This window comes from Lycium barbarum, chromosome 3 (genome assembly GCF_019175385.1).
Source record: "Lycium barbarum isolate Lr01 chromosome 3, ASM1917538v2, whole genome shotgun sequence".
Taxonomy (NCBI): Eukaryota; Viridiplantae; Streptophyta; class Magnoliopsida; order Solanales; family Solanaceae; genus Lycium; species Lycium barbarum.
In genome coordinates, this window is record NC_083339.1 from 7,762,828 (window position 1) to 7,878,741 (window position 115,914).

At 35.6% G+C, this 115,914-nt stretch overlaps 7 protein-coding genes across 7 annotated transcripts; 2 read left to right on the forward strand and 5 right to left on the reverse strand.

Annotated features, from left to right (window-relative positions):
* Positions 1–22: 22 nt before the first annotated feature.
* Positions 23–3,064, reverse strand: LOC132630112 (ethylene-responsive transcription factor RAP2-7-like). The gene is made up of 10 exons (XM_060345654.1): positions 2,696–3,064; positions 2,262–2,604; positions 2,139–2,164; positions 2,000–2,030; positions 1,829–1,916; positions 1,574–1,719; positions 1,241–1,344; positions 1,044–1,162; positions 820–909; positions 23–456 (listed from the first exon to the last, which is right to left on the reverse strand). The coding sequence occupies exons 1-10, from the start codon at positions 2,826–2,828 to the stop codon at positions 265–267; spliced, it is 1,272 nt and encodes a 423-aa protein (XP_060201637.1). The 5' UTR covers positions 2,829–3,064; the 3' UTR covers positions 23–264.
* A 20,775-nt stretch (positions 3,065–23,839) lies between these two features.
* On the reverse strand, positions 23,840–27,230 carry LOC132630113 (large ribosomal subunit protein uL4z). Its single transcript, XM_060345655.1, has 3 exons — positions 26,450–27,230; positions 25,148–25,512; positions 23,840–24,203 (listed from the first exon to the last, which is right to left on the reverse strand). Exons 1-3 carry the CDS (start codon positions 27,189–27,191, stop codon positions 24,090–24,092), a joined length of 1,221 nt encoding a protein of 406 aa, XP_060201638.1. The 5' UTR covers positions 27,192–27,230; the 3' UTR covers positions 23,840–24,089.
* Positions 27,231–40,079: 12,849 nt separating this feature from the next.
* LOC132630114 (uncharacterized) lies at positions 40,080–49,755 on the forward strand. The gene is made up of 2 exons (XM_060345656.1): positions 40,080–40,284; positions 49,243–49,755. The coding sequence occupies exons 1-2, from the start codon at positions 40,143–40,145 to the stop codon at positions 49,521–49,523; spliced, it is 423 nt and encodes a 140-aa protein (XP_060201639.1). The 5' UTR covers positions 40,080–40,142; the 3' UTR covers positions 49,524–49,755.
* Positions 49,756–64,498: 14,743 nt separating this feature from the next.
* Positions 64,499–76,946, reverse strand: LOC132630115 (zinc finger CCCH domain-containing protein 11-like). The gene is made up of 8 exons (XM_060345658.1): positions 76,608–76,946; positions 71,028–71,112; positions 70,429–70,569; positions 70,216–70,313; positions 67,413–67,598; positions 67,172–67,302; positions 66,953–67,052; positions 64,499–64,986 (listed from the first exon to the last, which is right to left on the reverse strand). Exons 1-8 carry the CDS (start codon positions 76,773–76,775, stop codon positions 64,780–64,782), a joined length of 1,116 nt encoding a protein of 371 aa, XP_060201641.1. The 5' UTR covers positions 76,776–76,946; the 3' UTR covers positions 64,499–64,779.
* A 3,509-nt stretch (positions 76,947–80,455) lies between these two features.
* Positions 80,456–91,278, forward strand: LOC132630116 (pentatricopeptide repeat-containing protein At5g02830, chloroplastic). The gene is made up of 13 exons (XM_060345659.1): positions 80,456–80,788; positions 81,820–82,170; positions 82,436–82,523; positions 84,297–84,501; positions 85,265–85,372; positions 86,021–86,185; positions 86,727–87,317; positions 88,263–88,328; positions 88,435–88,515; positions 88,704–88,801; positions 89,998–90,202; positions 90,411–90,471; positions 90,737–91,278. The coding sequence occupies exons 1-13, from the start codon at positions 80,605–80,607 to the stop codon at positions 91,084–91,086; spliced, it is 2,553 nt and encodes an 850-aa protein (XP_060201642.1). The 5' UTR covers positions 80,456–80,604; the 3' UTR covers positions 91,087–91,278.
* Positions 91,279–91,530: 252 nt separating this feature from the next.
* On the reverse strand, positions 91,531–93,123 carry LOC132630117 (DNA topoisomerase 6 subunit A). Its single transcript, XM_060345660.1, has one exon. It carries the CDS (start codon positions 93,010–93,012, stop codon positions 91,741–91,743), a length of 1,272 nt encoding a protein of 423 aa, XP_060201643.1. The 5' UTR covers positions 93,013–93,123; the 3' UTR covers positions 91,531–91,740.
* Positions 93,124–98,059: 4,936 nt separating this feature from the next.
* Positions 98,060–101,083, reverse strand: LOC132630220 (uncharacterized). The gene is made up of 2 exons (XM_060345806.1): positions 100,990–101,083; positions 98,060–99,855 (listed from the first exon to the last, which is right to left on the reverse strand). Exons 1-2 carry the CDS (start codon positions 101,081–101,083, stop codon positions 98,060–98,062), a joined length of 1,890 nt encoding a protein of 629 aa, XP_060201789.1.
* Positions 101,084–115,914: the final 14,831 nt, after the last annotated feature.

Here is a 115,914-nt window from a genome sequence, read left to right on the forward strand (position 1 = left end):
AAACTTTGCAAATACCATGAACTGAATCAATGCTTCGTTAAAGATATTCTAGCAGAATATGAAAGAACATGATTGAGCATGAAGCTACAAATGAATATTCTCAATAATAGTCAGAACTGTCAAAGCAATGTGAAAATGCTGTCCTGAAACTTTGTACAGCAAATTTATCAAGTTCCATACTGGCTCATTCCCAAGTAAACTAGAATTCAATTTGAAGAAAACATATTGCATAGGTACTTTTGATCTAATAGCAAACAAACTACTTCAGCTCCTGCAGTAATAATGTGCTAAGTTCATATTGGCAAGTGATGGTGAATGATGATACGGTAATTGTCCAGTAGAAAAGCAAGGTAGATGAACAGCAGCTGTTGTTGAATTAGCGAATCCTGATGATGCTGCAGTAGAGAAGAGTGGCACTGAAGAATCAACTTCCATACCCTTCCCTATTGCCGTTCCCTGCACGAGCATATCATCGTTTATAGATCAAATTCTCACACTTCCTTAATTTTCAGCTAGTAAGAAACAGTAGTTACATATGACAGCAACAAATTTGTTTTCTTAAAGCTATCAGATAAGAAAACTGATTATGAAAACATAAGGCAGAATTTTGATATCCCCTTGATTATACGCATAGCTATATGGTTAGATAGGGATACAACTAGCACCTATCTAGTTAGCCTAGGAAGAGTATTTGTACATGATTATCCATTAAACTAAAATAAGCACAATGTAACTAGGAGTTCTACTTGGCAATGAATGCTACAATTACGACTCGAGAATAATTCAACATGGTTCAACCAAGTTTGACAAAGAATATACCTTAAATGTGGGAAATATACTGGTATTCACTCCATTCCAGAGCAGAGGGCCATGTGGCAGTTTATTTCCCATTGTGGCAGAAGGAGATTTCTGCAAAAAGATGTGGTGACTAAGAACGCTTGCTGATATTGATTAAAATACAAATTACCAACATTCCTTTGTCGGACATGCATAAGTAGATAACTCAAAAGAATCTGAATGAATATCATCCACTTTGAAATTACCATGGCTCCTCTATATTCAGGCAAACCATATGTAGCACACTGGAATGTGTTGCCATGCTGGTCATCGGCAAAAACAGATGGGGCTATTCCCAAGTTCAGATCTAAATTATGCATCGGACCTGCAAATATGCCATTCAACATGATAAGTACCAAGAATAAAAAGAGGCAACAAATTTGGGAAAGCCTAAATATACCACCTCCATTATCAGCTTCAGTACTTAATTCCCCATCATAAGTGCTTAGCTCAAAATTGGTGACTGCCTCCCTTCCGTTGCATTTTATAGCAGCCTTATCATACGCCCTGAGCAACATCAAAGACCAAATTCAATAATGTTGAAAGCGTAAACAACATAACATAAAAAGGAGAAGAGAGTCAAAGTTATGATCATTGGACCTTGCAGCTTCTAACTCGCTGTCAAACAGTCCAAGATAGATATACCTGTAGTTTATACAATCAGTATAATAACATAGAAAGCTTTCAAACATCTACATTACCGATAATATAGATAACTAACTGGTTGATTACTCACTTCTTTCCAAGAAACTGCCCCATCCGAGCTTCCCATCGTCCACATTTGTGAAGCGTAACTCCCCTGTATTTCGAACTTCCTCTAGAGAAACCAGTGCTCTGTCGTCGAAGTATGTGCACGAATTCTTCCTTTGAAAAGTTTGCCATCTACAATACCAAGTCACAAAGCAAAATCAGTTTGCTAACTGCAAAAAAAAAAAAAAAAAAAAAAGTTTTCAGACTTAGATTTTTCATTGTTATCTATCTATCCACAGACCTGCCTTAGATCATCATGATAATCACTGACATTGAAATTGATATCTGCATCAAGTCCTCTAAATTTAATCGCAGCACGATCATATGCCCTGATATTACCAGGGAAAATTCAATACCATACAACGATAAAAATCACTTCACTAATAAAATTCATTCTAACAATATATCATACCTAGCAGCAGCATGTGCAGTATCAAACCCTCCTGTAAAATATATAATGTGTAAGTTCTAAAATGTCCAAATTAAGCTTTTACATGTAGAAACGAACATTTAAATCAAGATAGCAATATTTAAATATGACATTTACTTACCCAAATAAACTTGTTTCCCGCAATCCCTGCATAATATACATCACTGTTAGTTTCTACGTGTCACGGTTGAAATTTCGAGATTCAAACTTCGTTAAAATAAAAAAAGTTACAGGAATTACTGACCAAATGTGAGATTCCCAACGACCAGTTCTACGATAAAAAGTAACACCACGATATTGTGAACTCCTTGACCTAGGTCCTCTTCTACTCTTCTTCACTTGTTGTACTCTCTGCTCTGGTGGTTGTACAACAACAATCCTCTGTTCCGCTGGACCACTGTAATTACCCGATAGATCCAACCGCTGTTGCTGCTGAGCTGGCACCACCGCCTCTCCTCCACCGGTTAACGGGAATAACTCCTTGGTCAACAACTCAGTTTCCACGTAATCATGATTTCTTAGTATATCAAATGTGTATCCATTAGGGACATGTTGTTGATGATCGGAACACGAAATAAACTCATCATCTGTTGGACAAAAAAAATGAAAAAAATTCAAAGTTATAAGAAACCAAAATTAGTTAAGTATGATTTTGTATATTTGCTTTAACTTAATTACCGGCAGTAGTACAGGAAGTTGTTTCCACGTTAACAATGGATGAATTAGATGTACCGGAAAATGATAGCTTATCCGACGTCGTAACAGTATCAACCATGGCATTATCATCGAAACCAAGATTAAGGTCAAACATATTGTAAGTAAAAAAAAAAAACAACACAATCAACTTAAACTCTAAGATGAATTAAGAAAAATGGAGGGTTTTCAGATTAAGTAGGTACAGACATTGGCATTTATAGAGGGTGAAAATGACAATAAGGGCATTGAAAATGGAATCAAATGAGGGCAATGGCCGGCTATATATATAGAGAGAGAAGTTAGAGAAGAGAGTGGCAATGCAGAAACGTTTTGTGCGTGGGGGTGACTGTATTATACTACCTCCGTCTAAATTTATACTAGTTGTATATAATAATGAGATTAAAAGGAATACTAGGTGTATTATGTAGTCACATTAGTTTTTTTTGTTGCTAGTACTAGTATTTGTTTCATAACTATTGATATGATTAATTTAGATTTATGTTTTACGCATATTGATCTGACTAATTTAAATTTGCGGCTCGTAGGACTTATTAGAAAGGAAATGCTCCTATGATTACAAAGAGTTTGGACTTTGGAACTGAGAGGTTGAGAATCATGAGGTATCAAATTTAAATTTTAATGGAGATAAAATATTAAATAATTTCTTTCTATTTGTTCAAGCCTTGAAAGACATGCTACCTCTGTTTCAATTTATTTGAACCTATTTTCTTTTTAGTCCGTGTCAAAATGAATGACTTCTTTCCTAATTTGGAAACAAATTCACTTTATGAATGATTTACAGCCACACAAATTTTCAAGGCTTATTTTGAACCACAAGTTTCAAAAGTCTTCCCTCTTTTTTAAATATCGTGATCCGTCAAATGAGTTCATATAAATTGAAATTGATGGAGTACTTGATATTGTACAGTTGGAAATAGCAGGCACCTTATGCAATTGGTAGAGAGATGCACAAGCTAACCCAATAAAAAAGAGTTCACGTTTTGGAGTGGTAGAATTGACATTATTACGTTGTTTTTAGCGTAGATCTAGACATGTATTCTTTTTGTAAAATAATATTCTTATATTTTCGAGTTCTCTATAGTTAATTAAAAATTAATAAAATATATGATGTAATTGTAGTTAAGGAATTTCGTTTTTTTTTTCAAACAGTAATAATGTTGCATAATATATGAGAAAGAAAGTTAAAAATAAAATTTCAAGTATTTAAAATATTGGCAGAAAAAAACAACAAAGGACTTTTCTCTTTTTTATTTCTTTGGGTGGGGGTGGTGGGGTGGCATGTAAAATTTGTTTGGGGGTGTCGGAGGAAGTTAAGTGTGAGTTGTGACTTTTTTAGAAAGAAGAGAGGCTGTTACTAATTAGTTTTGCTTAACCGCTACTTAATGGTGGCGCGTGCTCTTTACCCGCAGATTTAATTTAACTGAATACGCTCTTTGTTTCATTTTCTCTATTTTCCTTTCCTTCATTCTTCCTTCTTTTTATAAATTATCGAACAATGGAAAATTCTAATTATTTCGCCAATTGTAACTTTGGACTCAAATTTTATTAACTTTTTTGTGGGCAAGAGTTGAGTAAATGAAAATTGAACTATAGCTTATGTAAAGAGAGTTTTTATTATCAAACTTTTCAAGGTTTTTTTTAAAAAAGGTTAATAATGTACGGATTAGTGTACTCACATCTCAACTATTCACACGATATTAGTACCTCCCACTAGTATTGGTATAAAAACAAGATGAAAGCACGACAGATTTATTGCTATTTATCTCTTTTGATCAGGAATTTGGTTTAAGCACACTCCAGCTTCACATAAACAGACTCAACAATGAGTTTTTTCGGTTCTGTCCTCCTTTTTTTTTTTTTTTAAATTTGTCAATTAATCGATAACCGTTAATTCCAAACCGAACGAATCGATATCTTTTTGGTTAGGTTAGCGGATTAGTATATTTAAAAATCGATAACTGAATAAGTTAAATCGTTAAACTAAAATATCCAACTAAAACGCCCTGTAACTACCCCTATTTTATTCTACCACGAGGTTCAAATAAAAAACAAAATGTCTCAAGGATTTCTTTTCAAGCCAGATACTCTCTTCGTCCCAATTTAGTTGCATCGTTTAACTAGACATAAAGTTTAAGAAAGATTAGAAAACTTTTAAAATATGTGGTGCAAAACAAGCTTTTAATTGACACTTATTTTGGTTATAAATCATATCATGAAGGGTTAAATAAAATTTTAAAATTAAATAACTTTAAAATATAATGTAACGTTATTTCATGACAAACTAAAAAGAAATGTACCACATAAATTAGGTCAGATGTGGTGCACTACTCTTATCAATCAGTTTCAAAAAACATCATCTTTAAAAGTAATTTAATTTTATTATTCTCAATTTAATGAGATGAGTTATACTCGCAAAATGTCTGACGCTTGTGTTAAAACCATAAATTCAAAATTTTTTTATTTTTTCTTAAATTTTGTGTTCAATCAAACAGTACCGTATAAATTGAGACGGCTGGAGTAAATTATAAATTATTCTAACTTTTTCCTTATTTTAACATAAGGTCAGTCCTATTGTGATTTTAGGCTTCTGGCTAATTTATGGCAAATCAAACCAACTCTTACCTGGTTACCTGTTGGTGTGTATTTAATTTAATAATTGTCCTGTGGATGATGGGGATGTACCACATAGGTGAAGTGACAACACAGTAATGATGTTATACAGAAAGGGCAAAAAATAGAAAAACGAAGAAAATGACTATACAACAGAAAAAGAAACAGTAAAAAACCACTATTATCCCCTTTGGACAGTAAAAGGGGTTAATTGCTTGCCTAATTCAAGAACGTGCACACACGCTCCTAGTTCTGGCGCGTCAGTTAGTGCATATTGACCAACGATTCACTGAGAGGTTCACAGGGATGTAACGCTGTGCCTTGTGTAACAAATTTAACTAACCGGTGGTTATTTTCTTGTTTCCACATTTTTTTTTCATTTCTTGTTTTAACTGTTTTTATATTCTTTTTTTTTTTTTTTTTTTTTTTTTTTTACCTCTGTTTGGGAAAATTATTACTACTAGTAACGTTTTGAAAAATTTAAAAAGGTTGTACATTTTTTTACTAGGAAATTAGTTAGGAAATGCAAATGTAAAGTTACTATTCATCATTTTAGATTTAAAAATTTGATAAAATCATCTGCTATTAAGAGAGCAGGAGGCAAAAGCAAATACGAATTTGTAGTTTATGAATTCGAAATTTGAGTCTATATGCTTAAAATTAATGATTTGTACATTATTAAATAAGTTTGTTAAGAAAAATACAAAATTAAAATTAAAATTATTGGTTCTGTCAAACATGCATCCAGAACTATAAATCCACCCTAAAAGCAAAGTATAAATAAACTATTAGTAATATAGAAAGAGAAAACAGTGTTGTTGCATTGTAACATTCATAAGAAACTAATGAAAAACTAGAAGAAGAAATGTCTAAGAGATACAAAATTCTTTGCTTAGTCATTTACTTGGTTATAATAATATTTTTTATAAAACACAAATAATTTAAGTTTAGATTTATTGAAATATACTATTGTTTTCACCAAATTTTCTCATCTGTCTCTCTATCTACAATATGGTCTTGTTAAGCTCTTTATAAAATTAATCTTTTCTCCCTTTTTTCTCATTTTAATTAATTTTCTCAAATATTTTATTAGTTTGTAAGATATTTTATTACCCACATGTGTATTGATCAAAACTTTAACCCTTCATTTACATGAATTAGATTCTTGTGTTGAACACAGAAAAAATAAAATTTACTTATATCTATTTCTCTATGAATGTAACTCTGATCCGGCCTGAGTCTTATGTGATTGAATTGACGTCGCCTACCTGACTAAGTCAGTATATATATATATATATATATATATATATATATATATATATATATATATATATTAAAGGTAATCAACAACCACTCTAACTTGATAAAGGTTGTTGCAACATATGTAGTAAGATAGAAGATTTATTGGGATGCCCCACAATCCAATTACATTTTCTTGAAATTGATTGTATGACATAATTTTTCCCTCTAATTTTCACTTAATGTTAATAATTCAACAACTTTTTTTTTCTTTTCCTTTTCATACATCTATTAGGAGGTCGAAAAATGAGTAAACAAAAACGTCAAAACAAAAGCAAGAAGAAGAAAAAATAAAAAGAAACTAATTAGTGGTAATCTGGAATTTGCGGTCAAAGTTTCAAAAGGTGAACAATTAAAGTAGATACTATATAGTAGTATTAGGAATGTTCAATCCACTTGGAAAATATATGTTTAGAAAGTCAATAATATAACTTCACATCATTGATTTACTTTATAGTACAAGAATCGAACCAATCCTATGTTACAAGAATATCAAGCCAACGATGCCAAGTGTAAAACACTAAGATTGCTTAATAATAATTAATTCTTAATTAGTGTGAACAATGATATGAGCAATTTTTTTGGTTATACCTTGGAATATTTATGAGGTATGAATATGTTTTGTCCTTTTATTTGGTGGGCTGGTATAGTACTTTACCTTATATAGTACTATACTAGTACCACAAGAAAAATGTCTGTTTATTATGAGTCCTGTGTTTGCTTAAAGTTTATTAATTACTTAATTTAAAGCCAAACAATAATGAACTTTTGTTGTAAAAAAAAAATTGTCGTATTATAAACATAGAAATTTTACTAGATCCAAAGATTTAGAAATTAGTAACAGGAACAAGAATCGTGTATCTGTTAACAGTAGCGGAAAATTCACAGAACCTTTATTGAAGAATTGCTCCAAGCCAATTCTACTTCACTAAAAAATAGAACACTGATGTCACAAATTAGAATTCTTGTGTGTTGTTGGAGAATAATTAGAGAAAAGAAAAATTCTTTTTTCTGTTTTTCTTGAAAAAGAAAACGATGTCTATTTCTTTTTTAAAGAGGGAAAGAGGAGAAGAAGTTAATTAACTACCCCACACACTCCACATTAATAACTTGTAAGTTATCCTAAGAGAAGTGGTAACTTCCCACTTAAATTCTTCTTATCTTTTCCTCCTGACCGGGTTGGGTCTGTCCACATGGGCGACCCACAGCCCAAGCCCAATATCCAACACAAAGGAAGAATAATGGTCGTCTAACCTTAGGTTTTTTCTTCCAATAACAACTTCATGGGATACCTGCAGGATAAGTTCGAATTTGCCGTCAATGTTTCAAAAGGTTAGCAAATAAAAGTACTATCTCCGATCATTTTTATTGGTCACTTTAACTATATTATTTTGGTCAAAATATATCTCACTTTAGAAAATTAAGAAAGCTTTATTATTATTTTCAGTTCTTAACTTTATCACTCTAAGAAGGAATCCGCGACTTAAGTATTACAAAAAAAATATTGAACCAAACTAGTATAAAAAAAAAAAAAAATAGTTTTCACGCACGAAATAAGGAATTCGCGACTTAAGTATTACAAAAAAAAAAATTGAACCAAACTAGTATAAAAAAAAAAAATAGTTTTCACGCACGAATTTCGTGCGTGAAAGGACCAAACTGCAAAATTGCAGCTTCTGCCTTTCACGCACGAAATTCGTGCGTTAAAGGACCAAGACTCAAAAATCAGCTTTGGCCTTGCACGCATGTCTGAATTAACCTTTCACGCACATAAACTGTGCGCGAAAGGCCTTCCTTCCCCTTCACCTTGATTTGACAATGCATTATTTGACTGTTTTAACACGACTTGTATTGCGCACCATTTTAATGCGCACTGTAAGCATTGATTTGACAACACACCACGCATGACAATTTCAGAAATCTATGACACATAAAGCCTTGATTTGACAATACATTATTGCATTATTTGACTGTTTTAACACGACTTGTATTGCGCACCATTTTAATGCGCACTGTAAGTATTGATTTGACAACACACCACGCATGACAATTTCAGGAATCTATGACACATAAAGCCTTGATTTGACAATACGTTATTGCATTATTTGACTGTTTTAACACGACTTGTATTGCGCACCATTTTAATGCGCAATGTAACACCACGCATGACAATTTCAGGAATCTATGACACATAAAGCCTTGATTTGACAATACATTGCTGCATTATTTGACCGTTTTAACACGACTTGTATTGCGCACCATTTTAATGCGCAATCTAAGTGTTGATTTGACAACACACCACGCATTACAATTTTGAGTGGTCTATTTAACTTGAAGGCTTGACGAGTGAGAAACTCATCAACTTCAATAGTCTAAGTCTTACAAGTCATTCAAAAAAAAATCAAACTTCATAGAAAAAATGTCTCAAAATGCTTCAACTGTTAAGGTTTCACTATTTGGGGATGGAGATATCGTCGAGGACAATTACTCCATTCGTTATAGTATCAAACCAAAAGCCCATGTTAAATTTCCAACAACTTTTAATTATGAAACACTTGTCAGTTACATGCACAAAAGAATGAAAACTACACCCACTGAGTTTGAAATCTCAATAACTGGCAGATATCCACAAACAATATCAAACGGTGTAGTGCGTTATGGCATGCACAATATCAACGATGATGAATCTTTGAGTGATTATTTGGGATCGCCGGAAGAATATCGTGATTTAGTATTCATTAATGTTCTTGAGATATATATTGAAAAGATACCTCGAGAAGAAGTCCCTCAAGTCCAGCCTATTCATGGTAACACTTATGGGGACTTTAGTTCTTATGGAGACATTTTGAGTGGTCAAGTGCCGCTGGAAAATCTAAGCCAGCAATTTAATCAAGCTTACAATGAAAATTGGTAAATATGAATTTTTCATATTATTATGTGTAGTAGCACGTGTTTGTTGCATATTCCGGCCAATTCCCCCCACTTGGTAATGAAGCTTATTGGCCAAACGAGCCGTTTTCGATAGTTGCTAATAAGGATTACATTAGGAAATTGGGCATTAACTCACGGAGTCGTAGACCCAATCAAATGGATGTTAGTGAAAGAACTTATTCTCGCAAGTGCTCTACATGTAAGCAATATGGCTATGACAAGCGTTCGTGTGGGCAACAAGGCCGTGGTAGTACAAGCACGTCTCGAAGTAATAGAGCCTCTAGAACTTGAAGATTGTATTATTATTGTAATTTATTATTGTATTGTTTTGAATTAGTATTGTAATTAAATGGAATGAATTACGTTTTAATTAGTGTAAACCTCTCGTATTGGATGAATTATCAAATATAATAAAACACTTAAATCAAAACCCTATAAATATAACAAGTTTCAAAACTTACTTCGGGGCACTTTAGAACCCCTGAAACGACGATCCAAACGTTTAGGTGGACTTGATGTAATGAGCCGACATTATTGTACACAAAAAAAAGATATTAAGTTTTATATAAAATATTGATATTTTGGGGTTTTGAAACATGACTAATCTTTGCCCAAAGTATGAAAAAAAATGTGATTTGAAAGGTAACATTGAAAAAAACAAGGAAAAAAAGAAAGGTCATTTAACGCACGAATTTCGTGTGTGAACGGTAGAAGCTGCAATTTTTGCAGTTTGGTCCTTTCACGCACGAATTTCGTGCGTGAAAACTACTTCTGTCTTTTTTTTTTTTTTTTTTTTGTACTAGTTTGGTTCAACTTTTTTTTTTGTACTACTTAAGTCGCGGATTCCTCTAAGAAGGCATGGAGGCAACAATTATTCATTAAAGAAGAAATAGAGACAATTTAGACAATTACTCTTATTATTGATATTATCAAATGATTTTTAGTGTGTGTGCGATGTTAGGATTTGCCCTGAATTTCCTACCTTATTTGAATTCTACCATAATTGTGTTTTATTTCAAAAAGATTTTCTCGATGGAAAAGGTTTTCTGGTTGGAAAAGATCTATTTCATGTTTGAATAATCCTTTTTTGGAGGAAAAGTTTCGGACTTCTATAAATTGAAAATCCGTCTCTCTAACACAAAAAACACAATAACATCCACAATGTAGTCATGTAGAGAGTTTTGTTTAAGGGGGGGATTTTTCTCTCAATAATTTTTATGCTTTTATATTAGTTTTTCATATGTAGATCAATTGATCAAAGCGTATTAAAATATCATGCCCCTTTTCGTATGTTTTTCTTTGTCATCTAATTTTTCGCTGTTCAAGGTTTTGCAATTATAAGCTTTCGCATGACGCTCGATCCCAACATGCGAAACTCTCAACAATACTTAAAAAGGATTCTAGGGAATATATATATATATATATTGGCCTATAAATGCCCTTCCACATGGAGAAATTAAATATGTTTTAATGTAACTTTACATCATTGATTTAATTTATACAAGAATTGAACCAATCCTATGTTACAAGGATTGCCTAATAAATAAATAATTCTTAATTAGCATAAACAATGATTAAAACAATTCTCTATTTTGTTCTCCAAATGATAATAATGCTTATAGCTTCAAACATATATTTACAATACAAATTTAATCGGACTTCAAGATCGAACATCGGATGGAACGAAAACCTAGAACTATTTTTCCTCTTTTGATTTGACGGCTCTTGTAATACTACAGTCAAACTTCTCTGTAATGGCAGCGTTTGTCCAAAAATCTCATGGCTGCTATAGTGAGGTGCCGCTATGTATGTATACTGGTATTTGAGGTTTAAATTTCATTTAGCTGTTATAAACAAAACTACGCAAAAGATATTATTATTATTATTATTATTTTACTTTTTATGCTAGTATAAACAAAATAAAAAATACTTGTTAATTTTAATATCCCAAATGATTTCATATTTCATTAATTAAAATGAAAAGACTAATAAATTACTAAGAAATTTATAACTAGTTACACCATACCGATAAAGAATTAAAATCTAAGAAACATATGCATTTACAATTAATTGAAAATTAAAATTTTGGTTTGTTGTAAGAATTCTAACTTTTTAAATTATTTCATAAATTCCAGTCTCTTAGTAATAATATAACGTTTGAACATACGAAGATTTCTGTTCAAACTTTCAGCAAAAAGGAATTCAATAGCTTTCTCTTGAAGGTTGTCTAAGAACTTAATAGTACAATTGAAGATTTTTAGATACTCGTACTTGAAATTTACTATGTACATGACATTAATGATGATTATCATAAATATTTTAATATTTTATTTTATAGATAATATATTTCTTACAAGATATTATTACACAGTATTTGAGTGTAGCTGTTATAGAGAGGCAATTTTACAAAGAGTGTACCGCTATAATGAATGTGAATGTTGTTATAGACAAAATGCTGTTATAGAGAATTAAAATATAACATAGAAAATCGGTTCCGGAGATAATCAGGCCGTTATAGTGAAATGTTGTTAGAACGAATGACAATTATAGAGAGGTTTGACTGTATTAGTATTATGTGTGCTTAAGGTTTGATAATTGAAATAGTAATATCAAGTAAGAATGAGCTTTGTTGTAATAAAAAAATCAATTGCCGTATGAAGCTAGATATAGAATTTTACTAGATCCAAAGGTGGAATGCGATTGTCGTCTAATCTTAGGTTTTTTCTTTAAATTGACTATTTCATGGAATACTTACAATGAGGTTTAATTTATTCCTCAAAAACATAGTTAAGGTGTTGTTTGCATAGTCTATATTCTGTGCGTCCTCCAAATTAGGTAACTAGTCATGGAATATCATATTATATAGAGTACAAGACAAGTTTTTTTTTTCTTTTTCTAATATTAGAAAAGGTAAATTTTTTAAGGAATATTTTTGTATATATAACTATGTAACGGTAGCGCACTGACCCGATTAATTTAAACTTCGCATGAACCCGTTTAAGTGAGAAATGCTCGGGGCTCGAACTCGAAACCTCTAGTTAAGAGTAGACAGATTCCATTTATCCTACATCATTCCCTTCTTGGTTAAGATATTTCATTTAGACTATTAAAACTTTCAAAGTGTAGTAGACTAGAACAATTCATCATCTTTCCTGAAGTATAGATTTCTCTATAGGTTTATGACCATTATAGTGGTGAATTAAAATATTAATGTTGAAGTGCATTAGCAGTACTCCTTAATAGTTTCCCTAATTATAATAGTCTTTTAGCTATTTTGAAGAGTAAAAACAAACTCTTAACATGACAACCCAAACATTTTTAGTTATTTACTGTTAAATCTTATGTTGAACTCCTTTAAATTAGCTAGGATGCTGCCATATATTCTTCCTTTAATAATTACTGTTGGGAAGAAACAAGCAATAACCAAATTGCACGACAAGGTAATAGCGGAAGAAATACCCAAGTCGAAACTTTCCACACTATTTGAACCAAGAGAAGACAATAAACACTAGCACAAATGGAAATTCGGGCAGCAGCTATACCAGCAATAAAATAGCAAAGCAAGCAAAAATAAATCGAATAGAAGAGACACCAAATTTATGTGGTAAAACCCCTTCAAGGTGAAGAGGAAACATCCACGGGGCCTCCGGCCCACAAAAGCTCCACTATAATCAACAAGAGTTACAACAATGTTTTCCAAATGGCTACAATAACAAAGCCAAGCACGGAGCAACAATACATAAAAGATAGCACCAAAACTAGTGAAGAAAGGAGAGTAATCACCCCCAAAAACGAGCTATTGTTCGTACTCGAAAACTAGATCTACAGACCACAAAATCCGATCTCCACCGTTGAAATCGAAGAACCAGATGTTGAAAACCCCCAGTTCAAATTTTAGCACGATCCAACTATTAACAAATCGGGAAACACAATTTAAAGCGGACTGCTATAGCAGAAACTTTCTGGACGAAAATCTGTTTTCTCTCTCACGTTTTTCTCTCTATATGTCTGCTATGAATTCACTCTAGTGTTGTCAAAATAAGACCTAAATTGATCCTATATATAGAGGAAATTTTTGGCAAAATTGGCCTGATCCAAATTGGATTGGGTTTTATTAATCCAATTCCACATAGGAAGGGAAAACCTAAAAACCTAACAATTTTCCCCCTCCCGACTATGCGGAGGAAACCGCCATCCCGGCGATCAAGCAACACTCTAAATCTAGACTCGCAGCCAAGCCTAGGACAATCTGAATGGATGACATCTTCACAAATGGAGAAAAGATTTCATAATCAACTCATTTCTTCTGATTGAAGCCCTTGACAGCCAACCTAGCCTTGTACCGTGGAATTGGGTTACCATCTTCATGTTTCACCCTAAAAACCCACCAGTTTTTCAAAGATTTTCTATCTCTGGGAAGCTTAACCAGATCAAATGTATGACTATCATGCAAGGATTTAATCTCATCTTGCATAGCATCAAACCACCTTTCTTTTTCTTTACTATCTATGGTCTCGTCAAAACTTTCAAGTTCTCCCCCATCAGTTAAGAGTACAAACTCATTGGAAGAATAACGAGATGAAGGTACTTTCTCTCTAATAGATCTTCTGAGAGAACTCTCTGGAACATCAATAGCAACTGGTTGCTGGCCAACCATATCATCTTCCATTGGAGCATCAACAACATCATGCTGGTCATTCTGAACATGATCACTATCTTCATTATCAACTTGACCTTCATTATTTTGAAGATTTTCTTCAGGTGCAATAGTCACAGGAACTGGATCAACATCAACTGAGCTTTCATTGCTCTGAGAATCAACCTTCTCAGCTTTGTCAAAATCTTTAATTGTCTGGTCTTCAAATGTCACGCCCCGAACCTGGGCCTGGACGTAACACGGCACCCGGTGCCTGACTGCATGTGACCGAGCGAACCAACTGGCTGGCTGAATCAACATGTGATACCAAAACATAACTAATTTATAAAATAAAACTAACACATGCTGATTAACTAAAAGTCTCACTGAAATATCATAATGCGGAAATACTTAGACAATCTGAAATATATCTGACAGTAGCCGGCATGGCTAAACCAATACGATTGAACAACTGCCAACAAGGCTAACATAATAAATATCTGACTGTCTGGGCTGTGTCTATGAAGCCTCTAAGAGTACTGAATGATAGAGCTGTCTATAAACTGAAATAACTGGAAAGCTGACAACGCCCCGAAGGAAGGTGGGGCTCACCAGTAGCTGATACTTGCACTCCTAATTAGCTGGGTCGTCAACCTGTGTATCGTTACCTGCATCGTGAGATGCAGGCCCCCAAGCAATAAAAAGGGACATCAGTACATTTGAATTGTACTGGTATGTAAAGCAACTGAAGCAATAAAATACTGGAACTGAAACTGAAAACTGAAACTGAACTAAACAGGAAAGAAAGAAGCTGAAGTACTCCCTGTTCTGGATGAAGAATCACCTGTAAAACTGTAAATATAACTGTGGCCTGGGGCCCAAATAATGTGCACAAAAACTGTGGCCTCTGGCCCAAGCAATACGTATGCATAAACTGTGGCCTAGGGCCCAAAAGTACAGATACAGGTGTTCAACATTGATATTTTACAAAACTGAGATGGGCTATAGCTGATAGCATGATAACTGTTTCTGATTCTGGGACTCTTGCAGTTAACTGGTTATACACTGACTGAGACTCATGTGATAATAATGCATAAGTCTATAAGGATTGCGTGATGGGTTCATGATGTTCAAAGTGACAACCATGAACGAATTCTGTAACTGCAACCCTAGAAGATAACAGTTCTATATCATTTCATGAAACTAGAGTTAACTATATTCTGAGTCAAATTTCTAACAAGTATGAAGAATGAGGCGTAGGGAGAATCATGAACATTCCCTAACGTAGATAGTTAGCCTCACATACCTCAATTCCAGCCTTTGAGCGTAATACAATGTTCGTCAACCCTCTCAACTTTGATCTATATCAATACAAGTCAAAGGGATTCTATATTAGCAATAATATTCATGCTTTGGTCATCTAAGCATTTTATCAAACACTTGGTGGGCATGAAGCTCCACAACCTTCATTAATGGTGTTTTCTTCACCCAATCCCATTCTATTACTTCTAGATGATTCTACAATCTCAATTAGATGTAATTAACATCATTCTTCATCACTCATATGAATACAACAAATCCCAAGTCAACAATCCAACAACTCTAGCATAGTTCATATAATTCCCTTCATCAAACCCAATTATTATTCTCCCAAGAATACATCAACACTTTAATCATCATGAGAAAGTCATGAAACTTACCTTAGATAGTGGTTGAACAAGTCTTGAGTGGAGTTACTCCTTTAGCATCAAAACCCTACTTCACTTCCCTTGGGTTTTCTTGAATTAGATAAACTTTGGCTAGGTTTCATACATTTGGGTTCATGGATTTGGTGTTATTGATCATGGATTTCCCTTGAATTTTCTTGTGGATGAAATGTTGAGAGGGTTCTAGAGGGTTTTCGGACCAAAAATGGTGAGAAAATGGGTTAAAAACGAAGTTGGGTCTATATATAATTGTCCAGAAGGTTCGGAACTAGCACAACATGCGACACCATATGCGAGTCGCATGTCGAACATGCGAGTCGCATGTTGTGTCGCAAATCATGCCAGCAGCCTAACTCTCACTGGCACAACATGCGACACCAAATGCGAGTCGCATGTTGCGCCAGAACGTGATGAACTATCTGCCGTAAAATGGCCATAAATTTTGATCCCGATTTGCTGTGAGGGCCCACGACCTATGGTTGGAAAGATCTTTCAATTATCTACAACTTTCATACTTTGGTGTTTTTCCCAAATTCCAACTTTATAATAGCGTTTTGGCCCCTTCAAATCAGATCATCCGAAAACGTTTTCCTTAACTTGCCCTTTTGGATGGCTTATGCTCATATTTGGCTTATGGGTCCTTCTTGAAACTTACTTAACACTTCATTACCAATATAAGGGACATTATAACTCTTCTCCAAAATTTCATTAAGCCATCATTAATTCGATACTCGAAATTCTTTCCCGATACACAACATATACCTTGCTTTCCTTAACAACTTTCGTCTCCTACCTCCAATATCTTTGAAACCTCATTTAGAATCATTAAATATTATTCCTTACTTATCGAAACATCATATGCATCATGCCCTTCGTCAGTCAATTCACTGTGAATGAACGGACAAAGTTACGAGGTGTTACATCAAAGAACACAACATCACGGCTTCTAACAAGTTTCTTCTTAACTGGATCATAGAAACGATATCCAAATTCGTCTTGACCATAACCAATGAAGATACACTGCTTAGTTTTAACTTCCAGCTTTGACCTCTCATCCTTAGGAACATGCACAAAGGTCTTACACCCGAAGACTCTCAGATGAGCATAAGAGACATCCTTACCAAACCAAACTCTGTTAGGAACATCACCATCCAAAGCAACAGTAGGAGATAAATTGATAACATAAGCAGCAGTATTAAGTGCTTCTGCCCAAAATGAATCTGGAAGCTTAGCATCTGAAAGAAAACATCTAACCTTCTCAACTAGGGTTCTGTTCATCCTCTCTGCTAGACCATTTAACTCAGGACTCTTTGGAGGATTTTCTGATGACGAATACCCTGCTGTCTACAATAATTATCAAAGGGACCAATGTATTCACCACCATTGTCTGAAAGGATGCATTTTAGTTTCTTCCCTGTCTGTCTCTCAACCATGGCCTGAAAAGTCTTGAACACATCAAGTACTTGATCCTTGGACTTCAAAGAAAATACCCAGAGTTTGCGAGAATGATCATCAATAAAAGTCACAAAGTAAAGTGTACCACCACGAGAGCTTACTTTTAAAGGACCACACAAATCATAATGTACCAACTCCAGCAAATCTAGCTTTCTTGAAGGCGAATGATTGTGAAAAGAAACTCTTTTCTGTTTCCCGGCCAAGCAATTAACACATCTCGTTAATTTTGCTTGTTTCACTCCAGAAAGCAAATTCTTCTTAGCCAAATTACCAATCCCCTTCTCGCTCATATGACTCAGCCTTCTATGCCATAATTCTGATGAAGTATCATTCTCCACCAAATTTACTAAGTCACCATAAATGGAGCCCTGAAATAAGTACAAGTCAGACACCTTGGAATGTCGAGCCACAACCGTTGAACCTCTAATTAGCTTCCACTGGCCACCACCAACGGTTTGATCATAACCATCATCATCAAGCTTTCCTACAAAAATTAAATTCAGACGAACATCTAAAGCATGCTTGACATTGTTAAGAACCAACCTCGAACCGTTCTTACTTTTCAAGCAAACTGTGCCAATACCAAGTACCTCCACCTCACTATCATTGCCCATTCGTAAATTTTTAAAATTACCCGGAGTATAAGAAGAAAATAATTCCTTCTTTGGCGTGACATGAGTAGTGGCACCTGAATCCATAAACCAGATAGACTCATCACAAACAAGATTGATATCATTTTTACCACAAGCAATAAGAAGATCATTTCCAGCAACAACAGCAACACGATTTTCATTATCGCCTTCTTTCTTTTGCCTTTTCTAGTCTCTTAAACTTGTATCAATGTTTCTTGATGTGCCCTTTCAAGTGACACTAGTCACATATAAGATTCTTGTACCTGGAGGATCTTGACTTGCTTTTACTTTTGCCTCTGTCATTCTGACCTCTAAAGTTACTTCTCCCCCTGTCTTCAGTAACCAAAACATCCGAGTGTGAAGTTGAAAAAGATGAAGCTTGAGATCTTCTTCTCATCTCTTCATTCAAAACACCACTCTTAGCATATTCCATAGTTACACCATCACTGGGAGCAGAATTAGTCAAAGAAACTCAAAGAGTTTCCCAAGAGTCTGGCAGAGTATTAAGAAGCCAAAGTCCCTGTATTTCTTCATCAAACTTGACACCCATTCCAGACAGCTGGTCAAGGACACCATGAAAATTATTGATATGATCATAAATAGGGTTGCCCTCTTTGTATCTAATATTCATCAATTGTTTCAGTAGGAACAACTTATTATTGCCAGTTTTCGAAGCATAAAGTGTCTCGAGCTTTTCCCACAAGCTTTTAGCATTTGTCTCATTCACAATATGATTTCGAACATTATCTTCAACCCATTGCCTGATATAGCCACAAACCTGTAAGTGCTCAAATTCCCACTCTTCATCTTTAATAGACTCGGGTTTTTTAGAAGCAAACACGGGTAAATGCAATTTCTTGATAAATAGAAGATCCTTCATCTTGCTTTTCTAAATATAGTAATTACTGCCATTTAAACAAACCATCTTGCTCATATTTGCCTCCATCATTCAAATAGACAATCAACACAACCAAGTATAACCACAAGCTCTGATACCACTTTGTTGGGAAGAAACAAGCAATAATCAAATTGCACGACGAGGTAATAGCGGAAGAAATATCCAAGTCGAAACTTCCCACACTATTTGAACCAAGAGAAGACAATAAACACTAGCACAAATGGAAATTCGGGCAGCAGCTATATCAACAATAAAATAGCAAAGCAAGCAAAAATAAATCGAATGGAAGAGACATCAAATTTACGTGGTAAAACCCCTTCAAGGTGAAGAGGAAACATTCACGGGACCTCCGGCCCACAAAAGCTCCACTATAATCAACAAAAGTTACAACAATGTTCTCCAAATGAATACAACAACAAAGCCAAGCACGGAGCAACAATACATAAAAGATAGCACCAAAACTAATGAAGAAAGGAGAGAAATCACCCCCAAAAATGGCTACTGTTCGTACTAGAAAACCGGAGTTACAGACCACAAAATCCGATCTTCACCGTTGAAATCGAATAATCAGATGTTGAGAACCCTCAGTTCAAATTTCAGCACGATCCAACGGTTAACGAATCGGGAAACACAATTTAAAGCGGACTGCTGTAGCAGAAACTTTCTGAACGAAAATCTGCTTTCTCTTTCACGTTTTTCTCTCTATATGACTGCTATGAATTCACTCTTGTGTTGTCAAAATAAGACCTAAATTGATCCTATATATAGAGGAAATTTTGGGCAAAATTAGCCTGGTCCAAATTGGATTGGGTTTTATTAATCTAATTCCACATAGGAAGGGAAAACCCAAAAACCTAACAATTACTACTTGTCAATAAGGAATTCTTCAATGCTTGAGGCAACAAAATAAGAGTATAAACCCCATTCACTATCAGTATAAAAAAGATTTACATCGTGATATTGTTTAAAAGGTCATTGTGGGTAATTTTTATATAAACATTTATTGGTAACCTTAACATAAAGGAAACTAATCTTTTGTAACGGGTCAATACACAAATAATGCAAAGTTTTTTACACTATCGGTACATATAATAACACCTTCAGTTCCCAACATAATGTGTTTACGACAAATGATAATACTATATGATATTTTTAGTATTCAGCGGTCACACTTTGAACCAAAAATGAAAAGAAAAAAAAAAGTGATTGGTCAAAATGCTTGAGGCAACAAATGTAAAATATGCTATTTGGGCAAATTATGAATAAAAATCGGCTGCAAATTCTTGTCCCAAAGGAATATTTAAATTTTAATTTATAAGAAGTGATGCTGAATATATATGTCCACGTCAAATCAAGTTCTATTCTTCCCTTGAAATTTACTATTGTCTGATTCGAATAATATTGTTTCATAATTGTGTTGTCATCATTTCATGTCTGTGACATGAAAAGAGATGAAAAGGAAACAAGACTAGCATAAATAAAAGTTGACAACTCAATATTAGAATAGAACTCCTTTATTGTGTTTAACTTGTTTTGTTTACTATTATTGTTGTGTATGAAGTGACTAAAGTGTCGACTATTCATAATCGAAAAAGGTTCGAATTCTGGAGTCTGGACCCTCTATATTCGGAATTAGATGTTTCATTTGATAAACTTAGTGTTATCACTAATAATATCCTCAGTCAAAACTTTTAGACAATTTGTAATTTATTTTCAAAAGTGGATATTTATAGAAATTATGTAAGAATATGAAATAATTAAGGAATTTGTGTGAAAGACTACTGTAATCTACCCTCGAAATTAACTATGAAAGAGAACATTTAAGTAATGGAGAGAGTAGGTTTTTTCATCAAAACGATGTCTTTTTTATTTTATTTTTTGTTTTTTTATGTATCAATGAAACAAAAGAGTTACGGGTTTCACTTTTCAGACACAATTCATGTGGGAAACTGTCCATCCTAAAAATCTCAGGTTGGAAAATCTTCAAAAAATACTAGTTAAGTTGACTTACCTATTTTTATTCCTTCTCATAAAAGAAAAACAAATTATATCAGGTGATATCGTCACACTCTATACTATGATTGTCAATTCTTTTGCATCTGATTCGATATGAATTTCCCTCATCCCCAGCGAACGACAATCCACAATGTCTATCTATTTGTTATGGCTTCAACAATGATTAGTTTCCCAACTGATTGAATTGAATAGTCAAAGACATGAAGCAACGAAAAAACGAGCATCAATTACCACCACACCAACTTTACCTTTTATGTATCCCTACACCCCTGTGCATCTGTAAAAAAATATCTCATTGAAAAGGCAAATATTGTAACATGTTGCTCATCAGTTACTCGTGGCATACAATCATTTTGGTAAGAATTGGTATGCATCTTTCTTGTCTTTGTCTTACGAATTAATTAAGCCTCCTAGCTAGGTTATTAAATAAGTTGGTTTAACAATGATATGTTACATTTTGCTTCTAGTTATATCTCATTTTAAAGGAGTAAATTTTCTGGGTAATAAAATAAGAAAATTAATACTATAATCTATCGATGTTCTTTCTTTCTTTCTTTTTCCTTTTTCTTCCGAATGAGTTGTGGGTTTAAATGAAACTCGTCTATGATCATTCAATGTCGACCCATGGATATTTTTCTTTTACTGGAAAAAATGTACGTATAATAGAGTGATAAATTGTTGTTATAAATTGCAAAACTTTACCTTTTGCTTCGTAGGGATGACTTGTGAATTAATCTACACAGCTAAATTAGGAAACTTTCACAAAATTTGAAACTATGTGGCAGTGTTGCTCATCTACAATTATCCTAATGAGCCGTTGAATCATCACATCAAGTGAGTTGCTAGAACCATTGCTTTTACAGCCCTTAGGATAAAATTCACAATTAGTTAAATTCGGCTTCTATAATTGAAAAATAGTTATTTTCATGACGTTTCAAATTTCAGAAATAAACTTCAGAACATTGTTGATTATTATATAAAACTTGAAACTCTATTACCCTGGTTGTTCTTCACGGACAAGACCAAAGACTAGCCAGTGGGCTATTTCACCTAAATAAATAGGCATATTTTTTCTTCACCTAAATCATAATTATAACAATCGAAGTTTGAGTTGACTTACCATGTAAAAATATCTTAATTGAATTATAAATTTCATGAGTTTCCAATTTATTGGACCCTTCAACGTAAATTTAGACAAAATTTCTCTCTTGGATTCCACCAACATCATTACATTTAACATTGGGCCTTCGAGACAATAAGAGTTGCATCACTGTCATAATTGATTGCAAGAGATTAATAGACCGTTTGGATTAGCGGGAAAAAAATGACTTTTAAGCATAAATGCTTAAAGTATTTTTAAATGCTGAAAGTTATTTTATAAATAAACAGTTACGTATTTGAATAAAAGTGCTTAAAGAATTTTTAGAAATAAGGGTAATATTGAAATTAACAGAAAATATAAGGGATAAAAGGGTAAAGTTATTAATCAAACCAAAATGGCTTTTAAGCAAAAAAAAAAAATTGGAGTTGAGCAACTTCTTGATTTTAGCTTATTTTCACCACTTTTTAACTTAATTTAAGCTATTTTCTATTTTTGCTAAACACTCAAATAAGTTAAAAATAATTTATAAGCTGGTTTGATCAATTTATAAGCCAATCCAAACAGGCTCTTAATGTGAACCATCACGAAAACGGTGTTTACAAGTTTGACGAGATGGTACAAACTTTTTTGCTTGGAAACTAGAAGAACATGAACTCGGGCAAAATTTTCAATACGCCTCCATAAGAAGAGGTCACACAGATTTTCACTTTCCGTAGTAATAAGTAACCATATACCCAAACTGATAATTGAAGTCAAACTCAAGATTTTGGCACCATGACAATGTTCATTTAAATAATCTATATTCTAATGAATTGTCGAGGTCATTGAATGTTCCTTAATCATTCATTTATCTTTCAATATTTCCCAACTAGTGTTTTGCTTTATATTAAATAAGGAAAAGGATGAAAAACACACCTAAACTATCAAATATAGCACAACTTTATTCACTGTTTAAATTAGTCAGGTTAATTACTTGATTCCAACCATTCAAACAAAGAAGTGAGAGAGGATATTTTTGAGTGAGGAAATCTAAGAGGTAACCACGGGAAACCCTCATTTGGGGTAAAAGACAACGATATAACAATGAAAGTAGAGAAATATATCCAAATAAACGGCCAACTCAACAAAACATAAATTTTTACATTGTTTTTGTCCAAGCTAGAGCACCGTTAGCGCGAGGCATTTGGCTAAAGGCAAGAGAGCTAAACAAAGATAAAAGTTGTTCTATATCAATAGTTCAAGGTTAAATTTGGCCTAGGTTCCCTTTAAACAAACACCAAAACGGATAAATGGAATAAACCATTCGCATTCAACTAGGGAAGCAACTTTAGAGTTTGGATTCCAAACTAGAAAAAGCAAATTCCCAATGATGGTCCATATAATATTTTCTTCTTAAATCCACCAGTTGTGTCCAACCCAGATTCCAACCAGAAAACAAATTTTCAAATTTTTTTATCAATCCCACAACCTTGTTAGTGATAACAAAGGCATAGAAGAACTAACTTTAGTATACAGCTTTCATTTGACTGAGAAAATACACACTTCTCACGCTATTACCAATTACTAATTCCAAAAGAAGTTGCCTATTAGACGATTTAAAGAGTTCAAAACACAGGCTTGAAGCAACTAAAAATCATCAATACCAATGAAAACCCTCATATAGAGATCATAGATCCATTAGCCATCAGAAAAGGATCCTATCATTTTAACACGTATCTATGGAGTAGAAGGAATATAAAATCCGAGTAAATTATTAAGGTCAGGCTGTTAATATATGTAAAATATATGCAGCAGAAAGAAGATAGATCACACATGCAATATTAGAAAACCAACCATCAAAAACATACTACTCCATAAAAATCCTTAATTCCATACCTCTTAAAGTAATAATCCAACTAAAAAGAAAACTCAAAATGTAGGCAAAGAAAATCCAGGCAAGAAGCCCATAATTTTCCTCCCGCCCAGTATGTTTCATGTCTTGGACAACCAAAGTAGAACAAAAGAACAGACTTAACCACCAACAAGTAAACAAAATACTTTCTAACATGGTCACATAAAAGAAAAGTCCCTTCACTGAGAAACTCCGAGCCACTTTGAGAAGACATCGAACTCTGCATAGTCGGAATCTGAGATCATTGTCTTGTACCATGAGTGGCTTGCACCCCTGATAGCTGAAGCCTCCTCCTGCAACCAAAAATAAAAATTGGATTAGAAATCAGTGCAAGTAGGTTGGCACGACGCAGCTCACAAATTTGATGTACAGCTTCACTAATGTTCTTCAGTAGATACAAGTGTTAAAGCAACGTCCTTGTTATATAAATACCATTTCTTATCACAAGCATCTAACACTCTTTCCACACTGAACCAAACTCACAGAATTATTGCCAAAACCAGTTACCCAGAGCTTCACACCTCAAATTTTTGCTGCACTCAACACTTGACCTTTAAGCTAATAGCCCAAAAAAGTAACTTCCATATACTTATCACTCAATAGTGTCTTAATGTTTACACAGGAACACTACCAAACCAAGTGAAATATCATCAACCAATCAACATTCAAATTAATAATCAAGTATGCCAAACCCGGAGCTTCACATCTCAAATTTTTGCTGCACTCAACACTTGACCTTAAGCAAATAGCCCAAGAAAGTAAAAACTTCCATATACTTATCACTCAATAGTGTCTTAATGTTTACATAGGAACACTACAAACCAAGTGAAATATCATCAACCAATCAACATTCAAATTAATAATCAAGTATGAACAGAGGTCTATTTTCTACAATTGGGAAGCACAACTAAGGGTGTGCAGAAAATAGAAACCTGCACAGTACTAATAGATTCAGAAATTATACTCATAATCCATACAAGCCCAAAAGCAGCTTCATTATTATTTTCAGCAGAAACTACTTCACTCAAACAATCGTACCCATAATTTAGGACTCCTCCATAATCTACTTCAAAAATGACTATCGGCAAATATTAGGTATTCATTGCATTAATCAGGAAACCTTACCTAATTTAACATAATCTATGGTCATTTATTTGCAGTTAGTTCTTTAACCATCACTGAATATAAACATTTGATGTTCAGAAGTTACAAAATTAAGGCACAAATTCTATTATACCTTTGTAATTGTATGCCTCTTCTTGTCGAGCTTCTCCTTCTTGGCCTTGACACGTTGTGCCTCGGCCAAAAGGGACATCCTCCTGGCAGTCTTTGCATAAGGATTGAGCTTCAACAGCACATTCAAGTTCTTCAGTGGATTCTTCTTCAAAGTTGCCCTCTTGTTAACATCCTTCTTAATAGGCTTAACGACAGATTGCACCTCATCAGAGTTGATAATCCTAGCAATATCAGCATTCACCATCTTTGGCCTTGGCAACAAATATCCCTTCTTCTTCAATGATGGCTTATCGAATGAACCATAAATGTCATCCAATTTCTCATAAGCAGATTTAGTCCAGATAATAAACCTACCAAGATGACCACCTGGAGCAAGCTTAAGCAAATTAATAATAAAGTATTTTGTGTGCAACAACAGATGCCGCCGCCTATTTCCTACAATTGGCCAGCACAACTAGGGGCGTACATAAAACGGAGTCCTGTGCAGTACTAATAGATTCAAGATATGGTTAACTTACGCTCTATTTTTATGTTTGAAAATATTTATGCCACTTAGCCCATACTTTGAGTTTGTCGCCCGATTTAGCTAATAATTATGTAAACAACTTTTATACACTTAATACAAGGTTGATACATAATGTACAATGCTTTCCCCAGGTATAATATTGTATATTGGGCTACATGGGGTAATAATTTATGTTGCGCTGTATACTTTTCAAATATGCTGGCACACCGTAAACAGCACAAAAGCATAATCATTATTATTTTCAACATGACCAAATTGACTCATTTAATCATAACCATTATCTAGGAATGGACTCCTGCATAACCTACTCCAAATTAACATGATTTTATGGGCAAACGTTTTCTCTTTTATTTATTACTTAACATGATTCTATGGGTATTTGCAATTAGTAGATCTTAAATCATCACTCAAAAAATGTCAGCATTTGATTACCACAAAACTTATAAATTTAACCAAAACATGGTCTCATCTGGAACAAGCTCAAGCAAATTCAAACGATCCACGAGGCAAATATTAGCTTCTTGTTTATTTATTTATTACTCTCTTAACATAATTCTACGGGCATAAATTCATTTTTTTCCTTAACATAGCATGGTAAAATGTGCAACAAAATATTTGCAATATAAGCATTTGATCCACAATTCTACGGGCAAATATTCATTTTTTTAATTTCTTTCAGCATGAAATTGATACTACTTAACATAGCATGGTAAAATGTGCAACAAAATATAAGCATTTGATTATCACAACAAAAGTTATAAAATTCAGGGCCCAAACCTGGAGCTAACTTAAGCAGATTCAAACGATCAACATGGCAAATCTCAACACCAGGAATATTCCTAAAAGCCTTAACAAGCTTAGCACCTTCAGTACCATAAACAATCAACGGTCCTTTCCTGGAAATATACCTCCTATTCCTCATTTTCCCTTTTCCAGGCCTAATCGCCCGACTATCCTTCGCTTTCTCAGCATCCCCATAAGCACCAATCTGCTTCAACGCCTTAATAGCATTACTCGTCTTTTCAATCCCTTCAATCGAATCAGACACAACTAATGGCAATTCAGGTACTGATTCAATACGATGTCCACGTGCCATAACGAGAGATGGTACAGATGAAGCAGCAATAGCTGAAGCAACAGCGTAACGTTTTTGATTAACAGGGATTTTACGGTGCCATCTACGCCAGATTTGTGTTGGTGCAAACATACGTCCACCACGACACATGTTACCGAATGCTCCTTGTCCAGCACGGTGGGTACCTCCACCAGGGACACGTGGGATACGTGAGACGGCTCGGCCTGTACCCCATGATTCAGCTGAGGTTTGGTGTCCGGCTTTTCTTGAAACGGCGTAAGGTTGACGGGCGTTCTTGGAGATGTTGGAATGGACGTAGGTTACGACGTCGGGACGGATGGGTGCTTTCATGACGGCTGGGAGGGGAATGGCGGATTTGTCAGTTGACATGTCGTTTTCTAGGGTTTGGATTGTGGTGGTAGGGATGGCGGCGGCGGTGGCCATTGTAGGGGGTAGGGGGTGGAGGGTGGGGGGAAGGAGCTGCTAGGGTTTTTCTTTGTAAAAAGAGTATGAGTGAAATTTAGGGTTTCGTCCTGAAATGTGAATATATAGTGTTGATGAGGAAGCAGGGATATAGGAAATGGGCCTGATGAGATGTTGGGCTTAAGCCCATTATTCGTTTTACATTCTGTACAACCTCAAGTTTAGGAAATGTTGATCTTTTGAATTTTTGTCCCTCGTAACAAACAAATTTCCACAAAGCATAAATTTATATTTTTGCATAATAATATTCCATAAATTATGTCTCACGTGACTTTACAACATAAAAACATGCTTAGTGTAATCTCAAAAAGTGAGAATCTGGGAGGATAGAGTGTATGCAGACTTTACTTTACCTTGAGAAGGCAGGAGGTTGTTTCTGAGAGATCCTCAGCTCAAAGGAAGAAGAAAAAGAGGTAGTAGCAGCAAGTAAAAATAATAGCAAGATAATAAGGTAACTGGGACTAATGAAACAACAGATTGTAATAGAATCTAAGAAAAAAAAGAATACAAGAATAATGCTAAAACTCTAGGAATGGAAAAGAAATGTGTTTGATTACACTGCTCTTCTACCCTAATTTTCGACCTCCACACCCTCCTACTATCAAGGATCATGTTCTTAGTTAGCTGAAATTGAGTCATGTTTTGTCTAATCACCTTACTCCAATACTTCTTTGGCCTACCTCTACCCCTCCTCAAACCCAACACGGCCAACCTCACACCTCCTTACCGGGGCCTCTGCACCTCTCCTCCTCACATGCCCGAATCATCTCAGCCTCACTTCCAGCATTTTATAGTAGATGGCCTAATGAGATGTTGGGCTTTAAGCCTATTATTCCTTTTAAATTCTGTACAGCCTCAAGTTTAGGAAATGTTGATCTTTCTGTTTTTTGGCACGAATTGTCCTTCATTTGGGTTGGTCTTTAATCTTTGCCCTTCAAATTGGTGGTCTTTAAGTTTTGTCTTTCGCCTAATATCCGAGATTGTGGGTTTGAACTCCAACTCTGTAAAAAAAAAAAAACTGCCGGAAGGTCAAAAGTTAAAGACCACCATTTTAAGGAACAAAAATTAAGACCAACCCCAGTGAAGGGAAATCCTGCAAATTTCCCATGATCTTCTTCGTTTTGGGTCATTTCTAATTCTGTCACTAATTTGTGATGGTATTTAATTTTTGGCCCTCGTAACAAACAAATTTCCGCAAAGCATAAAGTTATATTTTTGCATAATAATATTCCATACATTATGTCTCACATGACTTTACAACACAACAACATACTCAGTGTAATCTCACAAAGTGAGAATCTGGGAGGGTAGAATGCACGCAAACCTTAATTTACCTTGAGAAGGCAAAAAGGTTGTTTCCGAGAGACCCTCAGCTCAAAGAAAGAAGAAAAAGAGGTAGTAGCAGCAAGTAAAAACAATAGCAAGATAATAAGGTAACTGAGGCTAACGAAACAACATATTGTAATAGAATCTAAGAATAAAAGAAAAAGAGAATACAGGAATAATGCTAAAATTCTAGGAATGGAAAAGAAATGTGCTTGATTACCCACTACCCTTCTACCCTAATTTTCGACCTCCACACCCTTATATCGACTCTGCACCTCTCCTCCTCACATGCCCGAATCATCTTAGCCTCACTTTCAGCATTTTATCCTCGGGGACCACTCCTAACTTGTCCCGGATATCTACATTCCAAATTTTGTCTCTTCTAGCGTGCCCACACATCCATCTCAGCATCCTCATTTCAGCCACATGACTTTAGTTTCTAAAAGAACTCATGCCTCAATAGACATAAATTTTGTTGCGAGGGGAAAAAATTAAAGACCGACTCATATGAAGGGCAAACAAATTAAAGACCAGTCCATTTGAAGGGAAAATCAGGCAATTTCTTGTTTTGTTTTCTAACCGGTGTCTAATATTTCTTTTGGGCTTGGATAATTCAAATTGGCATCACATACAGTACAATTAAAAGAAAAAAAATACTCTCTACCATAAATGTCATTAACTCAGAGACACATGTACATATGGTTTCTATTTTCTGTAAAATCAATTTCGAAATCTTTATTATCCTTGTTAGAGAAATGAAATTGTTATATTAGAAAGATCCACTGAGTTTAATTAGTTGAGAATTTTACACAGCTTATCACTGTTTAAGAATTATAAATGTAATTAGCACAACTTTTCAAGTGGAACAAAACTAGCAACTTTTATTACTTTTGGATATACTTACTTATGGTCATTTACTCCACTAAATTAGGGAGAATTACGAAATTTATTTCATCAGGAATCCACAATTATTCTCTTGATATTTTATCTTAATTCTATTTTTCAATTCATTCTCTCTTAATTCTATTTTTCAATTCATTCTCTCTTTCTTCTTGAGTCGATACACCCCATTATCTCAATTTTCTATTTTGTTGTTGTTGTTAGACTCTATGCTACTATTAAGTCATTAGGTTATGGCTGAAAGGATAGCTACCATTAATGATCATAGGTTTCAGATTGGTTATATACATTATACCATGTATATGTTTATTATATCTTATACATATATGGTGTAAATATATTTTTGTGAAAATACCATGTATATTGATGGTTTAAGTATATTTTTGTGAAAATACCATGCAAATTTATGAGATAAATATGTTACATGAAAAATATTTTTCAGTTGAAAAAATACCATGTATATTCATGGTATATTTTTTTCTTTTTTGTGAAAATACCATGTATATTTATGGTATAAATATTTTTTTAGCGAAAATACCAAGAATATTTCTATAGTATATGTTACATATAAAATATATGTTTATGTGTATAATTAGAGATATACACAAATGCCGGACAATTTTATTTTTTTCTGCAAAATAAACCTTAGAAAAGGTAAGGATGAAAAAAATTGAATGATAGTTTCATTTACGAAAGATAAATATGCTTTCCAAAAAAAAATAGGAAAGATTTTCTTTTGGGATTGATTCTCGTGCAGCTTAATTCTAGGAATTTTTTTTGGAAGTTGTTGGTATTTACTTGCTATGATATAAGGATCTAGGAGCTCAGTTGGTTGGCTACCTGAACTTTCACCTTGTTGGTGAGCAGTGGCGGAGCCAGGATTTCCGCCGAGGGGATTCAAAATATAAAAAAGTAAACATACGAAGAAGCCTAAGGGGGTTCAACATCTACTATATATACATAAAAAATAATTTTAACCTTGTAAAAATAGTGTTTTTTTTCCGCCGAGGGGGTTCGGAACCCCCTCGGCATAGTGTGGCTCTGTCACTGTTGGTGAGGATCCGAACCCCCTCGGCATAGTGTGGCTCTATCACTGTTGGTGAGGGTTCGAATCCCTACGTTCTACGTTGTAATCTCCTCCCCATTCCCCCTCCCCTATGTAATAAAAAATATTTTTTTAAAAAAAAATCTTGCTATGATATGAAAACTAACTATTATGGAATTATTTTTTAACTTTGCCTAGTTATGTTTTTTTCCCTAATTAGTTTATGGTAGGAAGGTGATTTTTAGACTTTGGATAGCCATTACCAGATTCTAGAAAAATTGAACCTTCGTTATATTGCTAGGTATTATAAAATAAGGAGATGAGTCCAAAACTTAGTTTAAATTATTTTTTCTTCACCTCCACTAGATTTTCTCCGTAGTATGGTTTATGGTATATCGGATGTTCATAATATAAGATGAAAATTAATTAGATAATACGTTATCAGTTATATAAATTCTTCTCTTTTTTATTCCGTCATATAACGTATCATATAATTTAGTCCATTTCAATCAAATATTTTAAGCATTTCATATTTTTGACGAGTCCTTTACATTTTTTATTGGCACATAGATTTCTGTCAAAATTAATATACTTCTAACAAACATTAGCCATAAATAAAGTTTACTAACATAAGAAAACTTAATCCCGATGTATTTTTAGCAACGTGTGTATTTTTTCTTCTTCCATGATATCCTATCTTCGCAAGGTTTGCATATGAATTCAAGTACTCATATCCAATAGTCGAAAAGGAGAAAATACTCATAATCAACGGAAATAAGAAAGGAAAATTTACTGATTGTAGCTTCTTTTAGTACCTATTTATTCATAATAAATGTCCTTTCATTTAATTATTATTAATAGCTAATTAATTTTTCTAAATTACAATTGGTAGCTATATTAAAAATACATATCCAAATACATTTATCTTTTTGTATTCCCACACACTACCCATTTCAGGTTTTTCATCTTCTCAAAACCCTAAAATACTTCTCTCTCCCCTTCCCTCATCTGCGCCGCCATAACCACTGTTGACACCCAATTTTGTCCCGCCTCTCCTCCGAAATGCCTATTTACTCTTCTAATATTTTTGGCAAATTAAAAAATATATTTATATTTTACTATAATTATTAGCCTCTTATCAATACCAGCGTTTCATTATTCTATTACGGTTACTAGCTATTATTAGTATTATTATTATCATTATTATTATTATTATTATTATTATTATTATTATTATTATTATTATTATTAGTTTGTTATCATTATTATTACCAACATTATCATAATTCGCATTATAATTATTTCAGTATTTTTACCATCTTATGCACACGCATCGCATTTTCGCATAATTAAATAATAATGTTTATTTACTGTGGACTTTCGAAATATTATTGCACGGCTATTACGACCTCATACAATTTTTTTTTATCTGAACACCAATAATTACATACTAAATGATATTTTGACACCCGTTAATATATAATTAATTAAAGTAGATCTTGTATTTAAATTTCATTAACCCAAATCCAAACCCAATCAACATAAATATTTTAATCAACCCAGTCCAAAAAAGGACCCAACCCGTTTTTTTAATTAAATGGAAACAGGTAGGGTTTCCTTACATATTTTTTTCCGCCGCACCCCCCCTTTTTCCTCTCCTTTCTCTTCTCTCCTTCATCATCTCATTCTCCCCACCATTACCGCCGTCCCCCCCCCCCCCCGCGCTCCTCTCTCTACCCTACCTTCTCCTTTTTTCATCCACCACCGCCGTTCCCCCCCCCCCGCTCCTCTCTACCCCACTCTCCCCCGCTCCTTTCCCGCTCCTCTCTCTCTTCTTCACAAATGAAACCCTAGCCCAAATCATAATCGATCGATATAAATAATCGATTTTCCATTCAAAAAAGGGGGTTTTGAGGAAAGCCGAAAAAAATTCCCTTGCAAAAAAAAGGATCATCAAAAGACACTGAAATCCGATCTAAGAAAAAAAAACACCCGTTTATTCTTTGAGAAAACAAGTTCTTCAGTAGCAGAAATTCCCTCTTAGAAAATATCAGTTCTTTTAGTAGTGTTGTTGATATCAAGTCAAAATCTAAATCGTTTTCTTTTGTTCTGTTTTTGCCCTTGGCATCCGTTTGGATTCGAGTGTAAACAAATTCGGGATTTTGTGTTATTTCGAGGTAGTTCGGAGACTCGAAGCCTCACTTCGCTGCACCCGAAGAAGGTCAGCAATTTCCCCTCTTCTTTGAAGTTCATTTTTACTTTCGATGCGATGTTTTGTATGAGTTAGTTTCCTATGTCGACATGTATTTGTTTCAGTTTCAGTATTAGTTAAGGAGTAAGCATCGTCAGGTGTTTGATTTGGGCATGTTGAAGTTTGTTAGTATAATTATGTTGTTCGGTAGTTTAAACTAGGATTGCATATATGAAAGTTGGATTTGTTTAGTTGTGTTCTTCTTATTTGCTAAGTTTAATCATGCTTGAGAGTATTTAATTCCTGCTTATTTGGTAGCTTAGGTCCTGTTTAGTCGAGATTCAGTATGTTGAGTAATCAGTTTGATCGACGTTGTGCCTATTTCAGCCTCTGTTTTGTATTATCTGCTTTCATATGCTTTACATTTTCATTTGTTTAGGTAATGTGATGATACTGATAGATATTATTCCAGTTCTGCTTAGATTAGTTTGGTTTAGTTTTGTTTAGTTTGAGTTTAGTATGTTTCACTCTCTGGTGGGTAATTTGATCTTCAGTATATCGTTTGAACATTATTAGCAGTCTTAAGGCTGTGTGTGGCCATTACCTTCTGTGTTTCAAGCTGGTTTATATTCTTAATGTGTTTGTGGTTTATTCACATATGTGTAATGTACTCTATTAATTGTTGAAATCATGTTTTAGCAAGATCAAATATCAATTTTAATTTGGACGAAGGCAGATGTTAATATGCATTTTGATTGAACATCTAATATTGGGATTAGACGAAGTATGTTTCTTTGTCTTGTATTTGCCTGTTGATAAAAAAATGAAGCTGCCCATGTGTGTGTTTGCCTAAGATAGCTGATAAGAAATGTGGCTGTGAGGTTAAATATTTATTTGGAAGATCCCAAGATAGCTCAGTGTGTTCGAAGTACGCTGCCTGAATTCGTATATTAGATTGAAAATGGGTAGTGATGAAAACAGGCCTTTTCGCCTTCTAAAACTGCTTTAGGAGTGCGACAACTACTCATTTGGTTTATTCTCTTTTGAGTATAGAATCGATTTTATATCTTTTGAATTAAGGACAAATTCTGTGTTTCTTTTTTTTTTCTCTCTTTCGAAACCAGTTGAATTTGCATCTCATGTCAATAGCCTGTTTTCTTTAAAAGAAAAGGGTAGTTTCCAGTTGTTAATTCCCTACTGTAGCTGTGGTTTCAGACCTTAATTCTTAATTTGTGGAGGCCTTTAATGATCTGTAGAATGGCAAAGTGTGAAAGGGTATTTCGAGTCCAGTTTAGCTTCTGCTTGTTTGTCTGCAGCCTTCAACTCCTTTATCTGCAAAACAAAATGAGTGTTTAGGCACTTTTTCTTCGTCTCGTTATAGCAGTGAAGAATGTAACGAGTTGGTGGCTTGAGTTTTTTTTTTGTTCTTTCACAATAAGAATGTCTACGAATCTTGCAAAAGATACAGGTTTCTAGTGTGGTTTAATGTGTGTTTGGGGGGCTGTTTTGTAGGAAGTTAAGTTTGCTTCGTGTGTGATCATCGGATTAGATCAAAAAATGTTTTATGTTAAACCTCTTTTTTTTAGTTGCAATTCTGTCCAGTTAATTCTGTGCGCCTACTCATGCCTAAATCTTTGAATGTTCAAGTCTGCAATAGCCCCTTCTTGAACTTAGTTGTCATTGTATGCATATTTGAAAAAATTGGTTCGAAACACTAATTGAAAATTGGTTTGAAATCTCACATGTATTCTTGATAAATGGCCACTCATTTAATCATCAGAACTTAATCCTTAATCCTTGATGCCCGCTGTCTGTTTGGTTACACTTATGCTCCAAATACTCATGTTGACTTATCTTCGTATACTCCCTATCTGCTTTTCTGTTTGTGGTATGATATACCTCGAAGTATACATAATATATGAACCTTAGTATACACCAAATGTATACAAGGGTCGCATATCAGCGTATACCTTTCAGATATACCAAGTATACTCTGAATACTATACATATATCAGTTGTTGCACGTGTCTGAACTCTACATACGTGTGGTGTACAACAGATGTTATACGGTTTGATTCAGTTATGTTTGTTTGTTGCCCTGTTTATATGTAGTAAATGTGTGGTGGCTGAATTGTGTATACCTGAGGTATACTTCAAATATACACAATCTGCTGATTTGTTTTGAGCTTACATCTTACATGTTTAACGTTATTTATCGATCGTATACTAATTCTTTTCTTTTCATTTTTTTTTTGCATGACCATCGCATACGAGTCCGAGAGACTCGTTCTTCTCCTGCATTCGCTGTTGGGCTCTAAAAACCCAACACAATCTTCTTGAGTCAGCCCCCATCAGTTCTGTCTGCAGCAAAGAAAAAATAGAAAACGAAGTTCTGGGCCAAAGCCCAATGAACGGGAACAGCCCGTAGCAGCAACATATAAAATTTATTGGGCCAAAGTCCAACAGCATGAATAGTTCGCAGCAGTTGGGCCTGAAAATGGGCCAGATCCATTCAACTTTCTTTCCCTCCACTTTATTTTATTGTTGTATATTTTTATTTGCTTTGTATGACTAACCTTACCTTATTTTATTTTCTTAACCTAGACTAATCCTAATGAATTAGTAGGTTTAGTTTTAGTAGTGGGTAATTTAGTTTAAGGAAGACTAACAATTAATCCCATAAGTTATTCTCTTCTTTTCATGTTTTATTTTATTTGGAATAATTGATTTGCAAAATGGCATTGATTATATATTTTAAGTAAAGGGAATCATATTATATACACGTTTCAAAACGTCACTAATACTCAAATATAAATTCAAGTATATTTTATAAATGACTCTTCAAGTTTGAATCAATCACGTATAATTTTAGCTAAGTGTAATTAATAAGAAATAATGAAAAAGAAGAAAACTCATGCTCTTTTTCATCACATTTAAAGGAAATAAGTCTAGGCATTTCTATTTTTATCATATTGATACAATATAAATTTTATCTAAAATTCACATTAGCTATTTTGTATTTTTCGTTTATATTCCTAAACCGCAAAAAGAATCAATTAATATATCACCATTCGAGTTGTTCAAATATTTACTAAAACATTGTAACAACCTGCACTTTCTCCTACTTATATGCAAATTATCATGTTTTTCGCAAAAATTCTCATTTTGAATGGCATTATTCTACTTCCATTTAAAGTATTAGCGACATTTATAAATCTTATTTTCAAATAGCATTTGAAGTTCTCTTTTATGCAAATCACTATACAAATCTTATTTTGAATAACATTTAAAATCTTCTTTTATGCAAATCATTATATTCTCCTAAATCTTATTTTATGCAACATTGTTATATTTTTCTTAAAACCTTAACAACCTTTATAAGTCTTGTTTTAATATAGCCTTTAACGTTCTTCTTTTATACAAATTATTATATTTTCTGTAAATCTTATTTTAACTGCATTACTTTCTTGTTTTTAACTTTAGCAGTATTTTTAAGTCATTTTCTAAAATTTAAGCATTGTATTTAATCTAATTAATTAACCTAAGTTTGGCCGGATATATAACCGTAGTTAGCGGATTCTGAAGGATGCCTAACCCCTTCCCTTTAGGATAATATAGAGCCCTTACCTAGAATCACATTGGTTAAGCAAACTATTAACGGAGGTGTAGTTTTAACTTTACCTTAGTTAACATCTAGGTGTCCTAATTCACCGTTAAATTAATTAGGTGGCGACTCCTTAAATAAAACAAAATAGGAATCACCAATATGTTGTACCCTAATTATAACCCGGTTAAAATGGGGGTGTAACAACCACCACCACCACGACATGCGCCGCCTACGCCGCTACCCCCACTATAACAATATTTCATTCAGATTATACCATATTTACCCACAACAAAAAAAACTAAAAGAATGAAAATTTTAAGGTTTTCTTATAGAAGATGATGTGATGATGATTAATAAAACTAGGGTTTAGATGATTTTTTTGTGATAGTAGTTGTAGTTGTACGATTTTGATGTAGATGATGATGATGACGACGATCAGATCTGTGGTGACAGCTTGGATTGCGGCGGCGACTTTATTGCGGTCAATTTTATTGCGGCGACGACTTGTATGGTGACAGCGAAGGCGACGGTGGTGTCGCCGTCGTGTTTCAGATATGGCCGGAAAATGGCTCAAATCTAGCCGGCTCAGATCTGCGGATTTGAGTGTTTTTTGTATTTTTTTGAGTGTATTTGGCTGAATATATGAACAATGTATTTGACTCAGATATGGCTGGAAAATGGCCCAGATCTGCGGATTTGAGTATTTTTTATATTTTTTAGTGTATTTTTTAACAGTGTATTTGGCTGAATATATGAACAGTGTATCTGGTTGAATATATGAACATATGTATTTGGCTGAATATACGAACATTGTTTTCAAATACACGGAAATTTGAATGTATTTAGCTTCATATGTAGTTTGAATGTACACAATGTATTTGACATTTTGTTGAAATCCATTCAAATACATTGAATATATGAACAGTGTTTTCAAATACACGGATTTTTAAATGTATTTGGCTTCATATGTAATTTGAATGTACACAATGTATTTGAAATTTTGTTAAAATGGCATCAAATACAACGAAAACCCATAAATGTAGCTACATAATCAATATGTATTTGAAAACAAACAAATACACCTGTTAAAATAAATATGTTCATTAAATAGTAGCTATGGTTGGTAATATTGAAAAAATAACTACTAAAGGTACCTTTAGCTATTCAGGTAAGTTTACCAAAAAGAAATTCGACCCTGGATAGTTATTCAAATAAATGAACAAGAAGGCAACACATTTCATTTCATTTGACAATTACAAATACAATATAGAGAAAACAACTGTTTTGGTCCCTGTGTTATGGCTTTATCATAATTTTGGTCCCTGTGATATTTGACTCCTCAAATTTAACCTTTAATTAATCAAAGTGAGTGATTTTAATCCTTTTACTAACGGTGATTATTAATGTAAACATACCGGTCACTAGTGCCAAGGACAATTATGGAATTACAACAGGAAACACTTTTATACTAATAAAAAAACCTAAACATATGGACAAGTTTACAAATCGTATGGTTTCCTTCGTGGAAGTTGTTAGTAGCCTCATTTGTGTTTTGTGCGAACTGTAGCAACTTCGAGAAGGTGGTTTGGCCCCATGTTTAAGGTGTTAAATTCAGTGTTAACATTTCACTTGTGCTATTTTGAGATATGTGTCTCTTTCCTTTCATGAATATGGAAGATGTGGATTTAAACATACTACTTTAGGGGTTTTTGGCTGAGTTTGGAGACATAGCCATCAAACGGCTAAGCAGGAGTTCATTGCAAGTACTGGAGGACTTCATGAATGAGTTAAAGCTAAGTGTAGAACTACAGGGGAGGAGAAGATAATGATCTTGAGTATATTTCAATAGGTTGTAAATTGGCCTTAAACATATATGGATCGATTTGTAAACTTGTTCATATGTTTAGTTTTTTTGTATAAAAGTGTTTTCTGCCATAATACCGTAACGCTTACATTAGTAACCACTGTTAGTAAAAGGATTAAAATCACTCACTTTGATTAATTAAATATTAAATTTGAGGAGTCAAATATTACAAGGACCAAAATCATAATAAAGCCATAACACAGGGACAAAAACAACTGCTTTCCCTACGATAAATCACTACCAGAGACAGATTTAGGATGAATTTTATAAGCCTAACTAAGTTCATTACATTTGGCTCGAATTATATGTACATACATAAAATTAAAATCTATAGAAGAATTAAGACACATTCATTTTGAATATGCTAGCTTTAAATCATGAATTCGTCTCTGCTTGCTGCCCGACACTCTAATTAAAAGTTAAAACAACAAATAACCGCCAATTACATAATAAAACAAAGAGATTAATAAAAATTCTGACAATTGCCTCACAATACAAACAGATTGGTTAGCATTTTCCATCATAGCTACTTTTGGTCCTCAGTTATTGTTAATTTAATTTTAGTTCTTAAGATATTTGTCTACGCAAATCTAACCTTAATGTGTGCTTTTTGATCTCTTTGCTTTTGAATATTCACATTTTTTTCTGAATTGTTGATCGTTCCTCTATTTATTACACACGTGTTATGTTAATCTTGTATTGTTACTCTATATTCGAGGAAAATAGACTTCTAAAAATAGTCCTAACATAAACATATTTCCTATATAAAGAGGCCAAAGTAGACTTTTAAAGGTAATCCTAATATAACATATTTCCTATAAAAAGGGGTCAAAGCGCACATTTCAATCAATTGGTTATCGTCTCTTGAGCCGAGGGTCTTTCGGAAACAGCCTCTCTACCTTCCGAGGTAGTGATAAGGTTTGCATACACTTTACCCTCCCCAAATCCCACATTGTGGGATTTCACTGGGTATATCGTTGTTGTTTTAGAATCAAAGTTAATTAGTAACCAAAAAGGAAATATTTGTCATGTTAATTCTTCATAACTACCCTCATGAAGTATTAAAATTGTCATACTTAAGCCCATAATTTTGATAAATACTTATATGTACCCATTGTTTGCACTAATTCAATAAATACATAACATATATCTTCAGAACAACTATGGTTATCATTAAATCACAGTCAATTAATATACTGCCTCCATTCATTTTATTTGTCCAATTTGGACTTTACACGCCCCTTAAAAATTAACAAATGAAATGCATATTTTACCATGATACCCATAACGTATATAGACTCAATAGACTGGTAAAATGATTTAAAAATGAGTAATTAATGTTAAGTGTAAAATAGGAAAAAAAAGTTTGTCTTTCTCTTGATATGCTAAAGTGAATCACTAAAAGTGAAAATTTATTTTTAGTATAGTTTACGAGTAAAAAGTGAAACGAGTGAGTACATTCTTACCTTAAATTATTACTCTGCTGAACTATATGATTTATTGGTATAATTTAGAGCCCGTTTGGATGGACTTATGCCTATAAGCTGCAAACAGCTTATAAGCTAAAAAAAAAAAAGTTGGGGTAGTCTAACTTATTTTTTTTGGCTTATAAGCTGTTTTAGATAAGTTAAGTTAAATGGGCTCAATTATTTTTTTGAGCTTATTTTAAGCACAAAATGACTTTAAGCTGGCCAGCCAAACACTCAAAAAAGCTGAAAACAGCTTATAAGCAACTTATAAGCCGATCCAAACGGGCTCTTAGTAAAAAAATTATTACCCACGTGTATAGCCACGAAAGCAAAAAATTAACGTGGAAAGCCACGTGGACTAGACTTGCCACGTGAACGCACGTGTTTGGCAACGTAGGCAGCTTCTATTCACACTTGTAATAAAACATTCCCGGTTAGAAGAAAAACGTTTGAGTGGTGCTTGTGGTTTGTACACAAATTCTTGATCAAAGCAGAGCAGAGATATACCACATGGATATTCGACTTTCATTTAGAAACATTTCTTCTCATGGTTTATGGTCTTGTCCAAGAACCCAAAAGGGTCTCAAACCTTGCTGTTCTGGTAAAGATTCTCAGCAAAATGGTGATTCCAAAAATAACAACAGCAACTCAGGTTAGGCATTTCACTTCAGTAGCAAAAAATTTTGACCATTCATTGTTATATAGCTCGACCCTTTTCTTGATATTGTTGATATCGTTGCCAATTCAGTATTTTTTTTTTTACCATTCATTGATATATGGCTTGACCCTTTTCTTGATATTGTTGATCTTATTGTTTTTTAGTTGCATATCAGTAGTTTTCGACCATTTTCATTAGTAACTGGCTCGACCCTTTTATTGTTATAGTGAAAACTGCAGTAAAGTTCTAGTCTTTTAGTTTCAATTCAATAGCTTTAGACCTGTTCTTATGTATTTTCCAGCAAATTGGCGATTTCAACTGCAATAACAGCAACCCAGGTCGGGTATTTCACTTTTGTATCAAATTTTTTGACCATTCATTGATATATAGCTTGACCCTTTTCTTGATGTTGTTGAAATTGTTGTCCTTTAGTTGCATATCAGTAGCTTTCGACTATTTTCGCTAGTAACTGGTTCGATCCTTTTCTTGTTATAGTGAAAACTGCTGCAAAGTTCTAGTCTTTTAGTTGCAATTCAGTATCTTTTCTTGACCATTCATTGATACATGGCTCGATCCTATTCTGGATATTGTTGAAATTGTTGCCTATTGTTGTCCTTTAGTCGCATATCAGTAGCTTTCGACCATTTTCATTAGTAACTGGATCGATCCTTTTCTTGTTATAGTGAAAACTGCTGCAAAGTTCTAGTCTTTTAGTATCTTTAGACAGCAAACTGGTAATTCCAGTAATAACAACTGCAACCCAGGTCGGGTATTTTACTTCAGTATCAAAAATAGTGATCATTCATTGATATATGGCTTGGCCCTTTTCTCGTACTTCAGTATCAAAAATAGTGATCATTCATTGATATATGGCTTGGCCCTTTTCTCGATCTTGTTGTAATTGTTGCCATATATGGCTTGAGCCGAGGGTCTTTCGGAAACAGCCTCCCTGTCTTCCGAGATAGGGGTATGGTCTGCGTACACTTTACCCTCCCCAGACCTCACATTGTGGGATTTCACTGGGTATGATGTTGTTGTTGTTGTTGTTGTAATTGTTGCCTATTGTTGTCCTTTAGTTGAATATCAGTAGCTTTAGACCATTTTCACTAGTAATGGCTCGACCCTTTTCTTGATATTGTTGAAATTGTACCCAAATTGATGTTCTTTAGTTGCATATCAGTAGCTTTAGACCATCTTCATTAGTAACTGGCTCGACCCTTTTCTTGTTATAGTGAAAACTGCTGCAAAGTCTAGTCTTTTAGTTGCATTTCAATAGATTTAGACAGCAAAATGGTGATTCCAGCAATAACAACAGCAACTTAGGTTAGGTGTTTCACTTCAGTATCAAATATTTTGACCATTCATTGATGTATTGATTGACCCTTTTCTTGATATTGTTGAAATTGTTGCCGAATTATTGTCCTTTAGTTGCATATCAGTAGCTTTCGACCATTTTCACTTGTAGCTGGTTCGACCTTTTCTTGTTATGAAAACTGCTGCAAAGTTCTAGTCTAATCATTGCAATTCAGTAGTATCTTTTCTTGATAATTCATTGATATATGACTTAACCCTTTTCTTGGTGTTGTTGAAATTGTAGTCAAATTATTGTCTTTTAGTTGCATATCAGTAGCTTTCGACCATTCACTAGTAATTGGTTCGACCTTTTCTTGTTATAGTGAAAACTGCTGCCAAGTTTTGGTCTTTTAGTTCAGTATCTTTTTTTGATCATTCGTTGATTACAAAATAACCCTTTTCTTGATGTTGTTGGAATTGTTGTCCTTTAGTTGCATATTAGTAGTTTTCGACTAAGTTACTCAGACTTTTTGAAAGTGTTGCCGCACCCGTGTCGGATCCTCCAAAAATACACTACTTTTGAAGGATCGGACACACACCCGATGACATTTTTGGAGAGTCTGAGTAACTTAGGTTTTTGACCAATTTCACTAGTAACTGGCTCGACCCTTTTCTCGTTATAGTGAAAACTGCTGCAAAGTTTTAGTCTTTCAGTTGCAATTCAGTAGCTTTAGACTCGTTCTTTGATATTTGCTTCACCCTTTTGTTGCTATTGTTGAGACTGTTGCCAAATTCTGTCTTGTAGTCGCTGTACTAGTTAAGAACCGAAAAAGCTAAATTTACCCTTTAGTCTAAGTAACGGATGGTGGTTAGGAACTGCTAGAGAGCTTATGTATGGCTTAGGATGCATCAAAATACGCAAGCTTTACCATATTCTACATGGATTATAGTGCAAGCCTTGCATGTCATGGTTATAGAGGCGAATCCATTATTTAAAGTCAGTGAGTGCTAGGAGTGGCAAACAAGCAGGTCGAAAACGGATAAAATATTCTACCCGCACATATTTGACATGGATCAAAAATGGGTTAATCCACGGATAATTCCATTTAATCCATGGCTTTAGGAATAGTCAGGTGAGAACACAAGCTAAAAGCCAAAATAAGCTTAGACTCCTAGAAAGCGAGAACTCATGAAAAATAGCAGACAAAGGGGTATTGATACTATGGATCTGGATATTCATTTTTTAGTGGATAATATGGATAGTATCCATATTTGATCCGTTTTTAAAAAGTCGGGTATCCAACCCATATCTAATCGGTCGCGGATCGGATGGTTATATATATATATATATTTTTTTTTATTTTTTTTTTTACCATTTTGCTAGCCCTAGTGGGTGCACCTTTTATATACAGATAGTTGGTCCATGATATGCTGGATCTGCCTCTGATGAGGAAGGAGCTTTTGCAAATTTGTACTATAGGGGAAGTGTGTAGTACTAGCATTACTAGCTGCTGCATAATCGGAATGCAGGCTAAGGCGGATGTGGACGTTAGTATTTAACCTCTGCCTGATTTAAAAAGACAAAATGTTTGCTGTTTACAAGCAGCAGGTGTCAAGTTTGTTTAGGGAGATCTTTATTGGGTTTAGAGACCCAAAGAAGAACAAGAAAGAAAAAGGACTAGGTATCAATTTTGTTTGGGTACTTCTTCAAAAACTACTTGGCATTGTGTTGAATAAGTCTATTTCCGGCTTTTACTCCTGTGAATTAGATGGGAAAGAGTATCAGATCCCATGTGAATTAGATGGGAAAGAGTTTCAAACCCCATGTGAATTGGATGGGAAAGAGCTTCAAACCCCATTATGAATTAGATGGGAAAGAGTTTCAAACCCCATCTTCTCAGACGAGGTTGAAGTCATTTTCCCGTCTATGTTGCTCGGACCCTCCAAAAATGCTAACCGTACCCGTGTTGGATCCTCCAAAAAGGCACAGCTTTTGGAGGATCGACACCTACACGGCGGTACTTTTTAAGAGTCTGTGCAACATAGATTCCCATTATCAGGCAACATATACATGGGAGAGATCGCCACATCACCTACGAAGAGTCAGCTGCTTTTCAAGCATCCCGACTCTGTTTGAGGATCGAGAAAAGAAAGGAAAAATAGGCAGCTTTGCAATAGAGTTGGGGATGATGGAAGTTTGGTGGTTTAAGGCATTATAGTTGGAAGTAGTATGCTTAGGTTTCAAAACAAGGGCTCCAATGTTGAGAATGATAAAGAAACTAGATCTGAAACTTAATTAAGGAGGTAGCAATTAGAGAAGGAGGAGGATAAAGGGAATAAGAAAAAGAGAAAAGATCTCCTTCTCCAGGATTATCATCATGAAATTCTTGGAAGCTCAAGCAACTGTTTCATATATACTGAAATTCAGAAAATATCAACCTTACATAAATGTCTTATATTCTCACAAAACATCTTTACACGAGTTGCACAAGTCCAAATTAAGTGCTTTCGACAAGACAACTCATGAGACTAGAGTCCACACCTCTTCCAAGGCAACTATTGAACTAACAAAAGTCAATCACTATTGCTCCAAGAAAAACAAACGCCCGGTAAGTCCATCGGAATTTGGCTCGTCGATAACGTTTTCAACAGATTTGTCCAGATGTGTCCTTGAGGGGGTTACCAATAACAGCAGCCTTGTGTGGATCGGATCCCTTAGGGCAGAGAGTTCTTGCTGTTCTGAAGCTCCAGCCTAATTTCCCCCAAAACAACAAAAATAAACGAGTTAAATGAACGAATTTCTCAATATACTCCAGGAACTGAATGTGAAAGGTCGAACTAGTTATCTGCCTTTCTTGGACTTCGGTTTTTGAGTGTAAGCATTTGCCTTTTTCTTGGAAGCAATGCTGTCATCATAATACACAAGAGGCGTTTGTTTTTCTTGGAGCAATAGTGGTGGACATTTGTCAGTTCAATGGTTGTCTTGGAAGAGGTGAGGACTCTAGCCTCATGAGCTGTTTTGAATTGCTTTTAGACATCATGAAGTCAGTGCTTGTCTTTTGTTCAGATTGATAAATGAAATAAACCTCCTAAGATCTTGAAGAATGCCTTGTACAATCATGAAATTTCTCTGGCAACAGTTTTCAAAGGGTACCATCTGTTTCATTAAATGGCTGGAGTATCCAACAAAAATAGGTAAGTTACAACCTCCTTTCCTGTTTGTGACCGTGGCATAGAGCTTGCCTCTACTTTTTGGAATTACAATGAGCCCGTTACAATAACTGCCTCTAAATGTTTTAGTGATTACCGAGACTGTCACTCTTCTAATATTTCTAAAAGAATTGGATTCTATCTCCACTTTTTTCCTCCATCGATTTCCCAACAAGATCAATTTTTTTGATTATATGATGAACTCTCTTAATAAATATTGGCGGGCGTCCTATAAACATGTTCCTTTTCCTTTCTTTTTAGTTTTTCCATTATCATGAATTCATATAATGCTTCTATGTCTATCAATGTGATGGAATTATCAACCTTGACACCCTTTTCTATAAGGTAATGTCAAAGCACCAAGTGGGTGCTCAAAAAACTGTACAAAGCTTCTGCCTGTTACATTTGCATAGAATACTGAAGCGCCAAAATCCTATCAAAATGATGTACAGCTTTCATTCTATACAAAAAGTTTAACGACTGTAAGCATTTATTCGTTACACAAAATCTGCTTTTTCCTTCCTTCAAAACATCTAGTGACTATTTCTAGCCATAATGTCCATAAGAGGGCCTACTAGAGTTGTCTAAAAAAACGCTTCATTTGCTTCTCCATCTTTTGTCCTTCTTAGCATAGCATCCAAATTTATTCAGAATAAAAGGGCTCGCTTTGCCCGTTAACAGTATGTAAGCCGTTCCCTGTCTTTGTTTCTATTGCATTCTATCTCATCGTATCACATTCTGTTCTGTGAGATTAGAAAATCACCATGGGAATTTCTAGAGGTGACTTTGTTCCTGGTTCATCTTCCATGGCCACTTTCTCTCATTATCCTTTCGCTTTTTCAACATTTTATAGCAACAGTTAACGGTAAATCTGCTGTCTTTTTTTCCCTTTCCACCATAGCTTATCTGTTTCTTATCGGTCTTGGAACCATTGAGACCGTGAGATAATTTTTTCTCCAACTTTGGTCTACATTAAACTTTTTTTTTATAACCGTGGTGTCCGGCCAACTTGTACGCAGCTCGATGAGTTTCACGGGTATCGGATAACTCTATCCATCAAAACTTGGACAAATGTGAAGAAATCACCTAATGTTTTTGCATCTGCTGGGATTTGAACCTGAGACCTTATGGTTCTTAACTCACTCCATTGACCACTAGGCCATACCCTTGGGTGCTGGTCTATATTAACCTCTTATCCGTCCATAATTTCATAACTACTCTAAAAGTTCCAAATTGAAAAACAAAAAGTTATGTCTTCATCCATATACTGTTTTTGCTTCCTCTGTTTTGAGTATCCTCTTTCCCTGATTATAATCATTATTTACTACTGGCAGTTTAAGGATGCCCTGATCGATCATAGACATTAGTTTAGGGTACCTCGGACTTTTTGGCCAGTAGGAGTCCTTAGTAACTGCTTGGTGGTATCATCTTCAACAGACATGCATACTGACCAACCCGTTGAGACATCCATAAGTACATCTACTATGTTGTTGCCTATTATAAATATCCTCTATAAAGGTGTTTAGTAGGGCAAGTGGCTCTTTTATGTTGATTAGCGGTAGTAAAGCTCCATCCATTATTTGATTGAATTATTTCAACTGGTTAGGCTGGTCTAGATAAGAAGAGACTAAGCAGAGCACGAAGAGTTGGACCGAAAGACTCGTGTGATGGGAAAAAGAACCAGCATTGCAAAGGAAACACACGACCTGAGAGGAGCAAAATAATATCACCATAGTTAGAAATTTTACACTTGGTAGTCTCGAGTAAAGTACTCAAGAGACCACTACAAACTCAAAAGGAAGAACCTTCTTTTGATTTGCACACTTCACAATTATATCGCTCACACTCTATTTTTCCTCATAGTCTATTTTTCTTCTCACACTTTTTGTAACTTGCTTGGATACGCAATGAGGAAGATATCCTCTATTTATATACAAAGAGACGTGGCCTCCAAGTAGCAAAAGAAGAAAGAGAGAATGGGAGCTAGAATTCTCTGTCACTCCTTTTGCTTTTCATTCAAGATTTCACAACCACCACCAAATTTTACTTGCTACCAAAGTATTTTGAAAATGGGCGCATGTCTATTTAATTTTCTAGAATGGGGATGGATCCCACAAGTCTCTTTTCTCAGGTCCATTCACCTGAATAAGGTAATGTCAAACTAAAAGTTTGAGCGCATGCTGTCAACTGACATAGCAGGTGATCTTGATCATAGAAAATTCTCTACGGGGCATATGTTTACTTTTTCCATGGAAGTTATGTCATGGTATTAAAGTTGCAGAAGTGTGTCTCTACAACTACAACGATATTGTTGCTACACAAGCTGGCACAGAAATGATATGCTCAAACAGTTTCTTGAAGAAATTGGCTTGTATCAGAAGGAGCATGCACACTATCGTGATAGTCAAAGCGAAATACACTTCGAGCAAGAACTCTATGTACCATGCAAGAATGAAATACATCAATTTGAGATATAACTAGATGAGAAACTGGAGAAAGAATCCCTGCAGTACAAGAGTTTTCCATGACCGAAAAGTTCTTCGGATATGCCAACTAAGGTGGCAGCAAGGGATAAGTACGAATTGTGTAAAAAACTTGTTGCTCAAACTAGAAGTATGGTATTATCTTTTTTTTCAGGCGCATGAATCTGAAGGGGGAGATTGTGGGGTCCATCCCATTCTAGAAAAGTGAATAGGCATAGTCTATTTGCAAAATATTTTGGCAGCAAGTAAAATTTTCTGTGGTTGTGAAACCTTGAAAAGGCAAGCAAAAGGCTTGGAGGAGAACTTGCAGAAAGGTTTTTACTTTTCTTTCTGTGCTTGGAGGCCAAGCTTGGTTTCTGTATAAATAGAGGATCTCTTCCTCATTTGTGTATCCAATCAAGTCACAGACTGTGTCAGAAGAAAAAAGAAGAGGAAAAATAGAGAGTGAGTGGAATTATAGTGAGGTGTGAAAATCAAAATTAGGTTCTTTCTTGGGTGTATAGTGGTCTCTTGAGTTTTTACTTGAGACTACTGAGTTTAAAATTCCTTACTACAGTGATATTGTGTTGGTCATTCCAGGTCGTAATTTTCCTCCTACTGATTACCTATCTCGGTGTCTGTCGTTATTCATAACAATTACCGTGAATATTATTATTGTGTACTATTTTCCCAACAAATGATGCTAAAACATCAGATGAAAATTGATTGCAAAGTTTGGGAGAAAAAAGAGGGAGAGTAGATAAAGAGCTGGTGAAGTGAAATAGAGTTTGTTCCTTTTTCATCCTCGTTCAATTTAGGCAGGAGGACACTATAGATAGGTTTTATTTACTTTAGAATTATATATGGTGAAGGTTAGCCAGCATCTACGTGCACCTTGGTTGGGCACTAAGTACAAGATAGAAAGAGTAGTATCTTTTGGATGTTCATTTGCAAGGTCAATTTAACTTCAATTATGGCTTTTGGCAACTATCGGTTTTTTCCAAAATTATAGTAGCTCTTATGCTCCAAATACTCCATAAATTATAGAAACTGATTGTGAAATATTGTTACAGAGTTGGAACTTGCAATACCTTGTCTTCTTAAAGAATTTATTAGGTCCTGGATCTTACCCTTCTCTTTATGTACTTGGGTCTCTAGCACAATTGTTTGAATGAATATTACTCAACTGGTGAGCCTACATATGATACTGTTGCTCTTTGTTTTTTGATTTTTCTCCTAGTGATGTTTATAGTTGTTTTGGAAACCTTATCAAATCGATCTCTTAGGAAATTATTCTTTCTATTTATAGACTTAGATCTTAGTAAACTGTTAGTTAGACAACAACAACAAGAAGTACACTTCATTCCAAACAAGTTGGAATCGGCTATATGAATCCTCACTATTCCTTCTAAGCTCAACATGTCATCATCACACCAAATAAAAATAAAAGTTAAAATAAGTTAGATATATGTATGTAAATAAATGTAATAATAATAACATTAGAAGTCTCCTCTTACAAGACTAAAACCTATTCCCAACTAGTAGATACCTGTATGAATTTTTTCCTCCATTTTGCGCTATCTTTAGCTAAGTTATTAATGCCAAGAAATTGTTGGTCTTTCATGACAACTTTCCTCCATGTGATTTTAGGTCTACCTCGTCCTTTTTAACACTTTCAGTCACCATAGTTTCACACCTACAAAACTGTGCATTTGTAGCTCGACTCAGGACATGATCAAACACTACTTAAAAAGGGGAATTTCCTATGGAGGTTTCAGACTGAATCGGTCGGAAATCCATCGAAAAAGTTACCGACAAGCCAAATTCCTACGTATTCTCGACCGGACATTCGTCGGAAATTCCCGTTTTTTCAGTAGTGAAACCATCTCAAGCGTTCTTATCTTATTTATCCACTTTATTGCATCTTACATACTTGGTAATTCTTTTATCAGAAAGTATGACTTAAACTTATTTTTTTCTTCTGTAGGTGATAAATTCTCAACTGATTGGGACAAAGCCTGGTCAAGCTTCAAGAAGCAAAACAGGAAGAACATCTTCTCAAACATCTTTTCGCAATTCTCTCCGAACAAGTATGTAACATGGAATCCTAGGCGTTCCGACTATCCATTGTCTGAAGAAGTTGATCCTATTAAGAGAGCAGAGAAATCAAACCTTATGCTATGGACAAGTCCAAAATTCACTCTTGTTGGAGCAATAGTTATAGTCACATTTCTTTTGGTCTATTCCATTCTTGCTATAGCAAAATGAGCTTTCTATATGTGTCTCTTCGTGCCCTCTTGTAAAGATGCGCTTATTGGTTTATCATAATGGTTGCCTGATGAGGGTTCGGTAAAATTTTAGATCGATGCAGCTTGAAAAATATTTATGGTCGATTCCTTTAAAATTGTATAAAGTATGTAAAGTTGAATCATGAAGAAAATGTTACTCTGCCTGTTATATACTGGTTGGGCCTTGTGAATAATATCTGGTTTAACAGGAATGACCACTGCCTACTAAAAGAGAAAAGAAAATTGCAACAATTTCTCTGCTATTTGAACTCAAAAGATTTATTTCACTGAACTGCTTACTGCAAAAGGCTTAAACAGATGTATATGTGCATCAGAACATGTCTTTATTTGTTGGATTAGACTTTCTTACTGTTTATTCTTTTAGATTTAATGTTTCTGATTTATTTGATTGGTAAACGAAAAAACTTGGTTGAGACACGGGATGATACGACAGATGACATTCTGCCAAGTCGATCTCCATACTAAGCGCCTTGTCACATAAGTAAGAAAGTTTAGTTGCATAGGATAAAAAGAGGCGTAATTCGAGTCCGTGGCATTTTGCACCCTTAATGTGTGCTCTTTTTTTCAACTTGCACCCTATCCTATTTTTTTTTATGATTTAAACCCCAATCTCTTTATTTCCTTGCAAAACAATAAATTCACCCTTTTTATAAATTTACCATGAGGGAAAAATAGGAATACAAATAATATATCTTTTAATACTTCAATTTATTTATTTTATTAGGAGATTAGATGAAGTAAAACTCTTCCCGCCTTCTACCCTGATATCGTTGAAATTAGGTTAAGCCCTCCAAGCTTTCATCAAAGAAAGCAGCAGTTAAATAATTTACAAAAGACATTTTTCAATACCAGTAAACCGTTCATGGATAAAAGCAAGGAGAAACCGAAAGATCAATTGAAGGAGGATAAATTGAAAGGTAAGATATCTTGTATCTGCTTTTGCTCTTCTTGTTTTTATTTTCCCTTGTGAAAACTACAGATCACAAGTCACCGTTACATGTGAATTTCGTAAACATAATGATACCAAATGAAGGAGCTCGCTCACATTGCCGGTCCCAAGCCCGGATAAAGGAGGAGGGTTGCCGAGGGTCAATCGGAAACAGCCTCCCTACCCAGGTAGGGGTAAGGCTGCGTACATCTTACCCTCCCCAGACCCCACTATTGTGGGATTACACTGGGTAGTGACCAATGATACCAAATGAAATTCCTTAAACTGAGTCAAGATGCAATACTTGAATTTCAAGTTGTGACAGTAAATTTCAAGCTCGTTTACATTTCTCAAGCTCAACTATAGAAAACTTCAATCCTGGAATTAGCTTATGTGAAAGCTCAACCACTGGAATTTTGCATTGATCCTCTCTTAATCCTCCACCAGAAGTGGACCCAACTTATGATAATGATAATAATCTTGGATTTTTTTTAACCAAATTACAGAGGACTAATTTGAACTTACCATTCTCGTAAAGAAGAGGACCCAACTTATGATGAATGTAATAATCTTGGTGTGATGCAACCACAGTGGCTTTTCTCTCTATTGTTTGGCTTGCACTTGTTGCACAAAACTCTTGTGTATATCCTATTGTGATTTCACTATTCTCCTGCCTCTTTTTGTTGGAGCCTTTGCCTTTATACTCTGTTTTTGAGTGCAAAGTTGTGGGATGGTGCTTGTGTTCAACTTCACTTGGAGTTGTCTCTGCTTTAAACTGCTTCTCCCTTGTTAATACTCCTCCTGTTCATTCCCTCCTTCAATCTGCATTGAAACACACACAAGGAAGAAAAAACTCAAATCTTCTTGGAAAAAAAAAAGAATTTGCTTCAATACCCAAAAGAGAAAAGGAGTAAAGGAGGAAAAAAGCATCTGCTGCACATGGAATAGCCTCTCCATTGCAGGTTATTTTGGGTTAAACAAACATCCTAATTGTAAAATTTTATTGAAAATTCTGGTATCTAATGTAGTTCTTCAATTTGTTTGTTGTTTGATTTTATTTAGAAATTATTTGTTTGGTAAAATAGTCTTATATGTTGCATTGTAACAGGTAAGGATGACAGACTTTTTACACTGAAGATTCACCATGGAGGTGAATTTGTTAATGTACCAGAAAGGATTTATTTGGGAGGTTTTGTTGTTTATATTGACAAGTGTGATCCACATATATGGTCATTGCAAACCTTAAACTTGATTGGAACAACAAAATTAGGCTACAATAATATTCTTGGTTGGCACTTCAAACTACCTATGACGGACATTGGTGCTGGTTATATTCAATGTTTGACTGATGTTGATTGTGATCTAATGGTAAACACTCTTCCAGCTAACAGAGTTGCTGAAGTATACATTACACAAGCTGATAATGTGTTAAAATTACAGAGTCAAGTTAGCTCCAATGCTAATAACGTTTGTGAGGATAATGGGGTGCAAACAGATTTGGGTGCGCTTAAAGTTAGAGAAGATAATCATATTTCCAGATCTACAAAGATAACTATTAACTTAGACGACTTTGAATTGGAAAGAGCAGAATGTAGTGGGGATGAGAATAATGATATTGACCAAGAATTGGAGCATTTTGAAAATATGAATGAAAGTGAAGAAGAGTTGAATTGTTTGGAGAAGGATTCAGACAGTGAATGGCTTGGAATATGGGATAACACTGGAAAAGAAAAGGCAACTGTGCAACGGAAAGGGAAAGAAAGAATTAAACGAAAGGAGGATGAAAACAAAAATCTAACAGGGAGTGGTGAAGTTGGTGCAACAAAGAGTAGAAAAGGGAAGGAAAAAAAGAAAGATAAATTGATGGAAGAAACTAAGGGTACCAATTTTGCAGGGTTATTATTGGAGGACTCAAGTTCAGAAGCTAAGGATGATAACATCTCTTCTAAAAATGATGAATCGGATGACATGGGGAATATTAATGGTGATGATGATCAGGTTGAAAATGTTGCATTTAGGGCAGATATAGAGATGGCTAATCCAGAATTTATATTGGGAATGACATTCATCAATGCAACAGAATTTAGAGCTGCTTTGAGAGCTTACTCTGTTAAAAACAATAGAAACATTTCCTTTAAAAAGAATGAGTCTGGTAAAATTTCTGCAAAATGTTCTGATGGATGTCCATGGCGTATATATGCCTCTAGAAAGGCACCAGATGACCCTACCATCGAGATAAAAACTTTGGTTGGGAAACATTCTGATGATTGTTTGTTTGTTTATGCCAATAAACATGTCAAATCTAGGATGATTGCCAAAACATACCTACATTATTTAAGAAAACATCCAGATGAATCAGTAGGTGATTTTATGGAGAAAATACATGAAAAGATGAATGTTGAAATCTCAGTTAGTCAAGTCTATAGAGTAAAGAGAATAGCTAAAGAGATGATCGAAGGTCACTACAAAGAACAATATGCAAAATTAGAGGACTACTGCGCAGAACTCAAGAAAAAGAATCCAGGATCAACTGTATTGTTAGAAACAATACCCAAAGCTTGGAGGGCTTAACCTAATTTCAACGATATCAGGGTAGAAGGCGGGAAGAGTTTTACTTCATCTAATCTCCTAATAAAATAAATAAATTGAAGTATTAAAAGATATATTATTTGTATTCCTATTTTGCCCTCATGGGAAATTTATAAAAAAGGTGAATTTATTGTTTTGCAAGGAAATAAAGAGATTGAGGTTTAAATCATAAAAAAAAAATAGGATAGGGTGCAAGTTGAAAAAAAGAGCACACATTAAGGGTGCAAAATGCCACGGACTCGCGTAATTCTAATAATTCTCTTCCTTTCATACAGTTTGTGGTGTTTATCTTTTTCTTACTTGAATGAAGAAAAGACAATCGGACAAAACTTCCATTTTCGGTCTTTGCTAACAATGTTTTATTGAGATTTCAAAACCAAATGCATATACAAACACACCCATGCATGCCTCTTGGGCATGGGGCAATTTTCGAAATCTAATCAGAATAATTTATTGGCTTATAATAGTAACAGTAATAATGAAATCAGTATAATAGTAATAAGACAGTTGAAAAAGAATTAAATCAGTATAAAAGTAACAAGACAACTGAATATAGGATGTTATTTGCTGAAGTGAATCTTTAGTATCTCTTTTTTATCACCCTGTTTTTTCTACATTTAAATATTTGAAATGGTGTGGCCCTGTGGTGGGTGCAAGAGAAGCAATGGTGCTAACATTGAAGTGATCTTAATCTGCTCATTAATCTAAAAGAGAAACACTCTGTGTTGTGTCTAAGAGCAAATAACGAGTTAGAAGATTTACGAATTTCTCCTGGCAAAAGTAGATCTGCAGCAACTATGATTTGAATTACCGGTGATCGGAAATTCTCACGAAACGGATGAATTCCCCTCTGCCATAGCCTAAATATCCTCTAGAAGATGCAAAGCATATTCTCTTTGCAAATCATAGCAGTCGTATTATGATGGAAAATCTATTTCTTCCAATATTCATAATGGTATAATTATACGTTACAGGTATGGTTTAGAAGGAGGACAAGCTAATGGGCTAATGAGCTAATTAGCATCTTTTATGAATAGATTCGACCCAGTAGTTATGTCCAACATCATGGAATTCCCAAAAAGAAGGAGATGCATTGAATTCACATCATATGTTTGGAATTTTTACAAATTATTTGTCTTTCCTTATTATGCACTTTAAGCTGTGACTAGACTTTTTTATCTTACATAGAGGACAGGACTTTGACCTGTCTGCTTCTCCCCTCAAGCAGAGCTTTCATTGTTCTCACAAAGAGAAACATTTTTTTTTAATGGAGGACATGGTGACGTGGACAGTATTGTAGTCATTCTCTTTGCAACGAATGACTCGTTGTCGTTATATACATAGATGGTGTACGTTTTATTTACAAAGAACAGGTTATTTCTAAGATAATCACAGTTAAAAATCTCTATTATGCGTATTAATTGATAGCTTGATAAACATATATATTCACTAACTTGCTATAATAGGTTCAACTATACTTATATAGCTAGTGAAAAAACTCTCAGTATAACTTAAATCCTTATCAGACAACTAGACTTGTAGTTCTTTTGCTTTAGGTTCAACAAAAGTAGTATCATTGTACTTCCTACCTTTATGATGGTTGTGTTTGTTGTTAGTGGCAGATCTAAAGTATAACCTATGAGTTTACAGGAATCAGTACTTTTTGTCTAAATTTTGTATATGTATTATTAATTTATTAAATATTTATATGTATTTGACTCTGAACCCAGTAAGTATTACAGTAACTCGCTATTTCTGTAAAAACTCATTAATTTCAATTCCTGGATCTGTTTTTATTTGTGAGTCGCATTTAATTAATTTCAGAGCATCTTGCAACTATATATTGAAGTCAAGAGGGTCAAGTTAAAAGGGCCCCTTATCTGCATGTCATGTCAATTATTGACCTGAAGAAAACCATATTATTATCACATTTTTCTTTTCTTGTAAATTATTTATGTCATGGTTGCTTTTTACTATATATAGGAGGAGTCTTCATATTCTAGAGAACCATACATATATAAATAGCCTGAAAATTTATAGGCTGAGATTTTATCATTTGCTTACAGTTTATTTATCAACCAGCCATGAAGGACATTGTGGTGAGAGTGCACACTGGATCTGCTGAAGTTTTAAAGGAAAAGAAAGTAAGTGTTCCTCCAAAGAGAGGCCAAATTAAGGTTAAGATAGTTAAGTGTTTTGTGAAGTTTGTAGAGAATATTTTGTTTAGGAGATAATTTAAGCCTTGTTTTTTCTGGCTCGCTCGTATTAGTCTATGCTTTATACATGTAGTCATTTTCCAGTTTCTTTAATCTTTTGATATGCTACATTAGTGGTTATTTGTCCAGTTAAAGAGAGCCTATATATGTGAATGATAATGTTATCATTGAAGCCATAGACAAATTGAACATTCCAGAAGCTTCTATAGAGGTTGACGCCTGGGTACGACAATTAAAGTTGCTTCCGCTATAATTCAAAGGTCATCAGTGAAAATGTCTAAATGCGCTCTCTCTCTCTCCTTATTCGGGTTCATGCTTCTTGGAGTTATTTTTTTATAATCATATTGTATTCAAAATTTACTGATCAAACTGATTCAGATTCGTGTCACTTGAAGACATTATGTAAACGTTGTCACTTGAAGCCGTTATGTAAACGTTTTTATTGTAAACTAAGTCTCACATGGTGATAATAAATTTTTGTCTCTCTTTCAAATTCTTCACCAAGGATGGTAACTCGTATTCTTGTACATTTTTGTTGTCATTTTTATATTCAAGTACACAAGTCCTTAATTATCATCTCAGACGACAGGATATACACATGATTTTTCGTCAATGGTATCGATATTTAAATACGTAAAAACGAACAAACCACCATAACAACATCAAATTTAATGAAAACACAAGTATTACTATGACTCTCCTATACGAGTTTTATTTTCTGAAATATATCATAATAGTCTAAATAAAAATAGTACTAAATACTTCTGTGTCTTCAGGAACGCGCCATTGCGGTTTTGGACTAGTTTTTCTCAAGAAAATTATGTATATGGATTTAATTTTTGTGTCCATTGACATCAAATTATGAGAAAAAGAAAACAAGAATGAGAGAGGTAGTTCTGTTTCCACTATATATGTTTGCGGCCACTAATTCAGAAGCCATAATTACCAAACGCATAATTGGTTAACTCTATAAGATTTTATGTCAAATTTCATTGAATTTTGAACTTGTTGATATTCTTCTATGGTATAGATTTTATGTTAAGATTAATGAAAAAGTTAGGGAAACAAAATAGATAAAGAAGGAAGTGGAAGAGAGCAACTATAAACAAGTTGAAACAAACTAAAACATAAAACGTCATGTTATATATAAATAGAAAAATAAAATTACTTTAAAAGTAACAAATGAAGATAAAATACATATACTTTTGGAAAAGCATTAAGAAAAAAGAGAAACTCAGCCATAGATTCTCTTCGGGTTCACTACTCAAAGTGGATTTGATTCGATTTTCAGTTTCGTGCAATTTTTGGAATTTGGTTGAACATCCCTACTCAGGAGTATTAGCCAATCTGGTACATCAATAAGTGTTATCAACAGAGTCGTCTTTGTTAGGGAGCGTCTTAATTATTACATCGATGTGAGACTCTCCACTGCGACTTTAAATTTAGTCGGGTTTCAATACAAATACCGGCCGGAAAACCAAAAAATAAGCAAATTAGTGCTCTCAATCTTGTCAAATTTGCTAAGCAAAAAAGACAAAAACAACAAAAAGAAAACATCATGTTTCTGTGGTTCTATTATTGGATTGGAATGTATGTCAGTGCTTTTATGATTTCTTGTGGAAAAAAGTAGCTGAAAAATGTCATTATGTGTGTGGGTGACCCCTTATAATGTTTTGAAGTTAAGCTAGAGAGAATGAATTTTCTGATTACACCTCTGTCATTTGTGTAAGTGACAAATGACAAATCTAATTGTCCTTCAGGCAAAGTAACTTACTTTTTCCCTTTGGATAGATGCAACACATTATTACTACATTTGTTTTCTGGAATAAGGTTGTTCCTCCCTTATTATTACGAACCAAATATTTGTTGAGTCTGCCAATAAATTTTCATATTGAAAGTTGATAAGAGAAAAAATATATATGTATATATCAGGTGTGGAGTATTTTTAATTGTGTGAAGTTTTTAGGAAAAATAGTGTGAGATTAGCCCAACACTTTTGATATTTACTACCACCAAAATCGACATGTTTCTTTTCTTTTTGCGCCTTTAGACTACAGATATATAAAGGCAGCAAATCAACGAGTTTCACACCATCGTTTCATTAGGCTTGTTTCTTAGCTCTTAATTTGTGCGTGCCACAATAAGAGCACACAGTATTTGTGCACAAAATTTTCATCCTTTTATTCGCCGAACCTGATTCTTACCAATTTGTTAGATTAAATTAGACCAGAGACACTATTAATATAGTGAAATATTATCTTATTTGAACCAAATTCGCATAATTTCTTTAAAAGACATTGCATCTTAAGAGGTCTCTATCGTATATGTAACTTTTTTCCAATCAAATTTTAATGTGCGATTTTGTCAACACATCCAACTAACTTTAACAAGTTAGGCACATCCAACTAACTTTAACAAGTCAGGCTTTCTTTGGATTTCAGTAGAACAATAAAATGACTTGCGAGAAGACAAAAAGTACACGGAAAGAGAGAAATCAAAAGAGAATGATTTAAGAATCGTTTGTGTCCTAAACTACACTTAGGAGTATCAAAAGTATTTGTGCACAAATCTTGGATATCTTCAAGACCTACTTTACGACTTTGAATATGATAATATACTAAAATATTTCAACAATAATTTGAAAATTCTTCTTTTGAAGGTCATTGAAATAAAATAAATAAGAACAGAGGTCCTAATGTGTCGGAAATTAAGAAGAAATAATTTAAATTACAAAAGTAGCGAGATTGATTCTAAAGTTCTTAATCTTTTCTCAATTAGAAGGAAATCAGAGCGATTTAGCACATAATATCTAAGAGGACAAAAGAAAATGGCAAAATTGTAGCAGATTTCGTTTTTATTCTCTCCGGTCCCAAATATTAATTAGTAGTTTCAGCAAATTTAATTTATTTGAAAATATTGACATTTTAAAAGAATAAGAAGTCATTTATTACTTTTTCTAGATATTTTCGTACCATTTCAATTATTGGATTATTTTTGCTAAGTGAGACGTTTAAGCAAAGACAGATCCAAGATTTGAAGTTTAAATGTTCTCATTCTGAAGTTTATCATAGCAGGATTTTTCAACAAATATAGATAATTTGGATAAAAGTTATCAGATTTTGTCAAGCCGCATTTCCCATACTAGCTCCGTCCCTACGTTTAAGGAGAGATGACGAGTAGTTTAGACCAGTGCTCTTACTATTAAGTAGGCGTTTGGATATGCGGTTTGAAATCATGGTTTGAAACCATGAGATGAAATCATCGTTTGAACATGCATTTCATCTCATGGTTTCAAACCCCAAATCATCCAAAAAGGTATGATTTGGGATTTGAAACCATGGTTTCAAAAATTTTAAATATAAAATTTAACCCATAAGTTTATATTTTGTAAAAAAAGACCCATAAGTTGGTAGATATTTTTAACAATTACTCCCACCAACCATTTACTAACCTCATTAACTTCTACTAACGTTATTTATGTCCGTACCATGTGGTTGGATTATATTAAAGAGTAGTTACGTTACTATTCATGTTAAATTTTCCTTTTTATTGAACTAAAATTGATGTTGTATTTTTTAAAAAGGTCTTCTAGTAGCGTATTAATTTTGCTATCAACTATGACTTGCTCATTTGTAAGATTGTATAAGAATTGAGAAAGTTTTGATAGTTTTTACAACTTGTGGGGTTTTTATGTCTATAAGAGAAAATACAACTTAAGATATCCAAATTGAATGTCCAAACATGGTTTCAAACCATCAATTAATCAAACTACTAGAAGGTCTTTCTAAAAAACACAACATCAATTAATCAAACTTTAGTTCAATAAAAACGAAAATTTAACATGAATAGTAATGTAATTACTCTTTAATATAATCCTCCCACATAAATTAAAGGTTGGTAGACATAAATAAAGGTTGGTGGAAGTTAATGAGATTGGTAAATGATTGATGGGGGTAATTGTTAAAAATATCTACAAACTTATGGGTCTTTTTTTACAAAATATAAACTTATGGGTTAAATTTTATATTTAAAAAAGTTGAAAATATGGTTTCAAACTCCAAATCATGTCTTTTTGGATGATTTGGAGTTTGAAACCATGATTTGAAAACATGAGTGAAAACGCATGTCCAAACGTTGGTTTGGCGTGGTTTGAAAACGCATGGCCAAACACCTACTAATTCTGCTAAATGTCTTTCTTAATGAACATTTAAATATTATAAAAGGCAGATTATATTGACGGAGGTAACCATTACTAAAGAAGGAGATGAAAGTGATGGATAAGTTATTGAACAAAAACTGGCAGACCAAAAAACTACTCACTAACTTCCGCATTTTGCCAAAGCCAACTATAAATTTTGATAGTCATTCGGGGGACAAAAATTACTATGCATGTCTCCCTAGTGTATTTAATTATAGACTTTGCAAGCTTTTGGTGAAAAACATGTTAATTACGTCAACATATCAAATAGGGAGAGATGAAGGCTCGCTTGCTTTAAAATAAAATGTCTTACTTAATTGCTGGCAATTCTAAAATAACAAGACGAGTGAATGAAAGATGTAAACAGTAACGAATGTTATTTTCATAAAGAGACAAACTCCGACACAAATGTTCCCTTTATCACTACATAGAATATAGTGGATTCTATAATCATTGTTAAAAAGAACTTACTACTCAAACATTAAAGTCATCAAACTGTCGGCAACATTTGATCTGGTCTATGATCCTCGTAGATATTCATTTTTGGTTTTTTCACCAGAACTTGAAAGAAGTAAAAATCAGAGACAACTGTTACTGATATTATCCAACCTTGTCTTGTCGTTGATCCTTTTCTGCTGTGCACCTAACACGCCCAAGTTTTAGGTGATGGAAAATTCAAGTCTGTTGGTCTAACCCTTTTATAAATTTATTTTTAGTTTTATAATGTTGTATTTATTTTTACGCATAAGATAGTTGAAAATAATATACAAGAGATCTTTACGAGACTATTTACTTTTATTCAAATTGTAAAAGAGTATGTCATTTATTTTCTTGTCCCGTAACAATAGCCTCAAAACGTCTCTCATCCCATTAATACTTACTAGGAGTAATACTACTCTCTATTCCACCTTGTGATGTGTTATCTCATTACTGAGAGTATAAAAGAGTTTAACGGGTTATTATTATGATTTTCATATTACCATATTAGATTCGATAGAGATTTTACCTGTTATTATCAGTAAAAGATTTCTAAATTCTTAGTGCACGAAACATAAACGTGTTATCGAAAAGTGTTGGAACTTCTCTGCAATTTGAGAAACATCGAAATATCTGTGTTTGACGACAATTGCCTCAATTTTACATATAGCTTTTTTTGGAGAAAAAACTTCAACAAAGTACAAACTCTGAATACCAGTGCTGGGATCCTAACAGAGACGGAAAAACAGTTATGTGATTGCTTTTCATATGCTTAAATTTTTGGTGAGTAAAGTTACCAAATATTATGTTGGTGGAAGGGAACAAGTACCTAGTGAAATAAGCGAGCTGCGCGCAAGATTTGCCCATAGGATGGTAACTGGTAAACCGAGAATAACCCTAGCCATTCAGTGCTCTATGTTAAACTCAAACACTAATTATAGGCCAAAAACAGTCAATTGCACAACACTGAATATTGACCAAAGCAGTACATACTAGACCAGGTGCAAGGAGGACTAAGAAGGGATGCTGTTACTGATGGACTGATGCTACCTCTATAGACCAAAAACCCAAATCATGGAAGATGTAACGGAAATATACACCTGGAATTAAACCACAATGGTATAAAGAGGCGGAGAGGGAAAAAAGGTGGAAAAGCGAAGGCACGGGACAGTTTTTTATCAGCTACTGTAAAATTAAAAATTGTCTCAATTACTTCCTGGAGCATGTTTGCAGACGATAGAGAGCACGACAACTATAATGGCCCTCAAGAATCTTGAATATTATTATTGAGGGGCGGGGAGAAGGCAACCCATGCTTCCAAGCTAAATAATAGTAGTAGTTGTAGTAAAAGTAAATTAGTAAAAGTAAAGTGAAAATGATAGCTCTCTTTGTGGCAGCAAAACAACCAGAGAAGTTCAATTCATCACAAAATTCCGGAAGCAACAAGTCACAACTCATCGAACTGAGGGTAAAGACTAGTAACATAGAAGACCAATTATTAAGGACACAGATAGCTTACATATCATCTCATTCCATTTACATGCCAACATAATTCTGTATCACGTAGGCATGAAAGAGCATGCACCGAGAGGTATATCGTGTGCATATACTTTGGGACCTAGGTCAAGCGCGACTACCAGGTTCATTGATTTGTAACAACGTTTTTGAAAGGCTAGCTTCCAGTTCATTTAACTCATCCACATCAAAGTCATCATCATCGTCATCAAAATTGTCATCCACTTCGTCATTATGAGGAGCCTTACCACCATCGTGAATATTCTAGGCCGACGTCGAGGAGCTTGCCTCATTTTTAGCAGAATCCTTATTCTCCTGCAAGCAACTAACAGCACTGCACAAGAAATGCACATGGCAACAGCCACCTTTTTTTTTTTTTTAAAGCAAGCAAAAACACATGGCATCGATATCATGCTTCAATTTTTTTTTATAACCATGATGTCCGGGCCACCTTGCCGGCACCTCGACTAATTCCGCGAGATACCTGCTACCTCCCACCAACAATCGATACCTGCCAGCAAGACTTAGATAGATGGGAAGAAATCACCTGGCATTTTTGTGTCTGCTTGACTTGAACCTTTACCTCACGCCTCCCACTAGGTCACACCCTTGGGTGGATCAGTACCATGCTTCGTCAAATGGCACCAGGGGATTACTGGTTACTTGGCATAGCTTCTTGGGCAAAGGTGCAAATATACCCCTCAACTTTGCGATTTAGAGCAGATATACCTTCATCATTCTGAAGTTTATCATAGTAGGATTTTTCAACAAATATAGATGATTTGGATCAAAGTTATCAGAGTTTGTCAAGCCGTACTTCCCATACTAGCTCCGTCCCTACGTTTAAGGAGAGCTGACGAGTAGTTTAGACCAGTAATCTTATCATTAAATCTGCTAAATGTCTTTCTTCATGAACATTTAAATATTATAAGAGGCAGATAATATTGACGGAAAGCAACCATTACTAAAGAAGGAGATGAAAGTGATGGATAAGTTATTGAACAAAAAATGGCAGACCAAAAAATGGCTCACTAACTTCCATATTTTGCCAAAGCCAACTATAAATTTTGATAGTCATTCAGGGGACAAAAATTATTATGCATGTCTCCCTAGTGTATTTAATCATAGACTTTACAAACTTTTGGTAAAAAAACATGTTAATTACGTCAACATATCAAATAGGGAGAGATGAAGGCTCGCTTGCTTTAAAATAAAATGTCTTACTTAATTGCTGGCAATTCTAAAATAACAAGACGAGTGAATGAAAGATGTAAACAGTAACGAATGTTATTTTCATGGAGAGACAAAAATGTTCCCTTATCACTACATAGAATATAGTGGATTTACATTTCAATAAAACATAGAACAAACAATATTCATTGTTAAAAAGAACTTACCACTCAAACATTAAAGTCATCAAACTGTTGGCAACATTTGGTCTGGTCTCTGATCCTCGTAGATATTCATTTTTGGTTTTTTACCAGAAATTGAAAGGAGCAAAAATCGGGGACAACTGTTACTGATATTATCCAACCTTGTCTTGTCGTTGATCCTTTTCTGTTGTGCACTTAACACACCCAAGTTTTAGGTGATGGAAAATTCAAGTCCATTGGTCTTGTAACCCTTTTATAAATTTGTTTTTAATTTTATAATTTTGTACTTATTTTTACGCATAAGATATTTGAAAATAATATACAAGAGATCTTTACGAGATTATTTACTTTTATTCAAATTGTAAAAGAGTATATCACTTATTTTCTTGTCCCGTAACCAGTGGCGAATCCAGAATTTTAAAAGGATAGGTTCACCACTGCTTAGATTTTTTTTTTTTTTTTTTTTTAAAAAAAAAGAGGCAAAAGTGCATTTAGTCAGGTTTGAGATCCCGCAACCTTAAGGGATCAAACCCAACACTTAGCCAGTGCTCCACTTAGTCTTGCTTGACCATGTGTTCCTTCAGTTAATGTTAGATATATTTTAAGAATTATATACATGATATATCGAGTTTGATCGTGTGACCATGGATTCACGTGATCCATTTTTAACACATAAATTCGGCCCTGCCCGTAACAATAGCCTTAAAATGTCTCTCATCCCATTAATACTCACTAGGAGTAATACTATCTCTCTTCCACATTGTGATGTGTTATCTCATTACCGAGAGTATAAAAGAGTTACACGGATTATAATTATGATTTTCATATTACCATATTAGATAGAGATTTTACCTGTTACTGTAAGTAAAAGATTTCTAAATTCTTAGTGCATGAAACATAAACATGTTATCGGAAAGTGTTGGAACTTCTCAACAATTTGAGAAACATCGAAATATCTGTGTTTGACGACAATTGCCTCAATTTTACATATAGCTTTTTTTGGAGAAAAAACTTCAATAAAGTACAAACTCTGAAGACCAGGGCTGAGATCCTACCAAAGACGGAAAAACAATTATGTGATTGCTTCTCATATGCTTAAATTTTGGTGAGCAAAGTTACCGAATATTATGTTAGTGGAAGGGAGCAAGTACCTAGTGAAATAAGCGAGCTGCACACAAGATTTGCACATAGGATGGTAACTGGTAAACCAGGAATAACCCTAGCTATTCAGTGCTCTATGTCAAAACTGAAACACTAATTATAGGCCAAAAACAGTCGATTGCACAATACTGGATATTGACCAAAGCAGTACATACTAGACCAGGTGCAAGGAGGACTAAGAAGGGATGCTGCTACTGATGGACTGATGCTACCTCTGTATACCAAAAACCCAAATCATGGAAGATGTAACGGAAATATACACCTGGAATTAAACCACAATGGTATAAAGAAGCGGAGAGGGAAAAAAGGTGGAAAAGCGAAGGCACGGGACAGTTTTTTATCAGCTACTGTAAAATTAAAAATTGTCTCAATTACTTCCTGGAGCATGTTTGCAGACGATAGAGAGCACGACAACTATAATGGCCCTCAAGAATCTTGAATATCATTATTGAGGGGCGGGGAGAAGGCAACCCATGCTTCCAAGCGAAATAATAGTAGTTGTAGTAAAAGTAAAGTACAAATGATAGCTCTCTTTGTGGCAGTAAAACAACCAGAGAAGTTCAATTCATCACAAAATTCCGGAAGCAACAAGTCACAACTCATCGAACTGAGGGTAAAGCCTAATAACATAGAAGATCAATTATTAAGGACACGGATAGGTTACATATCATCTCATTCCATTTACATGCCAACATGATTCTGTATCACGTAGACATGAAAGAGCATGCACCGAGAGGTATATTACTTTGGGACCTAGGTCAAGCGCGACTACCAGGTTCATTGATTTGTAACGACGTTTTTGAAAGGCTTGCTTCCAGTTCATTTAACTCATCCACATCAAAGTCATCGTCATCGTCATCAAAATTGTCATCCACTTCGTCATTATGAGGAGCCTTACCACCATCGTGAATATTCTGGGCCGACGTCGAGGAGCTTGCCTCATTTTTAGCAGAATCCTTATTCTCCTGCAAAGGAAATGTAATCTTCTTAGAAAAGAATATGCAGGCGCTTTTGCAAGCAACTAACAGCACTACACAAGAATGCACATGGCAACAGCCACTTTATTTTTTTTGTTAAAGCAAGCAAAAACACATGGCATAGATATCATGCTTCAATTTTTCTGATAACCATGGTGTCCGGGCCACCTTGCCGGCACCTCAACTAATTCCACGAGATACCTGCTACCACCCACCAACAACCGGTACCTGCCAGCAAGACTTAGATAGATGGGAAGAAATCACCTGGCATTTTTGTCTCTGCTGGGATTTGAACCTGTTACCTCACGGTTCTGCTCCCACTTCATTGACCACACCCTTGGGTGAATCAGTACCATGCTTCGTCAAATGTCCAGACCAGGGCATTACTGATTACTCCGCATAGCTTCTTGGGCAAAGGTGCAAATATACCCCTCAACTTTGCGATTTAGAGCAGATATACTCCCGTTAAAAAAAGTGTATATATACCCTTGCCGTTACAAAATGGTGCAAATATACCCCTGCCCTTAGACAAATAGTATATACCCTTTTCGATAACGTGATACTTTTTTAAAATCATTTAGCTTATTTTTTAATTAAAAAAATGCAATGTGGCTTTACAAAAAAGTCTACCCATTTTGTTTTTAGTAGACATTTTTCTAACGCCACATGGTAAATTTTTTTCTAGTGGGTGGGTCTGGTTCGGTTAAAAAAATATCTCCTTTGCTTTAAAAAAAAATAAGTCTAAAAATTTTTTAAACGAACCAGACCAAAAAAATTTACCATGTGGCGTTAGAAAAATATGTCAAAAAAAAATGGGTAGACTTTTTTTTAAAAGCCACGTGGTTATTTTTTTAATTAAAAAATAAACTAAATGATTTTAAAAAAAAACCGTTAGCATATTTGCACCATTTTGTAACGGCAAGGGTATTTTTACACCACTTTTATAATGGGGGTATATCTGCTCTAAATAGAAAAGTTGAGGGGTACATTTGCACCTTTTCCCTAGCTTCTTTATTTTTCACTCACAACGGAAAAACACTGCAACTACCCATAAGTACACACACTTAGATTATCAATTCTCTTTCTAATAATGCTTACACTGCCATAGACCAACCACCACCACATATTGCACACTTTTGTGTCTACTTTCCAAAGTCATTACTAGATTACAGACACCATACTTTGGCAGTTCAGCCCTAGCACGCGAAAATTACCTCTTTTGATGATCAACAAAATATGTGGTTAAGTAAATGATTTCAAGTAGATGCTTTAGTCTTTCATTTTGTTCTGCATATTTAGAAGATTTGTCATCTGCTAGTTCTACCAAATCTGCGCATTGTCTACCAAGGCAGGTAAAAGTAGAGGGAACAAAACTTTTGATGCAAGACCTCGAACCTTTGCCTAGTACAACCTATCGTTTAGCTCCAAATATTAAATTATGAAAATCTTGCTCAGGTTTTATAGAAGCATAGTTTTAAAAAGTTGAGCAAAAGGGTGAAGCTTGTATATCAAGCTTACAGATTGAAACAAGAAAATCACAAGCACCTCCTAAAAGAGCATGTGACGAAACAGTACTAGAAAGTGAATCTGACTAAGACTTCCTCCCGAGTTAGATGAGAAATCAATGAAGAAACTCATCATGATGAAGACTTCTAGAAGCATCTGAATCAAATTAAATCTTTGATCAGATTGGAACTGTTTAATCTAACAATGCACATATTGCAAAAGTCAACTGAACATTATGTGATGTCTTTTGTGGTCTCTTATTCTTTGTTTTCTTACCCCTACACACACGGTAATTGCTCAGTCCCCGATATTTTACCCTACCTTAGGTGGTTATGCAATACTGTAGTCTGTGACAGTAACCAGTTGACAACGGAAAGTCTTGAATGCTAAAAATAGTCGAACAAAGGATGTACAAAAGCAGAATTTTTTTTTATCATAAAATACTCACCTTCGGGGGTTCACCAGACTCTTCTTCCCTTTCATACATGTCATAGGCCCCGATATCATCCACAAACCAGCTAGCGTCCGACATGAACAGCTCACGACCACTGCGAGAAAGAGAGCATAGGATTTCCCAATAAGTTTATGCATCCACTGAAAGAGCTTTTCCCAACTGATGAGTACATATTGTTGAGTAAAGAGGAAAAAGGAGTGCAAAGAATGATACCTCATGCGATCATTCTTAGCTCTATCTGCCCTCTGCTTGGCCAAATTGGCCTCTTTTTCATCCATCTTCCTTTTTTTCCATTCCATAAATAACTCAGTGGTCAAAGGAGTTGAAGCAGTCAATTTTGCACGCTGCAGGCAGAGCAGAAAACATGTACAGTAGTTCCATTAATAAACATGTTTATAAAAGTTCTGATGGCTGTCAATAGCTGGAAATATGAATAATCAGATAGCACGGTCACCTGTTCATCAATTTCTTCTTCAATAGGCATCTTGTCAGATTCCTCCTGTAACAAAGCTTTCATTTGTGACTTTAGAATATACCCAGGAGGAAGTGCATGCCTGTAATGGCATTCTTTACCATTTGGACAGGCCCAAAACCAACCGTACTGCTTCTTCTCCACAGCGTCCAAAAAGTATTTACATACCTGCATATAAGCCAAATCATAAGCTTGATTTCTGAAACAAACACTCCATTCCAATTTGTTTGGCAGTATTTGATTCGGGTGTTTTAAGAAAAAAATAAGACTTTAGACACATACGCTAAATATGCATAAAACACCAAAAGTACCCTGGTTTCCTATCCAGTGCAGACAACAGCAGTAAGCAGATAATGAGCATTATAAAGATTCAATAGTTTCTGGATATAAAAGGTGCCAATCTTTTCCTCAGGATGGACTCGTAAGGAAAGAGTGCCAGACAATCTGGGATAGAGTAGTAATTTGTTGCTACAATACAACTTTTCAAGAGACAAATAAAGATTAAAATGAAAGCATACTAATACACCTCCAAATGAGGAAATATGGTCATAGTTACAACGTCCAACCAATAATTACATACCATTTTGCTCCATGCAATGGAAAATCAAAGTAATCATGACACTTAAATGAAGTGCTAGCTCCGTAATATTTCTTTCCCAACTCTCAGTGTCCACAGATACGTAAACAATATTGCATGCATTCTGCACAACCAAGCTTTCTAGGTCATCCTATTTTCACATGTTCGAAACTCAGGGGAGCATGGACCTGTCCCTCTCCCTTGCTCCCACTTGGGTTTCACGTTTGGCAAGGTTCAAAACGATGATGTGCGCTCAATACACACATCCCACGGTGCATCCTTCCCATTGAACAAAAGCCCTGGGACCTCTCTTTTTATCAATAGAGGGTACTTTTACCAACTCCAGCGATAAGAAAATGTTGTGGAGTATGTCCAGTTTTTTTATCTGCAAGTAAAAGTATGTACAGTCTAGCAAACATTACATGTGTAATGTGCTCAAAAAATCAATCATGGCTTCTACATTATTAATTGAAGCCATGTTGACCACAAGTAAGAAGATACACCAATATTTAACTATAATTACAGATTCTTTTCGCTCCCAAAAGGTCTTGCACTTCTTTCTTTCCATATGGACCACCCAGATAGCTACTGGGATGAGTTCCAGACCTATCCTATGCCAGCATTGCAAAAAATCAAGGGTAGACTTGGGCATAACCAGGACACCCCCAAAATGATGAAGAAAACGTTCCAAACTCCAGCTGTAAAGTTGCAATGGATGCATAGGTGGCTGGTATGTTCTATCTGATTTTCGCAGGGAACACATCTACTGCAGATGATTATTTTTTTGATGACTCTACTGCAGATGATTCTGTTGGCCAGCGCATAACTAACCCCGAGGTTTTAAAAGTCTATCTATCACAAAACTTATAAAAAATAGAGGAGTTTAACCTGACATCCAGTCATTTTCTCCAGTGTTTTTACCCATCTTGATTTCTGTGTATACTACACTTTGTCATCCATATTCTTGAGATTTTGATACACTATCACTAACAACGGCTTGATGTCCAAAGGCTAACCAGAAACTCATGGAATCAATCAACCAAGCCTCAACCGTCAATTACCAGAAAATCATGGATTAGATCATATGGGGTTCCAATTTTTTATAAATATATGACGAGCCCTGTGTATTGGCTGTCACTGAATCTGATTGCAATTTTCTGTCTTCTCTTTCCTAAACATGCAGAAGCTTCTGACCAAAGGATAGTATAGTGCATGAACTGGTACCAGTTCCTTTTTTGGATCAGTAAAAAATAATATTTCTTTTGAAACGAGCAGCACTAAAAAGACTGCTCTGTGGTCTCCTTCGTATTACTACTAAGTTATGAAAAAAAAATTATAGTTTCTAATGTTTTAGTGAGTATTTTGCTGTTCTGTGGATATTTTTTTTTTTTTTTTTGAAACTGGTAATGTTGTTCTGTGGATGATCTTGGGATATCACAATAGTGATATCTAGTTTGGAGGCTTTGTACCATTTCAATGGTTTAGTTTTTTATTGTGATCATGCATAGTATGCTGATTACAACAAATTCACTGTTGCTTTCTGCGAGTGGCGGCTGACCAACTTCTAGGAAGTCGCTGAAAAGTCATAAACCTGTAGCAGAAAGCATCAAAATCCAACAAAAAGATGCCTGGCAAAACAAAAGTGTGGAAGAGGCTTTCTTAATTGGAAAACAACTATGAGAGAGACCTTCTTCAGTATGTTACTACCATTTGTCTATGTGCCGGGCACGCTGATTACTCATTATTAGCTACTTTTGTCATCCATATCTTTCACCCTTTTACTTTACAGATTTTAGCAATTAATTTGAAATAAATATCATCAAGAAAGGTCATTAGGAGCAAAGTCTGCAGATTCTGTAAGTTCTATGATTCGTGCCAAGTTATTGCAAACTAGTCTATAAGACTATGCAATTATAGCCTCTTGTGACTCCTGGAAGATAAATATTTTACCAAGAAGGATTTCATTCTATACAAATAAACCATAACTAAAGTTTCAAGTATCAGTGGAAAGTAAATGAGGAGACTACATAACCATTTAGAAGATCATATGCAATGAATTTTATCCTGAAAAACGCTACTATATTGGTAAACGGATGCTGAATGATTGAAAGAGAGTCCGATCGACAAGTTCAGAATTATCCATGAATATGACTTTCAAGGTTGGACCAGAGCAGTACAAGGTATATTATGGAAAAGGACAATGCTTACAATGTCAGTTGGTTTGTTCTTGTTATACTCCTGACTTTTTGATGCCACAACCTTCTCCAATGTCTCTTGATCCCAATCGTCCATTGTTTCCTTTCCATCTTCATTTAGACAAGAGATGCCAGTTAATAAACACTATAATCATTGTAAAATATTATCACGTGGCAAAAGAAAAGTTTATGCAAAATGTTAAATGTTAATGTGTTGCTTAACCACCTTCATCACGCTTATCGCTGAAAATATCGATCTTCTCTCCTTTTCGCTGAACATTCAGATCGTGAGAGAACTTGCACTTAAAACCCTTAGCACATTGCCCCGCCTTAAAGAACTCACATAAGATGGATTTTGGATCGACACCTGAACACAAATTCCCAACATTTTTAATTATATATGTATGATATTTTTGCAGCAGCATTTCACATGAAAAATTGAAATAAGATCAAACCTTTAAAGCAAGAGAGAGTTTGTAGTAGGTTTTTCAATACAAACTACTACAGATAAGAGAATGATAATCAACTATAAACAATAAAAAGAAGGGTCTCTTGAAATAAATTGACAAGCTAATATTAAGCTATGTTTGGATATCCCATAATAAAATTACAAAGTTTATCAGCTCCAACAAACTGGCAAAACCCAGTTTGATATAGGAGAACGTAGGTAATTGGCATGAAGTCTTCCCGCACAACATTCTCAATTGTGCAATCTAACAAAGCCACGGTGACTCTTTAATATTGGCAACAATACACACCAATCATAAAATATTGACACACACAGAAACAAGACAATGCAGAAATCAGTCACAAGAAGAAGAATACCAAGAGGCACTTTAGGCTGGTTAATAGCGACTTTGAACAATTCGTTAAGCTCTCTCTCTCTGGCTTTCTCTTCTTCCTTCTTTTTCTGTGACAAAATTAAAGCTTAAATGTCAATATATACACAAAAGACCACATAAAAATAATACAACAACAGGATCAGCTATATGATCCTCTTATTCATACCATCCATTTGGACGTGAAATAGTCACACATGTCAGTGTTTTGTATTCATCCTGCCCTGTTTGGGCTTAAAAACATAGAAAAATACTATCGTACTACAACAACACTGTCTCAAACTCAATCTAATTAGACTAGGATTTATATGAATCCACTAACCTATTTCGGTTCGAGAACAACAACAACAACAACAACAACCCAGTGAAATCCCACAACGTGGGGTCTGGGGAGGGTAGAGTGTACGCAGACCTTACTCCTACCAAGGTAGGATGGCTGTTTCCGAGAGACCCTCGACTCAATAAAAACATAACAAGAGGTCAGATACGGCTAAGAGATTCAAAGCGATATGGAAATGAAGTAACGCAAGCGACACAGATAACATAGAATAATCAAAGCACAGGAAATAACAGATAATAGCATAATAGCATAAATTAGAGCACAAGAAATTATACTACGATAATGCGACTATTAATAAGGCAGGGTAATGAGACTATCTACTAGCCTTCTACCCTAATATGGGTCCTCCAAACCCTCCTATCTAAGGTCATGTCCTCGGTAAGCTGTAACTGCGCCATGTCGTGTCTAATTACCTCTCCCCAATACTTCTTTGGCCTACCCCTACCTCGTCTGAAACCATCCATGGCCAACCTCTCACACCTCCGCACTGGGGCATCCGTGTCTCTCCTCTTCACATGCCCAAACCATCTCAATCTCGCTTCTCGCTTCTCGCATCTTGTCTTCCACCGAGGCCACTCCCACCTTGTCCCGAATATCCTCATTCCTAATCCTGTCACTCCTGGTGTGGCCACACATCCATCTCAACATTCTCATCTCAGCAACTTTCATCTTTTGAACGTGAGAAACCTTAACTGGCCAACACTCCGCCCCATACAACATAGTCGGTCTAACCACCACTTTGTAGAACTTTCCCTTAAGTTGTGGTGGCACCTTCTTGTCACATAGCACTCCGGAAGCAAGCCTCCATTTCATCCACCCTGCCCCAATACGATGTGTGACATCATCGTCAATCTCCCCGCTGCCTTGCATAATAGACCCAAGATACTTGAAACTACTTTTCTTCTGGATGACTTGGGTACCAAGCCTCACTTCCAAGCCGGCCTCCTGAGGTGCTTCACTAAACTTACACTCTAAGTACTCTGTCTTGGTCCTACTCAGCTTAAACCCTTTAGACTCCAGAGTTTGTCTCCAATCCTCCAGCTTAGCGTTAACTCCGCTACGAGTCTCATCGATCAGGACTATGTCATCCGCGAAAAGCATACACCATGGCACCTCACCTTGAATTTGCCGCGTCAATCCATCCATCACCAAGGCAAATAAGAACGGACTAAGAGCTGATCCTTGATGCAACCCCATCACAACTGGAAAGTGCTCTGAGTCTCCTCCTACTGTCCTTACCCTGGTTTTGGCTCCCTCATACATGTCCTTGATCACCCTAATGTACGCCACAGGTACACCTTTAGCCTCCAAGCATCTCCATAGGATTTCTCTTGGGACTTTGTCGTAAGCCTTTTCTAGGTCAATGAATACCATGTGTAAGTCCCTTTTCCTCTCCCTATACTGCTCCACCAGTCTCCTCACAAGATGGATGGCTTCTGTAGTTGAGCGTCCCGGCATGAATCCGAACTGATTCTCTGAAATAGACACGCCTTTCCTCACCCTCATCTCCACCACCCTTTCCCACACTTTCATAGTATGGCTTAGTAGCTTGATACCTCTATAGTTGTTGCAACTCTGGATATCTCCCTTGTTCTTGTATAGAGGGACCATTACACTCGACCTCCATTCTTCAGGCATCATTGCCGTCTTAAAGATGACATTAAACAACCTAGTCAGCCACTCCAAACCTGTCGGGCCCGCACTCTTCCAAAATTCCCCAGGAATCTCGTCAGGTCCGGTCGCTCTTCCCCTGCGCATCCTACGAACAGCACCCTTAACCTCCTCAACCTTAATACTCCTGCAATACCCAAAATCTTGACGCCTTCCAGTATGTTCTAGATCTCCCAACACAATGTCTCTGTCCCCTTCTTCATTTAAGAGTTTGGAGAAGTATGACTGCCATCTCCGTCTAATGAGTCTCCTCTACCAATACTTTGCCATGCTCGTCCTTGATGCACTTCACTTGAACCACATCACGTGCCTTTCTCTCCCTCGCCTTGGCTAGCTTGAACAATTTTTGATCCCCTCCTTTCTCTTCTAGTTCAGCATAAAGGCGTTCAAAAGCTGCCGTTTTTGCCGTCGAAACCGCCAACTTCGCCTCCTTCCTCGCCATCTTATAAAGTTCCCTATTCGTCCACTGCTCCACCTCATCCTTGCTTTCTATCAACTTCGCATACGCCACCTTCTTTGCTTCCACCTTCCCTTGAACTTCTCCATTCCACCACCAGTCCCCTCGATGCTGGCCACGACTACCTGTCGAGACCCCCAACACTTCCCTTGCTACCGCCCTAATGCAACTAGCCGTCCTATCCCACATACTTGTCGCATCCCCACTGCTATCCCAGGCGCCCATAACCTTCAATTTCTCTCCCATCTCCACGGCACTAGTCGTGGTCAAACTCCCCCATCTGATCCTAGGTCGGTCATCCACGACCCTCTTCTTCCTCGGCATCTTGATCCCTAGATCCATCACCAAGAGCTTATGTCGGGTTGTAAGATAGTCGCTCGGAATGACCTTACAGTCTTTGCACAGACCTTTATCGTCCTTCCTAAGGAGTTATTTCGGTTCGAGAAAGATCACACAAAAAGAATACAACGCATTATATGTCAATCCCAAGCTAGTCGGTCGGAGACATATCCTCTCTGTCAGTTATATACATACAGCAACAACACACACGAGAATAATACAACAATTACTCCTCAAACTCAAGCTAGTTTAGGTCAGCTATATGCATCTTGTCTATGTATCGGAAAAGTCACACAAAAATAATAACACAACTACCCTCAAATCAAAAAGCTAATTGGAGTCAGCTACATGAATCCACCTGCCCTATCTCGGTTCGAGAAAGATCACACAAAGAATACAGAAAACTAAGTATCAATTGCAAACAAGTCGGTCGGCTACATCAGTCCTCTCTGTCAGTTATATAGATACAGCAACAACTCAACACGAGAATAATACAACAATTACTCCTCAAACTCAAGCTAGTTCTGGTTAGCTCTATGCATCATGTATATCTATAGGAAAAATCACACACAAATAATAAAACAAAATTATGTGCCAATCAAAACTAGTCAGTCGGCTAGATCAGTCCTCTCCGTCAGTTATATAAATACAACAACAACTCATACAATAAGAACACAAAAATTACACCTCTAACTCAGGCTAGTTGAAGTCAGCTACATGCATCCTGTATATCTATTGGAAAAATCCCACACAAATAATACAACAAAACTATGTGCTAATCCAAACTAGCCAGCTAGATCAGTCCTCCCTGTCAGTTACATACATGCAGAAACAATTCACACGAGAATAATACAACAGTTACGCCTCAAACTCAAGCTAGTTGATTGAGTCAGCTATATGCCCCCTGTATATCTATCGAAAAAATCACACAAAAATAATACTCCCTTTGTCCTGATTTATGTGACATTTTTCGCTTATCAAGAGTAAATGACTAATTTTCAAAGCTAAATTGGATTAGATCAACTCAATATTTTAAAATTAAAATTTCGATATTCAAAAACTCTATCAAAAGTTTCAATAAAAAGATGCAATTCTTCTCATGTCAATATGATGAAAAAGACATATTAAATTATTGGTCAAGGTTTGAATCCCGAAAAACGAAGAATGTCACATAAATTGGGATAGATGGAATAACACAACTACACTCAAATCAAGAGGCTAATTGGAGTCAGCAACATGAATCCCCGATACTCTTCAGTTTAAAACATTCACAGAAATAAAAAACATAAAGACAAAAAAAAAAAAAAAAAAAAAAAGACCGAACCTTGGCATCAAGTTTCTTAGGGTCAGGTTTAGGCTGAATATTTTGCTGTAAGGACTGGAAATATTTCTGGACATTCTCCGACTTGTTCTTATTTTTGAGACCAAATGTTTTGTCTTCAACTACCTTTTGCTTCTTTGCTACACCGGCTTTAGATTGCTTTACCCTCTTTTATGTCTTAAGATACAATCTCCTCATTAAATATTTCTCTATTGAAGTGTTTGTATTTTTTAGGAACAATTACTTTCTTTTTGAAAATGTCTTCAAGAAAAATTACTTTTAAGGATAATATGGGAAAAAATAACTAATTTTGTCTTGAATTTCTAAAATGACAAATAATTTGAGACAACTATTCTTAAAAATCACGATAATTTGAGACGGAAGGGAGTACAACACAACTATATGTCGATCCCAAACTAATTGGTCGGCTACATCAGTCCTCTCTGTCAGTTATATACATACAGCAACAACTCACACGAGAATAATACAACAAATTACACCTCAAACTCAAGCTAATTAAGGTCAGCCATGTGCCTCCTGTATATCTATTGTTAAAATCATACAAAAACATTAACCCAACTACTCTCAAATCAAAGAACTAATTCGAATCAACTACATAAATCCTCAATACTCCATTTCAGTTCGAAAAAAGAAAAAAAAAAAAACCTTGGCATCAAGTTTCTTAGGGTCAGGTTTAGGCAGAACATTTTGCTGTAGTAACTGAACATATTTCTGGACATTCTTCGACTTATTCTTATTCTTAAGTCCAAATGTCTTGTCTTCGACTACCTTTTGCTTCTTTGATACTTCGACATCCGTTTTTGTTTAACCCATTTAGACCCCGACCATATCCTATCCAACCCGCCCATTTGACACTCCTAGTTATATAAATACAGCAACAACTCACACAATAATTACACCTCAAACTCAACCTAGTTGAAATCAGCTATATGCATCCTATATAGCTCTCTTTAAAATCACACAAAAATAATAACACAACTACCATCAAATCAAAAGGCTAGATACTCTATTTAAGTCCAAAAATAAATCACAAAAAAAACAAATTACCTTGGCATCAAGTTTCTAAACATTTTTCGGCTTGTTCTTATTTTTGAGACCAAATATTTTGTCTTTGACAACCTTCTGCTTCTTTGCTACATTGGCTTTAGATTGCTTTTAGGCTAATATTTTTTGCTTACGTACCGAACACAAGAAAATAACTCAGAAACCCACTTATTTTCCTATATAAAACAGTTTCCTTCATACCAAACACACCCTATAAGTATCCAAACTATTCAGTTGGCTACATCAGTCGTCTCTGTCAATTATATACATACAGCAAGAACTCACACAATAATAACACAACTCACCTCACATCAAAAAATCTAATTTCAGTTCAAAAAATTCACAAAAAAAAAATTAAAAAAAAAAATCAAACCTTGGCATCAAGTTTCTTAGGATCAGGTTTAGGCTGAACATTTTGCTGTAGTGACTGAACATATTTCTGGACATTCTTAGACTTGTTCTTATTTTTGAGACCGAATGTTTTGTCTTCGACAACCTTTTGCTTCTTTGCTACATCGGCTTTAGATTGCTTAGGCGGCATCTTTTATTCTCATCCAAACAAACCCTAAATCAATTCAATAGATTCGTCGGAAAAATCGGGTTTTTCCGGCGGCTCGAAACCCTAGGTGGATTAAATTAGATGTGTGACCGGAGGCGGAGATTGGGTTGAAGGTGTTTTAGGGAAATTTGGTAAGCTTAAAATAGCAAATTCTTACAATTTTTTGTGAAATGACGGTTGGGTCCTAGTTTATTTTGGGGGATGCAGTATAGTCACTGAGAAAATATGTTTTCTGATATGAAGTCCTTTTTTCTTTCTTAAATTTTCTATAATTTAGCATTTAGGACGTTCATAGGCCACCATGTTTTTAGTAGTATAAGTACAAGGATTAACATTCAGGTACCTCAACTATTATAAAATTGTGTTGTTTAATGTTTTCTAACATACAGTCACATGTTACCAATAATTTAAATGGAAAAAAAGTCATTATTTTTGTCTCTACTAAAATTTGAAAATCTCTAAGATTTAAATTCACTTAATTGACTACTACATCACACCTTGAATGCGACATGAATTTTTTTAATTGTTAAATACTATCTTAATTTTTTAAATCTAAATTAAATTTTTTATTGGGTTGATCAAATAGTTTGGTCTTTATTCTTGTATGTCTATCGGAAAAAATCAAACAAAAATATAGAAGTTCTTGATCCTTAGGTGGGTCAAATGAAATAAAGACTGAACTATCTAATTAGTCCGATGAAACATTTTCAGTGTACCTCTGTGACAATACTCGAATTTTCAAAAAGCGATGGCTCAATTTTATTATCTCCAAAAAACACCCACACAATGTACATGCCTCAAAAAGAAAATGTGTATTCATGAGTAGCAGTGGGATAAGCCTCGGGAGCCTTCACGTTTAATAATCATTTCCACCTTAACATTGCTAGCTAAGCTTTGAACATCTGATATCATTCTAGCTAAGCTTTGAACATCTGATATCATTCTTAGATTAATTATTTTGGACAGTTCTCCAATACCATGTATTGATGGTGGTCTTTCATTAAAAACAATAAATGAATAGAGACTAATTCTCAGTATTCAAAGTGAGTTGTTAATCTGTGGTGCCTCTGTTCGATGTAATAGTTTATTAGGAGTAATATTTTATAATGTATCTTTCTCTCAAAAAAGAAGAAGTTAGTTGTTAGTTAGTGTTTAATAAAAAAATTACATGAGTATAGGAAGGAATGAAGTCTTGTCCAAGCTAAGTATCGTTCATGTAGAAAGGATATCGGAGTTAACTACACTACATATTAAGATGGGAGAGGAAGGCCATTGAGATTGCATATTGCTCATAGGCGCTTGACCTAAAATGATTTTGGTTTATGGTTACCTTATTCGATCCTCCAATCTGAAATATAGGCTCATATATTTGGTTCGCATAAAATACATACCTCTTACCTAACTTATTACTTGTATACACTCCAACAATCATCGTATTTTCATTGTTCAAATATTTATTCATCTTCTTAAAATTTAAGAGTCGCATGATATATGATTTTTGAAGATTATATCATATTCTCGATCGTCAAATACTCTTTTAGTATACATACTGGATTAGAAGACCGTTGATAACACGTCGTGATTGGTTACTCTATTGTCCTTGTGGTAACCCGGGATATCATAGTTACTTCTATTTTTTTTTAATCACATGAGTTATAATCATTAATACAAACATACATTATTATATGCAATATATATTTTTGAGTGTGTGACTCATTATGTATGATTACATGATGAGATTTTTGGCTTAGTATAACGTATCTTGTAGTCATCCACACTCTTCATTACTTTCATCTTTTTCAGATTTTCATATGTTTTTTTGTGGCGTTTCTAAATCATTCATTTGTCTAATTCCTCACAGTTCATTTATTCAATTAAGTTGATTTTCATATGGAAAACAAATTATCTCTTATCAAGTTTCTCATGCTTTTGCTTTTCCGGTTATCATGGCTTCTTATAACAAATTTTATGTCCTTACAATGTCACTTCCTCTCTAACTCTTGTTCTTTTCTAAAGATGATCAAATCGAGGCTTTTGATCATTGAAGCTCATGTAGCCCTTAAGTTCAGACAGATATAGAAGGTATCGAGACTCTTTACTCTTTTTACTATCTATTGTTTGATTTTGGCTCTTATTTTATATAAAAAAATTATCCATATAAGCCCAGTATGAAATTTAACGCAAAAATCACCCCCACCCACCTCCCCCCTATTTATTCTAAATATTTTAATCTATTCATTAAATCAAATTTAGTTTATTAAATTTATGGTGACAAGAAATATTAACTAGAAGGAATGTATCGTTAATATAAAGATTGGTAGTTCCTCCTATGTATGTAGCTGCAGTTTTTTGGGAAGGCATGGAAGGAACTACATACGCTAGAACAATTTCTAACCATCAAGTTGTAAATTTGAATGCATATGCTAGACATTCCCGAAGCAATGCTCCAGATGAAACTGTAACTGCTAATGCTTTTATTTTTGGACATGCCCAGAATAATGCTCCAAATGATTCACTAAGTTAACTATGGAATGAAATCGTTGATTTACCCAAAATAAATAAATATGAGCATTTCATGTTGGGGGTAAAATGTTATTAATGCAATTTTACCAAAATAGTAGAGAGAAGAAAGAAGGATGGGAAATCAACAAAGGAGAAGGAAAAAGAAGTTTGGAGAAGAATGAATTTCTTCATTGGAATACATAGAAATTGAAGAAGAACGGATATTATAATGTATTCTCATTTGTTTTGAATTATGTTATATTTTCGAGTTTTTGTTTTACGAATTATATATTTATGATATTTGAGTTTCACCGGCATGTGATTCGTTGACTGTATTTATATGATTTTTTTCTTTTGATTCATTTATTTTTTATTATTGGCTACATTGCATTGAGAAACGAGATGACTGTTTAAATATTAGTTAAATCGATATAATTTAATGCACCAAAAAATTAAAATCACAATTTAATATGATTAATATTCTTTAATATTATCTATGTATTGTGCGGATACTAATACTAGTTGAAGACGATTGAAAGCACATAAATTTTTTTATGTATTTTTCATTCGGGTTAACATAAAAAACATAACGAAAAAAATACTATTAATAAAAAGAAGAAAGAGAGGACATAAACATAAATTTATTTTTAATCTACAAATATAGATTTTCTCTATTACCTTCATACTTTTCTATTTCTTTCTCAATTTCAACTTGAGAAAGAAAAAATCAATTTTCTAGCTCTCAAACACATGACAATAATTTGTAATGCTGAAAATCGAGAAACGCCAAAGCTATGAAGATGGTTTACGCTGAATTCATTCATTACACTGCGGCTGGAGAGAAATGCTAGAATTTCTTAGAAGAAGGCTCAAGACACAGAAAGTTTAGCCAAAGAAATTGCTTGTATTAGCAAAATAATTATCTCAAATTATTTGTCGTTTTAAAAGTTCAAGACACAAGTACTTATTTTTTTCCATTTTATCTTTAATAGAATTTTATCACTAATGGAGATGATATATAAATAATAATTATTCATTCTAGTTAAACTACAAGATAATTTGAGACGAAGTAACAAACAGCGTTCAATTTGGAATATTTTGAGGGACCTTTTCGGTTTTCATTTTAATCCTTTCCTTACCAAACACGTAGCCAACATTGTGCAAAGTGCAAAGTGCAAACTAACTCCTCAGCCTTTCAAGTTCAATCCCAAAAAATTTACATTTACAGCCCAACACCAAAAAAATCATCTTTACAAATGGACTTTCACATTTCAACAGAAAAAAGAAAAAACGGTTGGCTAGGAAGGAAATGAGAGAAGCACTGGTGGTGATACACTCTTCCCCTACTCCACCACCTCATCGTCACCACCACCACCGTACCACTGCTAAGCCCAAGCCCAAATTAAAGCCCAAACAAAAGCCCACTAACTTCACTTCCATTAATTCTCATCACTCTCCACTTCTATCTACACTACGGTGGGATTCCACTTCAGGTAATCAGGGCAGGATATACTGTATTGGTTTAGCCGAACCCAGTAGCTTTGGTCTAAATCATGTATTTGTCTTAAAAAAAAAAAATCATAGATTATGTACCAATTACTCATTCCGTCTCAATTTATGTGACACTGTCTCCTTTTAAGTCAGTTAAAAAAAGAATGACATATTTTTATATTAGTACTCCTTTATGTCCCAATTTATATGAGCGTGTTTGACTCCCAATTTATACGAGCGTGTTTGACTGACCGCCAAGTTTAAGAACGAAAGTAAGACTTTTTGAATCTTGTGGTCTAAAACAAGCCAAAAAGTCTTTTATGGCTATAAATTATTTCATTAATGATAGAATTTTAGAATTAAATTGTTGCTAAATATAGAAATGTGTCATTCTTTTTTGATTAAAAGGTAAGAGTGTCATATAAATTGGGACGGAAGGAGTAACACTTATCTTTAAAAATGCTTATTTTTACATAGCCATACAAATATTTGTGGCTTATTTTGGACCACAAGTTTCAAAAGTCTTCATTTATTTGTTAAACTCCGTGCGCAGTCAAACACCTTCACATAAATTGGGAGTTTGAATTGGGACAGAGGGAGTATTAACTTAGAACCCAGTAAATTTAACATAACTAAATTCCGAACCCATAAACTTCAAATCCCAATTCTGACTCTACAGGTAATTGTAACAGTCTCAAATACTACACCGAATCATATAAAAAAAAAGGGCAGCGCGGTGCACTAAGCTCCCGCTATGCGCGGGGTCCGGGGAAGGGCCGGACCACAAGGGTCTATTGTACGCAGTCTTACCTTGCATTTCTGCAAGAGGCTGTTTCCACGGCTCGAACCCGTGACCTCCTGGTCACATGGCAGTAACTTTACCAGTTACGCCAAGGCTCCCCTTCACACTGAGTCATATATTTGTCCTAAAAAATTTATTGATTCTGTACACATTATTAACTCAGAACCCAGTAACTTACACATAACTAAATCTTATATTCGTAAACTTCAAATCCTGGCTCTGCTTTTGCAGGTAACTGTAACAGTCTCAAATACTATGCTGAGTTGGCATCGAAGCTAGCGCAGGACGGGAGATTCAATGATTCGTTGATGATCGCGGAGAGCGTTGTGGTATCGGGAGTGAATGCCGTTGAATTCACGTCGTTGTTGAATGTGAAGCTTGTTTCGAGTGGGATTGTTCGATTGCTAAAAGAAGGAAAGGTAGGGAGTGTTATTGAGCTTCTGAATGGTGCTCAGCAGCTTGGAATTGATCCGTTGAAGTTGCTTGATGGAGCCGCTATAAATGCCCTTTCTCTAGAGTGTAGACGGACTTTGGAATGTGGTGAAATAGAGGAAGTTGTGAGCTTGATGGAAACACTTAAAGGTATAATTTTTGTGTCATTTTTGGCCTCTTACATTGCGAATAGTACATACAAGATATAACGGGTGAAATGACTGGTGATTTGAGTTTGTGTATCAAATTCAAACCTTTGTTAGGTATATCTAAAAAGGTGCAAACTGTTTAAATTTTATGTTTTTTTTTTTTTTTTAAATTGCTTATGGCCAATTTTTTTCTCCATATGGGCTCTTGAAGATTTTGGTAAATATGTTGGCGTTTGATTTTTTTTCACAATGTGCTTCTGCTTCAGGGTGTAGTATGCCAATTAAGGATTTCGTGAGGCCGTCTGAGATTATAAGACTTTGTGTCAGCCAAAGAAAGCCAAATGCAGCAGTAAGGTATTACGTTTTCCAATCTGGCATCAATTTGAAATGTTCTTGATATGTAACTTATGCTCCATATGAGATGACTGTACAAAAATAAATACTAGTTGTTTTTCACAAATCATTAATAAAAGAATTGTTTTTTTATGAGTATGAAACAAGTACTATCATAAGGGTTTTCCTTTGTCTTTTTCTATGGTGCAGCACCTCTTAATTTCTTTTAACAAACTCCATGTCTAAGCATGTAAGATATGCATTTTCCTATTATCTTATTGGAATAACTAGATTTTTATTGTGACATTCTATCAGCGATGTGCTTAGTTACCTTCAGTTTCCCAATCTTCACATATACCTCTTAGAGTTGGGGTTTTGGTTCAAACTCTCAATTACATTTAGTTTGTTCTCTCAAATAGTGCAGTTCTTCAAAATATGTCTTATAATGGTGACTCCACTAGAACAGTTTTGCCTATTACTTTCATCTGAAATATTGTGCATTTATGGAACAATTTTTGAAAGTAGAGAGCCAAAGGAGGATATGTACATTTATAGCCATATTGAGAAATCAATTATCTAGAATATGTTTGACTAATTGGTGGCATGAATAAAGGTACTTCGTATGTTCATGGACATTAAAACATAGATATATATGCACCCAAAGGTGTGGCCTAGTGGTAAATAATAAAGTGGGAAAGGCCCCGGGAGGCTGGGTTCAAATCCCCGCAGAAAGAAAAAGCGCAGTGTGATCTTTTTTCACCTGTCTTTCTTGGTGGACACAGTTATCCAGTATACTGGATGGAGGTAGCAGATACTTAGTGGATAGTCGAGGTGCACACAAGTTGACCCAGGACCATAATAAGATAAGATTAGGACCAATCTCTACCATTCTCTTCATATTTTGGCATTATTTTGATGTTGCTTGTTGGTTCTCAAGCCCATCTCTTTTGGCGAGAACAACGTGTTGGAATTAAGGTATACTTGCTATTTTCAGGAATTCTAATTTTCTTAACAAGAGACTCGTAAGACAGTGTCGGATACGTATTCGTCTGATAGAATCTCTAGTTTAGGAGACCTTCTCATTTCCCTTAAATGACAACTTTTTAGTATTGTAATGAAATTGACCTGCATAGAATAGTATGGTCACAGAGGATCATATAGCGGCCTAGCTATTTGGATGAGGCATAAGTGATTGACATTCATCTCATATACCATCTTTCCAGGAAAGGAGTTAGACTAGTGACTTTTTCTCTTCTGTACATTCGATCATGTCGGTGGCTAAAGCCTCCTCGGTTGAACATAAATAATTTTTTAATGACATGGTGATTGGAGGTCTAATTGGGGCCTGCCTACTTAGTATTTCTTGGAATTGGTTAGAAACTCTTTTTTCTTCTTTTTTGATGATGAAAGAATGGGTTATAAACTTTTTTCATATACTCTTTGTTGCTTGTGATTGAATTACGGCGCTGCAAAGCAGATATACAACATACATGCACAATAAGAATGCTGTTCATTACCAGAGCTGTTAGTTCACTTCACTAGAAGCTCCGGATATCTTATGTTTAGTTGGCTGGTTCAGTTTCTTCGCCCTGATCTTGAACTTTGTTTGCTCCAGAGACTTGTCAGTTTCCTGCATTCATTATCCAATTAATGGTTTCTTTCTTTTGAGCTTGGAAATTTGTTTCGCTTGGTTTTATAATGGATCAAGAAATGCTTTAAACATACTGCTGTCTAGAGGAAGCCGTGATTACCTGCCATGTCTTACAGTGTAAGTTCAATCATGACTCTCTGTAGGTATGCACATATTTTTCCACATGTGGACATTATGATCTGTAACATAATTCTTGAATTTGGGAAGAAAGGCGATTTGGTGTCTGCTCTAACTGTCTTTGAAGCATCCAAGCAGAACCAGTACGCCCCGAATTTGTACATCTACCGCACAATAATAGATGTTTGTGGTCTTTGTGGAGACTACTTGAAGTCCAGGTCCATATATGAGGTATCATATACCTTTCGAATCTTAATTAGAATTGTGCATCTGATAAATAAATCAGATTTCCTGTTACGGTGGTCCAAGATTTAATGCTGGCATTATATAAATTACTTTTTACTTATCATAAAAAAATTAAAAAAGGTTACAGGTGATCCAATTCTACGAGAAAGAAAACCTTGTCATTTCCCTAAGATTTTGTTGTTTAATCCTTTTTGTGGAATCAGTTTCCTGTTATGAGTAATGAAGGGATTTGTAAAAAAATATAGTTTTCTCGAGGCATGGGAATGGTGCGGCCCACTTAGTAAAGGAAGTTGGAATATCCTTGATTTCATATTTGGTTTTAATTACAGAATGAAACACTTTTATTCTTATTCCTTATTTGTGTTATCTTTTTTTTGTTGAATAACTTACTAATTTTTCATTTGTTAATAAGTTAAAATTTCATCAAAGTAAGAGCGTGTAATTCAGAAAGGAGTCCAACTGGATAGTGGTATCAACTTTCAAGGTTGAGTCTCACTGCTACCGGTGATCAAATTATTTCGACCTGCATGGCCCATACTAAAAATTTGGCCTGCCCATATGCTGGATTACCGAACACATAATTAGATAAACAAGCATCCTTCCTCTTTGACAATATTTAGAATAGGTGGAGCTCATTATGCAACAAACTTATAAAGGAACAAGTAGAATGATCTTTTACCTTTTTTGGTTGTATTTTGGCTTTATTCTTGGTTGATTCATGCGTCTATAACATTAAATTTCAGTGCAGGGGTTAATCGCTAGCAAGTTTACAGCAAACATTTATGTCTTCAACAGCCTCATGAATGTAAATGCCTGCGACTTGAGTTACACCTTGGACATTTACAAGCAAATGCAAGTAAGCCTTTTCTTCTCTCTTTCTTCCACACCACAAAGCACACATGCACAACGTCAATAAGTCTCACTTGCACACAGAAAAACTCTCTCTCTCTTTTTTTCCCATATAAAAAAAAGGGATGCATGCTCTTTAGTCTTTACCACTAGACACTAGTTTAGTTCCATTAGGTGAAGGTTTCATTGTTTTTCCATTGGGTGAAGTTTCCGCTGTTAACCTCTTGCTGTTCTCTAGCTGTTTGCACAACAAGAAAGGAAGTGTCTCTTACTGCTCCTTTCCATTAAATTACAGAGGGTTTGGAAAGCTGACATGGACTGTTTTATAGACTCTTGTCTTCCTGACTTAATAAGGGGAATATAACCCATCCCAAACAAATCCCGTTTACGATCTGAAGTTAGTTTTCTGCTGGCACAGCGTGAATCTTGTTTTAATCTTCATTTTGTTTGTTAAATGCATCTGACTAGCAATGTTTGGCTTGTATGAAAGAATTGTAAAATGTAGTCTTCCAATTATTATTTTTCCTATTTCCGCTCTCTTTTGTGATTTGAAGTTGGCGTTGGATTTCCTTTTCATCATTTAAACTATACTATTGTTCTTGTTAGCTGAAAATACTACAAGGAGCGTTTTATTCACCTTGTTCTTTTCATTCAGAAACTAGGGGTTCCAGCTGATTTGACATCTTACAATATCCTTCTAAAATCATGCTGTCTTGCTACAAGAGTTGATCTGGCCAAAGAAATTTATGGGGAGCTAAAGCATTTAGAAACGGCAGGAGCATTGAAATTGGATGTCTTCACTTATAGCACTTTAATCAAGGTATAACTGGGGCCTTCAGATTTAGCAAGAACCATGTTAAATATCTAAACTTGTTGGAATTTACACTTGACTGAATATCTCACTTTACTATATTGTAGTAGAGGTAAAGGGCTTATTGGAGTATAGTAAACAAAAATAGTGTTTTCTTTTTTTTTTTGCACATGGATACAGAAATTAGATAACACATTTACTGGTTTCACTATCTCCGAATTGTTTCTCCACATCCAGGTAAAGCTGTTGTGTGATACTCTGTGATTACATAGTCACGTCCTCTATATTTCTACATCATTACATAGTGAATATGATGTTGAACGCATTAAGATCTTTTTTATTTCAATTATATTTTTGATGTGAGGAGAAAGTATTATGTTGTACTGATAGTTGGTCAAACTTTGTGGAAGATAATGTATGACTCAAGCAGTGCCACTCACATCTTGCACATTCTTTTGACACCGACTTAGTGTTAATTAATGAAACTTCTTGACTTATCTAAAAAAAAAAAAAAAAGAACATATTCACGTCCTCTGTTTTGATTATATAGGTATTTGCAGATGCAAAAATGTGGCAGATGGCGCTTGAAATAAAAAAAGATATGCTATCGGCTGGTGTCACTCCCAACATTGTCACTTGGTCTTCATTGATCAGTGCCTGTGCCAATGCCGGCCTGGTAGACCAAGCCATTCATCTATTTGAAGAGATGCTTCAGGCTGGTTGTGAACCTAATCCACATTGTTACAACATTCTTCTTCATGCGTGTGTTGAGGCCTGCCAGTATGATAGGGCCTTTCGGCTATTCGGGTCCTGGAAGGAACATGCGCTGCAGAAGGACAATTGTGAAGATTTTGGTAGCAAGACGGACATTACTATTGATCTTCCCCCCACACCTATGGTTTCTGCTAGTATACCCACCCGCACTTTTGCTTCATCTCATGGACATTTCTCTACGAGGGTTCCATTTAGACCTACTACTTCTACCTATAATATTCTGATGAAGGCCTGCGGGAGTGATTACTACCGAGCAAAAGCTTTGATGGAAGAGATGAAGGAAGTAGGTCTTTCTCCTAACCATATAAGCTGGTCTATTTTGATTGACATCTGTGGAGGCTCAGGAAACGTACAGGGTGCTCTGCAGGTAATGTAGTCTCTTTCATCTAACAGTAAAAGGAACATGGCAGTTAGATCATATTTAGCTGGTCTTTTTGTTAAAAAGATGCACTGCACCAATCTAAGCTATCACTTTGTGCAACCATTGGAGTTCACTTCCCTCAGCTAGCATTAGGTTGTGCTATTTTTGCAATCTTAGTCACTGCTTCTTTTTGGGGGTGTTGATTATGTTCTCCTTCTTCTTTAAATTTGGAACATAACATGTCAAGTATCATGATGAGCAGTGGCGGATCCAGGATTTTCACCGAGGGTGTTCGAAAAATTCGAAAAATAAAAGTGTAGTTCCTGGAACTTGAACTTGGAACCTCAAGGTGAACTTTGAACCCCTAAACCACTGAACCAACCCCTTCTCTTGTGTTCAGGGTATTCAAAATCTATATATGTACATAAAAAATAAAAAAAATACCTTATATATATGGTGTAATTTTTTGCCGAGGGACACCCTCCCCGGGCCCTAGATCAGCCCCTGATGATGAGCATTTGAGACTAACAAATATGGCTTGGCATCTTGTTAGATAGTGATGAGTTCATTCACAAATGAATAGATAAATAACTGAAGAAGGGGCGAGCCCATTATCCACCAAGTTTCGAATTTTGCACCACTGAGCCCCAGGGATTTCTCAGTTATCAACAAAAGGAGAAAAAGAAAAAGAATATATAATAAGTGCAGATGGGTTGTGAAAAGACTAACACAATGGGTCATGCGCAAAGCACAAGACTCCTTTTCTCCAAAACTTTTAGTATGAGGTCCCATTCTTGGACATAAAAAATATAAACTGAGGATTATGTGCATCACTTAAAGAATAGACAGAATACGTGTGATCCCAGAAAAACTTGGTATGAAAAATGCAGTTTTGTCATAGGAAAAGGCTTTTACCGCAATCTGAATTATAGCTATTTCATGGAAATGCAGATTTTGAGGGCCATGCGAGATGCTGGTATTCAACCTGATGTGGTAACCTACACAACAATTATCAAGGTTCTAAGCTTTCTTCCCTTTAATGTCATATTACTTCAGATGATACATAGTCAAAAATGGTTGATATATTGATTCATATATTTGTTGATTCCTCTTCACTTCACAGGTTTGCGTGGAAAATAAAGATTTCAAGAGTGCATTTTCATTATTTGCAGCAATGAAAAGATATCAGATAAAACCAAATATGGTGAGTTAATTCGTCTAGCTTGCACTTAAAATGGCATCGATTAAATTTCCACATGAATTATTTGAGTTTTATTTGTATTTACACCTTTTTGTGTCGAAATAGCATTTTTAATAGAATAAGTGTGATTTGGTCCCTAGGTGCTCCAATGTCACTTGGATCAGCTTTATAACCTCTATAATATTTTGTAGGTCACATATAATACACTTCTTAGAGCTCGTAGCCAATATGGATCTTTGCAGGAAGTACAACAATGCTTAGCTATATATCAGGATATGCGGAAAGCAGGGTATGTAACTTGAAATCTTTTAGGCATAATGTCCCTCTTCTTATACTTTGATGTTCCATTGCAGTCTGAGACATTCCATTTGAGGGATGCGTATTTGCTGTTGACGCCTGCTTTTTTATTTTCTCTTAGTATTGCCTGTGCTCTTCTTTCCGTTTGCGACGGGTTAAATGGGTAACAGAGCCTGCTCCGAACAAAACAAAATAAACATACACCAAGACAGCGGAAAGCATAAGAATTTGAGGAAGTAAAGGAAAGAAAGAAAAGCTGGCCATCTTGAAGCAGTAATGTTCATCTTCATCGGCCATTTGCTAGTGAGACTCACTCCTGTGTAATATCATGAGAGTTCATCCTGACCATGTGGAAATCCAATTTGGTTTATTGAACCACATGGAACCGTTAACAGTTGGAAATCTTTCTCAGGATTTCCTAAAAACTAAGTGCAATGTAGTTAAAAGTATCCTTAACGGTTAGGTCGTCTATGATCATTACTTTTCTCCTCAAATTGACTTGAAGTAGCATTATTAAGGGGCTGGGTGGATTTGGAACTGTTAACCTTGGAATTCAGTTTGTTCAATTTCCATTTTGGGTGCATGTGGCCGTCGTCTATGATTATACTTTTCTCCTCAAATTGACTTGAAGTAGCATTATTAAGGGGCTGGGTGGATGTGGAACTGTTAACTTTGGAATTCAGTTTGTTCAATTTCCGTTTTGGGTGCACGTGGGATGTTGATATGTGAATGTGCAATTTCAGTTCAAGGGGGTCTAGGATAAAAGAGACATGAATCAGAGGTAAGTATGTGAAATCATGCTTGGGAGGTGTAGTGAGGGATTTTGAGACAGCATTCCCTGTTGAAACGTCTTAGTTTGGTCTTTATTTAGTTTTAAGACACCAAGTTGATGGTCCCAATTTATATCAGTAAGTAGATTTTCTATTTGTTTATTTATTTGCTAAACAATATGTTGAGCATGTACAAGTTTCAGTTAGGAGGCACTTCTATTTCCAGTTGCTAATGAAACTCCTCTCTCTCTCTCTCTCTTTTTTCTTTTTCTTTTTCTTTTTCTTTTTCTTTTGTGTGTGTGTTTTTCTGGATATCATTTTGTACCATCAGCGTTTACCATTGGTCTTAGAAAATAATCCACATAATGATATTCTTTGTAGCTAATGAATCTCAGTTTGCTCTTCATAAAAATTGCAGGTATAAACCCAATGATTACTATCTCAAGCAACTAATTGAGCAGTGGTGTGAAGGCGTAATCCAAAATGGCAATCAGAGGAAATACAACTTCAGCACTCGCAATAGAACCCATTTAGGGCCTGAAAGTATGATTCTCGAGAAAGTTGCAGAACACTTGCAGAAGGATAATGCTAGTATATCCATCAATCTTCGGGGGCTTAGTAAGGTAAATATGGTATCTAGCTAGATATTCGCATCAAAGATTTCTTGAAAAGTAAATTAAACACGTCTCTGGGTTTACTGTTATGATCTATATCATTTTGCTCTCCAAATATCATTAACTTGTCAGGAAGATGTCTTATATCGGTCTGATTTACTTTCATGGTTGAACGTATCGTCTTGATTTATCGCATCAAATTTTTGCCTACTGACAGGTTGAAGCTCGGATGGTGGTTCTTGCGGTTTTGAGAATGATAAGAGAGAAGTACACTGCAGGTGAGAAAACGGATGCACTTAAAAAGAGCTGGCCCTTGTAACTTCAGTTCACATAATATTAACTTTGGAAAAGCTTGGATCTTTGCAGAGTAAATTACGCAAGTATAATATGCCCTTTGATAACATATGGCCTTTACTATGATTTGATTGGCCAAATGGTGCATTTCAATATACTAGTAGTCATGATCAACAATTCAAATAGTACAAACATCTATCACATTACAATCAATTCGATAACATCTAGATATTGTGGTTATGGTTGCAGGAGATTCAGTTAAAGATGACGTGCAAATCTTTTTAGGAGTCCAAGAAGTAGGTACACGTGCTGTCAGACATGAAAATGTAGTTAAGGAAGCTATAATCAAACTTTTGCAACATGATCTGGGACTTGAGGTAATTTCGATAGCACCTAGAATTGGAAATGACAGAAACCAGGATGGGATAAACCATCTGGCCAAGTCTTCAAACATGGAAGAAAATGCAGAAAGAGTTATTTTACGAGCAAATGTGCACTCTCCAACTAGGAGACCAGTGGTTTTGCATAAATTGAGGATAACTAAGGAATCATTGCAATCCTGGCTTACAAGAAGATTAGATGCTCCTGTAGTACAGTGATAGTGAGAACCATGTTGTGTATAGATTTGTATGAACTCTTGTTTTTTCTGTAGAGTTCTTTGATCCTTATTCTTTCAACAGCTGAATAGCATTGTATACTCGACAACACCACGTGCTGAAAACTCCTTATTTTACCATCAAATGTAAACAAAAGTAACAGAAGAAAAATAATTGTTCTTATTCTTGTGCTCTTCTCAACTGTATTTGCGTGATCCTATTTAGATTCTTGTGGTAGTCAAATAATATATATAGTTGTTTCATAACATTCTGATATGCTTTGCATCATATTTGAATCTGTTAGAGCAAGCTGCATAACATGGATCAAAAAAGAAAGCATCCATCCACTCAAACTACAGAAAGCAAGCTGTATCTAACTATAATTGTGAATTAACACAATCATAAACTCCAGTCTAACTGTAATTGTGAATTAACACAAGAATAAACTCCAGTCTAACTGTAATTGTGAATTAACACAACAATAACTCCACTCAAAAATAGCAAGATACATAACTTCAACTGTGATTCAACATAACAGTGAAGGAAAATGCTAATTTTAGAGTAGGGTCAGATCAAGTTCCAAGTTAACAAAAGCTAATTTGGTATCAACAAAAAGTGCACCAAAATTCAAGTAATTTAACAACAAGATTTGAATTCTCATAGCCAATCTTGTTCTTGCAGCTTCAATGGCAAATACACTTGAGACAGATACTGAAACCCAAACGAACTCAACGCCTGAATCTCAGCCTTTTGCTTAGTCTTCACCATCAAGTTCAACTCTTCAACCCAAGCCGGATTCTTCTTCACAAAATCCTCTTCCAACAAATCTTTCCCGGTCTTAATATCCTGTTCAGTCATTGGCAACCTACATTGCTCCGGTATCTTATACTTGTCCAAATCACTCGGCCTAATACCCAACCATTTGATATCCGGTGTAGTCAGATTCGCACTGTCATACGACATATTCTTCGATCCACACCCATAAACCGACAAAATCTTCAACCCATAAGGATCACTATCCACCAATGCCAGAACTGGCAAATTCAACTCCATCTTCATCTTCCTCAGAAACAACCTCGTCGCCACATCAGGTTGCCCCTTCGCGGTCACAATAATACACGGAAACCTATTATAAAACCTATCTTCCGACAACCTCATAAACGCAGCATCCTTCTCAACCAACAAGATATACAACGCGTCGCTCTGCATATCACCAACCCTATCGATATTCGGAGGAATAGCTTTCCCTCCCATTCCCATTTTCGTACAATCAATCATATCGCCATTATCGCTAAAAATCAACCTCCCAACTACCACCCCTTTCTCCGCCGCCACAACATTCAAACTAGACCTAGTACAACCAACAATACAACTAACATCATCTAAAACAGCATCAGATTGTGATTGATCCTGAAACAACTTAACATCAGTATAAAACAAATCACGTTTAGTAACATGGATATTACTAGTACATAATTGATGTACAAGCTGAAGTATTCTCAGCGTAATCGTCGCTTTCCTTACGGTAGATACGTTACCGAAGTTACGTAACGATGATTTATCTTTGAGAACAATACGGTCCAGTTCAGAAACATATAATTGATTAGCGGAAGATCGGGAAGGCACGGAAAACGAGAAACCTTCGCCGGAGAGTATTGATTTGGCGATTTTGAGTGCTAATGATTCGATTTCGGATTGGACTTCATCGATTGGTAGATCGGTAACTTCACGGCAAGATGAGGAGAGGTTAAGGTCGGTTAGGGTTAGGGTTTTGGAAGTTGAGGCGGCGGCGGAACATGAGGATTTGAGCTTTTTTAGGGTTTGGAGGATGACCGGGTCGGGTTTGAGTTTGGATTTGAATGGACGGTTGTCGGTGTCGGTGTCGGAGTCGGAGTCGGGTCGTCGGCGTTTCTTTTTGTCGGCGGCCATTCGGTGACGTGGATTTGGTTAGAGCTGAAAGCAGCGGGAAATGAATGGTGATAGATTGCTGTTAGTGCTTTAGGGCTTGGTTAAAGATTGTAGAAGAAGATAAGGAATGGTCCCTTATGTTTGGGGAACATTCAAAATAGTCTCTCAAATATACTTTTGAGTAATTCTGGTCTTTAAATTTGTCACGAGTGGACATTCCTCCATCAAATACTTGACAAATTCTGGTTGTTAAGTTTAACCAGAGGGGTCAATGGTACGATTCGAGCGGTTATTTTATAAATTTTATACCATACTAATTTTTCGGTTATTTGATTTTATAGAACTAAAATTAGACTTTTCGAAACCGTCCTATCAGCTCGGTTTCTCTTCGGTATGGTACGGTTCGATTAATTCTCGATTTTTTTTTTTAAGAAAAAGAACATCATGTTATAGTCACTAGTAACAACTAAAAACACAATATCATGCATACTTCTATAGGACTTTGACAAAAACTCTCTAGACATTTACTATGTAAAGGGTGATGAGAAAACATGAAAGACGACAAAAATAAAGATCCCACTATTTTACGATAGTGTAAAATAATGTTAAACAAAGACAAAAAGTACTAAATTAGATCGCACGAGGGGCCAGAAATCAATCAAGATGGGACTTAAGGAAGAGTCTACTAAGATCAAGTATCCAATAAGATAAATTTAAAATCATACGAGAAGAAATTATCTAATACTTTGTAGTTTTTTATCAAAGATCGTTGGAATACCGTGTAGCTTACAAGCTAGTTACTACTCGAGATATAAGAACTAATTTAATTTCAATAGGAGTAGTATAATTGGTTTCAACGTTGGAACATTAGGTGTTAATTATGTTGCCGGCTTGTAATCGTTTTCATCATCCCGAACCCAAAAGAAAATTTTAATATTTATTATATTTAAATTTAATATATTGAATATTTTATTATATTTAAATTTAATATATAAAATATATTTTACACATAATTATTTGGTTTATTTTTATAAAATTAAAAACTAACTTAATAATTCGGTACGGTTATAAATTTATATAAAACCGTCAATTTTATTAAAATAAATCTAAAAATTGGTTCAGTATGGTACGGTTTGGTCGGTTAAGTCGGTTTTTTAAAAACCATTGACACCCCTATTTAACGACGAGCATTTTGAGGTGCATTATTTAAAATTTATACTATTTTGGTCTATTTTGTGGTGTCTGGTATAAATTTTCGAGGTGTAATTCTTAATTCTTATGTCTAGTTTTTGGTATTACAATTTTTGAGATTTGGCAGAACTTTATTGATATTTTTGATAGTTTAGTAAATTAGTAAATAATTGAGGAGACCAAAAGTGCTTGGACCTTTGGCAAACATATTGTTCAAGAATATATTTAAGGGATTTTTAAACTAACCTCCAAACACAAAGGGCCATTTTATCATTTTTAAATATTTAGGTGCCCGCCGGCGTTTCTTTTTGTCGGCCATCCTTGACGTGATAGATGCTGAAGTGATTTAGGGTTTGGTTAAAGTAGAGAAAATGATAAAAATGGTACCTTATGTTTTGGAAAACGTTCAAAATAGCCTCTCAAATATATTCTTGAATAATTTTAGCCATCCAAATTTATCAAATCCGTCAAATATGTAGTACTTCATTTTATATGACACAATTTCTCAAAAACAATGTCACATTTTTATATTTAGAAACAATTTAAATTTATGAGATGATTTACAGTTACAAAAATAACTAAGTCTTATTTTAGACCATAAATTTCAAAAGTATTTGTTGCTTTACTTTTTTTCTTAAACTCCGTATTTAGTTAAACTAAGACAATCTTTTTGAGACAAATGGAGTATTATAACTTATGTAGTTTTTGGTGTTGCAATATTTGACATTTGAAGCAACATTTTCCTCTTGAAAGAGTAACAAACCTGGAAATTGTAACAACAAGAAAGGATTCAAAAGATTAGGAAAAAAATAATAATAAGAGAAGAAGATGTCGTACGTGTTCAAGAAGATTTGAGCAAATGTATAGAGAATTTATCTTCAAAAATTGAAGGTGAAGAACAAGTCGCTGAACGGGTGAAGATTATCCATCATCTCAGTTTGCTCTGCTTGTGTTTACTCCAGGGGCGGATTTAAAGGGGCCGAGTGTGTTCACTCTCGGTAAAAAATTACAGTGTATATATAGGGTAGATTTTCTGTATTTATATACATATATTAATTTTTGAACCCCCTGAATAAATGTAAAAGGTTAGCTCAAGCGATTCAGGGTGTTCAAAATTGTCTCTATTGTGCTAGGTTCGATTCCCATTGAGAATATTATTTTTTTATATTCAGCTTTTGTTTTTTCCGAACCCCCTGAATGAAAATCCTAAATCCGCCACTGATTTACTTCCTGGGATATACTACTGAAGCCGGAGCAATAAGCAAAAAATGTGTTGAGCCAGCATGAACCAAAGTTTTCTTGACAGCAGAACTGTTGTTATTTGTTAACAAGCTGTTACGCGTACCTGTAAGTAGGGCTGTTCACGGTTTTGGTTAAAATCAAAACCAAACCGAAAATTTAACCAAACCGAATAAAAAAATCGACAGTTGGTTTGGTTTAGTTTGATTTGGTTTTAAATTTTAAAAACCGATAATATTTGGTTTGGTTATGGTTATATTAAAAAATAACCGAATAAATAACCGAACCAAACCGATAAATTATATACATAAATTTTATAATTATTTATATGTATAATATTAGTTTTTCATAAATAATTATAAATATTTTATACCTTTTAATCATTAATTTGATTTTTGGTCTACTTATTTCATATGATTGTTTAAGACCCATATTTTTAAGAATATATCCAAGCCCATGTCTTTAAGTCTTTTAACTCTTTAAGTGTTAAGTGTAAACCTACTGACAGAAGTTCACGTTAGAGTCTAATGTCTTTAACTTAAATTTTTAGCCTTTCTTTGTCAGCCATTTGATTTTAGATTGTTTCTTCGTTTTTTTTTCCCCGAATTTATACCTTTATTTTTTCTTGTCTGAATGAGTCCTAAACTTATAATATTTTTCATATGAAAAGGACAGAGGTTGTAGATTTGGAGGTTCCTAGAGAAGATACTTCAGTAACATCAGCATTTGCTGCAACTCAAGCACATGGTAATGCCCTAATACTTCTTCCGTGGGTAATCCTCCTAAAAGGCAGAAAAGAACAACTCTTTGTAGTCGAGACCCTAGCCCTGGGGATAATGATAGAAAAACATCTGAAGTTTGGGATCATTAGACAAAGTGTTTTTAATAAAATGGGAGAATTGAGGACAAAATGCAAGTATTACCCCAAAGTTTGGGATCATTACACAATTTTTTTTTATTTCATATATTTTCATTTTAATTTTAGGTAGTCTTTATGTTTAATTAATATGTATGCTTGTAACAACAACTAAAAGCTCCTATTCTCTACTTTATTTTCAGGTATGTGTATTAACAGTGGCGGAGCCAGGAATTTTATTAAGGGGTGTCAAAATATAAAGAAGTAAACACGCGAAAAAGCCAACAAAATAAATTATGTTAATGAAAGCAGAATGTAATTGCATTATCGCAACTGTACTCGACGAGGTTTCATCTCTTGAAATGTTTTTACAATAGCATCATTAGAAATATTAATAAATACATCTTTTTCTACATAAGGAACTAAGCAGCCGCTCAAAAGTCCGTCATTCATCCGATTCCGCAGGTCATTCTTGTGAGGACCCCACCGCCTGGGTCGCCCAGGACCGGTGAGTAGACCCCTTGCGGGCCCCCTCCATGACATGCATGCTTGATATACTGGGGTATTGTAGCAAGGATACACGTGTCCGCACGATAAACCATCTTCACGCTGCAGCGCTACGGGTATCGAACACGCGACCTCCATGCCCTTTACATTCCCCTGAGGGAATCGCCTCTTACCAGTTGAGCTGCATGCATGTCATGGAGGGGGCCCGCAAGGGGTCTACTCACCGGTCCTGGGCGACCCAGGCGGTGGGGTCCTCACAAAAAAGGCGCCTTTTTTGTGAGGACCCCACCGCCTGGGTCGCCCAGGACCGGTGAGTAGACCCCTTGCGGGCCCCCTCCATGACATGCATGCTTGACATACTGGGGTATTGTAGCAAGGATACACGTGTCCGCACGATAAACCATCTTCACGCTGCAGCGCTACGGGTATCGAACACGCGACCTCCATGCCCTTTACTTTCCCCTGAGGGAATCGCCTCTTACCAGTTGAGCTGCAGCTCAACTGGTAAGAGGCGCTCCCTCGTGGAGACAAAAGGCTTGAGGTCGCGTGTTCGATACCCGTAGCTCTGCAGAGTGAAGATGGCATAGTTGTGCGATCCGTCTGCGACCCAAGTCATACAATGCCCAAGTATGTCAAGCATGCATGTCATGGAGGGCAACCCGCAGCATGTATGGGTAACACCTGCGGATCCTCACAAAAAAGGCGCCTTTTTTGTGAGGACCCCACCGCCTGGGTCGCCCAGGACCGGTGAGTAGGCCCCTTGCGGGCCCCCTCCATGACATGCATGCTTGACATACTGGGGTATTGTAGCAAGGATACACGTGTCCGCACGATAAACCATCTTCACGCTGCAGCGCTACGGGTATCGAACACGCGACCTCCATGCAGCTCAACTGGTAAGAGGCGATTCCCTCAGGGGAATGTAAAGGGCATGGAGGTCGCGTGTTCGATACCCGTAGCGCTGCAGCGTGAAGATGGTTTATCGTGCGGACACGTGTATCCTTGCTACAATACCCCAGTATGTCAAGCATGCATGTCATGGAGGGGGCCCGCAAGGGGTCTACTCACCGGTCCTGGGCGACCCAGGAGGTGGGGTCCTCACAAAAAAAGCGCCTTTTTTGTGAGGATCCGCAGGTGTTACCCATACATGCTGCGGGTTGCCCTCCATGACATGCATGCTTGACATACTTGGGCATTGTATGACTTGGGTCGCAGACGGATCGCACAACTATGACATCTTCACTCTGCAGAGCTACGGGTATCGAACCCGCGACCTCAAGCCCTTTGTCTCCACGAGGGAGCGCCTCTTACCAGTTGAGCTGCAAGCTCATCTGTGATTCCTAAGATATCTCTCATCAAATGCAACATAAAAGCAATCTTAAATGTTTGACAAGCTTCAAGATATCTTGTTGCCTTAACACTTTCATCTGGAGAATATGCATTAACAACAAGTGCATCAAGAACATCAGTAATAGAGCCAAACATAAGAATAAAATTACAAAAGGATTTATAGTGAGATCCCCAACGAGTATCACCAGCTCTTATAAGACCAAGTTCTTGATGCAAGCCTCTACCTGTTGTAAGTTTACCCATATCTAATGCCTCTTGAATTCTTTCTTTTTGAGATTCTCGAAATTCATCCATACGCTTAAAAGAAGCTCCCAACACATTCAAAACATTTGAAACTAATAATACAAGTTCCCCTACTTGAATACATTTTTTAGAAACCGCAACAAGAGTTAGTTGAAGTTGATGAGCAAAACAATGAATAGAATATGCTGAGAAACTTTCTTGCCTAATCAACTTTTTAAGGCCTTTTATCTCACCTTGCATATTGCTTGCCCCATCGTAACATTGCCCGCGCACATAAGATAGACTCAATGAATGTTGAGAAAGTAAATTGACAATTGCACTCTTTAGAGATAAAACACTAGTATCTTGAACATGTACAATATCAATCAATCGCTCCATCACAAATCCCTTTCGATCAACATATCGTAAAACCACAGCCATTTGCTCCTTACGTGACACATCAAAAGATTCATCAACTAATAAGGCAAAGTAGTCACCATTTAATTCCTCAATGATAGCTTTGATGGTCTCTATCTTACATGCAGTCACAATATCTTTTTGAATCATTGGAGAGGTCATTCGGTCATTCTGAGGAGCATGTTCCAATACATAATCATGAATTTTATCACAATGTTTCGCATACCATGAGAGAATTTCAAGAAAATTACCCCTATTAAGTGATGATTTAGACTCATCATGACCCCGAAATGCAAATCCTTGATTCACAAGAAGTCTTACTACATCAATTGAAGCAGTTAAGCGAAGCCAGTACTCATGCTTAAATTGATCAGATTGCCCCCTCCCAAATGCAGATTTAATAGACTGTTGTTGTCGACTTAGATATTCACATCTTTTTTTTGCCTGATTATGAATGCTATTTGGCTTACCAACGTGTATCCACAAACTTTTCTTTTTATTCCAACTCTTAAACCCAATGGTCGAAAATACATCACCTCCACCTTGATGAATGTTACTATCTTTAAATAAATAACAATACAAACAATATGCTGCATCGTTACTTACGCTATACTCCAACCAATCAGGATATTCCTGAAACCATTTAGGATTAAAACGGCGCATATCTCCATAAAAATCTGTTGGAGGAAAGATATGATTCTCAGGTTGACAAGGACCTTGTCGAATGTATGCTCTCCTAATTACATCACGATCGTTTGGATGATAGTCCAAGATTTGAGTTCTTTTCGCCGGATCGTACTCTAAAGAATCTAAATCAATTTCTTGTCTTTGAGACGAATGCAATGGTACTTCCGATTGATTGGCATTCTCTAAATCAGTTTCTTGTCTTTGAGAAGAATGCAATGGTACTTCCGATTGATTGACATTTTCTTCTCGATTAGGTTGATTATGAGAGGCCAAATTTGATTTTGGTACTTTGGAAAAATACTTCTTCAGTGACTTTTGAGACTGAATTATAAAATAAAAATTACTTAGAAGTAGAAAAGTAGCAATATAGCTATAATCAGCTAAAATAGCCAAATCTAACCCAAACAAGAGTAACAAACTAAGATTGAATGAATGTTTTTTTTTTGGGGGTTTCAGATTAAACAAAACAGAAACGGAAATCCACTTTGTAGAATTGTAGTACACTAGTACAGCACATTAAATTAAGCTTTTTAACCCATTACAACATCACTCACCATGGAAATTAATTAGTGCAAAACAAAAAGACCGTAAAAAAAAAAGGAAAATTTGAAGAGGAGAAAGAAAAAGACAACAAGAAATAAAAGGTGAAGACTAACTTACCATTGCCATGATGATGACGACGACGAGCAATTGACGCGGAAGAGAGGTAAACACGAGTAGAAATTGGGGATTTGTTTAATCCTTAATTGACTAATTCAATCCACTTTTGTTTTCTAGAATTGGGGATCTGTTTAATCCCTTACAGCTTTGCTTTTACTGACTCTAAGTAGTCACATTTTTTATATTAAAAATATAGTTCACGTCGTCGTTTCACTTTCAGCTCAGTTTTTTTTTTTTTTTTTTTTTTTTAAAAGGACAATGATTGAAGTCAAAAAAAATAAGCATGTCACAAACTGGGATCGAACACGCAACCTTGTTATCCCAAACCTTTGACACCCCTTAACCACTCGGCCAAGCCCTCTACTTATTACAAGAGGTGTCAATAGTAGTACATATATGTATAAAATCAGAATTTCACATATCTATACAACGTAATTTTCCGGCGAAGGGGTGTCGCTTGACACCCCTCGGGACCAGGTAGCTCCGCCCCTGTGTATTAAGATGACAAAAATGGTGCAGCCACTACTTAGTTAGTTTTTAGCTCTATATGTAATAGTTTAGCAACTTTGGGTAACTTGAGTATGACACTATCACTAATAGTGAAAATATTTCTATGATGTATGTTCCACCTTAAACGATAAACAAAAGTTATCATTTGAACAAAAAAAAAAGACATGTCTTTTTCAACTTTTTAATGTTTTACTGATAAGTCTCATGGCTGCTAGTCATAAACCGAAAAATCCAACCAAACCGGTAGTTATTATTTTATTTGGTTTGGTTATGATTTTAGACATTTAAAAACCGACTAAATTGGTTTGGTTATAGGTTTAATCAATAACCGACCCAAATCGAACCATGAACATCCCTACCTGTAAGCCTTTGTTGTGTCAATATCGCTTGTTCAATAACGGTTGTGCTATCAAGGGAACTGTAAAATACCTTATGGCCAGATTCAATGCTCATTCTTTCGAATTCTGCCGGGAAAAAACATAAATCACTTGTCTAATAATTAAATATGTAGATTTTGTCTAAAGAGGAAAATGTTGCAAGTAAAGTAAGCAGTTCAATATAGGTTACCTGCATAGTGATGATGTCGGAATTTTTGCACCAGGTGAAAGATTTTTGGCATATAAAGTAGAAGAGAAATAATTTGCTAGAGATAAGAAAGATTCAGTTTACAGTATTATCTAGCTATTGGTAAGCTTAGCATTTTCATTATCTAAGCCATGAGCAAGAACCGAATCTTTCATCTCAGTAAAAATCAGGAAGGGAGATATATTTAGATTAGATGCTTTATTTTTTCTTTTCTATGAACTGCATTAGGGTGAAAAAAGATTTAACAAAAGAAGAAAAATTAACTATTCAATAATCTTCTGGAAGACTTATTTAATATCCTTACCTTATTAGTCATGCACCAGTCGTTAAGGTAGAAGAACTGATTCTATGAAGTGCATACTGTAGAATGCACTAAGCCATGAAAGCTTGCACATTCAGTGGCTGCATGCTTTTTTGTATGAACACAAAAAATTTCCAAGAAACTTATGCAGTTACCACGTCAATTTTCTGTTGCAAAACAGGAAAAAAGTCTTTATCAGATAATCAGAGAATGCGTCCCAAGCACTTGCCATTCACATTAACAGCAGAATTGGCAGAAGTCACGTTATTGCTGATGCCTAATTGACATTGCCTTAAATAGTCTGCAAGACCAATTTTCCCCCATATAAGTAATGTTAAGACGGAAATCATTACCTTATGCCAAAAAATAAATAAATCACTGGATTACCTTTTGAATGATTTCATCATGAATTATGTTATAGGTGGAAAGATCGTCATTGCTAGTCGGTGTAGGTGTACGTTCTGCTTGCATCACGCGGGTACATATACTAGTGTGTATTAAAACTATGAAAGTGCAATATATTAATCATATTGTCCATCTCAAGCCGATTTTAATTAAGAGTTCGAACCAAAAAAATCCAACTCTAAGAAGTCTATGATTCGAAAATGAAGCTAATTAAGCACATCACCAGTAGAGCGTTTTGACGGGAGGGCCTGTCGCATAATAGGAGTCATGTTGATCACAGAAGAAAAAACAGGGCTCATTGGAACTCATTACCTGATAACTTCAGTGAGGTTTGTTACTTCTTAACCATCACCATTATTTATCCACTGATCAGTCTTACATTTAGTTTCTTCTTAATATCTATTGAGTTTGTATCAATATTCTTCTTTTTTGTCTTTCAACATGAATGTTGATGGGTGGGAAGTAAAGTTGTTCATTGGAATCAATGCTGCCATAGGGTAATCAAGTCTTAAAGTTTGTAGAAAAATGTATACTTCATATGTTTTTGGGTTTGCATTATGCACTGTCTCTCTCTCGGCGTTCGAGTCTCAAATGAGCTTGGGCTAGGGCGTCCCAGGGGCCAGGGCTACCAAATATAGTGTATCTATTATAGTGTTTCAATCACTCCGCACTGGGATACTCTGCATGATATTAGTACTGGAAGTAAAAAATCATCTAGCCGTTCTTTTCACAAACAACAAGGATTTGCGACGAGCCATTGCTGACCTTGCTTGGCTTCTCGGAATAACTATGCTTCTTAACAGTGTTCAGCCTCTAATATCAGGTGTTGCTTTTATTCCATTTGTACTATTTCTATTGTTGACAGTGCCTTCTTCATTTTTGTAGTTCTTATTGTGATCTGGTTGTGGCGAATATCGTTTTGCAGGTGTTGCTACTAGAGGTGGATGGAAAGGTTTAATGGCTTATATCAATTTGGGATCTTACTATGTTTTTGGTATCCCTCTAGGATATACTCTTGGTTATGTGGCTAACTTGGGAGTCGTGGTAAATAAACTCTCATTCTGAAAGTTACATATATATTAAGTATATCAAATTTTAATCTCTGCATTTGTAAGAAACTTTTATGGGAAACTATTGGTGTTGAATAGGAAACACTTTGTACCTTTGCATCTCATAACTTTTTTGAACCTAAAAGAATTACGAGAGATATTTAATTTATTCCAATTTTGGATTTTATCTTGCAGGGTCTATGGGAGGAAAGATCCACAACCATACAAGTTGATAGTAAACGAATTGGTTTATTGCAGCGATTCACGTCTCTTGGAATTTCAATTCTCAAAATGATGGCTTATCTGATAAAGGTCTTTATATTTTATTGCTTTTCTGAGAGACTTGCTGGTACTTTTTCTATGCTTTAGTAGTGACAATGGCCGTAATTGTTGTTTTTGTTATTTATTTACTATGTATTTTAGTTGCTAACTGTTATTCATGATCGTGGTGATCTACGGAAGATCATTCGGATCTGTTCATCTTGATCTCATTAAGCTACGATGTCATAATAGTCATGTCAGTCATGAAAATAGGCTATACTTTGATTTGATCATCCCTGCAAATATAAACCAGTTATGGAAAAATCATGTCATGTTTACCTTAATTTGCATTATAGTTTTCATCTTATATAATTCATATCGAAGTACAGTTTACCAACTTAGGTTTCTTGAATGCGAGAGGTAGTGCATTGCGCTACGTAATTGAAAATTCTCGACTTTTGGGCGAAGAAATCATAAATTTTGTTGAACATTTCTGCTTGAGATTTGTTGATTTTCTTATGTTTCTTTCTGTAGTATTTTATGATAAAGAAAACTATGTGGAAGAAAACTATTTTCTGTAGTTATAGGAGACCTTGCTCTTCAATTCAGAAGATGTAGAACTGAGAATATCCTTTGTGGCATATATGATGTATTTGTCATAGGTCCTATAAAAAGCCGAAACAAGAATTCCCTACTTAAATTTCTGCTATTTCGAAAGTATTATGACTCTGGTTTTATGCTTTCTAGCAAACAATGCTTACTTGCTATACAAACCATCATGATTTTATATCAGGTGGAGCTCTATACAAGGAGCAACAGCTTGGTACAGCATGTTGCAAGGACTCAAACTTGAGAGGAGTTCTCTCATTTTAAACCAAACAAATCTCGGGTAATTCTAAGTGACATACGGCATCATTTTCAGTTGTTGGCGGGAAAACAGCAAAAAAGTTGACACACAACAAAAATTTCCTGGAAACCTTTTGGAAACTTGCTATCGAAAAGCTCCTTAAAGGCTATATAGCTAAGCTTGAATTATGATGGAGATAAAGGGGATCTTTGAATAAGAAGACAACATGGATTGAACTATAAGTTCAACTTCAAGCAGATTATATTTTAGCACGTTGAAGGATCCATTGGAAGTAGCCTTACCTATAGCATGTCTGTTTAGACAGGGACATTAGGGGAATATAAAATGTTCCTGTAAGGCACCATGAAGCATCTGTTGTAAATTGTTGTACAAAACACGGAAATAATAAGAAATTCTTGAAAGCTTGAGGCGTGTCCAAGGCACTGTCCTTAAGGATAATTCACCCGGTATAGGTGTATCCCCCAGGATTCAACAAGCTCTTCTTGTACAAAACTAGGAGCCAGAATCTAACAAAGATTTCACAAAGCAATAACCCAGCAAAAGAAATAATAATAAGAAGAACTATTTGCTCTTTGTCTTTTTTCTCTCCCATATATGGTGACACAAGATCATATATATATACTCCAAGAAAAAGATGATTTCTCATTGTCTCTGTCATCTGCCAACGTTCCAAATATTTAATATGAAGTAAAAGCCATAAAGCAACAAATTGAATTGCAAGATACGTTGGCAGTAAATACATTTGACCAAAAAAGATGTGATCATCAAATGATGTGACCGTTTGGCAACAATCATATTTATCAAATGAATGATGCCATTTAAGGCTAATAAAATACTAATAAAACTTTGTCAATTACCGTTGGTATTATTTTGAGATACTAAAGAAAAATAATATATTTTTTCTAACAATCCCCCATATATATCAAAATAATAATAAGAAATAAAATAAAAGTTTTGCTGGGTTTTCACATATAAATATAATGCGTCGAATCTGGTGTCGCGTAGACTATGAACCAGACCTAGACAAAATAAGAATATGCTTACAGAATAATTGGTGAAGTTTTGAACTTCTATAAACCATGAATTCTTTTGTAAGCCCATGATCTTATTCTATCACATTATACTCGCACAATCTTTGTCGTTATCGCGGTTTTGCGCTAAGAGGCCATGCACATGTCCTGGTATTCATGAGTGCTCTAGAAATCCGTCACAATTTCATAGAAGCGGCACCACTTCACACTCATATAGGTCCACTCATCAAGTGTATTCTGCAAAGCAATACACCACCTATAAAGGATATGGTAATGGATTAAGAGTTTATAGCTCAACCTCACTTTGTCTTGCAGCATATTGCACTATAGTCGCACACCATAGGAAGGGACATGATTTAATAGTGCACCTTCGATCAACTAATGACTTGTTATTACCCATATGAACCTAATTCATGGGATCTCCAATCACATAGGTTGGGTTACCATCATTGTTGATCTTCTCAAGTTGACATAGTAAGTCCCATTCCCCTCGATATTTCAGTTATCAATTTCCTTTGCAAAGGTTTAGTCAGAGGATCTGCCAAATGTTATACCCCATTTTAACCGGGTTAAATTAGAGTACAACATATTGGAGATTCCTATTTGTTTTATTTTAAGGAGTCGCCACCTAATTGATTTTAAGGTGAATTAGGGCACCTAATTATTAACTAAGGTAAAGCTAACTAAACCTCCGTTAATAGTCTGCTTAATCAGTGTGATTCTAGGTAAGGGTTCTATATTATCCTAAAGGGAAGGGGTTAGGCATCCTTTAGAATCCGTTAACTACGGTTATCCGGCCAATCTTAAGTTAATCAATTGAGGTTTAAAATTTAAGAAAATAACTTTTGAGAAAAAAAAAATAACTTATAGGTAACAAAGTTTAAAATATTATTATATGAATGATGCACTCTATATGGTGAACATAAGTACTTAATGTTCAGAGCGGTAATCCTAAATGATAGAATCTACCCCTTTCTAATCCTACATGAATCATAGGTTCTCCACCTAATTTTAAGCCACACACAATCCAGAACGCAGACAAATTAGCAATCATAAAAATGGATGACAGAAAATGAATGATAAGGAAGAAAAAAAGAAAAAATGTTACAGGCGGCCTCTAACGAGTTTCGCCTGCCCGATGTGATCTAAGAATTGCGGAACGAGATGACTCTATGGATGGGTGTGCCGAGTCTCATCTTGAGACTTTGTTTTGATAAAGTCCCGAATTAAGACTCCGTTTGCTCCGATGTGTACATGTAAAAGAAAGGGGAAAAGAGATAAAGATTAGCATCCAACTGTGACAAAGCTATTATTGTTCTGAGAAAAGGTAACAAATTAATTAGTTCCTTCTTTACTTTAACCCAAGTATAGAAAACAACAAAAGAAGCTGAAAACATGAGCGACATTATTTTCAAAGCAAACCACATAGAAGAACAGCAAACAAGAGCTAACTAATACCAGCAACTAAGAAACAGCCGTGATAAGAAACTACCTATAACGTGAACGCAAATAAACAGAAACAAGAATTTCAAAGCAAACCACATAGAAAAACAAGATTGTAAAATGAAAGGAAGAAGGAAAATCACTTAAACAGATTCTGAAAGAAAAGGGGAAACTCATTAATTGAAAACACCACGGTGAGGGAAAGCTAAGGCGGAACCAAACTTGAAATTAACAAAATATTCATAACTAATGACTCTGTTCCGTTGGCAAACAGCTAACATTTAGTTACGTTTAGCATGGTATGACTATTCTTGGATCATGAACAAAATTAGCTCAATGTTTAATCGAAATCCAGAGCTAGAAAAGGTAACGTATTGGTTATACTTAGTTCAATCTCCGTTAAAGATAACAAGTTGTTGAGTTTTAACTAGTTGCTCTTAACATTGACCTTCACCATATACTAAGGGAGAAAACGCAAAGAGAACATAGTAAAACTTCATATTTTCATACAGTAGCAAGGAAAACTAATTTTTTTTAGCTAGATAAAACAAACTTAAGCTAATCTTATACGAAACAGACACATAGAGTTAAAAGTAGAAGAATTCTAAAATAAAGAAGGAAATTACTGAAACTACTAATCTAATCTACTTCTAATAAAGCTAGTAAATCAACTAATCTCTAAACTAATATAAAATTATAATCGGCAGAATTAAAATAGAAATGCTAAGATAATGAGAGAATTACCTTCTTCGGGTGCAGCGAAGTGGGTACGGGGTTTCAATCTACTCGAACACTATCGAATCCATGCTTGCGATGCTCGGATTCAAAGCAATACCAAAGGACAAAAGAGGAACAAAAGATGATCTGGTCTTTAAAGCACAACCAATGCAAACAAAAACAAAAATGACTGGATTTTGACTCGATATTCAGAAATAAAGCTGATGCACTAATATTGCTTAAGGGATTTTGATCGCTGAAAAAAAAACCTAGTTCTTGGGGAATTTCATGACTCCAAAAAAGACCTCGTTTCAGAACTTAATTTCAGGGGGGATTTTGCGATTCAAGCTCTGGTTTTGTAAGGGATTTTTGCGATTCCAGGGCCTTCCAAAAAACTCTCTTAATGGATTAACAGAAACGAATATTTATAGGGGGGAATCTAGGGTTTGCTTTTGAGAGGAGCGGGGACAAAGGGAAGTGGAGGCGGAAGAGGCGTGGGGCACAGGGGAAGAGAAGAGACAGAGGCGCGCGTGGGAGAGAGAAGAGGAGCGGGGAAGAGAGGGGAGAGAGAGGAGCGGGTGGGGTGGTGTGCGCGGCCTGAAGGAAAAAGAGGAAAAGGAACCCTAATGGTTCCTTGTTAGGTGGAAGGCGGATCGGGTCAAACGGGTAATGGGCCGGGTCATAGGTTAAAATAATGGGCTGGTTGTTTTTAAAATATTGGGTTGGATGGAAGAAATTTACTTGGCTTTTAAATTTAGATAAGAAACCCATTTTAAGTTAATCATATACTGAGTGTGCTAAAATATCCCCTAATATAAAGTGTGTATTTATTAGTATTTAGATGAAAATAAAATGACGTTGTAATAGCCGTGCAATAATATTTTGAAAATAAATAAACGCTATCATTTGATTGTGCGAAATAAATGCGATGCGTATGCATAAGGTGGTAAAAATGCTGAAACACAAATTATGATAATACTGGTAATAATAATAATAACAAAAAATACTAATACTAATAATAATAATAATAATAATAATAATAATAATAATAATAGTAATAATAATGGTAGTAGTGACGGTAGTAAAGATAATGACAAGATAATGAAATGCCGGCATTAATAAAAGTTAAGAATTATAGTAAAAAAAAATGCAAATAATTATTTTTTTAAAGTTGCCAAAATATTGGAAGCGAAAAATAGGTATTTCGGAGGAAAGGTGGGACAAAATTGGGTGTCAACAACTTGTCCCTCTTTGCCCGGTAATGATGAAAGAATTTTCGGGCAAAGACGTTGACTTAGTAGCCTATTTTGTCCCGACTAAGGGATTTTGGAGGCTAAAGGTAAAGAAAATTACGGCCGAACTCCGGTCTCCGAGTCGCCTACATATCTCGGGCTGCATGAGAATCAGGCCGTGTGTAGTTCTGGGATGACTACGACACCTATGTCTGGCAAATCCCGATTGGTGTGAATCTTTGCAAAATATTGTCCCAGTGTCGAATTATGATGACACTGGGTATTATGATAGAACTCTGAAAATTGAGTGTGCTGGAATGCGAGCGGGATATTTAGAGTTGGAGGCGAGTGTTCGAGGTAGATCTTTGACCCTTGTCGGAAGTTTGCTTATCCTTCCCAACGCATTTGCCCAAGTTCGCTGCCGCAGAAATAGTTCCACGTTGCGCTAAAGTTCCTGCGAAGCTTAAACTAGAAAAAATAGTCAGTAAAAAATAAATATCGAAAGTAAAGTGATGTAAAATAAGCCCATAAAAAGCTGCAATGATTTAAATAAATGAGGCTTTCTAAGCCGACATTATGAATGCGTTCGCAGGGTAGCTGAAAGTAATAGTGCAATGCATGTGCGATGCGTTTGCGAGCATTCACAAGGCATTTGAAAGTAATAATGCAATGTATGTGCAATGCGTTTGCGAGCATTCACAAGGCATTTGAAAGTAATAATGCAATGCATGTGCGGTGCGTTTGCGAGCATTCGCAAGTTAATTGAAAATAATAAAGCAATGCAGGTGCGGTGCGATGCGTCTGGGAGCATACGCAGAGCATTTGAAAATAATAAAGCAATGCAGGTGCGGTGCGGTGCGCCTGCGAGCATTCACAGGGCATTAATAAGCAATGCATGTGTGCGGTGCAATGCGTCTGCGAGCATACGCAGAGCATTTGAAAATAATAAAGCAATGCAGGTGCGGTGCAATGCGTCTGCGAGCATACGCAGGGAATTTGAAAATAATAAAGCAATGTATGTGCGGTGCAATGCGTCTGCGAGCATACGCAGGGCATTTGAAAATAATAAAGCAATGCAGGTGCAGTGCAATGCGGCTGCGAGCATACGCAGGGTATTTGAAAATAATAAAGCAATGCAGGTGTTGTGCAATGCGTTTGCGAGCATACGCAGGGCATTTGAAAATAATAAAGCAATGCAGGTGCGGTGCAATGCGTCTGCGAGCATACGCAGGGCATTTGAAAATAATAAAGCAATGCATGTGTGCGGTGCAATGCGTCTGCGAGCATACGCAGAGCATTTGAAAATAATAAAGCAATGCAGGTGCGGTGCAATGCGTCTGCGAGCATACGCAGGACATTTGAAAATAATAAAGCAATGCAGGTGCGGTGCAATGCGTCTGCGAGCATACGCAGAGCATTTGAAAATAATAAAGCAATGCAGGTGCGGTGCAATGCGTCTGCGAGCATACGCAGAGCATTTGAAAATAATAAAGCAATGCAGGTGCGGTGCAATGCGTCTGCGAGCATACGCAGGGCATTTGAAAATAATAAAGCAATGCAGGTGCGGTGCGCTGCGTCTGCGAGCATACGCAGGGCATTTGAAAATAATAAAGCAATGCAGGGCGATGCTCAGCCTTATGCAGAAATTTCAAGAGGGCGGGGCTCAGCCCATGCAACAGATAGAAGGCGGTGCTCAGCCTTTTTGCAGAAATTCCAAAGGGGTGGTGCACAGCCCATGCAACATATAAAAGGCGGTGCTCAGCCTTATGCAAAAATTTCAAAGGGCGGTACGCAGCCCATGCAACATATAAAAGGCGGTGCTCAGCCTTATGCTGAAATTTCAAGAGGGCGGTGCTCAGCCCATGCAACAGATAGAAGGCGGTGCTCAGCCTTTTTGCAGAAATTCCAAAGGGGTGGTGCACAACCCATGCAACATATAAAAGGCGGTGCTCAGCCTTTTGCGGAAATTCCAAAGGGGCAGTGCACAACCCATGCAACATATAAAAGGCGGTGCTCAGCCTTATGCAAAAATTTCAAAGGGCGGTGCGCAGCCCATGCAACATATAAAAGGCGGTGCTCAGCCTTATGCAGAAATTTCAAAAGGGCGGTGCTCAGCCCATGCAACAGATAGAAGGCGGTGCTCGGCCTTATGCAAAAATTTCAAAGGGTGGTGCGCAGCCCATGCAACATATAAAAGGCGGTGCTCAACCTTAAATGTCCTATTAAAGACGGACTAGCCTAAACTGTCCTATTAAAGGCGGACTAGCCTAAAATGTTCAATTAAAGGCGAACGAGCCTAAAATGTCCAATTAAAGGCGGACGAGCCTAAAATGTCCTATGAAAGGCGGACGAGCCAAAAATGTCCTATTAAAGGCGGACGAGCCTAAAATGTCCAATTGAAGGCGGACAAGCCTATAAGTTCAATTAAAGGTCCAATTAAAGGCGGACGAGCCTAAAATGTCCTATGAAAGGCGGACGAGCCTAAAATGTCCAATTAAAGGCGGACTAGCCTAAACTGTCCTATTAAAGGTGGACTAGCCTAAAATGTTCAATTAAAGGCGAACGAGCCTAAAATGTCCAATTAAAGGCGGACGAGCCTAAAATGTCCTATGAAAGGCGGACGAGCCTAAAATGTCCTATTAAAGGCGGACGAGCCTAAAATGTCCAACTGAAGGCGGACAAGCCTATAAGTTCAATTAAAGGCGGACAAGCCTAAAATGTCCAATTAAAGGCGGACAAGCCTATAATGTCCAATTAAAGGCAGACAAGCCTATAATGTCCTATTAAAGGCGGACGAGCCTAAATGCAGTGCTTGATTTATGTTTACTTAAATTGGTGCGGAGCGAAGAGCTTGATTCGATGATTGATTTGTAGTAGCGAGCATTCATATGTGGTAAGACGAGCTTGACGCAGTGCGTAACTTGCAGCAACAAATACTCATGATGCAGTGCCAATGATTTAGGGATCTTCTACCCTGCCAAAATTTACATCTAAAAAGTTCTTGCACTCAAAGAAATTTGTGAGTTTCAAATTTAATCAGTATTAAGTTGGCTTTGCCCTTTGCTTTATCTGAATCTTGCAATTGCCGACTTGATACTGTGTGATATCCTTCAAGAATAGCTAAAATATGCCCCTGCGTTACTAAAAAAAAACTTGTTAGTGTAAAATAAAATGGTTGCCTTGCAATGAACACTGAAGCTTTGGCATTGAATCTGCATTTCTCGTGGTGATGGCATTGCAACAATCTGGTGACGCTAATATATTGCTCGAGATTTCGATTCATGCTTTTGCCAAATAATGATAGGCCATTTGCAAAGCTGCCCCAGTGTTGCTTTGTGGGAAAAATGGAATTTTTCACTATATTAAGACTGTATCCAAGAATGGACTGCCTATTTATCCCGAAGGAATCAGGTCAAAAGTAGTTCATATTACAAAGCTTTAGCAAAAATTACAAGAAGGAAAGCTGATCATGAGGCAAGTGGATGGAGAATGCTAGTGACGGTAGATCCTTTCAATCATCTTACTTAATTCCACGCTTCCTTTTCAAATGTCTCGGTGCCAATTTTGATGGATCACCGGTAACAATAATTGCATTTTCAACTGGAGGGCCATCATTGTCGCACAATTTATTTTGTTGCACGCTTATCTTATCCTTTTCGATCATATTCTAGATCTTATGCTTAAGTGCCGGGCAATTTTCTGTGTCATGACATGGATTATTAGAGTGGTAAGCACAACTCTTGGACCAATCAAAATCTGGCGGTAGGCTTTTAGGGATCCATCATTTCTTTGGCTTCAGGAGTCCCTTGGCTTTCATTCTCTCAAATATGCTGGTTAATGACTCTTCAAGAGGAGTAAAAGTGCGGAATTTTACGTGCTCTGACTGTCGTAAGCTAGACCGTGCTTGATCGGGTTGATATTGAAAGCCTCGTTGATGAAGAGATATATGATCACGCGAAACTTGATAGTGTCGTGATTGCGGCTGATATGTGGACCTGACAGCTGAGTCAGTTTCTCTCTTTTTGCCTTGCAAGTTGTTGAATGTCTCAGCTTGAAAAGTTGCTCGTACTGATGAAGTGTCAACAATTCTTCCTGCTCGAATGCCCGCTTCTACTTGATTTCCAACTTGAATTAGATCAGAAAAGTCACGTAACCGCGCACATAACAACTTTTCATAATATATGCCCTTTTGCATTTGGATGAAATTTGAAATCAACTCATTCTCGGGCAATGGAGGGCGTATTTTTGAAGCTTCCGTTCTCCATCGGATGGCATATTCCTGAAAAGACTCATGTGGCATTCTTTCTATCTCAAGCATATCATAAAGATTTGGACTAACCCCGATGTTAAACTTGAATTGTTCTACAAAGTCGCGGGCCATGTCCTCCCATGTGTACCATTTGCGAAAGTCTTGTTCTGTGTACCAATCTAATGCTAACCCTGATAGGCTCTGAATGAACAATTTCATTCGTATGGCTTCATTTTGTCCAATTCCCATTAATCTACTACAATAGTCCTTCAAGTGCGTAACAGGATTTCCTCTGCCATTGAAAGTGTTGAATTTTGGCACTTTTACTCCCGGCGGCAACTCAACATTCGGAAGCATGCACAAGCTTTCGTATCTTAAACTTTGGACATTTCTTGCCCGCATCTCTTCTTCGACCATTCTCCTTAAATTGTGGATCTCTCTATCCGAGTCATCCCAATTGATTGCATTCGTTTCATTTCTCAATCTCTTGTATGGGCATGCCGCTAGCCGATTTTGCTGGTTTTCTGTGAAGGGTGCTGCAAGTGCAGTCTTTTGGACATTAGGCATCAACGTGACTTGCAAAGCTTCTGGTTTAATAGAGTATCTGGGCGGTATATATGTAGGAGCTGGGTGAGGAGAAATAGTGAAGGAAATGTTTTGGGTTGAGCTGGAAGCTGAACTTGTGTTAGGAAGAAGGCTGAAGGTATTTCCCAAATTGACCAACACGCTTCTTTGTACCACATTCTCATCGCTATCCTCATTTTGCGATTGCACCAATCCCACACCGATGTTGAATGATTCAAATCTTTTTGCCATTGTGTCTTGTTCTTAACGCAGATTCGCAGCCAACACAATGTTCAATGCTAGGCAACCTCTAAAGAATTAAAACTAAACAAGTAGAAAATAAATTCTTAGCATCAAGTAATCGCAAGTAAATTCAAGAGCAAGCATATTATAAATAAATTCCAGTAAATCACTTAGCAAGTAAGCAAGCAAATGACTTGCAAAGTTTATAACACAAACATTAATAACACATCTTAATATGCAGGGACCTCTTTATGCCAGAGGTAGGCCTAACGCCAAATATTATGATAGAGTGATCCAAGCCATTTAATTGAGACACTTGAGTTTGGAAATAAAAGACCAAGTTTCATTGAAATAACAAAAGTGAGTACATGGATAAGACAATAAACCAAAATACATAATGTAAAGACAATCCTAAGATTTAGCTTAGAGCTTTCGCACTTGATCAGGTTGGCGGCTGATCAGTAGTCATTTCAGTTAAATAGATCTTATGCATGTTTCCAAATCCGGGATAAAGGATTGAAAGAATTGGAATATCTAGAATTAGTCGCTTTCAAATGGCTTTCTCGGTTATTCTTGCTTATGGAGACGGGGCAATGGTCGAAATGCCTCAAATGATTTGGTAGGTTAGATTGATTCTTAGTGAATGACCTTTCGGGGTGCTATTGATAACTAATGACCTTTCCAAGGCGGTTGTACTGTTAGTTTTTCCTGGAAAGATCGTTGCACTTTTCCTTTTCTCCACGTCTACGTGGAGGTTGATTGGTTATAATGACTTTCTAACCTCCTTGTATACGGCCAAAAGTAATCGATTCTAGACAGATAGCGTTTGAGGAACTGTTAAACTTTTGCCTGAACTCGTCTTGTTTTGAAAGAGTGTACGATTACGTATTCATATTGAGTATCTCCCCCATCATTTGTCTCGGCGAACTGCCATCACGAGTTGTTTATATTTGACCAAGGCATGGTACAATTAATTTGCCTGTGCTTAAAACAAGGAATGTTTGTTTGCCTGTGCTTGCTCATCTTTAATACCAAAGTCCTCTTCCGATTCTTTAATCCAGTTCTAACTATTCATTAGTATGCACGGAGTGTTGTTACCGATCTACTGTAACATGATAACAAGCGTACGCACTAATATGTTTAAACATCCTTCATAATATGAAAATAATTCATCTTCATGCAGTTGCTGATATCTTAATCCTTCAACTACTAAACTATTCTAGGTGTTTTATTTCACCATCAATAATATGGACTATTATACGAAGTCAAATGAATATCTCAGACATGAATGAAGGATTTCTGAACACATTTTTTGCAGCATAAAAACTGAAACTTTTGAGTACAACAATTTTAAGAATCTGCTGCCAATCTCAATTTGAACCAATCAACACACTAAAAATTGAATCTTTTTGGGACCCATTACACCAAACAAGATTTCAAACAACCCCACCCTTATCTTTAACTAAAACTTAACCAGAATAAACACCAACTTAACCAGAATAAACTTAACTAGAATAAACTTAACTAGAAATCTGCTCTTTTAAAGAACATAGCAGCAGCAACTGCTTTGCTTTCATCAAGTGTGGCATCTTTGGAGTAGCAATTTTCAGCAAAGAAAAAAAACATTAGTTGGCCCAACGTGGCACCAGTATGTTGCAGCAACCACCAACCAAGTAGCAATACTAGTTTAACTAAAATAAAATACGCCTATGATGCAACATCATCTAGAAGTCTCAAAGTGTGGCATCTCAAAGGCAGTGGCAACTTTGCCTCAATTCTAGTAGACTCATGCCAATACATCAACAAGTAGCAGTGGCAATCCTTTAAGTGCAGCAACCATTGGATCAAAATACAACAAAGCAAACCAATCATAAGACCAGCCTTAACTTCGCAAATGTATCCAACATGCAGTAGCAAACCCCTCAAAATACAGTAACAACTTAAGCCAAAATGAATGGCTCAGCAGCAATAAAATAGCTCAAACGACAACAGTCCCATATAGTAGTAGGGATATCAGAACCTGCAGTAGTACTTTAACTCAGTGCAGCATCTGCCTGCCTAAAAGTGGATCAGATGCAACACTTATTTCACTTATTTACCTTGGCAATGATGCATCAGACTACAACAGCTAGCTCAAATTCAGCCATATGCTTTACCTAAAGTAAGACAATAATGACCTATAATGATAATCACAAACCAAGAAGCAGCAAAATATATCTTGAAAAGAAACATCAGCAGATTCTCAGATAAAACAGCAACAACAGTAGCCTCAACTCAAAGGTGCATTGGCATTTATATGCCTTATCTGTTTCTCAGAGAACCATGGCAGCAGCAGT

Excerpts from the sequence above, each read along its gene's own strand:
- LOC132630112 (XM_060345654.1), bottom strand. The coding sequence starts at position 2,828 with ATGTTTGACCTTAATCTTGGTTTCGATGATAATGCCATGGTTGATACT. Across the intron at positions 2,165-2,261 it reads CGTTGGGAATCTCACATTTG|GGATTGCGGGAAACAAGTTT; the intron begins GTCAGTAATTCC and ends TATATTATGCAG. Across the intron at positions 457-819 it reads GTATATTTCCCACATTTAAG|GGAACGGCAATAGGGAAGGG; the intron begins GTATATTCTTTG and ends ATGCTCGTGCAG.
- LOC132630113 (XM_060345655.1), bottom strand. The coding sequence starts at position 27,191 with ATGGCCACCGCCGCCGCCATCCCTACCACCACAATCCAAACCCTAGAA. Across the intron at positions 25,513-26,449 it reads TCTGCTTAAGTTAGCTCCAG|GTGGTCATCTTGGTAGGTTT; the intron begins GTTTGGGCCCTG and ends AGCTTGCTCCAG. Across the intron at positions 24,204-25,147 it reads AGAGGCATACAATTACAAAG|GAGGAGGCTTCAGCTATCAG; the intron begins GTATAATAGAAT and ends TTTTGGTTGCAG.
- LOC132630114 (XM_060345656.1), top strand. The coding sequence starts at position 40,143 with ATGGATATTCGACTTTCATTTAGAAACATTTCTTCTCATGGTTTATGG. Across the intron at positions 40,285-49,242 it reads AAATAACAACAGCAACTCAG|GTGATAAATTCTCAACTGAT; the intron begins GTTAGGCATTTC and ends TTTCTTCTGTAG.
- LOC132630115 (XM_060345658.1), bottom strand. The coding sequence starts at position 76,775 with ATGCCGCCTAAGCAATCTAAAGCCGATGTAGCAAAGAAGCAAAAGGTT. Across the intron at positions 70,314-70,428 it reads CAGCGATAAGCGTGATGAAG|ATGGAAAGGAAACAATGGAC; the intron begins GTGGTTAAGCAA and ends GTCTAAATGAAG. Across the intron at positions 67,303-67,412 it reads AAGAAGAAATTGATGAACAG|CGTGCAAAATTGACTGCTTC; the intron begins GTGACCGTGCTA and ends CTCTGCCTGCAG.
- LOC132630116 (XM_060345659.1), top strand. The coding sequence starts at position 80,605 with ATGAGAGAAGCACTGGTGGTGATACACTCTTCCCCTACTCCACCACCT. Across the intron at positions 88,802-89,997 it reads CAGGATATGCGGAAAGCAGG|GTATAAACCCAATGATTACT; the intron begins GTATGTAACTTG and ends TAAAAATTGCAG. Across the intron at positions 90,472-90,736 it reads AAGAGAGAAGTACACTGCAG|GAGATTCAGTTAAAGATGAC; the intron begins GTGAGAAAACGG and ends TTATGGTTGCAG.
- LOC132630117 (XM_060345660.1), bottom strand. The coding sequence starts at position 93,012 with ATGGCCGCCGACAAAAAGAAACGCCGACGACCCGACTCCGACTCCGAC.
- LOC132630220 (XM_060345806.1), bottom strand. The coding sequence starts at position 101,083 with ATGAGCATTGAATCTGGCCATAAGGTATTTTACAGTTCCCTTGATAGC. Across the intron at positions 99,856-100,989 it reads GACACAACAAAGGCTTACAG|ATTTGGCTATTTTAGCTGAT; the intron begins GTAGGGATGTTC and ends TGTTTGGGTTAG.